At 37.9% G+C, this 130,556-nt stretch overlaps 2 protein-coding genes across 6 annotated transcripts; both read right to left on the reverse strand.

The window, feature by feature from the left end:
* Window positions 1-27,446: 27,446 nt before the first annotated feature.
* LOC131226141 (uncharacterized) lies at window positions 27,447-46,340 on the reverse strand. Of its 4 annotated transcripts, none has more exons than XM_058221852.1 (6): window positions 46,283-46,340; window positions 32,370-32,445; window positions 30,368-30,540; window positions 29,285-29,446; window positions 28,644-28,795; window positions 27,447-27,893 (listed from the first exon to the last, which is right to left on the reverse strand). In XM_058221852.1, the coding sequence occupies exons 3-6, from the start codon at window positions 30,536-30,538 to the stop codon at window positions 27,512-27,514; spliced, it is 867 nt and encodes a 288-aa protein (XP_058077835.1). In that variant the 5' UTR covers window positions 30,539-30,540; window positions 32,370-32,445; window positions 46,283-46,340; the 3' UTR covers window positions 27,447-27,511. The 4 variants fall into 4 exon arrangements, with proteins under 4 accessions (XP_058077835.1, XP_058077836.1, XP_058077837.1 ...); XM_058221853.1 differs by lacking the exon at window positions 46,283-46,340 and adding an exon at window positions 45,941-46,179; XM_058221854.1 differs by lacking the exon at window positions 46,283-46,340 and having other exon boundaries at window positions 29,285-29,383; window positions 32,370-33,556.
* Window positions 46,341-50,297: 3,957 nt separating this feature from the next.
* Window positions 50,298-119,418, reverse strand: LOC131226142 (uncharacterized). Of its 2 annotated transcripts, XM_058221856.1 has the most exons (14): window positions 119,228-119,418; window positions 110,064-110,145; window positions 109,752-109,855; window positions 106,199-106,325; window positions 98,467-98,561; window positions 95,904-96,027; window positions 92,448-92,528; window positions 81,353-81,451; window positions 63,741-63,899; window positions 63,341-63,398; window positions 63,108-63,178; window positions 53,482-53,526; window positions 51,820-51,987; window positions 50,298-51,050 (listed from the first exon to the last, which is right to left on the reverse strand). In XM_058221856.1, exons 1-14 carry the CDS (start codon window positions 119,263-119,265, stop codon window positions 50,592-50,594), a joined length of 1,710 nt encoding a protein of 569 aa, XP_058077839.1. In that variant the 5' UTR covers window positions 119,266-119,418; the 3' UTR covers window positions 50,298-50,591. The 2 variants fall into 2 exon arrangements, with proteins under 2 accessions (XP_058077839.1, XP_058077840.1); XM_058221857.1 differs by lacking the exon at window positions 109,752-109,855 and having other exon boundaries at window positions 119,228-119,402.
* Between the last annotated feature and the right edge of the window lie 11,138 nt (window positions 119,419-130,556).

A 130,556-nucleotide genomic window follows, 5' to 3' on the forward strand; every position in this document is an offset into this window, starting at 1 on the left:
AGACATGTCAAGTTGGCGGACGCGGCTTCGGTGAATCGGGAATCCACCGCGGTGGGTGGATCACTGATTGTGGGGCCCACTTTGATGCATGTGTCCTACATCCACGCCGTCCATCCGTTTTTACAGCCTATTTTAGGATATGAGCACAAAAAATGAAGCAGATACAAATCTCATGAGGACCATAAGACGGGAAACAGTGTTGATTGAATGGCCACCATTAAAAGAATAATCTTACAGTCCACCGTAATGTTTATTTTACATCCAACCTGTTGATAAAGTCACATAGACCTCGATGAAAAGACCACAAAAATATTAGCTTGATCCAAAAATTTTGTGGCCCACAAAAAAAATTTAATTGTGGGAGTTCAATCACTACTGTTTCTTGTGGCATGGTCTACCTGAGATTTAGATCTGTTTCATTTTTGGGCTCATGCTCTATCTATAAAATCCGATGGACGGTGTGGATACAAGATAAATATATCAAAGTAGGCCCCACAGTCAATTATCCATCAACTTAATAAATCCCCGGATCCATAGAAGCCGCGCCCCAAGCAGGCAAGTGGCGAGGGCCGTCCTAAATGGACCGGGGCTAGGATTACCGGACCCGGGTACCTAAGGCCGACCCAGCAGGTATCCTCTTAAATCTCAGTCCAAACCAGTCCAGGCCCACAACGTCTAGATGAACTTGACCCACTTTTGAGGCGAGTTTGGGCCCATCTAAATTAATGGTGATCCAGATCGGGCTAGAAAATGTGGTCCACTTAAATGGGTAGCGGTCAAGCTTGGGCTAGATAATGTGGCCCACTTAAGTAAATGGACCAATCCTGACGGATTCGGCTTTTCTTCATGGAATTCGATGAAACAAGGGTCAGTTGCAACAAATTGCTATATGAATTTATGAGATATGCTATTGAATTTTATTGTTTGTGGAGGAATGAATGGTCAATACAATCTAATGCAATGATTGTGGATCAGTGGGCTCACTTTGATTCAATGTGGGCTGTTGCTCAGTTTTGATTTTAGAGGTGTGTGGGTCTGATGTAGAATGTGTTCCCAGCATGGTTAAGCCAAAAAAAGGTGGACTGTAAATTGACTGTAACTTTTGATTCGGTATCGTTATGTGGCACACAACTCATCGATCTTCACTAAAACGGGCCATCCGAGGTAAACCGACCCACATTTGTCCATTTCGTAAAAAAACGTACGCTTTCAACTCAAAAATGAATTTAAAAAAATACTATTTTTAATAATTCTGAATTTTTTAATATTTTTCTATTTTTAGAGTTTTGGATTTTCTTCCTTTTTAGAAATAACTTATAATTATGCAAGGACTCTTTTAGTAAAAGTTTATTTGAAATTTTTATTTTTAGAAATTAGGCTTTAAAAGAGTTTTATTATAATTAGGATTTTTATTAGAGTTAGAATTTTGCTATTTTTGGTAATTATGAATTTTAGTTTATTTTTTTCTTTATTTATAATGTAAGAGAACACATTAGGAAATTAATCAATCAATTTTAAATTTTATAGAATTTTTTTTCCATTTTCTTATTCTTTTCCTTGTGGATTCGAAGAGTCTCTGCGAGGAGTCCAGATAAGCTCCGTAGATTTGGATTAGTTATCCCCTCGTGGAAGACAGTGCTCAACCTCATGTCCTTCCCTGCGTCAAGGTCCCTATTGATGTGGCATGTTTCCCATCCTTGAATCTCTGTGATAGGGCCCATGAATTGTTGATCTGGTGCATTCATCTAGCGGGCCGTCCTTGAATCTCTACAATAGGACCCGCGACTTGGCGATCCATTGCATTCATCGGATGGGACCCACTTTGGATAGACTATGGCACAAAAATCTGACAGACACACTTGGAATGTGGTTCGTTGGATTGGGCTGATGCAGTATTTTCTTCTTGGACCCTCTATTTGTGGGCCGCCGATTGATGTGGGTGGGTCTATGTTGGCCTGAGCTTAGCCTGACAATTAATCAGGCCTAAAAGTCAGGCTATGGTGTGGCCCATCTAGTAATCGGGCCTTTGATCGTTGCCCAGGCTCAGGTGGGCCATTAATATAGAATTCTGTAAAACCTGAACCAATGACCAGTCTTTGCCCGTCTACTATTCAGGCCTTTAACATATGGACCCATATCCAAGCTGTATGCCCCTGTGACCAACCCATATTGGGCCTGAACCAAAATCTCACAAGTTAGCCCAGCCGGTCGTCGTCCCCGCCGATGGACCACGTCTATCCAATGGTTAGGATTGCATTATTGGAAATTTGCAAGTATGCATGCCACTAGGTATGGCAATTGGCTTGGCCGGGTTAGGTTGGGTTCAGGTCATAACCAGGATGGTCCAATTCAAACTAAAATCATTTATTAAATGAGTTGAAAATTTAACTCTCACATAACCCATTAACAAATAGAGACCTAACATACTTGATTTATTTAACTGATAATATATAAACAAATTAAAAAATTTCACACAACTCATTTATAAATGTGTCAAGTTAAACTGAGTTCAGTTGACCATTTTAATTAAAAATACAAATAAATAAATAAATAATATTATCATCTTATATAAAAAATATATATATATATAAATATCAATCACATGTTTTCAACTCTTAATTAGTATAAAATCAAACTTTTTCTATAATTTAAATTAAGACCACGGTTGTACTCCAATCCAATCAGATTAGGCCGCTCGTGTGAGCAAGGGCCAAGATTTACTACACGTGCGTATGAGTAGGATACGCGGGCGTGCAAAAGTCTACTCGACTCAAAGGGTTGATTAAATTGTTGGTGTCTCCTTCATTGAGATAGACATATTAAAGACTAGGATCAAAGATCCAGTGTTCTCTTAAGCACCAATATTGCGCTCCATTCAGGTGATTTGTGAAATGAAATGAGGCTAATTCTTCTGAATGAGTTCTTTTTGCCTTTTGACAATAGATGTGAGCCTACTGCCTTAAGGACTTGTTCTTGCAGTGTGATTCGTTAATGAAGTTCAACAATAAAAATAATAGAGAAAATAGATAATAGCCAAAAGTATTCTTCTATTAATGATTTTTTTTTTTTTTTACAATAATGACAGCCACGATCGACTTGAGGGACAACAATCTATTTGTTGCTCAATCGGGACTGAGCTTTGCAGTGAGACAGTCATGATGTGTGGGATGGACGTTTGTTCGCCGTTCGATCAAAACAAAGCTTCATGGCGAGACGACCAATAGATGGCAAATCTTTGACAATCTGTTCATTGTTCAATCGAAACCTGGCTTCATGGCGAAATGACTGGCAAAGTGATAGCACATTTGTGATATTGGTTGGAACCAAGTACATGGTGAAATGGTTGTGATTCAACTATCAGTTCCTTGTTAGGTGTAGACCAAACTTCGTAGCGAGATGGCCGATAGAATCACCTAGCACATAGCAGGAAAATCCCACAGCCTTTCGTTCAACATTGAGTGATTTTTCTTGCGATGCAGTAGGATGTCGTGGATGAAGGGTGGCGAGATAAATTAAGAACTAACTATGGCCCCATATTATGGGCAGCAATGGATTTGAACTAAAATAAATAAATAAAAAGATAAACATTCATAGTGGATGGAAAAATAAAATTGTGTTTGATTGTAATAACGTGTTGGCTAGAGCTCTTCGTGGAGTGTTGTTTATATAAGCTCATATGATGTGGGTGGTCTTGTAGTAGTCTTCAACATCATGAAGGATTTGGACGTTCGACTATGTATCTCTTTGATTCCCCCACGTAAGCGTAGCAGATCACGTGCGACCATGTGTACCAAAGAGAGGCTCTCGCGCACATCAGCTAGAATCCTCACGTCTATAGACTCCTGCATTGGAAAGTTGTTAAAGTCCTTACGTTACTTGGCATCCGTAGAAAGTTATTTTTTGCAAGGCTCTAGCATTGCTAAATAAAGATCTCATTTGATGAGATTTTGGCATTTAATGTTAAAAGAGATAGAGAGAGTCTTGATTTAATGAGACTCTTACTCTTTTTTTTAGATAGTACTTTTTATGGAATCTAGAATTTAATGTTCTCTCTCATGTGCACATTTCTATTTCCTCATTTTGAAGTCATCTATACCACATATATAACATGGTTACCATGTGACATCTCCTAAACCGTTTGATTTGGTTATGCCAGATCGAGTGTAAATAATGATGAAGGGAATGAGTAGGATTTCGCCCATTATTTAGCGCATGACGTCGATACATTACGACATCTCATTAGTCCATGTAGGTGTGCCAAAAAAGGATATAAACAACCACCATAACCAAATGTACAGATTTTTAAATTTATAATATACTATGATATGTTTGGGGTATGACATATTTTATGTACATGAAGCAAGAAATAGATAGAAAGATAAATGGAGAGGATCTGTAGGGGAGAGAGAGAGAGAGAGAGGAGTCCCATGTAACACTTATTTCATGAATCTTATAAAACAACAAGTTTGTGGAGCCTACCATGTTTTAAGTATAAAATCCATTACAATCATTAGGTTCTAAATTTGATGTCAAGTCTTAAGGAATCAGCTGGATACACAACTTAGATGGGCCATATCACAAGGAACAGTGGAAAAGGGACATCGACCATACATTTGTGTGTGGGCTACAATGTGGTGTATCTTTCATCAAACTCATCAATTAGGTCTAATTCATTGGGATAAAGAGAAAATATAAAGATTAGAAAAAATAAAAAAATTCAAGCAGGCCACATCGTGTGAACTGTGTTATGGGAGCATTTTTACATTTTCAGAATTGGTGTAGTCCATGTGAGTTTTTAATCGGTTTGAACTTTTGTATATATTGTTCAAGTAATGGTCCTCACCTAATGGATTAAGTGGATCTTTCATGCACAACATGGTGGACTCCATAGATTATCACACAATTTCTCTTCATCCAGGCTATTAGCATTAAGGGGCTATTTATTTTCTAATTCACCATGTAAATAGGTGTAAATAAGTAATAATTATTTGTCACTATAATTTCAACACCATTCTCAAGGTAGATGTTGACGTCTTGCTTTTTTATCGCTAAAATTAAGAAGGGGTGTAAATTTCATGTGAGGCCCATTGTGATGTATATGGATAATCCATGTCGTCCATCTATTATGCTAGCTGATTTTGGGCATTAGCCAAGAAAAATGAGGCAAATCCAAAGCTCAAGTAGACCATAACTGCTTAATGTTAAAAACTTCTTAGGGCCCATAAGTCTTGGATCAAGCTGATATTTGTGTTTTCCTCTTATCCATGCTCATGCGACCTTATGAATAGGTTAGATGAAAAATAAACAGTTTTAAGGGCCTTAGGAAGAAAAAAAAAAACTTTCAATAGTGGGAGTTTTATGACCAATGTTTCTTGTGGTGTGGGCCACTTGAGCTTTGGATTTGCCTCGTTTTTGGGCTTATTCCCCAAAATGTTTTGGTAAAATAGATGAATGACATAGATATATCACATAAATCATGATGGGGCCCACAATTTTAAGTCAATCCTTTTTTAATCAATTTTCGAGACCAAAATATTCGCTTAAAATCAAACGGTTGTAAGAAGTAATAATGACCTATTTATTAGGTATTTACAATAAAAATAAAAAATCAAACAAGCCCTAAATAAGTTTGCTCAGGCTGCCCATTAGGCAGATACAAGCCCAAGTCCAACCCAATTAGCTAATGGGCCTAAAAGTCATGCAAGTATCTAATCAATAGGCCTTAAGACCCAGCTCAAAATAGGACCAAAGGAGGATATTTTCAAGCCAAAACAAAGGATCCCATCTAGTTGACACCCTAATCATATAACATTTTTATTTCTATTTTACAAAGAGTACAACCATAATTTCTAGTGCATCCATGATCCAGTGGTTCATGTTAACCCCGATCTAGACCATCTAATTTTTTAAATTACCTCGTATATGAGCAATACCCCATCATACACCAAAACTTGAACAACTTAAAAGTTGATAACTCTCCAATGCATCAACCATTTCAAGATGTTCAAGAGAAGTCTTTATCAATAGTTCAGTAAAAGCATGCAAATTAAATGCTTACAAATAGCCAATTGTGGGAAGTTTTGATCACTAGTCTATCCATTAAATTGCCCATCAATTAGTCAATTAGAATTGCAAGTTAGAGTCATCTATAACTCTATGTTGCCATTTAGGTATAGTAATAAGTAGGGTTGTCATTGGGCCGAGCACAGGTGTAACATGATTTGAACTTTGAATAATCCAAGTATGAGTTCATATGTAGGGCCCAAATAAATTCTATAGGATTGGACATGCGCTTGAGTATGCTCGTAGGCTTAAAAAGTTGAAATGGCCCGATCTCATTCATTTTAAGGGCCTTTAGGTTGATATTTTGATTAGAACCGGACATGTGAAGGTTGGCTTGATTGTTCAACCATCAATTGTCACCGTGATCATGCGATTTAAAATGGGAGGGTTAGTCCTTTAAAATGGGATCTTTTGCTTTTGAATCGAAGATTTTTCTTTCAATGATGACAACGTATCAGGTTTCTCAATAAAGTAATAATGGTTGGACATAATTAAAAATAATATTGGATCTCAAATTTTATTAATTTAAACATAAAAATAGTACAATCAGTGAGAAGAAATGATAAAACTAAGCAAAGGAAAAAAAATACTTATGGTCACTTGTGTTGGAAAAATACCCGTAAAAACTATCAAATAGTATGTGTCAAGTAAGAACTCGATAATTGGGAGATCCGACGATGGTGGCCGTGGATATTTAACCTTCTTTTTATGTGTATTACAACGACGCGCTAGATAATGATGAATATAAGCTAATTTAATGGCCATAGACTTAGTGCAACATAACTGGACAGAAGTGGAGTGACTGAAGCTAAGAAGCTAGACTAAAAGAATAAGCAACGTTGTGCTGACATTGTGGGCTAGTTGGATGGTGGACTTGGCCTGACCCAAGTCCAATTTCTTGGGGAATTGGCTAGGCTTGTCTTGGAATGAGGTCATCTACTTAGTGGTTGTACTTAGACACGTTTGGTCCTAGCCTAGTCCAATTGCAAGCATACGTACAAGTATGTCGTCGATGAGTTTTTTTTTTATTAATTGCCTCCTTATTGATAGATGATGGCTTTCCAAACACTCTTTTCTCTATTCTCACCAGCGGATCCCAAAGCTCTCTCAGGATCGCATTATTAATTACCTTCGGGCCATTTTTTTTAAGTAACCAACCCTTGAATGTCCTTGACCTTGTCCTACATTGGAATTCCATTCTTTATCACGTACGAATTATTCATCTATAAGTTGGAATATTCTTATCTTTCATGACCTTTTTTTTTTTTTTGTAAGCTTTCTTAGCAACCTTGGAAGTTGCATTTTCTTATATTGACAAATCAAGCTTCGTGGTGCCTAAATGAGAGTTTTTATTAGGCCCCATCACATTTACTGGGCATGCCATCAGGAGTAATCTCCTGAAGTTGCGATGAATAGGACATGAAAGCCTTCCCAAACCCTACTACATTTACTAATGATACCTATATAAAGTTTGAAGACTTGCATGAATTGACGATGGGGGAGGAGTTATTGATGGCTAGGGAGCTAATGGCTTGAACTTGACAAGCTTCCCTAAGAAAAGAAAATGCCAAGCTCTCCCAACTACAAGTTTATGTATCATTTTGCCATTGTCAATTTAGTTAGAAAATTGATCAACTGTCTAAGACAAATGCTTGTACAATCTTTCCCACTAATATGCCACTTGTGTAGGACATTAATATCATTAAAATATATAATAGGACTTGCCATGAAGATTAGCTTATTAGAAAAATCAGGCTAATTCACTCACTAGGTAGCTACACCTACATGTTGACCTAGACCATCAGTAGTGCATTAATTCCAATGATGCAACCCATCTTGTGAGCAATTTTGACTGATTTTTGGGCTAGGTAATCTTCATTGTAGGGCCTACCATTTTCATGTTACATATTTCCTACACAAGTTGCATGTTGGTAAGAAAGATGATATTTCATAATAAATTGTAGTTCCATTACCTTGTTTATGGTGATCCATTTGCATTTGATCAACATAAAATATAATCATCTTGATCACTATAGGATATGGGTAAGTTCACAAATAATAACATTGTTAAGGGTTAATTAACAACTTTGATAGCTCTTTGATGGGATAATAGTTAGTGGGGATTCACTTTTTGTGAAATGATTACTCTCACCATTTTTATCTTTGTAAGTGCATTATATGCGGTGGGCTATCTCAATTTTATTCAAAAAAAATGTTATGTAATAATTTCATGGTCTAATGTCTTAATTAGGTTAAAATGATTTATAACATAGACAAATACAAAGAAGGTGAACGAACATACTTAAGGTTGTCAACAAGCTGTGCATGGTTGCCTTCAAATTTTTTATTTTGCCCAGCTTGAACCTAGCCAATTGAGAATCGTACACATACTCGTGTAGTTCACCTAATGAAACAAATGTTTGTATTTATTTAATCAAAAGGTGAGAGCACAATGCTTGAAGTTTATTTATATAGGAATAAAATAAAATAGCCTAAAAAATGAACATCAAATCCCAATATAAGGTAGGTTTAAACCATTTGAGAACATTGTTAATTTCAAATCACGAGTAAGATGCCAAACATTAAGAATGCACATGAATCAAGGAAGAAGTGAAACAAATGTATTTGTTTCTGTCGTGTTACAGTCTATAAAGTTCACCGACATCACCAATGTTGCAATCCATGGCATTTATCTGTTGAAAATAAATCCTTTTACATCAATTTATTCAGGTATCAAGAGGTTCAAGTCTACAACCTCACTATCACAATTCCCAGAGACAACCCTGATATAGATGGAATCCATGTTAGTTCATTCACGAACATTAACATCACAAATTTGATCATAGGCATGGGTGATGATTTCGTATCAATTAGGGAAGGTAATAATGAGATCTTTATCTTTGATGTATTTTTCGGCTCGAACTATGTAATTAGATATATGTTTAGATACTAGAGGTAGTTTGATGGCTAAAGTAAAAACTGTTAGAGTGAGAATTTTTCTTGTTTCTTATTTTTGTTACTTTCTTAGAAGTTCATACCATTTATATCTTATCTGTTAATAAAATTAGGTCAAGATGTCTTCTTCTTTTTTTTTTTAATTTATAATTTTTCAAAACTTATAACTCTCATGACATAGTATTAAGCATACGGTTTTAACCTCACATCTCCTCTATTCATTTTTCTAATAAAAATAATTTTTATATTAACTATCACTTCAGTTAATTTTATTTGTAAAAAATGCTTGCTAGAAATGACTAGTTAGAATTTCGATAGCAACTAGAGTGAATATGATGATATAAGTACAAATGAATCAAACATAAGCCATTATAAACTTGAGTAGAAAATAGATAAACCAAGAAAAGAGCACGTAAAATAAATTTTTAAGAACTTATTTAGAAAAAGAATCAGACCAACTCATTTTGTCCTGGGTTGCATCATGACATGCCCGATTTAAGGGGTGACTTGTCTAATTGAACCAAGACAAGCTTATTTTCGCTATTGACTTGTGGTGTTGAATTGGATTTAGCTCAATCGAGTCGTCAATCCATAATCACAAGTAAGAATATGATTATAGGAAAATATTTATTGAATTATTTTATATTTGTATTTTGTTTTATCAAGAATATCACATACATTAATGAATTCTCAATTATAACTATTTTGTAAAAAAAAAAAAATCAACATTGACAACCTCAGTGAGCACACAAAAGAGAAGTCAATGACCGATGTATGTGTGATTAACTACACTCTCAGTGACACCATTAATGACATAAGCATTAAAAGAAAGCTTGAATCAGTAGTACTTGAAGATTCAATTTTTATATTTGAATATGTCATGATAGATGGAGTTTCCAACACAATCAATATTACTCTCCATATATGAATATAAAGATAAGGTAACTTTTAATTCTCCTAAGGGCCCGTTTGGATTCACTTATAGTATTGTACTGGAATGTAAAACTGTCCCATCAAGGTATTAGTGATACTGTAGCGCGAATGCAGTTGCAATTTGAAAACCACTCACAATGTTTGGATTAGAGTACACTTGTATTTAGAGGAATTATGGACTTCCAAAATCAGTGTTTGGGAGTGGAGTCTTCTTCTTGTTGCACTGCCATCCAAGTGATGAAGTATGAATTAACGTCCACCCGCCCGTGATTAACATCCACCCTCCCGTGAAATGAAATTTGTTGAAGGACATCCGAGCTGTAGATGATCTAATTATGGTCCACACTCTAAGTGGGCCCCACCATGATGTTCTAATTAATTTCATTATGTACAACTACTTTTTATAGATCATGTATACTATCAGTTCGATAAGAGGTATATCCAAATAACATGATTGACCACATTACAAGAAGTGTGGTTGATCAAGGGTTGATGATTAACCATATCCAAATCATCTATGCGTTTGGGGAGTAAACCAAGAGATGGAGAAATACAATCTCTGAATAACATCCTACACCATCAAATGCGAATACTCTCTCCCCGAATCGAGCAAGTAGGTTGTATATTACACCTTCTGTAACTGAATCATAAGGCAATACCTGTATTCGCCAAATCATTCACAAGAATTTCTGGATGGAAGGAGGACAGAGGAACGAAAGCTTAAGGGATTTCCGACGATCGCCACGTGAAGCATCAACCACATATGGTGGTGGAGGTGTCTGGAGAGGTGTACCGCAGGACGATCTTCACCATCGAGGGTATGAGAAATAGGAGAAAACCACACTATAGAGAAGAGAGAGTAGAGTTGTCTTATGGTCCGCTAAACCACGCTGCTGAAAAGGAGTTTTTTTTTTAAAAAAAAACTTCCGTCTGTTGTGGCGGTGCAGTGCAATGAAAGCACTGCACTGCGACATGCATTGTACGCTGATATATGAGATGCGTGGAGCATGAAAAATGGTTCGGCGACATACTCGGCCCACCAGCGTACCACGTGGCGATGTTTGGATAGATATACAGTGAAATGTATATTTTATTAAAATATACAATGTTGTACGATCTGGGCCCGACATCCAAACACACCCTAAGTGAATAAGTGTTCCAATTTAATTATTTGCACTCAAAATTTTGATTTATAAAAAGTGTGTCATCCTAATAGGCACGATTGTCAATTATATGTGAGGACCATTATATAAAATAAATCCAATACATAGTCCATGAAAAAACTATGAAATCATGATTTACCTTGTGATGATTGAACACGGTTAATTATATTAAACTATTCATCAATTTTATCATTTGACTATTGTTCTATATAAAATTTTGACTCACGTAGAGTTGATATCATTAAATTTTGGGGGAGAGAGAGAGAGAGAGAGGAAAATTCCACCTCTAGTCCTAATTTTATGAACAAAATAATTATCCGATTTGATGGTCCATGTGAGCACACAAAACTATACTACTTCAGACAATCTTAAAGTTAAATTGCCCAATACCTAAATAAACTTAATAACACAAACATGACAGAAATGGTATCCACTAACTAATTTAGGCTACTCGAATCACTTGTTTAATAAACTCAATAATTCTGCAAGTTTCTTATTAGACTTAAAATAACAGTTTTACAAGTTGAATTAGACATTTAAACGCAGTATGTCCCTAGTTGACATTTTGAAAACTCACGTGTTTCATTATTTTCTTTATTTGTTAATGTGCACGACCCTTACGAGTGTAGATTAACCACGTTATTTACAAAAATATCACTGATACTTCTTTTAGTCGACTTGTGGTCTTTCTTGAGTCTAGTGCAGTTGTTTCATGCCAAGATATGCACCTTACAACTATTGACTTAATGTTATGGACCCCATTGGCGAGGTCTCATCCCACTATTTCGATGTTGATAAACTAATCACTATAGGTGCACAAAATCCACCACGTTGCAAAGTCAATGCAGGTTGTCTTGATTAGGTACAATAAAATGCCACATGTATTTATTTAATAACATTTGACTATTTGCAAAAGAGGCGAGTAATTGATTTCTTGTTTATGTATATACGGGCTTATGGGTATTCTTGTGATGCACGCATTTCTCATTATATAAGTGAGTCTCTTATAAACCATTTGAGTTCCATGCCCTACCATGTAATACTATGTCAGAAGATCACCTGAATTGAAAGATTTTAACCACTAATTTGAGACAAACAAACAAATTGTTAACTATCTATATACAGGCCATTTATTAAAGACAATATGGTACAATAAACCAATAGGTTGGATAAACTAAAAATTCGAGTGTTTGTCCTTAAAATCATGGATAATTTAATTTACATTTTATTGCAAATGTTCAAGATGGAAAATATTTAGAAGTTGATACACCAATTTCCACCACTACTCTCCTGATTTCCAACACATTGCTTCTTCCAATTGAGTGCATGACAACTAGGGTTGTTAATGAATAAACTGGTTATCGGACTTGACCCACCATACTAGGCCCAATGGTTATATCTGTCACACCACCGAAATTTAGAACCTAAATACGTTGACATTGATCTCGAGTTTTATGGTGTAAACTGATTTTTCATGTATTATTTTATCACGTTAACATTCAAATTATCATTCCTCTAAATTAAACAATAATTAAATCATCCAAATCACAATAAAACCAATTTAAACTTTACAAATCCAAATTTCATTTATTCACATCACTCTCTTCATTAAATTATTTACAAATTTCTAAATAAAAATAAATGGTAGGATTTAAGTCTAATAGAACTGTAGAAGTGTCCATCTAAGTATTATTCATCTCTATCACTTCTTTCATTTTATAAATCTGCATGTGTTGTTAATTCGGTGAGCTAGAAGCCCAGTGAAATCATAACCACCTTGAGTTTGATACAAACTTGAGAATGATAAGTACGATTGAACATATAACCAATTGACTTTCAAGATGTCACAAGTTCGAAATATGCACAATGCAGGCACGTATAAAAAATGATGCAATGCCATAATGTAGTTACACAAATTAAGCATGATGTCATGATGCATGATTGTGCAATGCAAGTCATCTTGGATATGATCTCCTAGGGAACTACTGCTTAATAACTCCACCAATGCATGAGACCCAGGTCATCCTGGTTATGATCTCCCAAGGAACCCCATTCGATAATCCCACCAATGTATAAGATGTAAGTCATCCTGAGTATGATCTTCCAAAGAACCCCCACTTGATAAGTCCAACAATGCATGAAATGTAAGTCATCATAGCTAGGTATAATCTCCTAAGGAACCCCCACTCGATAATCCCACCAAAACAATCATCCTTGCCATATAGGTCAGGGGAACCCCCACTCAATAATACCACCAAATAATCATTCTTACCATATGTGTCAGAGGAACCCCCACTTGATAATCCCGCCAAAATAATAATCCTAGCCATATAGACCAAAGGAATCTCCCCTCTATAATCCCACAAAAATAATCATCCTAGCCATATAGGCCAAAAGAATCCTCGCTTTATAATCCCACAAAAATAATCATCCTGGCCATATAAGCCAAAGGAACCCCCGCTCGATAATTCCACCAAAATAATTATTCTTACTATATAGGTCAAGGGAACCCCCACTTTATAATCCCATAAAAACAATTATTTTTTCCATATAGGCCAAGGGAACCCCTGCTTAATTATCCCACTAAATCAATAATCCTTACCATATAGGTCAAAGGAACCCCCACTCTATAATGCAACCAAAACAATTATTCGTACTATATAGGCAAAGGGAATCACTGATCGATAGTCTCACCAAACAAGTATCGTTGCCATATAGGCAAAGGAAACTCTCGTTCGATAATCCCTCTAAATCAATCATCCTTGTCATATAGGTTAAGGGAACCCCCGCTCAATAATCCTATAAAAAAAATTCAAATTAAATTCAATGTATTCCATGATGAGTCATGCAATTTAATCACCAAGCACTCTATGAATTCAATACAAGTCAAGTAGATCCAAACATACAAGTTCAAACACTCACAATCATGATGCATGCAGACACAAAAATCAATATTATAAAGTCGACTACACATATACGAAATACATTCACGAATCAATAACTACACAAGATGTAAGTGCAAGAAAAATTCAATAAAGTGTAACATCGCTGAGCACGATTCAAATGATATAACTAAAAGGCTATCATCATCGAACTATAAACATAAAAAGAAATACATCAAGCCTTATAATTTGAAGGATGTGAAGTCGAGGAAAAAACATTTGAGTTAGAAGGAAGAAATAGTTATTCCCAACTCCAAAAGGGTTAAGTTCAGAGCGAAGAGCGTTTGACTCAAGGTAAAAGAGCTAGACCCGTGTTAAAGGCTTAACCCAAGTAAATAGGCAGGCTAAAGATACACCAAAATCCAATTGAGGAGCGGGATTTGTGAGATCCCTTATCGAGGATCGTGAAACGGATAATAAAGAAAAAAATCAACAAGAAGGAAGATTTATGTAAGAAGTTAGAATCGAAAAAAGAAAATCAAATAAGTATAGAATCACTTACCTTTTGTCGTAATTCTTGACCTAAACCTGGCCCGAATCGAGCTTATCTCGGTTCGACTCGGCTTGACTCAATTGCGACTCGGTTGCAACTTGGTGTAGAATTCTTAGTTAAACTCACAACTCTCTTTAGGATTTTTCAATTTTATTGGACCAAACTTGACCCAAATTAATCTCTGACTTGGGTTTAGTCAGCGAGTTGACTCAACTGAGTCTACTCGGCTCTCTTTATCTCATACTTTCTTCTTCTTCTTGTTTTCTTCATTTTAAAAATTATTTTTTTTCTTGTTTTTTCCCCTTCCAAACTATGTCCAGCAGGTTTGGATTCGACTCGGCCCCAACTCAACTTAATGACTCGGTTCGGAGTGCATCCAATTTTCTCTCTAGTTTCTTTATTTTCTCGCTCTCTCTTGTTCAATTACTATGGTATTTTCATCTCTAATCACGAGGGGTTTTATAGCTTAATTCAAGATTTCAGAGTCCATGTCGTAAAGGGACTCGGCAAGTCAAGTTATGATTTTGCGATTTGAATATGGAAAGATTCTAGTATGCATTTTCTTCTATAATTGTTTGATCGTGTTGCTGTTTATACACCCTGGTTTGACCCTTGATTGGTGTTTGATGATCTTCCATGGATCATGTGGGATATAAGAGGTTCGTTTCTAATACTAAATCATATGTTTTATAAAATTAAATGGTGGTGGGTTTTCAAAGAAGATGATTCGCTCTTTAATGACATATTTCAATATCAGTGATTTTTCTTTATTCTGGAGTATCTAGATGGCTTGGATTCTTGTAGATGTGAGAAATTGCAGGTCTAAATAAATTTGATTGGTAGTTCAAGCGATTGGAGTTTTTAAGAACCACACACACATTTATGTGAATTTTGGGAATTCCCATATCAAATCTTGGTTTTTTTAGTTGGATTTTATTGTAGGATGTAGTCATGTGCCCCACAACATCAATGGCATGGAGTTTTCTATAGATCTTACACTTTGAATTGTCAAATCGAGTCATGGCGTAAGGATAGTGGGATTGTTTTCTTCTCTTGAGTTAAGTTGGAAGAGATAGCTTCAGGATTGGACGACTGCGATTAATTGTTGATGGGTCCTTACACAATTGATATTAGTTGTTTTTCTACAAGGAGAGAATCCGTGATGATTTGTTTCAAGCATGGGAGGGAAAATGACATAGTTTTTTGTTTGCATGCACGCTAAACATACGTGCGATGGGAGCAGTGGATGGACGGCCGATATCCCTCACTTGGACAGTTTATATCAGTCCAAGCTGATACACACAGATTGTGAGAAGACTCACTTCCAGTTATAACAATGAAAGAAATTTTGTTCAAATAGGGGTTTGTGCGGAGAGAAATTTGTGGGTTTCTAATTCATACGAACATGCATAGGTATTTTGCACATGGGAATAGTTAAAAATTGTATGTTGATGGCCCACAAATCATGGCCCTTAGCAGCCAACCAATCGCTTGGTTTAGATCATCGGATTTTGATTTAATTTATCGATTTATAATTTGATGGTTATAAGAGGTTGGATCAGAAGTTAATGGTCAGATCGGGTTAAGATGATGCATCGAAGGTCCCATGAGTTTCTTGAGGTGACTAAGAGTATAAATGCTTGGGTAAACTTTTGGATCAACAGTTTAATCATAATCGTTTGAGTGAAGTTGCATTGTGTAGGGTATATGTGCGACCATTGAGTCATTTTTGGGTTTTATAAATGGTATGATGTCTAAGATTCTCCCTGATGGTTTTATAGACTCCACAACTTGGTCTAGATATAGCTCGATGTAAGATGTAAACTGATATATTCATCGAGATTTGTTTGTATATCGAAACGGTGTGTTTATATGGTTTTCAGTTGGATTATTAGTTGAATAATCCAGTAGATATAATATGAAATCCGATCAATGGTAGATCTTAAGAGTTAGAGTTCAAAATTGATAATGCACTATTCAAATAAGTTGACTATGCATTGTATGAAATTTCATCGCGATCGAGTTTCCAGAAATAGTTTTATAAGGTTCAATGTTAAGTGTGCACATATACACCATGAAAAGCTTAAGATGATTAATGTTATGTATATAACCATTAAATTTTAATTTCAACGGTGTAGAACATTCTTAAGTGTATCAGGATTATGATAAAACTATTAGAATAAAAGGTAATCGGATATTAACAGCTAAGATAGATTATTTGTCTATTTAATGATGATGTAAGGGTATAGGTTGAAATCGAATGGTTAGATGGATTAATTGGTCCATAAGGAGTATTTTTCATGGTTTGGATCAATGCTTAATCAAATATGTGACGATATATAAGCTCGAATGTGTATATGAGTATACATGTCTAATTACACATAGGTGGGTCTTTAGATCATGATCTCGGAGATAGGTTAAGCCTAAGCATGGGTTTCAGGTAAGATAAATGGATTAGATTCTTGATTTTATGTGTGTAACGAATACGAAAATCTTATGTTTGATTTAGTATGATCGAATAGCTCGAAATCAAAGTAGATGATTGGATATCTTTATCTAACGACGATTAATCATTTCAACAGTTGGTTTAAGGATCCAAAAGTTCCTTATAATGTATATGTGGGTGTTTATATATATATATATATCCGAATGCTCAGCCACCAGTTCGCAGGGAACTTGTGTGAACTTTTGAGAAATATATGCCTGGTTGATTGATGCTAAGTGTTATGTATGTGTGATTGGAGTTGGGGTGGAACTTAGACTGAATATAATTATCACCTTTGATTAAACTGATTAAGGAATTGAGTTAGTACATTTTGTGTACGAGTTACAACTCAAAACTTAGGTATGAGGGTGCATACTTTGTACTCGAATTTCGGGGGGTGACAAGTTGGACGGTCCAACTAGTTGTGTGTGAGTATCTCTCTCTCTCTCTCTCTCTCTCTCTCTCTCTCTCTCTCTCTCTCTCTCTCTCTCTCTCTCTCTATATATATATATATATATATATATATATATATATATATATTATACGTGTGGAAGTGCACTCTTGCACCTACTCATGTATGAAAAATTTTGAATTATCAGAAGACCCATCCCCAAATATTTTTTTAAAGCCTGTTTGTTCATCGGGCTGGGCACGGGACACATCTTAAAGCCCAATGTATAAGGCTTTAAGGGCAATTTTTGTCAATATTCTTACATGATTGGGCATGCCAAATGAATATTCTAGATCTTGCACAATAGAGGGTGGCCGACCTTGAGCTGGACTTAGGCCCTAGCCATGCATAATAATCATGAGATGGGTTGGGCTTGGGCTTGGGCTTGTTTGCCTTGGCCCATCATGGGCCTGGCCTAGGGTTTTACTATGCAAACTGTGCTTGGGCTTGCTTGTCATGCCCATCATGATCAAGGCTAGATGATCCGGGGTTTACTTTGTGGGTTGCATCGGGCCTATTCATCATGGCCTATCATAGGCCTAGGTAGACTTCGGCCTAAGCTTTACTTTGAGAAATTGAAATTGGGCTTGGACAAATGTCAGCTTGCCCCAATCATAGCCATTGTCAGCCTTATGGAAACAACCGAAAGATGTTCATACTTGTACAACATATACAAAAAAAAAAAATAGAACTTGTAAAAAATACCTAGAGATATTCATTATAGATATTAAACCTAATTAGACGCTAGGTCGGAATCATGCCTACCAATTTCCACATTGAACACTTACTTAAGAGTCTACAAACTCCCACGCACATGGTAAAAACTCTCAATACATCTTAGGGGTTGTTTAGGAGCTTGTAAACCGAGGTAACACAAAAAATGAAATTGGAGGTAAATGAATTGAGAGTAAGGTTACTCAGTTGTGTTTGGATGGGAGTAAATGAAATGCATTTGAAATTCAAATAATTTATTTGGATGGGAATAAAGGCAAGGAATGGAATGCATTCGAAAATTTTAAATATATTTACAATGACATGTGTGGTATCCTCAATCAACTTTAATATCTCGAATTTGTGTACATAAGTGATATTTAATAGAATAATTGTAATAAGCCTATTAAAATATATGCTTTAGCCAAAAGTGAGAAAATTTCAAACCTGTGTCAGCCATAAATGTAACGATCACCTACAAGCAACTTGCCAACATTTTTTAACAGTCCATTTAGATAGTCAACCTTTGGATGGGTTTGAATGATTCTATTAGTATAATTTTAGTGATGTAGTCAATAATTAGACTATTTTAGAGTATCATAAGCAAGACATGTATATGAAAGACATGCATGGCAGCACATTTGTCGACTCCGACAGCTCTCCAAGGGTGCTAAGAAGGCATTTCACCCAGTTTCTTCCAAATCCTATCTCCTGGGAGGATATTATTTACAAGCCCATTTTTTCCATTTTATTTCATTTCCATGCTTACTCCCACCCATTTGGGATATACTTACGAGGCAGATGCAAATGTGGACTACACCTGATCAGTGTAGGCCAACAGCTCGAATACAGTGTCCCATACTATCGTATTCGGCTCACGAGGCGGTGTTGTTCACTGGTCACTACGGGGAGGCTCGTCGCCCCAATGTAGGCCGACAGCTCGACCACGGTGTCCCATACCACCATGTCTGTCTTTTGAGTTTTAGCAGATCGAGGTACTAAGGTTAACGGAGTTTTTACTGGTGAGTTTGGTACCTTAGGTTCAAGCAGTAGCGTCCATACACGGTGAACATACATCGGGTCAATCGGATTACTTGACGAGCTCGATTAGTACGAGTGTACGTCGAGCCGATCGACATGGGGTGCATAAGCACTCCGTGTGGCCTAACCACGGTTGACAACCCAAGTACGACTCGAATTCATCAAACACGTCCGGTGTGGCGAAACAACCTCAGCCACCAATCCAAGACCTGTTACCGATTGCCTGAACTATACCATAGCCCCAAACACACTCCAAAATAATTTATTTCGCATGTAATAGTCAAGAACAGCATGTGATAATCAATCCACCTAAAGATCTTATTTGAGCATTTTGACAAACACATAGTATACATGTCAACATACATAGGCATTTCATCACAAATCACATAATAGCAAGGTAGGTTACATAAGGAAACCATAAGTATAGATAAGGGGGTTGAGAATCCTGTCTCAATGCCCTTATATCATACCTTTAAATAAGCATTTACTCATTCAGACATTTTTACAAGCACTTAGACTACCCACTTCAACATACGTAACGTATGTTAGCGATAACGAGTGTTAGGGCGAATCCTTCCACTAAGGAGTTGTCACACGCATAACAGCCATACATTCACGACGACTAATCATGGCAAGCATGAATTCAAATTCCGTACTCATTCAATCATACCAACAAACACATGGAATACACTATATTCAACATAGTTCATATATATGTGTATAACGCAGGAAACATCGTGTCTAGGCATATGATAGCATTCAAGTCAGTCATAAATCATTAACTGACATGAAAAGCCTTGAAAATCATAACCTAAACATTCATAGTCTGTACCTTTCACCGGTAGACTCTTAACGAACTCAGTTTAAAAGCTAAGTCTTTGTCTACGGCACCACAACAACCTATAACATAAAATAGGTTAGTTATTTCATTACTTACACTATTGGAAACCCTAAAACAGATTAGGGTTAGGTTTACTTACCTAAGAATGGAATCAGAATCGCTGGAATAGCGATACAGGAATGGTGGTTAAGCACGTGGAGCGGTGGGATTGAATTCCAGGAAGAAACGCCAACTCTCTCTCTCTCTCACTTTCTCTCTCTTTCCTTCTCTTTTCTCTCTTCTCTCTCTTAGGGTTTTTCAAATTCGTATGGAATGAGAGAGAGAGGGTTTAAGACCCTTATATAGGCCTAGGATTGATGGAAATGGCCCCAGGGCCAAGGTATACTTGGGTTACAGCCAAATAACGTCTGTTCCGAACCAACGGAGCACTTCTATAGGCTCCTTTTCTGCATGCGGTCGGACTTAAGCTCCTTGATATTGGATCTATGTCGATTTAAATTTTCAGTCCAATTGGATTTACAGATCGACCGTGACGGACCAATTTCAGTTCAACGGTCACCAATACTCGATCAGGGCCACAAAGAGTATTGACATGTGTTGAAAATTTTCCCTGATCCGAGGGTGTAATTAGGTTAGATTTTGGCTATCTGAATCCTTAGATTTGACCTGCAAGCGAACGACTCAATTCACTTAAGTTTCAGTTTACTTTCTAAAGGTATTCACGTTTCTCACATACTTCGCTTCGGGCTCAAGTTGTGCATTTCTGGGTATCGTTAGGACTTGATTTTCGAGGTGGTTGTCAAGTCCAGGAATGCAGTCCTAAATGTATGGTTTCGCAATAATCGGACTTTCGACGTGCGGTCGAGGTCCGATACGGAGTCTCAAGGGCTCCCGAGAGCAACCGGGTTTAGAGATTGATCCTAGAGTTCAGGGTAATGCAGCGCCAATGATTCTACACGTCTTGAGTCTTGTAGATCATATATAAAGTGGATAGTGCTAATTTTACAGGTACTCTAGCGTAGCACTAGCTAATTCTCGTCTAATTTCTTTATTTTCTCGCTCTCTCTTGTTCAATTACTATGGTATTTTCATCTCTAATCACGAGGGGTTTTATAGCTTAATTCAAGATTTCAGAGTCCATGTCGTAAAGGGACTCGGCAAGTCAAGTTATGGTTTTTTGAATTTGGAAAGATTCTAGTAAGCATTTTCTTTTATAATTGTTTGATCGTGTTGCTGTTTATACACCCTGGTTTGACCCTTGATTGGTGTTTGATGATCTTCCATGGATCATGTGGGATATAAGAGGTTTGTTTCTAATACTAAATCATATGTTTTATAAAATAAAATGGTGGTGGTTTTTCAAAGTAGACGATTGGCTCTTTAATGACATATTTCAATATCACTAATTTTTCTTTATTCTGGAGCATCTAGATGGCTTGGATTCTTATAGATGTGAGAAATTGCAAGTCTAAATATATTTGACTGGTAGTTCAAGCGATTGGAGTTTTTAAGTACCACACGCACATTTATATGAATTTTGGGATTTCCCATATCAAATCTTGGTTTTTTTTAGTTGGATTTTATTGTAGGATGTAGTCATGGACCCCACAACATCAATGACATGGAGTTTTCTATAGATCTTACACTTTGAATTGTCAAATCGTGCCATGGCGTAAGGATAGTGGGATTGTTTTCTTATCTTGAGTTAAGTTGGAAGAGATAGCTTGAGGATTGGACGACTGCGATTAATTGTTGATGGGTCCTTACACAATTGATATTAGTTATTTTTCTACAAGGAGAGAATCCGTGATGATTTGTTTCAATCGTGGGAGGGGAAATATCATAGTTTTTTGTTTGCATGCACACTAAACTTACGTGCGATGTGAGCAGTGGATGGACGGCCGATATCCCTTACTTGGATAGTTTATATCAGTCTAAGCTGATACACACAGATTGTGAGAAGACTCACTTCCAGTTATAACAATGAAAGAAATTTTGTTCAAATAGGGGTTTGTGCGGAGAGAAATTTGTGGGTTTCTAATCCATACAAACATGCATAGGTATTTTGCACATGGGAATAGTTAAAAATTGTATGTTGATGGCCCACAAATCATGGCCCTTAGCAGCCAACCATTCGTTTGGTTTAGATCATCGGATTTTGATTTAATTTATCGATTTATAATTTGATGGTTATAAGAGGTTGGATCAGAAGTTAATGGTCAGATCCGGTTAAGATGACACATCGAAGGTCCCATGAGTTTCTTGAGGTGACTAAGAGTATAAATGCTCGGGTAAACTTTTGGATCAACAGTTTAATCATAATCGTTTGAGTGAAGTTGCATGGTGTAGGGTGTATACCATTGAGTCATTTTTGGGTTTTATAAATGGCATGATGTCTAAGATTCTCCCTGATGGTTTTATAGAGTCCACAACTTGGTCTAGATATAGCTCGATGTAAGATGTAAAATGATATATTCATCGAGATTTGTCTGTACATCGAAACAGTGTGTTTATATGGTTTTCAGTTGGATTATCAGTTGGATAATCCAGTAGATATAATATGAAATCCGATCGATGGTAGATCTTAAGAGTTAAGAGTTCAAAATTGATAATGTATTGTTCAAATAAGTTGACTATGCATTGTACGAAATTTCATCGCGATCGAGTTTCTAGAAATAGTTTTATAAGGTTCAATGTTAAGTGTGCACATATGCACCATGAAAAGCTTAAGATGATTAATGTTATGTATATAACCATTAAATTTTAATTTCAACGGTGTAGAACATTCTTGAGTGTATCAGGATTATGATAAAAATGTTAGAATAAAAGGTAATCGGATATTAATGGCTAAGATAGATGATTTGTCTGTTTAACGATGATGTAAGGGTACGGGTTGAAATCGAATGATTAGATGGATTAATTGGTCCATAAGGAGTATTGTTCCCGGTTTGGATCAATGTTTAATCAAATATGTGACGATATATAAGCTCGAATGTGTATATGAGTATACATATCTAATTACGCATAAGCGGGTCCTTAGATCATGATCTCGGAGATAGGTTAAGCCTAAGCATGGGTTTTAGGTGAGTGGATTAGATTCTTGATTTTATGTGTGCAACGAATATGAAGATTTTATGTTTGATTTAGTATGATCGAATAGTTCGAAATCAAAGTAGATGATTGGATATCTTTATCTAACGACGATTAGTTGGTTTAAGGAACGATATAGCACATTAGGGTACACAAGGATCCAAAAGTTCCTTATAGTGTATATGTGGGTGTTTATCTATATGACTTTATATATATATATATATATATATATATATATGGAAAAGGTTCTATGCGGTTGGCCTCATCAGTCAGATGCACCATTCCGTGGTAGGCCTAGGGCTTAAAAATAAAGTCAATCCGTGACTTTGGTGGGCCACACAGCATACAAAAGTTGAGAGGGGTTACCCTCCATAAAAACATTCATAATCATTTGTTGGGCCCACCAAGATGTGGTTTACAAAGCCAGCCCATCCATTATGTGTGTCCCACTTGAATGAGGGGTCAGACGCATCCAAATTTCAGGTGGGCCCCACCAAGTTCCATTATATGTTTTAGGCATGCCTTCACATGATTTTAGATGGTATGGCCCACCTGAGTTCCATATACGGCTGATTTTTTGGATATCCCATAATTTAAAGGGGACCCATCAAATGCACGGTGTTGATGTTCGACATACATCATGGTGGGGCCCACCCAGCTCGACGTCATGGAACCATTTATATATATATATATATATATATATATATGTGTGTGTGTGTGTGTGTGTGTGTGTGTGTGTGCGCGCACTAGTTCGCACGGAACTTGTGTGAACTTTTTTGAGAACTCATCATACCTGATGTGACTCCAAAATCCGAACGGTCCACGTGAAGCAGCACATCATGAAACTCCCTTGGGCCCTTTTTTTTTTTTACTTTGATCCAAAACTTTGGTGAGCCATGAAAAATGAAAACAGTTTCCTCCCTTGATTTGCATTTCTCTTTGCTATGGCCCACCAAAATTTTATATCAGGGTGAAAATTTGTCCTTTGGGGTTTCATGGGATTCCAAATCACATGGACCGTTCAGATTAGACGCCCATGACACGTGTTCAAAGGTGCACACGTGCATAGGTGCACAAGTGAGCATGACACACTCTCTCTCTCTCTCTCTCTCTCTCTCTCTCTCTATATATATATATATATATAATCAAAATTATACGTGTGGAAGTGCACTCTTGCACCTACTCACGCATGAAAAATTTTGAATTATCACAGGACCCATCCGCAAATATTTTTTTAAAGCCTGTTTATTAATCGGGCTGGGCACGGGACACATCTTAAAGCCCAACGTATAAGGCTTTAAGGGCAATTTTTGTCAATATTCTTGCATGATTGGGCATGCCAAATGAATATTCTAGATCTTGCACAATAGAGGGTGGCCGAGCTTGAGCTGGACTTAGGCCCTAGCCATGCATAATAATCATGGGATGGGTTGGGCTTGGGCTTGTTTGCCTTGGCCCATCACGGGCCTGGGCTAGGGTTTTACTATGCAAACTGTGCTTGGGCCTGCTTGTCATGCCCATCATGATCAGAGCTAGATGATCCGGGGTTTACTTTGTGGGTTGCGTCGGGCCTATTCATCATGGCCTGTCATAGGCCTAGGTAGACTTCGGCCTAAGCTTTACTTTGAGAAATTGGGCTTGGACAAATGTCAGCTTGCCCCAATCATAGCCATTGTCGGCCTTATGGAAACAACTGAAAGATGTTCATATTTGTACAACATATAAAAAAAAATTAAAACTTGTAACAAATACCTAGATATACTCATTATAGATATTAAACCTAATTAGACGCTAGGTCGGAATCTTGCTTACCAATATCCACATTGATCACTCACTTGAGAGTCTAACTCCCACGCACATAGTAAAAGCTCTCAGTACATCTTAGGGCTTGTTTAGGAGCTTGTAAACTGAGGTAACACAAAGAATGAAGTTGGAGGTAAATGAATTGAGAGTAAGGTTACTCAGTTGTGTTTGGATAGGAGTAAATGAAATGCATTTGAAATCCAAACAATTTATTTGGACGAGAATAAAGTAAAGGAAATGGAATGCATTCGAAAATTTTCAATATATTTACAATGACATGTGTAATATCATCAGTCAACTTTACTATCTCAAATTTGTGTACATAAGTGATATTTAACAGAATGATTGTTATAAGCCTATTCAAATATATACTTTAACCAAAAGTGACAAATTTTCAAACCTAGGTGGGCCATAAATGTACGGATCACCTACAAGCAACTTGCCAACTTATTTTAATAGTCCATTTAGATGGCCAACCTTTGGACTGTTTGAATAATTCTATTGGGATAATTTTAGTGATATAGTCAATAATTAGACTATTTTAGCGTATTGTGAGCATGACATGTGTATGAAAGACATACATAGCGGCACATTTGTTTACATAGGCAGCTCTCCAAGGGTGCTCAAAAAGGCATTTCACCCAATTTCTTCCAAATCCTTATCTCTTGGGAAGATATCATTTACAAGCCCATTTTTTCTCATTTTATTTCATTTCCATGCTTACTCCCACCAAAATACACCTCAAATGCCATTTACCTCATAAGGAATTTTACATAGGCAGATCCAAATGGGGACTACACGAATGAATTGAACGCCCACCATTGGAAACTTTGTGGGGGCCACGGAAGTTCTGTATCAGGAATTTTTGTGTGCCAACAGTTTATGTGAGTGGTAATAACCCTGTGAACGGTTTGGATAGCCTGTAAACATCATGGTCGGCTCCAGTGGACTTTTACATCCCCACTGTTCCGTGTGGTGTGGCCCGGATCTGCCTGATCTTCAGATTCCTGTTCTATTGTGGTCTTGCAAAACTGATGAACGGAGTGGATTTGTGACAGGCATCTCTGTGGGCCCCACACAAAGACACAAAAGCCAGAATGCCAACGGCACTATGGACCAACCATGTAGTGTTTAATACACGCCGTCCATCCATTTTTCCAGATCATTTTAGGGCATGAGCCCAATCCAAATCTCAGGTGGACCACATTGTAGGAAACAGCGGTGATGAACACCCACCATTCAAATCTTCTTGTGGGCTACAAAAGTTTGGATCAAGCTGACATTTGTTTTTCCTTTTCATCCAAGTCCGTGTGACCTAATCAACAGGTTGGATGGAAAATAAACATTATGGTGGGCCTAAGAAGTTTTTGATGGTGGGGCGTTCAATAACCACTGTTTCCCATGGCGTGGTCCACCTGAGATTTGGCTCCATTTTTAGCTCATTCCGTAAAATGATCTGAAAAATAAAAAAGGATGGTGTACATAAAACAAATACATCATGGTGGGTCCCACAGAAAACTCTTGCATATTTTCCTAACACCTCGTCAGGTACCTTATCCGTTTGACGATAATTAGATTAGTGAGGTACCTTAATTAAAACTTAATTTAAAAATGTACCAGGATGTAAATACCATAATAATGAGGTATTATTTTGTAAAATTCCCTTCAAATTATACGGGCCCAGCTGATTGAAGGCCCAGTTTTATATGGCACGCACCAAATTTCTTCCAAATGAGTTGCTATGGTCCCAATTCCTAACCACTCCATCTTGCACCTATGGCCAGTAAGAATTACTTTCACAGAAATGAGCTCAGCTATAGGCCCCAAAAATCTATTGTACAATGATACCCGAATCCAAGAATTTGGATGGTCAGGATCATTAGATCAGTGAGATTATTTCTGGGGTATGCAACACCATTTTGGGCCCCAAAATGGCATGATACATTCTGCATCAAGGTTCTAATCAAACCATTGATCTGATGTGGGCCTGCTGAAATGCTACTATGAAGTGTACTTCATGGAATTACATTAAATGCACATGCAAACATCTCTATTTTAGAGGTGCTTTGATGCAGTGATCAGGACCACTGCAGTAGTGGGCCAACGCCTTAATGAATCACCCCAGATCAGTGTGATTGAGACTGCAGTAGCCATCCAAACACCAACCTGGAATGGGACGGTTTAAGTAAGGAGCACAGACCCACATTACCAACAAATCCCTAAATCATGTGGTTAGGAATGTTCCATCACTACAGTCTAGGCCAGTGATCCCATCCAAAAGTGGCCCATCAAATCAGCAATTTCCCACCATGTGTTCAGTACATGAACAGCCAGGCTGAAATAGAATTTTTATGAAGTCCACATCAAAGTAGCATTTCTCCAACAAAGAAATTACTCTTCTTTCTATGGCTCCCTTATGCCCCACCTGCAATAAATCATGACTGCATGATCGCTGAACAGGTGAGCATATTGCCATCATATGAAAAAAAGAATCAGCTGCCTACAGAGAGACTGTTGTACTAACAAGGAACATATGACGTTTATGACCCGACATTGCCAAGCCAGAAAAACAAGGGAAACTGTGAAACAGCCATGAAAAGTAGAAGGTAATGATGGATGGATGAATGCTTGTCATGGCTCCTCACCTCTGCGAACAGGACCCGTTTCACAGTCTTCACCAAGAACACAGCCATGCAAATGCACATCCATGGCATCATGAAGTAATACGCATAGCTCCAAAAGATCCAAGCAAGAACAGCTACCGACATTCCTGTAAAAGCATACCCTGCATATGCAATAATGTCCAGCAGTGGAGCTTCACCGCTCCCCAATGAATACAGTAGGACTTTGAGCAAGGCAACCTGCAAGAACCATCCGAGCAATCCCTTCGTGAACTGTAGGCTCAGAGCTTCTGGGCTAAACCTGCATTTACCACAGGAGATAAATATTAAAAGAAAAGGGAGGGATTAAAAAAATAAAATGTGATATGAAAAGGAAGCTTTTAGAGCTATGCGAATGGGATTCACTCGTTCGACTCACACCACAGGTCTAGGTGGGTCACATTTGTGAGATCCAGATCACCAACCATGTCCCAGAGTATATGCATGCAAGAAAACAAAATCAGGCTGGTCTTGCTCATCAAGTGGGCCAGATGTTCCTCAGGAAAAATGGGAGGTATTATATGGAGTGCTTGATTAGAATAGATGGTTTTATCATTTTGTTTTATTTGACCTAGATATTGTCTAGATGTGGCCCACCTGAAGATAATCTAAGCTGTTGATTTAGTGGGCACTGTCAAAATTTAACAAGGGATATATTGAATGGGTCCGACCAACTTGGGTATCTCCTGTCCATCAGGGGCCCACTGCAGCAATGGTTTAATTATCAAAAAGGTGGGCCCCACAGATAAACTTCAATAGGCCAAGAGAAATGCTCCCAATCGTATGTTTCTGAACAGAGTCAAGAGAGCTGCCCAATGGTCAACACCAAACAACATACATGGCCCACCTGATGAGCAGATAACCTGAATTCTAGGCTGGGAAACAAACATGGATGGGTCCATGTAATGAATGTCCTGTGGTTCACACATTCACCACATTGGCACATGTGGAGCAATGAGGAGCCCCATTTGCATATCTTGAACTTTTCTGTTGAATTGCAATCAAGTCTCACTTTCCAAGAAGTCCCAGTGAGAAGCCTGCAAGAACAACGTAGGTAACAAACGCCATGAGCGGGATGTACAGATCTGGAGCATTAATATCGTAAATTGGAGGTTTATAGGAGAGGCGGCCTCCCACTGGCTCGGTTATCCTTGTCCAGTGTCCCTGGACAAAATTAAAAAAAGAAAAGAAAAGAAAAGGAGATGCATCAGCTTCTCACTATAAAAGAGAGGTTATTGCTGGAAAAGCAGAGAACTTAAGCAGGATGCCTAACATTGCTAATCTATTTATAGGTGCTATTTTAGATTAGATGTACAAATTAAATATTTTGGGAACACTAATATAGTCCTATTTAACCATTAAATGTCGAGTTGAGTCAACTCAAGAGTCATTCTCGTCTTAGAGTTTGCAACAGACCATGCTGGATTTTAGAGTGAGTCGAGTTTTCTGGTTTTTGAAGTATGTTCAAGTGCCACATCTGCACCAAAGAAGTTTCAGTGGGCACATCATATGACTCCACAAAGCATGTTCATCATTACGTCATTGCAAAAAAATAATAAATAATAAATAAAAAGAAAAAAAATCAATGGGTCATTGAGAAAAAAAAGGAAAAAGAAAAAAGGAATAGAAAAGAAAAGGTCAGTTATTGCATACCCTGTGTAGGAATGGAAACAAGATCACCTTCAACTTGTTCCTCACATATTGGTCATTCACCTGAAAATAATACTGAGGATCGGAGAAGTATCTGCTGATCTGTTCACAAGATGACAATAAGGTTGATATGGTTGCACACCTGTGAGAATTCACTGCAGCAAACTATGAGCTACTCAAATGTTATTTCCTCTGCTTTTATCAATATCTGCATTAATAAAATCAGTAAGGGCCCGTTTGGCCGGGCGGATTGGAAGGGTTTGGAAGTTAAATCCCAGGATTGGCCGGCGTGCCAAACAGACTGGGTGACCTAATCCTGGGATATAGCAATCCCATGGATCTTAAGACAATCCACTGACAACACCATCATTACCTTTAAATCCCATCCAATCCACCCTAATCCATTCAAATTTGCCTGGGACGTGTTTGGTTTGAGGGATTGGAAGGGATGGGAAGGTTTAATCCCAGGATTGGCCAGGCGTGCCAAACAAACTCGATATAGCAATCCCGGTATATAGCAATCCCATGGATCTTAAGACAATCCACTGACAACACCATCATTACCTTGAAATCCATGCCATCCACCCTAATACCATTCAATCCCTTCCAATCCACCTGGCCAAATGGGCCCTAAGGGTCCGTTTGGACGCAAGTCTGCAAAAGGAAATTTTTTTTTTTTTTTTTATGTGTACTAACTTTATGTTGGTTGATTTTTTTGGAAATCAATCGGATTGGTTGTCAATGAGTGGTCTTTTTAGCGTCGATTTCAACTAGTGAGGGCGGCATTAAATGGGGTCTGTGAAGGTGCATCCAAACAAACAAAACGGGAAGGGGTTTGGTTTAAAATGGTGTTTCAATGTCAAACACCCCCTTCGAGGGTGCATCCAAACAGGCCCAAAAAAAGTTTTTGGTCTCAACCTTATAGGGGTAGTTTGGTCATAGCAACTTTTTTTCCCTGTTATTTCATTAATTGCAGCGACCAGATTGCCCTTATGGAGGTGGCACTAACAATTTTAGAGGGTGGACATAACAATTCCTGATATTTATATAGGGCATGCGTGTGAATGTGCTTAATACATAACATACATTGCTTTGCACGTACTCAGAACTCGATCCTAGTATTTTCTCTCCATATGCACCTAGCCCACCTCGGATGAGTCCCGACCCAGTTCCACTGAATGTATTTCCAAATGGGTTCGGTTGGGGGTTCAAGGAGGGTACCTGCGCCCCAACCTGGCTTCCCGGATTATCAAACATCGCTGTAAGATGAGAGAAAAAAAGAAAAGAAAAGAAAAAGAAAGCACACACATCCATTAGTTTGGTTGGTACTTGGTATCAGTTGAAGCGGAATGGGAAAATTGAGCAGACAACCATATTCTCTTATTTGAGGATAATCGCAACGTCAGATGAGCAATGGTTATGGTAAGGAAAGAAAAGGCAAAAAAAAAAAAAAATCGTATATGGCGTTCGAACAAGACAGGTTTTACCTGTTATTGCCAATGGCCCTTCAGGTGGTCATGTGGGAAAAAGCCGCAGAACAAATCAAATACATGGAAACAGCCAAAACTTTATAATAATAAAAAAAAACATTTTAACACATTTTTTTTTTTTTTTTTTTGAAGGATGACAACTTTATTCATCATTGCAAGATTCCGAATTCCCCCTGATGACGAGCCAAATCGAGTGATGGCATTAGTAAAGAAGTTCTTGGATCATTTTGAAAATAGAGAAAATGCTCAGAAATTTTACCCCAAAAGCCCAAAAGCCCCTTGAGATTCAGGAATAACCCCTTCCAACACTCCCCGGAATCTGCCGGCTAAAATTTTAACCAACATTTTATATGAGCTTCTGATGAGGTTAATCGGCCTATGATATTTAAGGCTTTTAGCCCCTTTCACCTTAGGAATAATAGTGATGAAAGACACCCCAATTCATGAGGCAGTCAATCTTCATTGAAGAACTCCTTTAAACGCAACCACATCATCCCGAATGATACTGGGGGAATCTTGGAATCGTCTCCTCTACTCTTGTCCAAGCACAAAGGTTGGCAACATGATAGGCGCTCTAAATAATTGATTAGGCTTTTTCAAATATAATAAATATGGACTATTCAATTCCCATCCATTGATGTGATAACTCGGATCATTAGACTGAAGTGATTTTTTTGGAAGGATGGGTAATCAAAGGTGGGCCTCACATGATGTATGGATTGTTTGCTTCCTAATAGGTCATTGGATGGTTAGGATGATGCAATCAAAGTGACTTTTTAGGAGGAATGAGCCCCACATGATGGATCGCCTAGACCAATGATTAGACCTTTTCTAATATAATAAAAATGATCTTTTATTTCTCAGCCACCCATCAAACATTTAGCATCAACATATGAGATTGAATTTTGGGAGGGCAATCAAAAGCAGGCCCCACATGATATAAATCATTGAGTCTTTTATTATATAGATATGGATCTTCAATTTCTTAATCGTGGATCTGATGGTTAAGATGATGCAATCAAAGTGACTTTTCAAGAGGGGGTGGACAATTGAAGGTGCCCAAACATGATGGATAGTCCAGATCATCAAGCCTTTGGCATAATCAATATGGACTTTCTATTTTCATAGTCACTAGTGGGTTATGATAATTTAATCAAATTCGCTTCCAAAAGGCATGTACAATAAAAGGTGCACCACATAATAAAAGTCTAATAAATGATCGTACCTTCTCTAATATAATCAACATGAACCATCCATCTTCCTAACAATCGATCAAATAGGTAATCAAAGGTAAGATTGTAGTAAAATATAATAATACAATATATTTCATAAATAAACTCAAATGACCAAAAGAAGAAAGCTTCTAAAAGAGATTGTAGGAAAAATACTCCATAGCTAAAAGCAAGCCTTGTTAAAGAATTGCACCATTCCTTAATCATATTAGAGAGGGAGAGAGATATTCAAGAAGTATAAAATACAAGCAAGAGATTTCCTTGAAAAGCAAAGCAAACAAACATCATGCAAAACTGAGATCATTTGCAATCCAAAAAACAAAAACAATTTAAAGAACACAGCAAGCTTTTCGAGATATGATGTACCGTAATTGTGAAGAGGCTTGAAGAGGGTCTTTTAGTTGTGAGCAGCAAATCAATTTCAAGGATGATAGAGGAAGGACTGCAACAACAACAAAATTTAATAAACAACTTTTAATATGATGTAAATTTATAGTAATAAACAATATAATTACTAATAATAGATAGAATTCACTCCTTAAGAACTACAATTAGGGATCAAACTTTCCTCAACAAAGAAAGACATTAGCAGTTAACATCTCCAATCATCATTCTACCAAAGTCAAAGTTCTAACTATTGTTTCTATCTTTTCTAAAGCCAAATTGCAGTAACCTCCTCCTCCTCCTACTACTTCTAAAGGGGCATGTTTGCATACAAGGTGATGCCGATCAAGTTGGACAGGATGGTATCATTTTGAGCAGGAGATGAAAGGGAACATATTGGGGGATGACACCCTTCCAAGATCTTTCATGCTTACGCTTGGGAAGTTTTTGATAACCAAACACCCTATATTTTTGGGTTTCAATCCTAATGGATAAATATCATTAATACACTTCCGGATTTCTAAATATACCAATAACTAAATTTAATTCAATCATTATATGTTTCTTGATCTTTTAATGCAATTGAGCTCGAGGATCAATTAAATTGAGGATTGCATTTCTTCCGGACACATCTCCATTTTGCTAAATGTAGAACCTAAACGCTAGGCAAGGCAGTCCTCTCCCATCCTCTCTTCTCAATTTAGCAAGAGGCTTAGGTAACCTTTTTTTTTTTTTTTTTTTTTTTTGAACAATGATGAAATTTCATTAAAACTAAAAAAGGTACATAAACGCGAGACAATTCCATAGTGATCCTCTCATCAATAGATCAAAAGAAAAACCAACAAATGCTTGTACAGAACAAACAATAAAACACAAACTGACATATACAAGAAAGAAAAATCTGAAAAACAATCCCAAAAATTTATTACACAACACCTCTTCCACTCCAATCCCTTAAGATTTCCTAAAAAGAAGTGAATTTCATTCATAGCAATGCGATCCTCTCCCATCCTTCCTCTTCTCAATTTAGCAAGAGGCTTAGGTAACCTTTTTTTCTTCTCCATGGGCATTTCTGGCCCTCCGGGTGTTATACATAACAGCCAGTCTAGTCCATGGCCCCACTTCTGCTAACTGAAAACTCAAAAGAATGTCCACAATTCAAATTGCATGCAAACATCGCCTTAAAAAATTAATTGAGTTGAAATTCAATTGCTTATTAAATTCATTGGGTATCTCTTTGGAGATGTAACTGAAAATCTGTGAGTTCTCCAATTTGCCTTTCCCATCATCAAAGCAAAGAAAACTTATAATAAACTATCATTTTTTTGCTTAAGTTATCAATGAATCCATCTCAACAAATGTCACATACATGCTTGAGGGTCCAAATCTATCCAAATCTGCAAGATTGGACATGGATGGACGAGGACAAAACTCGCACTGACAGGACAGTACTAACCATTCAACTACAAGATTTTAAAAACTAAAGGCCAGTATCAGTTTCCCTTTCCCATGATTAGAACAGAGAAAACAAAGAATGCTCTCTCTCTCTCTCATCAATGAATCTAATCTCATTACCATTCAATTTTTAACATTCGAACAAGTCCGAGTCTGTGAGACTCGACCCGAGTTCGCATGTGTGCATGTGTGTGTGTGAGTATGAATCTCGTTCATCTTGGTCCCGCGATCCAACCGATTGAATTCCGATGACCCACGACCTTCGGATAGTGTTTGCAGTCAACCTTGAGTTCGATCACATAGACCCGACTCGGATTGACCCAAGAACTATGCCATTGCGACCGCATCGTCGCCGCGTCTCATGTAAATCCGACGTGTCCATCAAAAGATGTAGGCCAATCAATTTTTGGACCCTTGATTATGATGTGGGCCCCATCTTATCCTTGTTGCACATTCTCCCATGTAGGCCCACTCTAGTATTCCTCATTCCCCATGTAAGCTACAAGCTAACCTATAGCCACCCTAGTCTAGCATGATGTCATCCCTACCTAACCTAGAGCATGCCTTACTGGTCATGATTGCTAGCATGCTCCCATCCTCCCAAAAAACTAATCATTCCATTCTTAGCTACCATTTCTTCCTCTCTTCTCCTTCTTTTCTCTCATTCTCTTCTCTAAGCTCCTTGGATGTCCATGAGAGAGAGCTACCCAAAAACCCTCCAAATCTAACCCTTCAAATCCCATCTTAGCCATTAAAACCTCTCCTATGTTGCAATAGATCTCTAGTGTGGAGAAAGGAGATGAAGTCTTGAGGTGGGTGATTCATAGGATTAGTCTCTTTCCTTTTTTCTTGCATGAACCTTTTTCATTTGATTGGGAGTATGTAGGACCCACCAATCAATGGTGGAGGTCCTACATAACTCCATGAGGGTAGCTAACAACCCACTTTATGCATGCATGATTGTCATGATGGGGCCATTCTCCATGGAACCCATCATGAGATTTTCCTTTGATTTATAGGTTTGTAGGTCATCTAGACCCTAGATCCATAGTGGGGTTGGTATTCCCACCTCAGATTTCTAAATTTGTAAAGGCCCATGCTTGCATGGGACCCATGATCATGTAAATGTGGTTGTGATTGTTGTCGAGGACTCATTGTGGCAGAGTCCTCCCTAAGGCCGTGATTCTCTCTCTCTCTCTCTCTCTCTCTCTCTCTCTCTCTCTCTCCCTCTTTTGTCCCTGATGTATGTGGCCCACCTGATGTGTCCCTAAATTCCAAACCGTCCAGATTTTTGGGACATCCAGGCCCACCTGCTGGACGTCCAGGCCCATCCTATTTGCATGGGTTGGATGGCCACTAAGGCCTGATTTCTTGGTTGATCTTGTAAGGGGCTTGGGTTTGGAGTATATGTGGCCCATCTAGGTGGACCTCACTTTGTTGAATCCAAGCTTTAAACCCTCCATTTATTTTGCAAAGGGCTGGAAATGGACAGCAACATGTTGCTGTCCAGATTTTAGGCCCATTGATGTATGGTTTTGTATGTTGTTGCAAGGCTTGTTTACATGCCTTTCTTCTAGATTTTTTTTAAGTATTCTCTGAGGTGTGGACCCCACCTTAATGTAGGATGGAGCCCACACCATCCACCCTTGATTTGAGCTCCATGGAGTGGGTCCAAAGGGCTAGACAGTCCAAATTTTCTGGACTGTTCAGCAATCCTGCATGCGAAAAATACTCATATATCAGCTTAGTTTGGGGATAGTGGGCCACTCTGGTGGACCTCATTTGTTATCCATATATGGGTGCATGCAATCCACCCATTTCCCCTTTGATTTAGCAGGCTGGGCCCACCCCATTGGGTGTGCAAGATGTGACCAGCAATTTTTTTTTTAGCAGCAGAATTTTATTTACAACCCTGCTGTCCATAAATTGCAGGAGTTAAATAAAATATTTTTACTATTCCAAAAATTCTAAATTTTTGTAGAGAGGTGTTCCACCCATGGTAGGACCCACCTACACAATTTCAGGGCCCTGGGATCCCATTTGGGCATCCAAAAGTGTGGGCCAATATACTGGACTGCTAGAATTTTCTGATATGCAGTCCAGCAGCATAGTCTCATAAAAAATAAAAATTTAAAAATACTTTCTAAGAAAGTGGGCCATATTTCTGTGTCCCAAATTATTTTAGGCTTGATGAGAGACCTTGGATCTAAATTTCAGGGATTTTGGAGGCCTAGAACCCACCCATTGGATGGCTCAAATTCAGGACAGTTATATTCCAGCAATATTTCATCCTATATAGATTGTGTTCTTTAAATTAATTAAAATACTTCTGAGTATCCTAAAATTATGAAATTTTGTAAAGATGTGTTCTACCTATGGTGGGACCCACTTCCAAATTTTTGCATCCAATGGACCCCTGTGCACACCGTGGCAAGGGCCGGACTGGCCCACCACGTTGGGACATCCATGTCAGTCCAATTTTCTGGACAGACTATTTTATTTAAATTAATTAAAATACTTAGGAATATCTAAAAATTTTGAAATTTGGTGGGGTTATAGCCCACCTATGGAAGTATCACCCTGCAAAATTTCAGACTCACTGGACATTCGAGATGACTATGGTGAGGCCTGCAAATCTAAGTCAGTTTTGGGCCAAATACCCAGGCCCGTAGGACTACCCACTATGGGACGCCCCTACCTTGGGCTATTGCTAGGCCTGTATTCCAGCAGCATAGCCCACTCCTAGTGTGTGTTGTGTATTCCCCTCTCATCTGGTGGGGCCCATAGTGATGTGTGCGGGTCATCAGAAAATAAATACTATAAATTAATTTATTTGCTGGACTCCAACCAACCTAGAAAGTGGGTGGGCTAAAAATTCAACAATGGGCTCAATGTTACCACCTCACAAATGTCTGTTTTGGGGCAGCATGGCCCACTAGATTTGAGGAGGATTTAAGTCAGTTATCTTACCATTTTAATTTTATTTTTGGGCTTAATTAGCGCATGATTAAAGGCCCATTTCAATTAAATTTTTCTTGGGCTAGTCTTCTAGTTAATTAATGGGCCTTATAGCCTTGGTTGGGCTGGAACTTTTGATAGGCCCGTTGGACCTTTGGGTCCTATATTTACCATGCCATTATAATGGGTCTTATGGGCCAAATACTCAAGTAGTTGGGCCCTTGCTTGCCCACTATAATAAATCCATACTTGGGCTGAGATGCGAGGCCCAACTTACTTGTGTTAAATATAAGAATTTCTCATATATTAGGATAATGGGCTGCCCATTAGGCCCACCACAATGAGTGAACCCATAATCCTTATGGTTGGGCTCAAACCTCACTTGAGGGCCCACTATATGACCTATGATTTGGGCTTGGAGTATGACCCATTAGACTATACATTGCTTACGCCTTAGATCTCTCATCATATGCGTAGTGTGCTACCTTTTGGGACCCAGTTGAGGTTGGATGCCCTCCTTGGTGGCCCTAAGGTAGGCCCATAGAGGCCCTTATAGGTGGTTGAAGGCCCACCTTAGGCCTGGCTAGGACCGTTCCTCTTTAGGATCATGACTCTCTCTTAGTTTGTGGGTCTTCCCAAAGTACTGGGCCCCCACTAGAAGACTCCTTCTCGTTAGAACACCTGTCTATGTGTCTAGACCTTGACCCTCCTTAGGACGGATGATTCCATATTCCATAGGTAGCATACTTACATTTTTGTGAGTTATATGCATCATCTACATGAATTGATTGCATTGTGTGGTGGTAATTGAGGGATACAGTTTCTCCCATTGTGCACATTGAGTGTCTGCAGCTTGTGCATGGTCTGTATGTGTAACTCATGCATTGGCATCGCATTTCATGGTGATACCGCCCTTGCTTCATCAGGGCCTTGCCTCCACAGGGACATTCATGGATGGTCGTATATGTGGACACCGAAAATATTACTTGAGCATACCGGGTGCATAGGATGCCCATGGGTGAAATTTCTAAAACTTTCATGGTACCAATGGAATGCCCCAACACCGTAACCGAGTGGAAACTATAAGTGCAGGAGAGTCCTATACCGTTAGGCCGCGACTCCCACTGTCGTATAGTCGGTTGGATAGGAGTGTGGCCTTACCTACCTGGTGTGAGGAGGCGTTGTTAGGCTGAGTCTGACCAGCTCGTAAATGGATCCGCTATTGTTAGGCCTTGTTGGTGATTGAATGTCCACAAGCGGGTAGTGAGGTCTCTTAAGCTCGTTTGGCTGTGCGGGGTCAGTAGAGCGGCAGTCATTTAGCAGTGTAATAGACCCCAGTGATTTCCTTATGATTAGAAATATACTTAATATGTGGTTTAGATATAAGCACTAGCATTACTTGCATCACATTAGCATTGGCCGTATAAGCCCTTCATGCATTGCCTTGGTATGGCGCCCAGTACTCATTGCATGGTATTCATAATAAGCCTTGGTAAAGCTAGTGATATTCTCATTGAGCATGTTTCTCTCCTTGTACCTCCTACTATTCTTCTATGCATAATTATCACACACTTACACCACCTTCTAAGCTTCTATAAGCTTATGCACGATTAATGCGTGCAAGAAACTCTAGGCAGGCGACGTAACAGCAGAGCATGGAGTAGAGTTGAGCTTGAGGACTCCAGTGTTGTTAACTTTTCTCTCTTTTTTTCTTTTACCTTACGTGTGTTCTTTTGAACCTGATGTAAACTTGTAAAAGTTCAAATTCTTAGTGAATTTTGTGATGTGTATCATTTGTTATTTCCAGATGTACTTGCTGTGATATTGGGTATGCTCGCATCGAAAATGATTATACTGTTATGAAAATCTTCCTTGTATAATCCTAGGATCGGAACCTATCTCAGGAGCCGAGAATGGGGTACTACAGAGGCTGTTGCAGCCAGAACCGGCCATCAGGTTCCTTATGAGTCCGGTTACCGAGTCTGGGGTGTGACATAACCGACTTCGATTCAGTTGGACTCGATTGGTTCAACTCCCCTAAGTTCATCAAGTCAGGCCGATACACCCCTAACTCAGGTGAGTAAACTAGAAGATTTTAAAAGCTAAATGTTGTCTCTCACATCAATGAATCTAATCACATTCCCATTCTCATTTAATTTTTAAGATTCATGTAAGTCCGAACCGATTTGGATTCGGTCGGACTCAATTAATTGAACTTCCCTTAATTGGCCGAGTCAGGCTGATATACCCCTGACCCAGGCGAGTCAAGACTCGACTCATAACTGGATAAGTCCGTCCGAGCCGCTGAGTGACCATGTGTGCCCCACATCCCAACTAATGATTCTGCATAATTAACCATGAACAGTCCATAGCCCAAACCTTACACTGATCTGACAATCCTAATCCTTCAAAATGAGTTTTTTATTTTTATTTTTATTTTTCTTTTAAAGAAAACACTGACGAGCAAGCGAACTTTGACCGATATAAATGTTTATTATATCACTAGTAGATATATTAATATACTAGTGATATAATAAATTAATTAAAGACAACCGATATAATTTTTACACAATTATATTCTATCAATTTACCTATAATGTATAAAATCAGGAATCATATGCTTATATTTATATGATCCCCGAAATATAATTAAATGTATAGATTTACTAGCACATTATATAGTATGATGATATATAATTAAGATAATCCAGTAATTTATATTATGATTATCATCTAATAATAATACTATTAACCAAATCAACGTGATTTTATATCTTTAGTTCACAATAGTATATATTGTGTTATATTATCACATCATAACTCTAACTTACAATTTGATATATAATTTAAATATATAGAAAAATCAGACATCATTAATAAACTATGGGTTATGTATAATATTATTTTTCAATTTAATCAAAGAATATATAAGTTAAATATTATATTTTAACGTTTGAAATTTAAGTTAAATATTATAATTTTAAATCAATGTCTAGTAAATATCATTAAAGATGTGTATATTATTATAATATACACATCTTTAATATTGTTTACTACAAATTACATATACCATTATATTTATATCAAGTATACAATTATCAATATATAATAATCGGTAATTATGTGATTAACCGTGATATATAATTATTTTTTATATATAATAGTATAATATTGATAATTGTAAACTTGATATAAATTTACAATTATCAATGCATATATTAACCAATAGCTATTAAATATGCATGGTTATATTACATCAATATTCCCTTTAATATTAATATATTATTGTCATATTATTGGTATATCTATACCGCAATTAAATCGATCATACACTTTTACATATTTGATACGTAAAAGTTTATATATCATATTAATTAATATCTCTTATGTTAATAACGGGTACATATGTGATACCATTATTTAATACTATTGATAAGTCATATGACTCCATAAATCGGTATCAATTTACAAAAATCATGATTTAATATTTTATACCAAGACTTAAATTAATTAAATCTTGGCCTTCTGATCGTCCATAGGAAATAACTATGGACGATCAGTAATGATATATTATAATATCAGTTATATTAATAGTGTGGTATGTATTAATTTTGTAAATATAATATCAACCATCATACTATAAGAGAACTTATTAAATTTACACGTGGTCAACCATAATTATAATAGAAATCACATTACTATATAATCTCATTATACGTTAATCAAACCAATCTCATTTTTTAATACTGATGATTGATTGATCAAACATGACCTTAAAAACTCATTTATATTATTATAAGAGTTGATTATTAATTTTAAAATTGTGGTATTACATTGATTATAATATACAGAAATCACTTCTCTATTTTAATTGATATTTTGGTATGTAATGTGATTTCTATTATAATTATGGTATGTAATACAGAAATCACTTCTCTATTATAATAGAAGTCACATTGCTATATAATCTCATTATACGTTAATGAAACTAACTTCATTTTTTAATACTGATGATTGATTGATCAAACATAATCTTAAAAACTCATTTATATTATTATAAGAGTTGATTATTAATTTTAAAATTATGGTATTATATTAATTATAATATACAGAAATCACTTCTCTATTTTAATTGATATTTTGGTATGTCATTAACATGTACTTTAACTGATATAGTGACAGAAATTTATATAAAAAAATTTATTTGGTATACCGTTCACAATCATGAAGTAATTTTTACACTTTCAATCCACACTAATAAATCATTAACTATTTGTAAATATACCGTTGTTAGAAAACTTAATTTTAAGGTTACCCTATAATTTTATAGGATAACCTCACTATTTATAATTGTCATGATTTAGAAGATGTAAATACCATACGACAATTTATATATTTACGCATTGGATGATTAAATTTGATATTATATAAGGCGGTTGTAATACACCGTCTCATCTAATAAATTATCATAGATTTTAATGTGGTATATACGATTCAAACAATATACTTAGTATAATCTTGTTTTATATTTAATTGAAAATTATAAATTTATATATTATATAAGTAATAAGATTTGTATAGAATGATAAAGATTTGGTATAACTATTTGTTTATTAGGTATATAAGTTTATACGTTATATATTATATTTGTGATAATAATTTTAACGATATATTATATATGATATTTATAATTTTATAAAAATCATATATATTTATACACGTTTTGGTATAATAGTTTAATACTATTCAAACCATTGTACCAAAACATGTATAAATATATATTAAATAAATATAAAAAAATTAAATTTATTAGAATGTATGTAAATTACTATAGTAATGATGATATGGGTAAATATAAAATTAGATCGTAATGACAAATAATCTGACTAAATCATAATATTTAATATATTATAATTACAATATAATCACAGATACTCGACAAATTAATTATTGATATTATTTGTATATTTATATTATACAAATAATTTATAGATGTAAATCTAATATTTGTAATCATTAAATAATTGTGTTATATATATCATTATTAAACTGAATGGTGTAACAATATATGATTGGTTTCTCGAGTATCTGTGGTTATATTGGCATGATAAATTCTTTATATTATTACACCTTAATGGCATAACTTAAATATCTAACAATTATTATAAATATTTAAAATGTTTGATTGATTATATGCCGTATTATCTATGAATATACATATAATAGGTGATTTATCACAATTAATATATAAGACCATCATATTTATCTATCTTTATAATAAGTACTATTACCATGAAATAATTTATACTAATAATATTATAGATTTATCATTAAATATAAAATATCTAAATATTTTGTATAGATATATGAGTTTTATTAGACTATTATATTAAACTTAAATATGTGATATGATTTAATATATCTTTACATCACAACTATTTAAAATTGTTTAGTTATAACTCACATTACGAGTAGTCAAACCTATCTATTATAACTTCAAACACCCATGATATCAACACATTAATATCTGATGAGGTATATTTAAGTGATACATATAAATAGTTTACCACACTAAATTTAAATATTCATACACCACTCTATCCATTATTTCTACATGATATATATTTTAGGATATATACATCTATATAAATTTCAATATACATACATAATTAATTGATGTATAAATATTGAAATTTAGTATGGTGATAAATCCGTAATATATTAGATGTATATATATTTAAATTTTATAATAGTCACAACCATTATGATGATTTTAATATTATAATTATAAGCCTTATATAATTTATAAAATATGAATCATCTACTGATCATTATTAACATGATAAATTTATATTAAAATATTTTAGTTAGACGGATTATATATAATTACTAACTCCAACGGTATGTAGATTTTAATATGTTATAATTTGATAACGGTGTATAACACTCATGAACAATACGGATCATACAACCTTTTTATTGTGGTATAGGTTGAGCCTTACGTATAAATCCGGTATGATCCGTGGTGAGGTATAACACACATGTGAGGTTTATCATACAATTGCTATAATATCCATATTACGAAATATTAATCTAATTTAATAATATATTATATGTGTTTAAAATATATATATCACTTTTATATAACAAGTATTATAATCTACTTATAATACTTGTTATAGATATTATAATAATCTTATAAGATTATTATATCTCATTTTCACTAAATTTAATAGTATATGAATGTTATATCCCTAAATTATAATTATTAGTATATATCCCGGATGTAATTATATATCACAGTTGTAATATATAATTACATCCGGAATATATATTAATATATATTCCGGATGGATATATAACACATGCGTACAACCGTACAAAAACTGATTTAATATAGTAAGATTATAGAATGCCCATTCCATATTTATGATCTTATTATATTTGTTATGGAAAATTTATATATGATTTATTACGTCCATTAAGTATATAAAAATATTATTATATATTTATATGTGACCTTACTATAATAATGCCACGTGTTATTGTATCAAATATATCCATGCACATCTACTCCTTCCGCATGGATATATTATGACTATTAATATATTATATAGTTATATGTGATAAAAGATACGATTATAATCGTATGTATTATATAAAATTAGATAATTATATCATCAATTTTGTATAAATAGACATATCATAATAAATTATAATAAAATGTTATAATGTATTATAAATTATAACATTTATTAGTTAAATGTTATTATATACATTACATACTAATATATAATATGTTATAACACATACATACCAATATTTAATATAAGTATGAATGTGTTATACTAGTGATTATAACACAATTTAATATAACAAGTAACATATAGTATGTACATATATTATATATTACTTGTTATATTATATAATAAATTTTAATAATATGTTCGATCGGAGATTTCGATATTAGTATATGTAAATGATATAATATATATCATTTATATATACTTAAATATCGAAATATTATTATAACTATGTGTTTAATTAATGATTACATCAATTAAATATACTAATTAAGCACAAAATATAATAAACATAAACATTATATTTACGTTTTTAAAATCATAGTTATAAATGATCTTATAAATTTAATACAAGATAAATCAGATAAATGAGGTTATTGTATTAAATTTATAATTGTCATGAATTAAATTAAAGTTATCACTATTATATATATCATATAATAGTGATATTACTAATACTTTATAATATAATATTTGTACTTTTATATAATAATAAAATATTATTATTATTATATATAAGTACAAATATTTTATTATAATTTATTATAATACATATATTTATAAAAAAATGATGGTATAACTATCTAATTTTATGTAATACATACGATTATAACTGTATCTTGTATCATTTATAACTATATAATATATTTATAAGAATAATTGATAATTTTAGTGGTGGTATATATAGTACAAGTTATAAATAATGGATGAGTTATATGCAATATAGTTATAAAATAGACTAAGCTACCACAAATATATAATTATATACTATAAGAGTATCATATCATATATGTACCAATTATTATGTGATAGTGTACATATAGTATATGCCTATTTTATAACACCTTAATCAAATCTTATTATTATTAATACAGAAATCACAGTTCCTTAAATCAACTAAAAGTACATGAAAATTAAATCATGCCAATTAAATCATATCAATATGTATTTTGCATATATATAGTATTGAGTACTATTAGTATAATATACTTAATATATAATGAGTTCATGTATGTTATTAATACATACATGAACTTATTATAGAGATTTTTAAATATTTAATTGCTATATAATTAGTAACGGTATAGGAAGGATGAATGTTGAGATATAACATAATAACATTACTAGAGGTTTATAATTATTGTGTATATACCGGTTGTTTATATTGTTAATTATTTATATAATTTATTATATGTGTATTACATTATTATCCTTAATTATAATGATTACACGTGTAATTTTGGCTCATATAAATATCTGGTATATAACAATGTTTGATACATAAGATTATATTTTCTATCAATAAATATCCGGATGATATAATATAGCATGTGGTTGTATCATAAAAATTATATAATATTTTACATACTATACTGGGTATTTATCAATATTAATTAGAGATGTATTATATATAGTAAGAAATTTATATAAAGATAAATTGTGATGGGATAATAGCCATAATCGCCACATATCAAATTTATATGGTATGATTAATATATGGATTAAGATATAATAGTATATCAAACATATTGATTATATATGTGATTAAATAATCACAAATTATATTAAGTAACCCAACGTGTCTGTATATTTTGTAATTATTGGTGTATCTGATATTTATATCAGATACACCAATAATTACAATATATCATATGATATATAATTATATCATTATGATAAATTATATCTAAATACGTGTGATATAATTAACACTTACAAATCCGGTATTATATATATACAATACTATATAATTTATAGAGTATAATATCTTACAAACCTATCACTAAATAAATAAATTAGTATAGTATCTATATAAACAATTATGATGGTTATATAAAATACACTATTATCTATATGATGTTATAACATAACGTAACAATATTTAAAATCATTATACATATTTTAATTATTATAGTATAGTTTTAAATCTCTATTTTTAAGTAGAATTTTTTACAGATAATATCTTATAACAAAATTGGTTTATAACGAGAATTTTAAATCATCTTCAATAACTAGAGATTTATATATATATATATAATCCATGTATATTATAATATTCATACAAGTCCGAGTCGACTTGCATTCAGTCGGACCCAATTCATTCAACTCCCCTTAATTGGCCGAGTCAAGCCGATATATCCCTGACTCAGGCGAGTCAAGACTCAACTCATAATTGGATAAGTCCATCCGAGCCGCCGAGTGACCATGTGTGCCCCACATCCTAACCAATGATCCTGCACAGTCCACAGCCCAAACCTTACACTAATTTGATAATCCTAACCCTTCAAAATGAGTTTTTATTTTTATTTTTATTTTTCTTTTAAAGAAAATACTGACCGGCAAGCGAACTTTGGCCGATCACTCACTCACCTTCCTCAAAATTCTAAACGAATGGTCAGGACCGTCCAACCCATGTGATTTTTGGCCTTTGGCCCATCCAATGAGGCACCTGTCAAATGATCGGCATCGATCTCGTACACGAGCCCCATACATGAACATATATATAAACATGGCATAGTTTTTCTATAATAAGAGATCTAGAAAACCATAAAGCAAGCTCTTTAAGAACACAGATCTGTGAAAAACAGGAATCTACAGTAAAACGAAAGAAATCTCCAAACCAGCTATAAAAGAAATCGAGCACCGATCGTAAAAAAAAACCTTAAGATAGAGACAGACCTGCGGAGCTTTGGTAAGGCATAATGGATAGAAAATGAAATGAGAAAATGATAGACATTTCAAAACCTTTCATAACAGAAACACCTATTCGTAAGGGAGTAGATTACGTGCGGTCTCAGCCATATCCAAAATGGTGCTGCCCTTACCGTGGGGCCTACCTTGATGATTTATTCCATATGTATACCGTACATTCGTTTTTCCATATTATTTTTAGAGCATGAGCTCAAAAACTAAGTACATCTAATTCTCAAGTGGACCATATTATAAGAAGTATTGGTGGTTGAAAGCTCAACCATTAAAAAGTTTCAGGGCCCACTGTAATGTTTATTTTCCATCGAACCTGTTAATAAGGTCACGTAAATCTGTACGAAGAGAAAAAATAAATATTACCGTGATCCAACACTTTTGTGATCCATTAATGGATAATCATCACTATTTTCTATAGTATGGTCTACCTAAGAACCTGATGTGCTTTATTGTTTGAGATTATATTCTAGAAAAATCTGAAAAAACAGATGGACGGTGTGGATATAGAATATATCCATCAAGAAGGACCTCACAGTAAGGGTCGTACTGTGTTGGGTGGGGTTGGGGCCGCACTTAATCCTCTCTCTGTTTATAAGTGACGTGGATGACGTGCTCACACTTCCGGACACGGATTGCGTACTATCCCCGCTCGTCCCTAGCTCCGAACGGGCAGGTCTGTGGCCGGGCCTACCGTGATGTATCTGTACATCCAAACCATCAATACCTTTTCTCAGATTATTTTAAGGCATCAAAACAGAAATGAGTCAGATCCAACGATCAAATGGACCACACCAAATAATAAGCTTGGTTACATTAAAATACACAAAGCATTAAATGTCAGTTGCATTAAATGCAAGAGTCATTTGTGGTGTGGTCTATTTAATCGTTGGATTTGCCTTATTTTTGTTTTGATGCCTTAAAGTAATCTGAGAAAAGGGATAGACGGTTTGGATGTACAGATACATCACGATGGGCCTGCCCACAGAACTGCCCATTCGGAGCTAGGGACGGGCAGGGGTAGTACACAATCTGCGTCCCACACTTCCGTGGCCAGATTAGCTGGTGTACCACATCGGTGGTGTGTTGATGTCACCAAGTTCTGTGGGCCCCACCATGAGGTATGTATTATATCAAAACTGTCCTTCAATTTGGCGAGCTCTTTTTAAGTGTTGTTCCCAAAAATAATTCAAGTACAAAGATCAAATGGACCACATTGAAGAAAGCAGTGGAGGATTGAATGTCTACCATTGAAACTTTCTAAGGGGTCATAGAACTTTTGGATCAATCTGATATTTGTTTTTCCTCTTCATCCAGATCTTTGTGACCTTAAGAACAGATTAGATAGAAAATAAACATTATGTTGGGCCCTACTACTGTTTTAACGGTGGTAATCATTGTTCCACTGTTATTTTTGGTGTGGTCCACTTAAGCTTAGGCTATGACTCATTTTGTTATTATGCAGTAAAATGATCTCTCCAAGTGGATGGACGGTGTAGATATAATAAATATATTGCTTGTTATATTATAAAGTAAATTTTAATAATATGTTAATTCAGATATTTCGATATTGGTATATATAAATGATATAATATATATCATTTATATATACTTAAATATCGAAATATTATTATAATTATGTGTTTAATTAATGATTACATTAATTAAACACAAAATATAATGAACATAAACATTATATTTACGTTTTTAAGATCATAGTTATAAATAATTTTAGAAATTTAATACAAGATAAACCATATAAATGAGGTTATTGTATTAAATCATGACAATTAAATTATAATTGCCATAATTTAAATTAAAGTTATCACTATTATATATATCATGATGTTTATTCGAGATCCAACATGTTCATGTGTTAACGCAGACATGAACAAAGGAAAAACACAAATATCAGCTTGATCGGAAACTTCTGTGGCCCTTCAAAGTTTTTAATGGTGGGCGTCACTCTCCCCACTGTTTTCTATGGTGGGTCCACTCAAGCTTTGGAGCTGACTCATTCTTTAGATCTTGCCCTAATATAATCTCTCCAAATAGATTAATGGTGGGATACAAAACATACATCATGGTGGGCCCCCACAGAACTTGGTGACGTCATTTCAGTAGCGCTACTCAACCTGTCAGTAGCTAATCCGCGTCCCTTCTTGACTGACAAAGCCTTTCACGGGAACTTCGTGCGAACAGATGTTTGTAAGGAGCCCACCGCGATGTTTGCGAGGAATACAACACTGAATTTATTTAGAAAGATAAATTTAAGACATGCATACTGTTGAAATTTTCTTGTGGGTCCACCGTGGTGTTTATATGCCATCCTAACTCTAAATAAGGTCAGTCCTACTGGGATGAACTGAAAAATAAATTAATAAAGAGCCCTGATCCAAAACTTACTGTGGCCCATGAATGTTTCAACAGTAGAAATTCAATCCTCTATCGTGCGGCCCACTTGACTTTTGGATTTGCATGTGATAACGTGATCTGAAAAAACGGATGGACAGGATGGATTTCTTGTAAACATAATGGTGGGCCCCAGGTAATTTCCCGCTGCAAGTTCCTTTGGCAGGGAATCCGCATCTCTACTGGGACTGTCTTCTGTGGGGCCCACAATGATTTATGTGTTTTATCTATGCCTTTCCATTTTAGAACATCATTGAACGGTATGAGCCCAACAAATGAGGCAGATCAAAATCTCAGCCGGACCAAACCATGAAAATCAGTGGCGATTGAAACCCCACCATTCAAAAAGCTCCTAGGGCCCACCCATCTTAGGTCATGGAGACTTTGTGAATAAAAAACACAAATACCAGCTTGATCTAAAACCTTTGTGCCCCCATAAGAAGCTTTTAATGGTAGGCATTCAATCACCACTTTTTACTCATGCCCTAAAGTGATTTAGAAAAACTTGATGGACGGCGTGGATAAAACATACGCATCATGGTGGGTCCCACATAACACCATCTAGTGCCGTTTCCCCACCTGTATTTTGTTATTTATTAATGGTGTATATAGTGATTGGATAGGACTGATTTTTACACCCCGGTTATCCTCGTGTTGGGGCCCACCTATTTGGAAGATTAGATGTCACAAGCACTTAACAGGTTGGAAGTTATCAACTAGGTGGACCACACGCTTTGGTCTAACCGTTGGACTTGATGACCAATCGTTAATATGGACCGTCCATCACGTGTCTTACAAGGGAGCCGATTAGGTGTTACACTGACACCTTAGTGGGTCACGTGGGGCCTACCTTGATTATGTGCTGTATATCCATGCCCTCCATCCGTTTTTCCAGCTCATTTTACGAGTTGATCCCAAAAATTAAGTAAATCCAATTATCAGATGAGCGACACCACAGGAAACAGTGGCGATTGAACACTCACCTTTAAACACTTCCTAGGGCCCACCTTAATGTTTATTTATCATCCAACCTGTTGATAAGGTCAAGTAGACCTGGATGAAGAGAAAATACAAAGTCATGCTTGATCAAAAAACTTTTGTTGCCCACAAAAAGTTTTTAATGATCATTCACAACTGTCTCCAGTGGTGTGGTCCACCTGAGATTTGGATCTTCTTAATTTTTGGGATCACACCCTGAAATGAGCTGGAAAAAAAAAAAAAAAAAAAATTTATATATATATATATATATATATATATATATATATATATATATATATATATATATATTTTTTTTTTTTTTTTTTTTTTTTTTTTTTCCTGCCCATTTGAGTAAATGGGGAAGAAGCCTTACCTGTGCAATAACCTTAAATTATAAATCCAATTAAATTAGAAAAAAAAAAAAAAAAGAAAGAGAAGAAAAAGAAATTATGAATAGCATTGGCCCACAAAAGGAAAAAAGAAAAAAAGAAAAATCATAATAGATCCGGCATCTCTTCAAGGTATAATTCATCCATCGTGCGGCCCATCAAATCAATTGCTCTGTATCACAGAAATATGGGCCCACTTGCAAGAGACGCAATGCCTTCCCAATGATCATATAATTACTCCAAAAACTAAAACCGGGCAATGGCCCGCATCCAACAGGAACAATCCCTTGATTGAGAACCATAGGATCTTCACCTTGATCCAAGTTTGGAATACAATGATGAGCTTCTTTAGAGCCAATCACAAAAGAAATGATCAAAACAAGAATTTATAAAAAAAAAAAAGAGAAGGAAACAATATAGATACATTTTACAATAATACAATCCCAGCCATTCCTTCACCCCATTATCATGTGTATCAAACCTATCAAACCCACACCTTTCTCTCATTAACTGTTCTTGAAGAAGTTGAGACCCCATCGGTGCACCAGTCCATCCAAGACATGGCTTGCCGGACTCCGCTGCACTGTCAGGGTGGCCCGGGTGCCACCCATCACATTGGCATCCCCCGTCGACTTGCCACTACCTGATGAGCTCTGTACAATCTTCGATGTTTCACCATTAACAGAATTCTCAGTTGTCGTGGACTCAGTGAATGACCCTGACGAGTCTGGAGTGGGTCCGGAGGGCACGCAGGGGTGGTCAGGGGCAACAACATCACCATTGCTCGCTGATGTGGAACTGGGGGCTGTTTCTGTGGCCCCAGAGCAACCTGTGGTGGAAGTGTCCGGCCCATCCTTGTGCAGTGAGTCGGGGGATATGGTGGTTCCATTGGGTGATTGGGCTACTTCATTTGGGTGTCTGATCTCCAAGTCCTTCAGTGATTCTATCACCGCTTCTATGAACATCTGCATTTGACCATGAAACCAAAAGGAGTCGAAACTAGTTTTTGAAAGCATGAGAGCATAGAATTGCACCATAAGATACCAAGGTATTGCAATTGATCTTTTATAAAAAAAAAATATTAACACGCACACACACCCCACACACTCACGCTGGTGGAATTTCACCATCTATGGGTACTCGAACCCTTGACAGGGAGTTGAAACTCCCGGGAGTCTACCACCCGGGCAAGAGTTTCACGAAAACACTACGGTGGTACCGGGCACACATGGGCCTAAGTGATGCATGCATAAACTCTCACCCGCCCATGTATGAGCCAACACATGTTACCCACAGGGCCCCACAATCAGGCCGATCCATGCATCAGGTGGACCACATAGGGAACAAGTTGGGAGGGAACATCCACCATTGATTTGAATGGAGGACCAACCGTGTTGTGTACATAAAAATTTCCACCCCATTCGGACCATTCATCTGGTCAGGATGAAGGGTCAGGCTGTTTTGAAATTTCATGTGAGCCCCTATCTAAATCAATGGAGGGCATCCCTTCTCCCATTGTTCCATGTTGTGGCCCACTTGATTAAGAATTCTCTCCCAGTAGATGTGTTTGAAGGTTGGGCCATTCATCAAGTGCAGCCCCACTGTCAAATATGAATTTAACAGCCGACTAATCAAAATGGTCATCCGTCAATAAGCATAGAAATCTAAAGCAAGCTTATGCTATGCAAAGAATAATAATAATAAATTCAATCTTGAAACCATGAACTAACTCACCCTTTCTTCATCTTCCACATTGTTTGGAGACAAACTATCAAACGAGTATTCCATAAATTCGTCATCCATCGCTGTTGGAATGAGTGGGCCAGGATAATGACTGTTTGAGAAGTCAAAAGTAATCAGTCTCGAAGATGATGAACCAAGATCATCTTCACCCACTTTCTCCTGCAATTGGAAATGACCGTGTTAGCAATTTGAGCTTTTGGGTTCCTTTTGTGACAATATTTGGCATGTATCTCGTAACTAGGACATGAATACGCCTGTCAGTGTCAGATAGAAGGGATGCTGGAAAAACCCTCACATAAACAACACATCCATGAAGATGCATCATGATAGAGAACTGATATCAGTGGAATGGCCTTCTTTTGAAACGGTAGGCCCCACCACGAACAAACATAACAAACATGCCATCTATTCTAGGATATCAGTGCCATGAAACGGTAGGCCCCACCACGAAGGATCATGCTTCTTGAAAATCAGGCGATCCCTGTTCAATAGGTGACCACACCTGTATGTTTAGTCAGACCATTGGTTGTCCATTGATTCAAACAATGTGGCCCACCTGATGAGTGGAATGGCCTTCTTTTGTTGCAGGTGACCTGATGAGTGGAATTGGTACTGTTATCATGGTACCAATTCCCTATGCAAGTGGCATGTTTGCAGGAAAGATGGTGCAGTACAGAAGTTGTGGTACATTGCTTGTATGTGATTAGTTTTTTCTTTTTTCCTTTCTTTCTTCTTCTTTCTGTTTTATTGTCTGAAAGGTCTGTATGCAATCCCAAGTGGCTGGGGCAAGGCTATGATGATGTAAGTTCTAGATTGTAAGACAGAGACGCATAAAAGAAAATTAAAGAAAAGTATTCATATAACCAGAATTACATTACTATCTGGAACTATGAAACATTTTGGGGTGTGTTTGGTTGCACCAGAGAATGAAATTTCAGGACTAATCAGTCTAATTTGGTGCAGAAGTGAATGGTATTTCATGAAATTTGATGCGACCAAACACACCTTTGCTTAAATACTACCAAATACAGAAATAAGATGGGAGGTTTCCCTCAATTAGCTATGTCTATCAATGTGTCCAAATGTGTATTTGATAATAGTACATGAACAGTAATTTACTAGAAAACAAAGACATCCGACAAGTAGAATGTACTTGTGGGAACTGCCTAGTGGTGATCCAAAGAGTTGACATGGTGGGCACCATGTGGTGGATGGGAGATGGCCCCAAAATTCCTCCCCATCTGATGATCTTGTCTGATAGAACCCCCACTAAATGCGGACCATTGGTTCCATTTCGATTGGATGGCAAGGTATCATTATCTGATAAGAGGATATTTAGGGCATGGCCCATCCCATGATGGGCCCACCAGCTCAAAACTTAGTTTACCAAAAGGTGAGCCTCACTTGTATTGTTTTGGGGAAAAATGAAAGGCAGTTCATTTTGTCTGGGCATCAACCTCTGGAGTTGACGTTGCCTTGAGTCTCCATGGTAGCAGTATTATACACGAGAAATTAAATATCTCAAGAAAACTAGTGCTGTTCATCATGAAAATGAAGAGCCGCCCACACATTAGTAGTTAGCATCTTGAAACTATTAAGCGAGTAATGGGAATGATATTACAAATAAATAAAATTAGTGGAAGAAAAGTATACCAAAGCTCCAGGGTGCGTTTCTTCTGAGGGAATATCAGCAGGGACCTGAGGAGACGGAAGTAAGAGTGAATTCCAACAATGATTTTCAAGCAAATGAATTTAGATACTTCAAGAATTAAAGAAAAAAAAAACAATTCTTTCCAATAATAGCAAGAGTGAGAGTTTTAACAATGTTAAACAGAATAAAACTCCGGTAGTATGCTAAACTGATGCAAAAGCAAGGGTCTGGAAAACAAAGCATGGTTTCTGTCAACAATGTTAAACAGAAACTATGCTTTTTTTTCCAATAAAACAATGTTATCTTCACCAATTAGTGTCATCTTAGCCATTAACTGAATAAAAAAGCAAACACTTGTAGTATTGGAAAAGCATGGTTTCTGTACCACCGCACTAAACATAATCATCTCATATTAATAATCAAAAGTCCTGAACTGCACAAACAGCCAGCTACATTCTCCTCACTTCTCTATGGGAGGTATTACACAATGCTCGGACTGCAAGTTTTTACAGCATGCAATGGCTTTCAGGTTGTACAAGTAGGGCCCATAGTTCAGGGATCCAATGCGTTGATATGATGGGGCCTGCCGTGGTCATCCGATGGTAATCAATAGTCCAGCACTGCATAGACAGCCAGTTACCAATGTTCCTTACTTACCTATTGGATGCATTACACAATGTTCAGACCAGGAGTTTCTACTATATGCTAGGGTTTTCAGGTTGTACACGTAGGGGCCTATGGTTCAGGGATCCAATGTGTCAATATGATAGGGCCTGCCATGGACGTCCAATGCACCAACATTCTCTTAGATATAAGATCCAAGATCCTGAATCTTTGGCCTTATCTCAGTTGAATGTGCACCATTGCCATACTGCATTTCCTAACCATTTGTTTGCTATTCTTAAACTGTCTACTTGCTAGCTGCCAAATGACGGGTTTCCAATTTGGGAGATTTTTTGTTCATGGGAATTAGCATTGGACCCATCATATTGACAGCATGATTGCAGAACCATGGGCCTCCACGTAAAAACTTGAAAATCACAGTATATTGTACAAACTCTCATGTCAAGCATTGAAAAATACCTCCACAAGTATGCTGCATGAGTACTTCCCACCCATACACACCTCTGCGGCACATATGTATTCGCTATTGGGTAACACACAGGAATCATTTCTGTACACTTCCAGTATAATTTTCTCAACTCAGCCCCAGGATATGCATAGTTGCCCTTGGGCCTTCAATTCGTATAAGTGGGGCCAATGGTTTGATGATCCAGACTGATGATTGTAAGTGCCTTTGCTTGGACAATGCTCCAATGATCTCCTAGATTACAAGAACCAAGCCATTTGATCTTCAGATCTTATTCATTTAATAGGGACGGTTACCATATTTCTGATGAAATTCAAGATCCTCCGATTAATTTGAAAACAACTCAAATAATGAGGAAGAGATAGAATGTAATGAGAAGCAACAAGAATCAAACGAATGCGAAGAGATATTAAACAGAAAGAGATTGATCTTAGATGGGTCAATTTTCAAAAAAAAAAAAAAAAACAGCAATTAAGCTAATAAAAGCTCAAGAATAATCAATATTTGAAGTGGATGGGATCAATGTTTTAAGTATCGACAATATCAGCCGATATATCCCATGATATAACTTGTATCCCATCTGTGCGATACGAAACACACAAATAGTGGGATATATCCCACATGTTTGATCTGATGAGCATTTTCAATTTTCGATCCTTTTTTTTTCCTGTAAATCATGTTAAATCAGTGTCAAATTGTTACAACTCGATGATTTTCATGTTTTGCATGAAAAATCTTGGATTAGGAGCTTTGATTTTGAGATTTGGAGGAGATGGGCCGAGTTACGGAAAATTGAAAAAATTCAAAAATTCCCAATTTCTCACAAATCGGTTGCAATCTGTGTCCAAACATAAAATCAAACATGCATGTAACCTGATCTAGTGATTCTTCTTTTGCTTTTGAATGTATTGCGTTTCCACATGTCTTCTTTCATTTATAAATTATATGAATAGACTTCGAAGTTCAAATATACTTCCATCAATTCAGTTGACAACGCATAGATTAGGACCCCATACAAAGAAAACTTATTATACGCACTTGTTTTTTGTAATGTTTTGATTTATAAGTGTGTAATGATGTAATTTTTTTGAACAACCACTGAAGTTCCATTGAAAAATTCAACCAATTTCCCAATGTTTCCCCATGTTTCCAACAACAGCGATACATTATGGGATGTAACCGATATATCCCATGTGAAAACCGATACGTATCCATATCCCAAGGCAGCTGCGATACGTAACGCGATACCGATATTTCGAACACTAAATAGGATGGACATCCAGCTAAACTCCCATTCAAATACAACTACTTGACTTCTTTTCATTTAATCTTTAAACCAAATCTTGGACTCTTAACTAAACTCTTATTCAAACATGACTTGAAAAATAAAAAAGACTCTTCAACTAACTCTTAACTACTTTTGAAGCATCTAGAAACTTCTTAGAAACAAAGAAACCAAATTAAAACAAACTTCGACTACCTGCTTGTTGTGATCAACTCAACCTAATCTTTAGCTAACCCAAAGTGACTGAGGTGGAGTTAACCTAAGTTGGGTTACACCCAAAGGTGGCCTATCTTGGACTTAAACAGCTCCAAATGTTGGGGTCCATTTGACATCATAATGTCATGGGCCTAAAAGACCAATGGATTGAATGGATGTAGGCCCAAGTGGTACAGGTCGCTGATTAAGGGTTGGAAATGTAATAATACCATAGAGGTGACCTTTGGAACACGGATCACAGAAGTTACGGTTCATCAAGCCAACAGTCCAAATCACGAAAAAAGTGGACCCAATATGTACAAACTGAAGGTTTGAGGGTACTTGTCGGTCCCATGGTTAGGTTGAGGACCATATATTCCTTGTCTTCATACAATAGTCAACCAGCAACCACCAAAGTGTTGGGTTAATTTCCGAGGGATTTCAGTTTGTGATGCTCACATGCCCTTGCTGTGATTGGCACTGTACCTAGCCAAGTTCTATTCAAATGATGTGGATACAAGAAGATCTAGAAAAATGCATGAAGCATGAGTTCTAATTGAAAAGGAACATACTCGAACTTCATATGATGCGAGACTTTGGAATTTGAGTGCAAGCGTAAAGGTAAAATTGCAGAAAGTATGAAATATAACTGGGAAGAATGATCATACTCTCACAAACAAAATGATGGGGAATACAACGTAGGATGGAGTTGAACAGACACTCGGAGCAACCTAAGGAAACACTTTAAGTCTGTGAGTTTGCTTCAGATGTCTGGGGTTAGTTACAGAAACTCTTTAAGTTGCAGTGGGTCACTCCGGGATCGATTGCAGCTTTATTCAAATCATGGGAAGTTGTCCAAATGGGGAAGAAAAAGAAGGTTCTATGGCATCTTTCTCTACTCGTGGGCTTTTGGTTATCTGGAAAGAGCGAAACGACCAGGTTTTCTGTAATGCTGAAGTGAAAATAAAAAAAGACGTGTTCTGAGAGATATGGGAGACAATTATCGAATGGGCCTGCGCAGCTCTTCAGTTTTGAAGCACTGTAACTGCAATGATATTTGTCATTTGATGTTTGTGACTTTTTTTTCTTTTTTTTTGAGAGAGAACGCAATTTCATTAAAAAAAGGAGCGAAAACTACAGGAGAAAGAGAACAAGTGCAGAAAAAAACACGGGAAAAGCTAAGAAAAAGGCTATGCTGAGCTGGCGTAAGCCATTAAGCAACAAGGAAAATAAAATCCACTTCCCTTAAGAAGCTGTCATACGTGGCCCATTCGATCACCAAGTTGAGAGCTTTGAAGGCAACTTTCTCCACGAAGGAGGAAGAGTTACGGAAACATCTATCATTTCTTTCCAGCCACACTGACCACCAAATGGCGAGGGTGGCCATTCTCCAAAGCTGAGTTTTTGGCTTCTCTAAACCGACGCCATGCCAGGCTTTGAGCAGCAAATCGACTGACCCAGGGATGCATCAATGAATATTGAACCTTCTGGTGAAATTTGTCCAAATGGAATAAAAAAAAGGGCAGTGGACTAGGAGATGGTCGGCCGATTCCGCTTCCTTCATGCAGCAAAGGCAGATGTTGGGCAGCACCATCCCTCTTTTCCTTGGGTTGTCTACAGTCAGAATTCTCTTGTTGGCTACCAACCAAGCAAAAGCTAGATTTTTATTTATTATTTTTTTTGTTTTTTTTTTTGGGCGGATGGGGGCTGAATAGAACCAAACGTGGTGAAGGGGGTTAGAGAGCGGAGTTTGAAGAGGGGTGAGAGAATTGTAGAAGGATTTAACAGTGAAACGTGAGGACTTGTCCGATTTCCAAATAATTTTATCCTCGGCGATGGGGTTAGTACTGGCCCTGTAAACGCATTCCAGTAGCTTGGCATAGTCGGGAATCTCCCGGTCTTCGAGATGTCTCCTGCAACAGATGTCCCAAACCAGCTTTCCTTTTATGTAGGAGAAACAGTCAGCCACCAAGATGTCTGAGTTGAGGACCAATCTGTAAATAGAGGGAAACACGTCTTTGAGGGGGCTGTCACCTACCCAAATATCCTTCCAGAATATGATTATGTTGCCCTTTCCAAGCTCAAAACCGACATCTCTGAGAACCTCTTTTTGATGGCGAATGATGTTCTTCCAGATAATCGAAGCCTTATACTTAGACGACGGATTCGTCCACCAGCCCCCGTGCAATCTTCGATATTTGCACTTGATTATCGAACTCCACAAACTACCGTCTTCTGATCCTAACCTCCAGATCCATTTCCTGAGCATAGCCCTATTCATGCGGTTGAGATCCTTAATGCCTACTCCACCCTCTTGATAATGCTTGCATACTTGCTTCCAATTCATGAGATGAATTCTCTTGGAATTCTCTTTGCCGTGCCATAGGAAGTAACGTCTCAGCTTGTCGATGGCTGATAGGATTGAGGTAGGGCATTTGAATAGGGACATGAAATAAACCGGCAAATTTGAAAGGGCGGATTTAATGAGAGCCAGACGACCACCAAGCGAGAGGTAGCGGCATTGCCACTTGGCGAGACATTTTTCGAATCTGAGGATTACCTTATTCCAGGCTGATTTAGGAGGCACACCTAGCCCTAGCGGCAGCCCCACATATGATGTCAGGAAGGAGTCTACACAGCACCTGAACCAAGCAGCAAAGGCCTGGATTTCTTCTTTTGCCAAGTTCACCCCAAACATCTTGGACTTTGCCATATTAATTCGCAGGCCCGAGACCACCTCGAAACAACGGATGGCCGTGCGGAGGTTGTCCATTTTATTGGGAGAGGCCTCAGAGAAGATGAGGATGTCATCCGCAAACTGAACGTGCGAGATCTGATCGGGCTTTCCTTCAATGCTGATGCCAGAAATGATGCCTTCTGCCTGCCCTTTGTGAAGCATCCTAGACAAAGCCTCGACAACAATGAGAAAGAGAAACGGGGATAGAGGATCCCCCTGCCTAATACCCCTATGACTCTTGAAAAAGCCTTTCGGCGAGCCATTGATAAAGATAGAGAAAAGGGGAGATCGAATGCACTCAGCAATCCACCTACACCATCTATCGCCGAAGTCCATCCGCTTTAGCATGTAAAGAAGAAACTCCCAGTCAACGTGATCATACTCTTTCTCGACATCCAAGCTGTAGAATATGCTTTTCGAGCCTGATAGAGAAGAGGAATGGAGGCATTCATTGGGTATCAAAGCACAATCAGTGATCTTTCTACCCGGGACGAACGCGCATTGATTAGGAGAGATCACTGATCCGATCACATTCTTTAGGCGGGACGCTAGAACCTTCGCCAGAATTTTGTAAGGGCCTCCGATCAGATTGATAGGATGAAAATCGTTGAAGGAAGCAGCACCCGCGACCTTGGGAATAAAAGCAATGAATGAGGATCCAATGTCTTTGGATAACTTGCTTCTCGCATGGAATTCAGCCAAGAACTTCAGAACGTCTATTTTAATGATCTCCCAGAAATGCTGAAAAAAGCGAATCAGGAAAGCCATCGGGACCGGGCACCTTGTCCCCTTGGAGCGAGTTGATAGCAGCTTTGACTTCGTCTTCGGAGAACGACAATTCCAAAGAGCTCGCCTCAACAGGGGATAGCATGTTCACCTGGAGATTGTTGAGGCGAGGTCTGGCCCATGATCCCCCATTTAGCAAAGCGCTGAAATAGGAAATAGCCTCTGATTCGATCAAAGATTGGTCTTCCGTACGGGATCCATCGATGATAATGCTGGTAATCTTATTAGCGCTGGCGTGGAATGAAACTAAGCTATGGAAAAATTTCGAGTTTTGTCACCTTCTTTGATCCCTTTCGCACGAGACTTCTGCCTCCTGGAGATTTCATTTTCGCGAACTCTAGCTGATAGGCTCTGAATGAGCTGAATTCTTCTAGCAAAGCATTCCCGAGACATCGGGGACCCTTCAGCATTTAAATCGATCTCCTGAATTTCAGATAGAATTGCTTCAGTTTCACCTTCTTTGGCGTTCCATATGGAAGTCTTCCACTGCCTTAGATTAGCTTTGAGAGCCCTGAGTTTTGAGCTGAGCGAATGGCCAGTGAATCCTTTATCCTAGAAGCCTTTCCACCAGTCGGATACCATGGAGTGAAAACTCGGGATTTCAAGCCAGGAGATATCAAACTTGAACGGTTTAGGGCCCCAGTTGAGATCCTCTCCAGAGAGGAGGATCGGCCAATGGTCAGAAGTTGTACGTGGAAGAACACTCTGAGAGGAAGGAGGGAAAAGATCCATCCACTCGGGCGAGAGCAAGAACCGATCCAGCCTTTGATCGAGAAGGATTAAGGCGACCATTGGTCCAAGTAAACCTTGCCCCAAGCAGAGGAAGATCCATGAGATCGTTGTCGTCGATCCACCCAAAAAAAGCTTTCATCGCTGGGGAGACTCTGGATCCAGGGGGTTTTTCGTCTGCAAATCTAACTGTGTTAAAATCTCCAGCAAAGCAACAGGGGCCTGAGAAACTGTCTTGAAGTCGACAACTCAACCCAAAAATTACTTCTATCAGCTTCTGCCGTGGGCTCATAAACTGAGCAGATGAGGATGGAAGATCCTGAAGATGTGTCTTTCAAGACCACAGATAATGAATACCTCTCAGACTAGCTTTGCTGGAAATCCCACCGCGCTATACTCCAAGCAATCAGGATGCCCCCAAATGAACCGACTGCATCAAGAGAAACCCATTTTGTGTCCTTCTCCTTCCAAATGGAGCGCATCAAACGATCGTCAAAAGACTACACCTTAGTCTCCCGTAGACAGATGATTTGAGGTTTGCATCTCCCGCAGTAGTCCTTTATGAGATGCCTCTTCTGCTTTGAACCCACACCCCTAACGTTCCATGAAAGGATCTTCATGGGACAATAGACCTGCCCCCGGTAGATTGACGCCCTGCTTCAAGAATCATGGAAGTCGAGGATCCCGAGAACGATTCAAGCTTCTGAAGTTCTCTGGAGCTGCATGATTTTGAACGCCGCTTTCTAGGGGGTCTGGAAGGCGAGATGGGTCTACCCCGAGACTCCACGCAGTGAAATAACGCGATGAAGTCCTCCGGGCAGTCCCCAAAAGAAAAGCCTAACGACCTGCCCACGCAACCTATCGCATTCCTAATCCATTTCTTCTTGTGGATAGATTCAACTAGCTCAGCCCTGCTTGCTTCGTCGAGCATCTTCGAGTCTGTTGCTTCTTCTGGGGCTCCTGATGAGCCGTCTCTGATCTAGAGGGGTTCCGCCACGATAACTTCCACTCCCGGGTTGTCTTGAAAAAGAGTTAGGAGATTATGGTCAAACCATTCTGATATGACAGAGGGGTGGCGCGACGATTGGGTTTTCGAGAAAGCCGAGCTCCCTTCAAGATCGAAAGGGACCAGGAGGTTGTCCATCTGAGGAGGGCACTGATGTTGGGTATAGGCATGTAGAGTCGGACGAGAGGAAGAATGTGAGCGGCTCTGATGATGAGGGTGGGGAACGATGTTCAGGTCAAGAGGAGGAATGGGAGAGGTTTCAGGTCGGATACGAATCGGCCACTGCTGGGCTGGGAGGTCAAGGCACGTTTGGGGCTAGCACAGGCTCGCTCTGGACTTAGGCACGGGGCCCTCCTTAGGATGGGAATGGGGAGCCAACTCCTCTCTTGCCATTAGGATAGGATTGGTTGCTGGCCCAGTAGGATTGGAAGTAGGTGGGACAGAGAGAACGCCATCTGTCGCCCGAGCGTATGACTGACTAGGCTCGGAAATCAGCTCGGAAACAAGCCATGTGCTAACCTGTGTTGTGTGCCCTGAGAGCCCTACGCGTGGCTGGCATGCGAGGACAGGAATCGAGGCGGCAGAGCGCTTGGGAACAGAGAGATGACGTGTCTCCCTCTCCGCGTGCTAGCACTCATGGGCTGCGGCTCGAGGAGACGCTGAAGCGAACGAGATTTCTCCATGTGGCCTACTCGCCTCCGCTGGATGCCTTGAGAGCTCGGGATTCGGGATGTCGTCTGCCGCATTTGGGGCCCGTGTCGAGAGGCCGTGAGGAGTCTCGAGATTCATACCTCGAAAGTCGATGGTTCGGGCACGTGTTGCCCAGGTGAGGGATAATGTGGCGTGCGGAGGGAAGGAGTCTGCCTAGGGATGGGGGAAAGCGTTCCGTGGTCCGCGGGAGTACTGAGTCCATGCACCATCTTCCAACGTCGGATTTGAATTTGTCGTTGTTGGAGCTTCACGCGAACGCCATAGCTCGCCCCATCTCTGAGCTGCGTTGTCAGGAGCTTCTGCATGCAAAGGCAGTGGGATGATCCTGTTGTCTGCAAGCACCGAAATCTGTTGGGGGAGAATCTTCGATTTCTGTTTTCTGATTTTTATCCTCAAAATGGCCATCTCTTCTCTGCTGCTGGTCTTCAGGTCGATTTTTATAAAGGATCCAAGTAAAGACGCCACCGAGATGAAGAAATCTTCCGTCCAGAGCTCGAGGGGGATTCCCCAGACTAGAACCCAAACTTCTTCCGTCCCAAACAGGGAGAACTCGTCCCAGCGCAAAACTAAGGAGAACGATCCATCCTTGAAAACCGCCCCGGCAAAGATCAGAATGTCAAGGTTCACACCCTGTTTTCCTTTGATCCATAGCCCATAGGCTTCAACGATGTTTGTGACTTTTTGTCACCCACTACTTTGAAATTTCGTTTGGGCTTTCAATAAAGAATCCGATATTCAAAATAAATAAATAAAAGGTATGCACAACATCATTCAAGGGAACATGCACTGTTTAAAAACATTGGGAAATACAAAAAAGAACTGCGCTGATCTTTTATCTGCTTGGATGTATTGCCTACTGATTCAATGATTGTCCTTCAAACTTCTGATCTTCTAGACAGGAGAAACTCAATGGAGAAGATGACATCACTATGAGAGAGCAATTTTTATCTATTGGTGTTCACAAATGCAAGCAGTATGGTGTGATGATAATATCATAGAATGTACAGTGGATCACCGCTTCTCCATTTGTATGAGCTATTGCACCATTTTATCAACTAAACTACAATTATGAAGGAACTTGTCACTCACATCTGTTCGACTCATAGGTCTTTTGGAACGTAGATGGTTAATAGCATCTTCTGTACTGCTTGTTGTGAATTCTGTTACTCCATAGCCAACCAATACAGAAATAAAAGAGACTCCAATGAGAAAAATATCCCTAAAAGCAGAATTTGAATTATGGATGAATGCATTGCAACAAAGGCAAGTTTTTTAAAAAAATGCAAGAGTTGCAGCACACTAGCAAGGTTGCTGAGGCATACCTTGAGATGGTTCCACATGACTGAGATGTTCTACTTTATGCATGGCATCATAACTACCCTGCACACAGAACCATCACCTCTCAATTATAATGGAAATTCAAAATATCGTATGTTAAATGAGATACAAACTCGCAGGGAATTATAGGGTCCTGATGCATTAGGACGTGTAGTGTATGGATGGGCCACATTTGGTGATGCAGATTGTTCATCTGATGGGCACCGCTGATTGCTTCCAGATCAGAAGATTCCTGCTCTCCAATCTTTTGGCTTTTTCTCCAAATTGCAGTATTTTTTTCTTAGCCATCCATTTGTAGGACCCACCAGATGACATTTTGGATATATGTCTGGATGCGTCAGGGCCAGATAATACTTCACAAACTTATTGGATATATAGGAATACCTTTCCATAATAACTGTGCATGGTGTGGAAATAGCTTTCCTCAAGCACATCCTTTGGAGGGTTCAGAACATTATGAAAGAAAATTGTTATTGAATCGAAGTAGAACTGTGGACGTGGAGAGTTGTGATCTCCCTCAAATTTGATGATATTTTTGTCTCCCTGCAAAAGTTTGTAACTTTAGTCCCAAGCAATAGGAAGGAAAACAGCAGCAGAGCATTTTACTATCTGTTATTGCTCTAATATTTACTGGATAAAACTCAAACAAACAATACCGATGCTTGCTACATTACGAAGTTGATATATTCCATAACAGTCAAGCCAATGCTATCAAGTATTATATGATGCTCATCATCACCAACTTCATCACATCATCATAATCATCATCATCACAATCTTGTGGCTATTTGTGGTGTGGTTGGCTAGGAATTTGGTAGAAGTTCAATAATCGGCTGTCAGCCTGGCAGGGAACCTCCCCCCTTTACTCCTGACTTGGGAGGCAGCACATTGCTTCTGAATTATATGATGCTCAATTTATAAAATAATTTTTTTTTAAAAAAAAAAAACTATAAAAAGAGATGGGGAAAGCCATCCTTGATTTACAATCTAGCTCTAACAAACGCATACTTTAAAAAGAGAAAGAATCATTTAATAACTTTCAAAATTGGATCATATAAGAGCCAAATAGATTTCTTTCTACATGGGAAGAACGGTCAGCATGTAAAAACCATCAGGAAAAAGAAAAGAAAAAGCAATCGATATGTAAGGACTGCAAGTGACACCTGGAGAGAGTTTGAACATGCAGCATAGGTTAATGGGTTATGGATGTTTGCATTAAGAGGTGAAAGAAAGGGAATGGAATTAATAGGCATCCAAAAACTAGGTGGAAGAAGTTAATAGGAAGAGAAAACAATGTTATTAAGAAATAAATTGATGGAAGAAGGAAAGTGGAATGGGATGGCTGAGTGGATTAGGAAAGTGGTAAAAGGTGTTTTAGGAGTATCTAGAAGGAAAAGCCAATCATATAAGAAAACTTGGTGGTGGAATGGCAATCTACAAAAAGCTATTAACGAGAAACGTGCATCTTTCAAAACCTGGCAAGTGACTAGAAACAATGGAAATCATGAGCAATATAGAAATGCTGAAAAGATTGCTAAGAATGCAGTAATTGAGGCTAAACTTAAGGCTTATGATGATCTTTACAATAGATTGAGGATGAGGAGGTGGGAAAGATGTCTTCAAACTGGCAAAAATGTGTGTGTGTGTGTGTGTGTGTGTGTGTGTGAGAGAGAGAGAGAGAGAGAGGAAGAGGAGGGACTCAGATCATGTTAGATGCATTAATGTAAGTGCTATGGTCTCATGCTCCTTTGGTTGTCAAATTTTGTTGTGCCAAAACTCTATTTGTGTCTTGTGTTTGTATGTTGTTATATATGTTCCAGACACTGCTTCACAAGTGCTTCAAGTTAAGTATAATGATCGACTTCAAGCCAAGTCAAGCCATGTACTGTAAACATCAATGTTCAGAGCTACATCAATAAAGAGTACAAGACTCGAGTACATTTCAAGACTCAAGAGCAACTCAAGTTGAAGTTTGATGTCAAGCTTTCGAAGATCTCAAGATCAAGCTACATCAAGTAGAGATCTCAAGCTTTGTAAAGTTCAAAGGTCAACAATCATTTGATAGAATGTAGTTTCAATGTCCATACTTCATGTCCCAGGTATGATTGACCTTAGATTGACCTTAGGGTAGGTCATTTCAGATACATAATTCAAACTGTATGTTTATATATGAATTTGGTCTGTTCTAAGACTAGTCCTGGATCTTGTTCGACTAGTCCTAGCACTGGTTCGATCAGTGCAAGAAATTCTACGATCAGTCCTAAGTTGTTGAAGATTTTCGGAATTTTTTAGTTAGCCCACGACCAGTCCTAGAGGTCCTTCAACCGGTCGTAGGTGTGTTCACGACTCGAACTTCGACCAGTCGTGGGTCCTCGACTCAAACTACAGCGACCTACTCATGCGGTCTACGACCAGTCCTGGGTCATCTACGACCGGTCGTAGGTGGTCCACGACCAGTCGTAGACACCTCACGATCAGTCGTAGAACGGTTTTCAAAGATCGCGCTTAAAAATTCAAAATGTCATTGAAGCTACAACCAGTCGAAGTTTCCCTAAGACCAGTCGTAGACGTGATTTCTGCTTCTATAAATTGAGCACGAATCTCAGAATTTCATAACTCAATTCAAAGAAATTTAAGGCTCCACTCTGAGATAAGTTAGTGTTCATTTTAAGCTACTTTGTGTATAATTAATATTTCCTTTTGTTAGCTTATTTTTATTTGATTTTGATCTACATTCCAATCTGATTTGAAAAGGGAAAATTCTGTAATTCCTTCTTCTTGGAATCAAAATCAAATAGAGCTAACCCATTTGATTTAATTTAAAATCAATTAGAACTTAGAACCATTTTAAGTGAGTATTGGACATTGAACGTTGATTCGAACTTCTACTCCGATTGGGTTCTTCCGGGCTGCTACGAAAAGAGAAATCCAGGTATTTTACGTTAATGTAAAATTTCTATTCTTTTGGTTTTTGTTTGAGATTCGTCAGAAAAATCTCATTGTGTGGTTATCTGAGGAGAGCCAGAAAACTCAAAAAGTGTGGGTTTTTGGATTGTGTAAGCCTAAGTTAAAAAGACACAATTGTGAAGGTTTTAGGTGAACCTGTGAAACCTATTTTGTTAGTGAACGCTAATATCCCCTGTATGAGGATATTAGGAGTGGAGTAGCATTCTGTGTGGCTGTTGTGAAACAGTTGGTGTACACACAGGCGAACCACTATAATTCTTTGTCTTGTGGTTTGAATGCTTGCTTAAGTTTTATATCTTTTATCATTCAAGTTTGTGGGATGTATGTGTGGATGTGAATGCTGTAAAATTTATATTTCAAGCAAGTGTGTGGAATGTTGTAATAATTTAGATTTAAATTCCTATAATTTATTTTAATTCCTTGCTATTTATTTATTTCTCTTCAGATTGAGTTTTTGATACAAAGGACGTTCTAGAAATAAGGTTGTCTTGCCATAAACCCTTGGTTTTTATGGTGTAAGGTTATCCTTAGAACTGAATTCGTATCAACCTCTCAATACTTGTTTATTGAAGTTGATTTTATTTTAGCATTGTGAATTGATTTATTTTATTTGGCTATCTCTTTATTTTATTCCGCTGTTATAATTATAATTTGGCATAGACATATCCCCCCCCCCCCCCTCTCTAGGACGTATAGCTAGGCCGTTTCAAGTGGTATCAGAGCCTAATAGCTTGCTCTTATTGCTTTTTATTTGGATTTATTTCTTGAGCTAATGATCTAAGCTATATAAAAGATGTCAAATTTTGATAACCTATCAGTCACTAGGCCTCCACCCTTTGATGGCTCCAACCATGCCTATTGGAAAGCCAGGATGAGGATCTTCCTCAAATCAATGGATGAGAGTGTGTGGCAAGCCACAGTGACTGAATGGAATTCTCCTACCACTGAAGTGACTGGAATCGATGGTTCAAAATCAATGAGAGTAACTCCTTATTTCTCTTGGACCACCCTTCGGAAAAATGAGAGTAGTGCCAATGCAAAAGCACTAAATGCAATCACTTGCGCACTATCACCGGATGAGTTCAAAAGAATCATATCCTGTGATATTGCAAAGCAAGCTTGGGATATATTAGAAATGACACATGAGGGTACTACAATTGTCAAAAAATCTAAAGTCCAACTCCTCACAACCAAATTTGAAGAAATTCATATGGAGGAAAATGAAATGTTTATAGACTTTTACACAAGATTAAATGACATTGTAAACTCAATGTGGGGTCTTGGCGATAAAATCTCAAAAAGTAAAGTGTGTGCAAAGATACTACGCTCTCTTCCTGAACGATTCAACTCTAAAGTAACCGCGATCCAGGAACTTCGTGATATGGACAATATGAGGGTAGAAGAACTAGTTGGCTCTTTACAAACCTATGAGTTAAACTTTAAAGCTCCTAAAAGTAAATCCATCGCTCTTAAATCTTCTAAAGGTATTTCTCAAGAAAACTCGGATTTAGAAAATTCTAAAGACGATATGGCTCTTTTAGCGCAAAAGTTTTACAAGATTTTCAAAAGCAAGAAAAGGATAGATTTTCAAAAATCAAATGATAAGAAAAGATCTAAACCTAAATCTAAAAATTGGAAGTCTTTGAAAGATAGTCAATGTTACAACGGTCAAGAGTACGGGCACTAAGCAAACAAATGTCCTAAAAAGGACAAAACAAAAAAGAAGGGTATGTTGGCTACTTGGGATGAATCGTCTGATCCTGAAGCTTCTTCTGAATCAGAAGATTCTGAAACTGAGTCGGGCAATGAAGTTAAAGCCCTTATGACTCTAGCCAAGTTCACTTTTTCAGATCATGATGATTCAACTAGTGAGGAAAATCTGAACAGTGAATGTGAAAATGAAGAGGATCTTCAAGATGCTTATAATGCCCTCTACAAGGAAAGTTGTAAAATTGTTGTCAAACTTAAACTTCAAAAAAAAAAGTTCTTTAAACTCAAAGAATGTTTTGAATCACTTGTTTTAGAAAAAATCCCGAATTACAGATTGTTTTGAAAAATCAAAATGCGATTTAGAATTCAAAACCTCCCTGATTGAAAATCTGAAATCTGAAAATGAGAAACTTAAAAATGAAGTATCTTCTCTTTTGAGTTTAAAGGACACATGGAGATATGCCCAAGGTGATCCAAAGTTAGAAAAACTATTATCCGGATCAAGAAAATGTGGCGATCGATCCAGGTTGGGTTATGATAAGAATATACCTCCTAAACAAAAGAATACTCCCCCTAAGTTTGTGAAAGGAGAGACCTCAAACTCAAAAGGAAAAAGTACTTATCAAGGTTTTTCTAAAAATACAAAAACTTTTCAAAAACCTAAAAGCAGCTATGTCAACTTTACAAATTAGAACCGAAACCCACTAGCTGAAAAGATAGTTGATTTACTCAAGGAGCTCTTAAAATCTAACTCAGTAGGTCATTCTTACAACAACAGACAGAAGAAGACCAACTATACTCCTAAACCCAAAACAGTTCTGAAATGGGTTCCTAAAGTTACCTGCTTGGTTGCCCACACTACTTTCAAAGCAACAAGTCATTCAAAGTGGTACCTAGATAGTGGATGCTCCAGGCATATGACAGGCGACAAGGCTTTATTCACCGATCTAAAAGATATGACTGATGGGTCAGTCACATTTGGTGATGGTAGCAATTGCAAGATTATTGGCAAAGGTAGGGTCCAACTCTATAACCTCCCTTTATTTAAAGACGTTTTATATGTTGAGGGGCTAAAACACAACCTGTTAAGCATATCTCAAATATGCGATAACAACCATAGTGTTAAATTTTCCAATCAAGGTTGTGAAATAATAAACAAAAAGGGTTCTGTTATATTAACTGGTCGCAGAACTTCTGAAAACTGCTATATTGTAAGCGATGGTAGCTCATCTAATCAATCGTGCTACATGGTCCATACCGAGGAGACAGATTAATGGCATAAACGCCTTGGATATGTACACTACCGGAATTTATACAGATTGAGCAAAGGAGAACTAATTAGAGGTCTACTAAAGTTGCAAAAAGTAGGCAAAATATGTGGTAAATGCCAGTATGGTAAACAAACTAGGAGCTCTCACAAAAAGGTGAACTCCAATGCCTCATCAAGACCACTCGAGCTGCTCCATATGGATCTTGTAGGACCAACCAGAACGGAGAGTTGAGGTGGCAAAAAATACATCTTGGTTATCGTAGATGATTATACCAGATTCACTTGGGTAACGTTTTTAAGGGACAAATCAGAAACCCTTGATGAAGTGAAAAAGATCATCAAACGAATCCAAATTGAAAAAAGTTCTCATGTCAGTAAGATCCATAGTGATCATGGATCTGAATTCGAGAATAGTAGTTTTGAGAAATTCCGTAGGGATCAGGGAATATCGCATGAATTCTATGAGTCCAAAACACCACAACAAAATGGAATTGTGGAAAGAAAAAATAGAGTGCTTCAAGAAATGGGAAACGTAATGTTAAATAGTATGAAGCTCCCTAGAAATCTTTGGACTGAAGCAGTGAATACCGCCTGTTATATTATTAACCAGGTTTATACTTGTAAATCTAATAATAAAACGGCTTATGAACTTTGGTTTGATAAGAAGCCTACTGTCAAATATTTTCGAGTTTTTGGCAGCAAGTGTTATATTTTACGTGACCGTGAAAATTTGGGAAAGTTTGACACTAAGAGTGATGAAGGGATCTTTTTAGGATACTCTTTAAACAGTCGTGCATATCGTGTACTGAACAACAGGACCGGTGTGATTCAAGAGTCCATTAATGTGGTCATTGATGATCAATTGAATACACCTGCCCCTAGTGCAGATAATGATGAAGTTCTTTTAATTTACAAACCAGATTATTCATCAAATCAAGTTAATTCTGAATTAAGGACTGTTAAAGATCATCCAACTACTCAGATTCTTGGAAACCCTCTCACTGCTGTGCGCACTCGTAGACAATTAGAAGACATGTAATTATGTATGCTTTACATCCCAAATTGAACCGGCTAACGTAAAAGAAGCTCTTTTTGACGAAAACTGGATAGTTGCTATGCAGGAAGAACTTAATCAATTTGTTCGTAATGATGTCTGGTATCTCGTTCCTAGACCTAAAGATAAACACATTATCGGAACAAAGTAGATTTTCAAAAATAAGTCTGATGAACTTGGAAATATAATTCGAAACAAGGCAAGACTGGTTGTACAAGGGTACACTCAAATTGAAGGCATCAATTACGATGAAACCTTTGCCCTAGTTGCTCGCCTTGAATCAATCAGACTTTTTATATCCATTGCATGCTATAGAAAATTTAAGATTTATCAAATAGATGTAAAGAGTGCCTTTTTGAATGGCGATTTACATGAAGAGGTATATGTTGAACAACCTACAGGGTTTGAAGACCCTAAGTTAATTGATCATGTATACCGTCTTAAAAAGGCTCTCTATGGTCTAAAACAAGCTCCCAGGGCATCATATGAGAAATTGACTATGTTTTTACTCAGTCATAATTTTCAAATGGGTAGTGTCGATAAGACGCTTTTTGTTAAGAAACACAACAATGATATTTTAATGGTTCAGATCTATGTTGATGATATTATTTATGGATCAACTTGTACTAATATGACTATTGAGTTTGCCGATTTAATGAAATCTAAGTTCGAGATGAGCATGGTTGGGGAATTAAATTATTTCCTAAGGTTGCAAGTAAAACAACAACCTGATGGAATTTTTATTTCTCAAACCAAGTATGCTTTGAACTTGATTAAAAGGTTCAGATTTGAGAATGGTAAGAATTTTGATACTTCCATGAGTACAACTTTAAGACTCTCAAAAGACTCTACAGGTAAAGATGTAGATCCTAAATTGTATCATAGCATGATTGACAGTTTACTTTATTTAACTGCTAGTAGACCTGATATTGCTTTTAGTGTTGGTATTTGCGCTAGATATCAGTCTAATCCTGAAGAATCTCATTTAACTACTGTTAAGCGAATTATGCAATGCGTCGCAAGTTCTGCTAATTTGGGTCTTTGGTATCCATATGATACTAGTGTTCAGTTGGCTGGGTACTCAGATGCTGATTGGGCTGGTAATATATATGACAAAAAATCAACCAGTGGTGGTTGTTTTTATATTGGAAATTGCTTGGTTTCTTGGTTTAGCAAGAAGCAAAGTTCTATATCGCTTTTCACTGCTGAGGCTGAATACATCGCAGCAAGAAATGCATGTACTCAGCTTGTTTGGATGAAACGTATGTTAAGCGATTATGGAATTGCACAGGACTCAATGGTTTTATATTGCGATAATTCCAGTGCAATAAATATTTCTAAAAATCCAATCCAGCATTCACGTACCAAGCACATTGACATTAGGTATCATTACATTCGTGAATTAGTGGAAGAAAAAACAATATCTATGGAATACATTCCAACCGAGACTCAACTTGCTGACATTTTCACTAAACCGCTCGACAAAAGTAGGTTCAATAAATTAAAGTTTGACCTCGGTATGTGCAATTTATATTGAATATTCTTACATAATTGTAACATATTGTATATATGTTTATGTATTTTTGTGGTTAAAATTTTAAATTCGCTGAAAAATGCAATTTTTGGCCGGTACTCGACCGGTCGTGGTACGACCGGTCGTGTATTTCCCAAGACCGGTCGTGGAGCGCGCTGACCTCTTTAATTTGGGGAAATCTCTCTTCTTCCTCATTTTCACTTTTCTCTCCAACAAGTCGAGCTACGACTAGTCGAGCCCGAGTGTTCGATTCAACCAGGTCAGAGCATTTTGCTTATCTTTCTTGTAGATTCATGGTTTATTTTCTTCAATTTCTTCATTTGAGTAGTTGATTTCAAGTTTGCCTTGAGCTTTTTGGGGTTTTCTTCTCCATTTGCTGATCTAGAAAAACCCATCTCTACTTCTTTGAGATTTCTTGTTTTTATTCAAGAATAAGGACTCTAGAGGGAAAAAGAAAAATACTAGAGGTCCCTCGTTATCCAGATCAACTCCTATCACAAGACGCCATCTTCGGTCTCCTAAAGATGATCCATCTTATGTGCGTGATTTGCGTCTGCGTAATGTCATTGTGGAAAAAGCCGTTGATTTAGATCACATCGCTCGTTTGGGTCTCCTTCCTCTTCTCCAATCTGTAGGTTGGGATAACATCCTACGTTGGGGCGGGGCAGCATACCAATCCATTGCGCAGAGCATGTTTGCAACTTTGCATGCATATCTGAATTTTCTACTAAACAATTAATTTCTCTATTGCTACTAGAGAAAGGCCTTTTCCTGTTGATCGTCATTTAATATCAGGCCTTATGGATATACCTATTAATGATGATGGTATTCCACCTAGCACTCTAGCTGAGAAAGTTTCTGAATCTGAAAAACGTATTTATACTAGAGCACTTTGTAACATGGATGCTCAATGGACTCAGAACGGGAATGCTCTCGCAACCAAATATTTGTTACCCAGATACAGAGTTTTGCATCGTATCTTTACTTCTAATCTGTATCCTCGTTCTGGTAACAAAACAGAACTGACTGTATTCATGGTTTGTATCTTGTATTCTATCATCACTGGTGCAAATGTTTGTCTGCCCTCTTTGATATGTCATTCCATCATTCAGTTCCGTATCCATCCAGGTCATAGTGATCTTCCCTTTGCTTACTTAATGACTGTGTTAGCTACTCACATGCTAGTCGCTATGCCTATTGGAGAGGCTCCTATCCAACACCTCATTTTCAATAACTCCAACTTAAACAAAATGAAGTTGCGATTGGCTGAGGACCAAGTAGATGTTGGAGAAGGTGGAGCAGCAGGTGTGAATGAAGAAGAGGGTGATAATCTTCCTCCAAACGATGTTAATATGGATGATATATTTGATAAAATAGAATCTGATTCTAGAAATGATCCTGACTTTGTGCCGTCTGGCTTTGATGAGAGATTGTGTTCTCTTGAGGAACAGGTGGCTGAAACACGTGTAACCCAAACTTCTCAATTTGCTTATATGCGCAAGTATATGCGGCGCGTTACTAAAGGTTTGCACAAAATTGATCCATCTATTCCTGCTCCTTCAGGATCTGACTAAATGTTTTTATTTGCTGGTCTGTAATAAATCATATACTATTTTGCTTTATCTCAGTTTGTATGATGTTTTTATTTGTCTTTGGACCTGACTGGTTTTTGATGTTTGGATGTATGGACTTTATTTCATCTCTTGCTTACTTTGCTCTCCTAATTATCATTATTATACTTGTGTTCTTCCTTTGTCATTTTGTGACAAAAAGGGGGAGAAGACTTTTTGAAGCTGATTGGTTATGGATTAAGTAGCATTTTTTTTTATTTTGAATATCTATGTGTGCTACTCAGGGGGAGTACTAAGTATAGAGGAGTATAGAGGAGACTTGCCTCTAAATGAATGTGTGCGCTAGTTTATGATAACTGGTGCATGATTCTTTGTTGAACATGTTGTGCTTCTCTTATTCTCTTTGAGAGTGTTTTGTCACAAATTTGACAAAGGGGGAGATTGTAAGTGCTATGGTCTATTTGGTTGTCAAATTTTGTTGTGCCAAAACTCTATTTGTGTCTTGTGTTTGTATGTTGTTATATATGTTCCAGACACTGCTTCACAAGTGCTTCAAGTTAAGTACAATGATCGACTTCAAGCCAAGTCAAGCCATGTACTGTAAACATCAATGTTCAGAGCCACATCAATAAAGAGTACAAGACTCAAGTACATTTCAAGACTCAAGAGCAACTCAAGTTGAAGTTTGATGTCAAGCTTTCAAAGATCTCAAGATCAAGCTACATCAAGTAGAGATCTCAAGCTTTGTAAAGTTCAAAGGTCAACAATCATTTGATAGAATGGAGTTTTAATGTCTATACTTCATGTTGCAGGTATGATTGACCTTAGATTGACCTTAGGGTAGGTCATTTCGGATACATAATTCAAACTGTATGTTTATATATGAATTTGGTCTGTTCTAAGACTAGTCCTGGACCTTATTTGACTAGTCCTAGCACTGGTTCGACCAGTCCAAGAAATTCCATGACTAGTCCTAAGTTGTTGAAGATTTTCGGAATTTTTTGGTTAGCCCACGACCAGTCCTGGAGGTCCTTCAACCGGTCATAGGTGTGTTCACGACTCGAACTTCGACCAGTCGTGGGTCCTTGACTCAAACTATAGCGACCTACTCATATGGTCTACGACCAATCCTGGGTCATCTACAACCGGTCGTAGGTGGTCCACGATCAGTCGTAGACACCCTACGATCAGTCGTAGAATGGTTTTCAAAGATCGCTCTTAAAAATTCAAAATGCCGTTGAAGCTACGACCAGTCGAAGTTTCCCTAAGACCAGTCGTAGACATGATTTCTGCTTCTATAAATTGAGCACGAATCTCAGAATTTCATAACTCAATTCAAAGAAATTCAAGGCTCCACTCTAAGATAAGTTAGTGTTCATTTTAAGCTACTTTGTGCATAATTAATATTTCCTTTTGTTAGCTTATTTTTATTTGATTTTGATCTACATTCCAATCTGATTTGAAAAGGAAAAATTCTGTAATTCTTTCTTCTTGGAATCAAAATCATATAGAGCTAGCCCATTTGATTTAATTTAAAATCAATTAGAACTTAGAACCATTTTAAGTGAGTATTGGACATTGAACGTTGATTCGAACTTCTACTCCGATTGGGTTCTTCTGGGCTGCTACGAAAGGAGAAATCCAAGTATTTTACGTTAATGTAAAATTTCTATTCTTTTGGTTTTTGTTTGAGATTCGCCAGAAAAATCTCATTGTGTGGTTATCTGAGGAGAGCCAGAAAACTCAAAAAGTGCGGGTTTTTGGATTGTGTAAGCCCAAGTTAAAAAGACACAATTGTGAAGGTTTTAGGTGAACCTGTGAAACCTATTTTGTTAGTGAACGCTAATATCCCCTGTGTGAGGATATTAGGAGTGGAGTAGCATTCTGTGTGGCTATTGTGAAACAGTTGGTGTACACACAGGCGAACCACTATAATTCTGTCTTGTGGTTTGAATGCTTGCTTAAGTTTTATATCTTTTATCATTCAAGTTTGTGGGATGTATGTGTGGATGTGAATGTTGTAAAATTTACATTTCAAGCAAGTGTGTGGAATGTTGTAATAATTTAGATTTAAATTCCTGCAATTTATTTCAATTCCTTGCTATTTATTTATTTCTCTTCAGATTGAGTTTTTGATACAAAGGACGTTCTAGAAATAAGGTTGTCCTGCCATAAACCCTTGGTTTTTATGGTGTAAGGTTGTCCTTAGAACTGAATTCGTATCAACCTTTCAATACTTGTTTATTTAAGTTGATTTTATTTCAGCATTGTAAATTGATTTATTTTATTTGGCTATCTCTTTATTTTATTCCGCTATTATAATTATAATTTGGCAGAGTCCTATTCACCCCACCCACCCCCCCTAGGACGTATAGCTAGGCTGTTTCAATTAAGAGCGACGACTAGGGGGTACTAGTTAAGGAAAATGGGATCAATGAAAGGTGGATAAGCTATTTCCAAAACTTGTTAAATGACAATCACTCTAAGAGCATAGAGATTGAAGGAACAATAAACTCAAACGACATGAGAGTGAATAGATAGTCTTGTACGAAGGTGATATCCGAAGTGAAAGAAGCTTTCAGAAAGATGAAAACAACAAAGCCCTTGAACCAGGTAATATACCAATAGAGGTTTGGAAGTGTATGAGAGATACTAGGTTATTTTGGCATCAACGAGATTGTAAGATTACAGGAAATGTCAGATGAATGGAGGAAAAGTACCACCATACCTGTTTATAAGAATAAAGGAGACCTACAAAGCTGCACTAACTATTGTTGGATTAAACTTATGAGCCATACTATGAAACTTTGAGAAAGAGTGCTGGAAGAAAAACTAAGGCGTGAGACATGTATCAAAAATTTTGTTTGGTTTCATGCCAGGGAGGTCTACCACTAAAGCTATTTTCCTACTTAGACAATTTATGAAGAAATATAAGCATAGAAGTATCTCTACATGGTTTTTATTTACTTAGAGAAAGCTTAGGATAGGGGTTCCTACAGAGTTAGTTTGGTGGGTGTTGTCGAAAAAAAAGGAGTTTCAAGAGGATGTATTGCCATGATTAAGGATATGTATGAGGGAGTAACAACAAATGTGAATACTAATCGAAAGATAATGAGTTTCCAATTACTGTAGGCTTGCACCAGGGGTTCGCATTGAGCCCATACCTTTTTGCATTGGTCATGGATGAGTTAATAAGGCATTTGCAGGAAGAGATCCCATGGTGTATTGTTTGCAGATGACATAGTTTTGATTGACAAGATGGACGGCGTGAACACAAAGCTAGATTTATGGAAAGGTGATTTAGAATCTGAAAGATTTTATTTTTTTTATTTTTTAATATCAAAAACTTTATTAAAGCAAAGCAAAGGAAGAACAAAAACTACAAGATCGAGTTGCCAAGGTGGTGGCCCAACTACGACCCAAGAAAATTGAGATTACAATCCTTAAGCTTAGAGAAATCGGCAGCCCATTCAACAATTAACATCCTAGCACTTAGAGAAAAACGTTTTTCCCTTTTGCCCACGTTTCTAAAGCATCTCACATTTCTTTCTTCCCAAATAGCTAACAAAGAAATAATCTAGAGAACCTTCATAGGTTTAGAATCTAAAGGACTTAAAATTAATCAGACTAAAATAAAGTATATAGAGTGCAATTTTAATAACAATAGGAGTTGGAAGGAGGAATTAGTAAAGATTGATGACCGAGAAGTTTCCAAAAATGACCACTTTAGATGTCTTGGGTCAATAATTCATGAGAGTAGAGAGATTGTGAAGAATGTTGCTTATAAAATTCAAACGGGGTGGAAGAAATGGAGATGTGCCTCTAGAGTTTTATGTGATCGCTACAGACCACTCAAACTGAACGGGAAATTTAATAGGATGGCTATAAGACCAGCCATGCTTTATGGGGTAGAATGTTGGGCAATTAAGGAATAATGTCCATAGGATGTGTAGCTGATATGAGTGTTGAGATGGATGACTGGCAAGAAAAGGAAAGATAGAATTATAAATGAATGCATTCGAAGGACGGAGTAGCACCAATAGGAAACAAGATGAGGGAAAGTAGAAATAGATGGTTTGGTCAAATGCAACGGAAACCAAGAATTGCATCGGTTATGACTTACGAATGAGTAGGTACAAGTTGAAGGTTCTAAAAGGGCAAGGAAGGTTCTAAAAGGGCAAGGGGAAGGCCCAAAGGGATGTGGGTCGAGGTGGTAAGAAAAGACTTGATGACCTATGGTCTAACTTGTATTCCAAATATCAGCGATATTATCAACAATATCGCCTATCACCAAGTCAGTGACACCGAAACTGCTGGAAGTGTAAAAATTTCAAATATCACCGATATTTTCGATAATACTCGGAAATATTATCGATACTAGCAATACTTCGAGAAGAATTCCTTATAAAAGTTCCTTGGGATAAGCAATACCATAAATAATATCCCCAATACCAAAGATAATATCCCGTACACTAGAGAAACATCCATAAATAGGTGAAATTTGATAGGAAATTGGGAAATTTTCCAAAAACTGAAAAATATCCATTTTTTTGTAAAAAATCTTAGAAACTACAAAGTTTTTATTTTTCAAATGTTAACATGGATTGCAATGAAAATCCATGTCCATGCATGTTTCTCATGCACTGAGATGGATATGTGGTTAAAAAAAATTAACATTTAAGTGAAAAATGAGGGAAATTGGGGAAATCCTTTTTTTTTCCATATTTATATTGGAAAATGTGTTATTCACTATTAATTGATGTAGAAATTTTATATAAAAATGAGTGTTGGCCAATCTATTGATTGGTTACAAATTTTATATACTTATTTTATACTGATTTTTTTTTTGACACAACATGGTTAGGCCCTTATAAAATGAAAACTTATTATACATAGTTGTTCTTTGCAATATTTTGATTCCTACATGTGTAAACATGTGTCTTTTAACATCTCTAGAAGTTTCACTGAAAATTTTCACATTTTCCCGACATTTGCCCAATGCTTCCCTCAAACAATGATATTTTTCCAAGTATCGACAATGCATGCTTCTGTATCCCCAATCATTGATACATGTAACGATACCGATACTCTGAACATTGGGTCCAACTGAAGTTATGGCCCTTGATAGGGTGGAATGGCGAAAAAGATTCGTATAGCCGACCCCAATTAGTTGGGATAAGGCTCAGATAATGATGATGATGATGATGATGATGATGATTATGATGATGATGATGATGATGAAGAAGAAGAAAAAGAATAATAAAAAAGCCTACTTTCCTTTCTACATTGCAACGGTACAGGCAGGTCCCAACTTTCATAAAAATATACCATTCATCTGGCCAGATCCATAATGGAATATATCATGCTCCATTATCTCCCCTATCAGATGTTCCTAATGAAAATGGAAAATTATCACCAATTTGGAAATTTAGGATAATCTTTTTGGGATTTCTGTTGCACTGGCATCTAATACTGACCTAGGAACCACCAAATTGAGGATTTGATTTACCACAAGATGGGCCCTAAATGTATGGTTTGTATTCTCTGTAAAATTGTTAAGATAATGATGATGTCTCACTTCCTCTCACATGATTACATTCTCCTATAAAGACAGAATTTTCAAATATCACTGTTTTTTTCAGATTTTTTTAAAAACACACTCTCACACCCACACACACCACAATGGGTATTCGAACCCATGACCTTAGGTGTTGAAACTCTTCTGAGTCTACCACTGAGCCATGAGTAGGGACCCCACTGTTTTAGTCAGATGAATCTTAGATGACTACAATAATGTCAAAAAAAGTTCTTTTAGTCATTGGGCTTAAATCACATTTGTTCAGTTAGGACGATGGACAATATGAAGCGAATAGAAGTAGCACAAAGTTATATATTTTAGCTGTAGATTATTTAAAAATGAACAGGATCAGGAACGTCCTGGGCCATCAGAACCATATGCTTCAAATGAAAGAAGAACAGGTACAAGTCTTAGCTGATGGCTATGGATGTAAAATGGGTACTGCCTTTGTCTTATCTTGGTCTGCAGCAGTGCATTGGCAAACTGGCACATTATCCATGGGATATGGTTATTGAAAGAATTGAAAGAAAACTCTTGTTATGAAAGAGTAAGTATCCCTCTTTCACCCTAATCAAAACCAACTCTAAAAAATTTCTGGTCTATTTTATCTCCCTGTTTCAATGCCCCATGAGTGTCATCCTGTGTATTGCAAACTTAGGGCCTATTTGGTTTTCCAATTACAATGGTAAATGGCTGTAAATGGGTAATGATTATTTGCTCTTATAATTGTGTGGTGAGATCACTTACATTTGACTGCAATGATGATTTTGCTACATTGTTTGTTTCACCAGAAATTACTATAAAAATGGTAGTTTTATAGTGCGAAAATGTAATGATTCCAATTTACCTCACCTACTTCCTTTACAAATGTATTTGATTCTCGATTTACGAGCCATAATTCATGTTTAAACAAACACTTGGAAATGATAATGATGGCTCATTTACTTTGCATTTTATGGTAAATTGGAAAACCAAACAGGCCCTTAGAGAGATTTCTTGTGGAATGGGGAGAAAAAGAAATCACATCTGCTCTGTTGGAAAGAAGTATGTTCTCCATAGATAGCTGGGGAATAAGGCTAAAATATCTTCGTGTTGTGAACCGCCCGTACTTGGATAAATGGTCATGGAGTTTCAGATTCAAAGAGCACTTATGGAAGCAAATCATCATTAGAAAATATGGTATTTAAGGGGGAGGATAGTTCGGTCCACTTTCATCAGATTATAGGCCTTGAGCATTTGGAATGCGGTGTTGGCAACGTCTTCAGTGGCTTATCCTATGTAGGGGGTGATGGATCATGAATTCGCTTCCAGAAGGAACCCTGGTATGAGGGTAGATTGATTGCCTCTGATTTTCCCTGACTATAAGAATCACATCTACTAAGTGTGTGACAATTCCCCAGTGTGTCAATATGCTGGGAAATTCTGCAATATGATCTCACTTCCACAGGAATCTCTCCGAGGATTTTGCCCATCTCCAAGAATGCATTCAAAATTTTGCTTTCCAACCACTGAATGTTGATAGTTGAAAGTGGAAGCTCGAAATGTCTGAGAAGTTCTCCATAAGGTCATGTTATGGGTTGCTTAAGAATGGAGGGAACTATAACCAAACTCCCCACCTGGTGCATGCATGGTGGTTTCCAGACCCCCCTCATGTGCTTACTTTTGCATGGCTAGCCACTAATGACAAAAATTTTGATGATTGATCACCTCCATTCCAGAAACATTATTACAAATGGGTGCATTGTACGCTTGAAGGATGTGGAATCGATGAATCAACTTCTCTTGCAATGTGAATTTGCATCGGTCATGTTGTGGAATATGTTGGCCCTCTTCAGGATGCAATGGATTATGCCACATTCATTGGAGGTGATTATCCAATCTGGAAACTAGGGCTTTCAGAACAAAAATTTGAGAATCCCAAGGAAATGAGCAAATGCTCTCAATTCGTTGGTCCATATGGAAGGAGCGCAAACAGAAAGTTCAACAATAAGTCGGCATCGAATTAAAAAAGAAGAAGAAGAAGAAGAAAAGAAAGAAAGAAATAAAGAAAAGTCAGCATCTATGGACATGGACTTTCAGACAGCAAGAGGGAGGATCATATTTTGGGCATTAGGGAATTTGCACTTTAATGGCTGTCCCTAAATGTGCAATAATCATTCAAATAAAATGCAACGGGAACATTTCACACAACATAAGGAGAAGCACGATCTGCAAGGTGATGATACTTCCATAGACTATTAGAGAGCGCTCTAAAAATGATAAGATGAAAGAGTAGAAGTAACAGCACTTCCAGAAACAACCACGGAACTTACTACATAAGCATCATATATGTGATCTGAATGGTGTGGATGAATAAAATCATCATCAATGGCATGCCCAAGTAGAACTGGAACAAAACAGCACTTCGCAACCTACAAGAGAAGGATGATATCAGATTTCCCCACTGATGTACAAGTAAAACCAAGGCTAAGTTTCCATATAAAAAAAACATACATGAACAACAATACACATCTTAAGAACAATAGACAATCATAGACCAAACCACCAAACAGCAAACAAAAGAAGACATATATACTCTATTTTAATCTTTCTTATTGCATATCAAATCAAGTTCAATAAAAAGAGTTGCATTCATGCATATTATTACATTCCATGCATGCTTAGAAATTGGTCATGTCCTACAGGATATGGAACAAGATTGGAATAAACCATGTTTAGAGTATGGAATATGGCATAACTTGTAATATTGGAAAAATATAAAAGGTAAGAAAGCTGTATGAGTAGCAGAAGGGGTTTGGTTTTATCAAAAAGGGCTTCATCTACAGAAACATGCTGCCTATTTGTTGCAATCGTTAATCTTTCCAAATGGGATTTTCTGAAACCTCTAATAATTTGTGAGACACATGCATACTTGGTCAGGAGGTTATGTGGTGGTTGATGAGGAAAGGGGCCCCAAGATGATATGTTGCATCATTAAAGGCATGCAAGAGGGCGTCTTTAAAGAATGAGCAATGTTGTCATGTGCGATCACACATTCGCACATGCGCACACATGTGCACAGATCGCATATGCGACAGTGGCCTATGCGATCACTGCACATATGCGATCACATATGCCACATGTGCGATAATATACGATTGCATACAGCAGATGCGATCGCATATTTTGCCAACGGTCAGAATTTTTATTTTTATTTTAAATCTTGATTTTTTTTTCTCTATAAAAAGGGATTCTAAGGACTCCAACATGCACTCAAAGCTCAAACTCTCACTCTCTATCTTTATTTTGGATCTCTTGTGCGGCCCATTGTTTTGATCTTATGTTAGAAGATATAAGTAGGTTATTTATAAGTATGATTGCAAGGGCTAGAAGAATCACGGTCTTTATGTACAAACACGTCCTTCTTCTCAGTCGAATGAGAAAACACATTGGGGGTAACTTGCTACGTCCAGCAGTCACCCGTTTCACTATAACCTTTTTAACACTACAAAAATTACATGGAAAAAAAAAAAAAAATCATAACTTAGAAGCTTTGTAGTATCGGCCGATTTTACAAGTGGACCTTGATCAAATAAGGCTGAAGGGAAACAGGTTCAACAAACAATCCTTTTGCACAGTTTTTGAACACAAGTAATAAATGCGCTAAAAGCATCCGAGCCCTTAGTCACTGTGTTGCAATTGGTGGACGGGGATGAGAAGCCTGCAATGGGCTACATATATGATGTGATGAAGATGGCGAAAAATAAGATCATGGACCATTTTAACTATAGAGACCGTGATTACAAGTCGATTAAAGATAGAAGATGGGGCAGCCAAATGTCATCTCTATTGTATTCGGGCTTACATCCTTAAGCCAACATATTTATTCACTTCTGCTGATCCAGCAGAAGCACTTACCATGCATATGATGGATTTATTGATGTGTTGGAAAAAATGATTCCAGATAGAGAAGAACAGAACAAGATCTCAACTTAGCTGGACTTCTAAACAAGGAGTGAGGGGATATTCTCAAGGGATATCGTAATAAGGCATCGAATAATGAAATTACCCAGTAAGTACTACTATGAATGTCAGTCTTAGTGTCTTACAACTAGTTTTTCTACAAAGTGTCTCTAACCTACTTAAACTGGTTTTTTCAGCTGACCGGTGGGCTGCCTATGGAGTGGACCGAAACAGGAAGAATCCAGCTCTAAAGAAGCTAGTTATGAGGATTCTTGGACTCACGTGTTCTGCCAGTAGTTGCGAGCGCAATTGAAGCACGTTCGAGGCGGTAAGTTTAGTAATTGTAAACTTCAATTTTTTAGCTAAGGCCTAAGCTAAATTAATTACCTAAATAGCTAATGCCAAATGCGCTTTCTTTCATGCAGATTCATATCAAGAAAATGAATCGCCTTAAGCAAAAAAAAACTCAACGACTTGATTTTCGTTCAATACAATCAAAAATTGCGAGAACGATTCCAAACTAGGAAAGAAAAGCCTAGTTTCTTTGACCCTATCTTCTTAGATGAGTTGGATGCAGATAACGAGTGGCTCGTAGAGACGGAGGAACCTATATTTGCTGGAGAGGACCTGACATGGGCGCAAGTTGAACATGCCGCATACGGATTGACACCTAGTGAAGGTACCACTCAAAGGCGAAGGATGGAGGGAGTCGGGGGGCGAGTGGTAGCCCTCAACTTGTTGAAGAGATTGAGGAGATAGAAGAAGAAGATGGTGATAATGATCAAGCTGAAGATCCACCATTGGATGTTAATGAAGTATTAGTACATACAGATGATAAATAAATGGAAGAAGAAGAAGTGTATGTGGAAGAAGAAGATGACTCGGATGATGATGGTGGTGGTGATTTACCACAATGGCAAATAGATTAATGTATATAGTATATGATTAGATGAATAATAAATAAATAACTTCTTCATTTTGTTTACTAAGTGTGTTGATGTTGATGTTGATTGTTGATGTAGTGTTGAATGTTGATATTTCATATTTGTTAACTATATTGTAGAATGTAGAATTGTTGATGAATGGTGACTTAATATTTTAATTCATTATGTAATTGGTTTTATTTTACTTAAATTAAATGTATCGCAAGGGCCAAGGGCATATAATAATTTATTCATTTTTTTCTTAATTTCTCCCTATTTTTCTGATTTTTTTTTAATTTTTTGCAAAATTTTATAAAAATAAAAAATAAAAAAGTGCGACCGCAAATGCGCACAGGCATATGCAATCGCACACGATCACATATGCGATTTGACAATATTGAGAATGAGAATGACCTATGGGGAAATTAATGAGTTCCCAGCAACAGTGGGCCTTCATCGGGGATCAGCAAAAGCCCTTACCTTTTGCACGTTATAAATGAATTAACCACTAGTGTCCAGGATGAGGTCACTTGGTATATGTTGTTGGTGATGAGATTATAAAGGGGGCGAATGATAACTTGGAGGTTTGGAGGAAGCCCCTAGAGTCGACACGTGAAAATTAACGCAACAAATACGGACTAGACATGCATTTTAGTAGAACAATTATAGAGGTGGGGCTTTAGTGAAGATAGATGATTATAAGATTCCTCAATGCAACGTGTTTCACTACCTTGGTTCTAGACTACCAGTATTCAAGAGGATGGGGAGATGAATGAGAATGTTTCCAATAAAACCAGAGCTGGGGTGGATGAAATGGAGAAATGCCTCCAAAATATTGTGTGATCGCTGCAGTTAGAAAGTAGTAGATAGGGCAGTAAACAAGTCAGATACAGGTCGGATATTGCAGTATCCATATCCGATAATTGAGTTGTATATCTACTATCCTTATCTGACTCATATCCAACTTCTCTAGATATTATCCATACCCGTACCTATATTAGACAATATATAGGATATCCGACCGACATTCAGGTGATAGGATATCCGTATCTCTTCATTTTTTCTTCTCTGGGGGTTATTTGATACTCTGGCAGATAATGACCTTGATATGCAGGCACTCAAAAATAATTATTCCATTGGTGATAGAGAGAGAGAGGAGGAGACTCACTATAGCTCCTTGGCTATGCTTGCGAGGCTGTATGCAAGGGTGAGGGAGGGGGATTCAAGAGAGGAGTAATCAACATGGTGTGGTTGCATTTGGCAGTGAGTAGCTCTTCATCTCTACAGTTTGGAGATGTTTTGTTTGGACAGAAAGCAAGACCGACAGACACACATCCTTGTTTATGGGAAGGGTTTTGGGTGTTAGTTCTACACTGTTTAACAGAATGGTGGCATTATTTCGACTTTACACATGGCATATTTCCGAGTCTTGGTCAGTCTAATTTAGAGAAAAGATCCATCCACATTGCGACCCACAATTGGATGGTTTAGACAACTTTGAATGAGTTCCACATGTGAGGAGGATAAGTCACCACCATTTATTTATTTATTTTTATTTTTTTATAAAGGCAATAATTTTATTCTGAGAGGCACAAAGGCCAAAGAACAACAAACACACAGAATAGGAAAACAAAAGGAAAACCCCCCAAATCAAGAATCCCACTCCTGAGATAACAAAATAGCCATCAAGAGCACAATGGAAGGAGTTTCGCTCTGATTACGGAAACAATGATTATTTCGCTCTCCCCAAATGTACTAAAGACCAACGAGGAAGGCCAGCTTCCAGCTCGACCGATCTTGCTTATCAAGCCCTCCACCATGCTAGGCAAGGAAAATGACCTCCATGGACCGTGGCATTGCCCACGGGATCGAAAAAGAGGACAAGATGCCATACCAAAAAACTATCAAGGAGCAATGAATAAAGAGATGGTTCACCGACTCCACATCTTCCATGCATAAGAGGCAGAGGTTTAAAAGGACCATAGATCTCTTTTGCAAATTGCCTATGGTCAAAACTCGCTTTGTACCGACTAGCCAAGTGAAAGCGGCAATCTTTTTTTTAGAGGGCGGTGCATAATGCCAAACTGAGCTCATGTGACTGCAGCCCACTACCGCGCAAGGGTGGGAAAGAATACTGAAGAAGGATCTCATTGAAAAAAAAAAAAAAAGTTGTTGACTTGTTCAAACCAACACATCTCTCACTCTTGAAGAGGGGCAAAGGCCTTGCAACCGGCCAAGAAATGCCGCTTACAAGGCGGACGCCAACCACCGATCTCGGCTGCGTTAGAGAAACACCAGGCCACGAAAATGTCTGCAACAGGGTTGAGGTTGGCAAGTTTGGGAAATTCCTCTCTCAGCGTGGTCTCCCCAAGCCATCTGTCATCCCAAAAACAAATATGTTCCCTAGATCCAACTGAGAACCCAACCCCTCAAAGAGTTTAGCCGCCAATAAGGTCCTTTCAAATATGGGATGCTCTATAAAGGGAGGACGATCTCGTTTCCCACCCAAGCTAGTCCACCCAGTACTTACCTGCAATGGCCTTCCTCCAAAGGCTACCTTCTTCCACCCCAAACCTCTAGACCCACTAACTAAACATCGCAGAGTTGACATCCCCAAGCCATTTTATGCCCACACCCCCTTCCTAATAGGGTCTACAAACCACCCTCCAATCCAACAAATGAAACTTCCCTGAAGGACAGCCGCCATGCCACAGAAAGTCCCTGCAAAGCTTTTCAATCCTAATAAAAATTGGTGCCAAACTAATAAAAAAATTTAATACATCCTGAAAGGAAAATGCTACCGCATTCGTAAAGATAAAGGGGTGTGCATATTGCTTCTATGGTGAGAACGACTTCATGTTCATGTGATCCACACTATTCATCAGCTGAGCTAACGTTTGGCCTTAAACCAGAACATCACACAATCCCAAAAATCAAGTGGCCCTGACCATAGGAAACACTGTAACATTGTGTGGTGTGGTCCACCTGAGTTTCAGAGTAGCATAATTTTTGGAATGTCCATTCATCATGGTGATTTGCATTAGATGAACGGATTGGATGGCATATATAAACCAATATGGACCAAACACTCAACTAATGATGGCGTCCCATCTCAACTCTTTCCTATGGTGTGGCCTCCCTAAGTTTTGGACCAAACTAATTGTTGGGTTCTAGGGTTAATGTAAGGCAACACACCTGATGGGTGGGATGGATCTAATGCACATTATCTCTCACATGCTGCTTGGTCAGTAGTAGGTACACACAAGCACGCACCAGTATGCCTAGTTAGGCTATGACAGTTCTTTCCAAAACAAACATGAACTTTGGAGGGTCTTTTTTTGTTTGAACTTTGGAGGTTTCCTAAAATTCCTCAGGTGATCAGGTAACCAGAAATGGATTTATCTATATCAACCCGCTTAGAAGTTGGGAATCAGAGAAAAATTTTGAATCGGGTAAAACATCTCATATCTCGGATATCCATTGCCAACCCTAGTAGTAGAGTATAGATTAGGTGTTGCAAAGATGAGGGTGTTGAGATGGATGTCTGGGACTACGAATTATAGAATTAAGAATGAGGTAATCCGGAGCAGCCTAGGAGAACCCCAGTAAGAGATAAAATGATGAGAGTAGAATGAGATGGTCCAATCATGTGCATCGAAGATCGAAGGAGGCTCTTGTGAGGCTGACGTTGATAGAGTTGAAGGACCTGAAAAGCATACGAGAGGAAGACCTAAAAGGACTTCAATTGAGATGATGATAAGGGATACAAAAGGCTTTCATTTGGATGGCGGGCAGAAAAAGGATATTAACGACAGACAACCTGCAAAAGAGGGGAATGGTTCTTCTGAATATATGCCTCCTATGCATGAGAAGCGAGGAAACCATAGATCACCTTCTGCTTCATTGCTCTTTTTGCCTACCAACTGTGGAGTCATTTTTTCAGTCTTTTCGGTATCAGCTGGTCTGCACTCCTATCAGTTCCTCAATTTTTATGGGCCCAGAATGGGGTTCAACTCTATAAAGACAAGGCAAGAGTGTGGCGACTGATTCTTATGGCAGTTATGTAGAATATATGGCTCGAGCGGAATGCACATTGTTTTGATAACAAGCGTAAATCTCCTCTTCAAGTGATCAGGAGGGTCAAAAGAGCGGTAGCTGAATGGGCTACCGGGCGGCTTCTTTTAGATCTGAATGTAGTCTGTTCCTTTTTGGAAGTGTAATTTTCTTTTTGTTGTTTTTTTGCTTGGCTTCATCAAGCTTTTGCAATAAAAATTATTCATAACTCTTCAAAAAAAAAAAAAAAAAAAAGGGATACAAAAGGCTTGTTCACTTACTGAAAATGGGGCCTTTGGGTTTCTTGTCAAAATAGGATGTAGAAAGCAAACCCCATATAGTTGGGACAAGGGTATGATGATAATGATTCGTTGCATATATTTGTTCCAGGATTTCCACTTTTTGCTGTAGTTGAGCAATCAAACTCAATTTTTGGCACCCATAGCCCCACAGTCTCTACTGGTTTAAAGAACAACAAAACTGAGAGAAAATGAGTTTTCCAACTTGTAAAATATTACATGGATAGATTAAGTGTTTTCTTGATTAGCTATAAAATAAATGGTCTCCTTGTGTACAGGAGTCCTAGTCACTGGAAAACTGTAGGTAATCATTTATAGGTGTGACACTAAGAACAATAACATGCGACTCCACTTGTAGTCAGATGATCTAGGCCCTCATAGGTGCTTGCTTCCTGTTTGCTTATGTTTCACCCTCAACTAGCCACACAAATGGGAATCCTGATGGCTAAAAATGTTTTGATTAAAATGCCTCTTAGCCCCTATCTAGGAACTAGTTCTAGGAGTGTAATCATGTGCTTCTTCAACGCCTCTTAGTGTTTTGAATAGCTTACAATATTTAGCGTGTAGCTTAGCCTTAATGCTATGTAGCTCATGAAAATAGCTTAAGTGCTACACGCTACGTAGCTTAATGCTAAAAATTAGTTTGCACTAAAACATTAAAATCAATTAATGTCTTCAATGACTTGTTTCATTTTTCTATTTTCAATAAATTCATGATTTTATTAAAGTAAGTTCCATTGCCCTTCTTTATTCTTTGTACTTAATCTTTATCCTATTTTCCCTATTATTTTAGGTTGTGTTTCGTTGCACCAAATATTATGAAATTTCATTAGTAGTTGGTCTAGTTTGACGCAAAACATCATGAAATTCATAATATTTGGTGCAAACAAGCGCAACCTTAATTAAAAATTTGGAGGTAGTGTGTAGCTAACGCTACATGCTATGTAGCTTATGCCTTTAGAGGGGTGAACGCTACTCTACACGATATACGCCATTTGAAACACTAGTTTATTCATGTGATTATGAGTATTTAGAAATAGTATTTGATTAAAAATGAGAATGAGACAAGGAGCATGCAAGTAATCTTTTCTTATTTTGTTTTTTATGAATAAAGAAAATATTTTTAATTTTTTTTTTTTTTTGAAGACACAGGGTGTCCCCACTAGAGCTGGGCATCGGACCGAGTCGGATCGGATTGGGTCCAACTCGATTCGGTCCAAAATCTACGTGGGCTAACCCAAACTCGATCCGATCCGGGACCGAGTCCGGGACATCTGACTCGAACCGATCTGATGCACAGTTGGCCTAACCCGAACCGAGTCCGACTGGGTCAGGGAAACCGAGTCGGATCGGGTTGGGTCTGTAGGTCAAACCACGAGGTATGTGTTATATCCAAACCGCCCATCCATTTGGAGAGTTCGTCTTAAGGCTTAAGCCAAAAAATAAGACAGATCTAAAGATCAGTTGGACCACACTGCAAAAAATAGTGGGGGATTGAACGTTTACCATTGAAACCCTCTTGGACATCACAGAAGTTTCGGATTAATATGAAATTGGTTTTTCCTCTTCATCCATGTATTTTTAACCTTATTAACAGATTAAATGGAAAATAAACGTGATGGTGGGCCCTACGAATTTTTTAACGGTGAAAATCATTATCCTCGCTGCTATTTTCGGTGTGGTCCATTTGAGCTTTAGATATGATTCATTTTGTTTTTTAAATGCTCTAAAATGGTCACGAAAAATGGATAAACGGTATGGATATAATAAATAAATCATTGTGGGGCCCATGTAACTTTGATTTCATTTGAGCCGTTCGTACAACTCGGAGCTCGAGGCATGTTTGCGCTCTTCTTCGCGCGACACGTATCTACTACAGCTGGTGTGCTTCACTTTCACACGCAACCGGTAGCACAGCTGGGAAACGGATTGGCTACTCCCCTGCCACCAGCCCCGTGGTGGTGGTCGGTGCTCTGTGGGCCCCACCATGATGTATGTGTTTCATCCATTCCATTCATCCATTTTTAAAGATAATTATAGGGCTTTGTACCAAAAATGAGAGGGATATAAATCTCAAGTGGACCACACCACAGGAAAACAATAGTAATTGGATATCCACCATTTAAATCCTCCTAAGGCCCAGTGAACTGTTTATTTGACATCCAATCTATTGATTAGGTCATACAGACCCAGATGAAGGGAAAAAAACAAAGATCAGATTGATTCTAAACTTTTATGGCCCCCAAATAGCTTTTAATGGTCGACCTTCATTGACCATTGTTTCCTGTAATGTGGTCCACCTGAGATTGGGATATAACTAATTTTTAATATCATACCATAAAATGATATAGAAAAATAGATGTACGAAGTGGATGAAACAAATACATCATTGTGGGGCCCACAGAGCACCGACCACCAGCCATTGGCGGATGGCAGGGGGAGTAGCCAATCCCCTTCCCTACGGGCTACATCTGGTGTGTTTCACTTTCACACGCAATCAGTTACACTCCCATTAAAATATCATGCTCATTTTTTGGGCCCACCGAGGTCTGGTTCACAAATCTAGACCATCCATTATGTGTGTCCGACTTGGATGAGGGGTTAGACCAAGTTTCAGATGCATCCAAATTTTAGGTGGGCCCCACCAAGTGCTTTTATATGTTTTATGAATGTCTTCACATGATTTTAGATGGTATGGCCCACCTGAGTTTCGTATACGGCTGATTTTTGGGATATCCCATAATTTAAAGGGGACCCATCAAATGCACGGTGTTAATGTTCGACACACATCATGGTGGGGCCCACACAACTCGACCTCAAGGGAAGTTCCCACTTGCCATGAGCTGGACGGCATAGAACATGTTCCCCTCTCTGTGTAGCTCGGTGCTCGATGCACCTCGAGCCTTGAGCATGGCAGAGGGATTGGCTACTCCTCCTTCCACCAGCCAATGGTGGATAGTCGGTGCTCTGTGGACCCCAGTATGATGTTTTTATTTCATCCATGTCGTCCATCTATTTTTCTAGATCATTTTATGATATTAAAGTAAAAATGAGGTACATACCAATCTCAAGTGGACAACATTACAGTAAATAGTGTTGAATGAACATTGTGCGGATCGGGTCGGATCGGATTAAATTGGATCCATTCGGATCGGATTTCGGATCGGATCAGTTCGGTTTAACCACGATCCGAACTCGATCCGAAAAACTATCGGATCTGAATGGCCCTACTCGATCCGTACCTATCCAGGCCGTTGGTTCGGTTCGGTTCGGAACGGGTCTAATCGGGTCGGATCCACCGGATCGGGTCAGACATGCCCAACTATAGTCCCCACCTCTTTTTTGAAGTGAGACTAATCCCTGCAGACACATGCAATCACCCACAACCACATGTATCGGGTAAAGCCAAGGAGGGGAATCGAACCCTCACCTATAGGGAGCAAACCTATGGTGAAGACCATTCGCCCAAACCTTGTTGGGTATTAAAGAAATAATATTAACTCAAAACAAGAAGGAAGAAAAATACAGCAGCTCCGTGCAGGAACCGAACAAAAGACCCTCTTAAAACAGAGCAGAAAACAGACAAAACTACATAATAACGCATAGAAACCTGAGGCCCTGAACAGATGAAATGGCCTAGGTCCGATTTGGTATAAGGATGAACGCTTTTTTGTCAACCTCCTTGTTCAGGTGGTCCGCTTCAGGCTGATGGATGGACTTTAGAGGAAGAAACTGTCATAGATGAACATAAGAAGGCAGCCCCAATGAGATCAGCAACTCCACCAGGGAAGCACCCTTGTTATTGTTTGATATTGGCATGAGGATGCTAACATCTATATCATTACAAGGAGAGCACAATCATAGTCATATGCCAATCATTTTTACATAGGAAAGATGTATACAAAGAACAATCATAATCATATGACAATCATCATTAAATACAAAGCATGGAGGGAATTGGTTAACAGAGAGCAGCAATAATATGATTTTAGGTAAACAATTTAATCAGTTTGTTATCCAGGGTTCGATTCCTGTCAGGTTACCTTTCAAAATAATAATAATAATAATCAGTTTGTTTATGTGATGAAGCTTCTATATGACATACTATATTAGATTTCACAAAAAGAAACAGGATTCCATGTGATCATATCATTCCAAACTCTAGAATATGCTTCTTGGCAGAATGAAACCTGAATGGCATTTAGGTCCATTATGTCAAACTTGGCTTTCTTCAAGATAGCCTTCCGCATGTATTGGATTGCAAACTTCACCTGGAGTAAGATAATGTGGCTGTTATTATCCATGTAAATGCAGACCATGGAGATTAGATAGGAAAACAATGGCATAAAAAGGGCAGACAAAAATTCTTATAGTTGCATCACCAATTATGACAACTTTATACTTATCATACAATCCTGCAACAAAGTTCAACCAATCACATAAAACCCAAGACCTAACCAGCCAATGGGGGAAAAAAAAGGTTAAAAATCAATCCTCCACCCAAAATAAAGCACCTAAGTATCATTAGGAAATGAAGAAACAATTAAGCAACAAGTAGTGGAAAATATGAAAACTCCTAACTTTGGAGCTTAAGGCTCCATGTAGGGTTTGCATGATCTATCAAAAGCATCTCCATAAGCCATGTGTCCACTAGATGTGAGAAATAATGACAAAACATGCTCCCAAATTGAAAGGATCAGAAGGAAAACACGTTGAGAGCTCCTATGGCACACAGTAGGTTTTTTTTTTTTTGAAGACACAGGGTGTCCCCGCCCCTTTTGAGGTGAGACTATTCCCTGAGGATACACGCAATCACCCACAACCACATGTATTGCGTAATGCCGAGGAGGGGAGTCGAACCCACACCTATAGGGAGCAAACCCACGGTGATGGCCACTCGCCCAAACCTCGTTGGGTTCCGCCACACAGTAGTTGCTGACAGGTGTCCACTAAATCAGTTATTTCTCACTCATATGACATTGGAACTATGCATTCTTGGGCCCATAGGAATGCTAACACAATAAGTGATGAGGACATCACGTCACGTACACCCTTATGTACGTATCAGAGGAGGCGGGCCACGTCGATTTTCATGTGGCTAGGTGAGTACCCGTGACCCCATGTGCATGTGCGAGCATCTGAAAGACCCCACACTGAGAAAATGCACATGGGCTACTATATGGAGTGATCCAGACCGTTGGATCGGAGGGACGCGACGATCGGGCCATTGGATCGCATGGATCGCATGATCGGGCCATTGATTGTTGATCGTCCACGTCAATTTTAGACTTTATCATATTTTAGAATTTAGTTTTTTATTATTTTATATTTAGACACATTATGAGCGTTTTAGTTGATTTTATTTAGACTAGGGCTATTTCGTTAAAATTCACAAGACAGGAGGATTTTTGTAATTTTTGAAACTTCTTGGATCTATAAAAAGAGGGGGGCGTGTGACCTCTCTCCCATTGGATTTTGTGATTTTTTTCTTTAAAAAAAAATAAAAAATGAGAAAAGCTCTTGCTTTCTTGATTTGAAGATACTTCTATGCGATTTGGAAGAAAGATTGGTGCGAGGCTAATTTTCATCAATGTAGGTGTAAGATCTCCATCTATCCCCACACCATCTTCTTTTTTCTCCCCCATCCAGGTATTTTCTTCATATTCTTAATTCTCCCATCACAAATCTTCATCTTCTCCCAAACCCTACTTTCCCATACCCATCCACAATCTAAACCCTAATCGACCTAAACCCATCCTCCCACGCCACATGTGTGACCGTACGGCCATGTCAGATTTGCTCAATGACCCTCAATCGAGTGATCCTTTTCTTATATAGAAATCAGTTTCCCTAATTACAATATATCCCTTAATTACAGTATCCCCTAATTACAGCATAATATCTCCTAATTACAGCAGCATCTATATCCCTAATTACAGCATAATATCTCCTAATTACAGCATCTATATCCCCTAATTACAGCAGCATCTATATCCCCTAATTACAGCATAATATCACCTAATTATAACATCTATATCCCCTAATTACAGCAACATCTATATCCCCTAATTACAGCATAATATCACCTAATTACAGCATCTATATTCCCTAATTACAGCATAATATCAACTAATTACAGCATCTATATCCCCTAATTACAGCAGCATCTATATCGCCTAATTCAGGAAAGATATTTACAGATCTGTTTCCTAAATAACTGTACAATTTATTTATGGTAAGTATGTTATCAATCCTACTAACAGGCCACACGTGTGAATCCCACCTGCAGCTTTTGGTTTCCCACCATCATTATCAAAACCCCTTTCTTCCATCCCCGAAACCCTAACCCTAAACCTAAATTTTCTAATTTTCTTACTTTCCCAAATTACTCAAACCCTAATTTTCACCCTAGGTTGTATTAGGTTTCTTTTGAAATAAACTATACCCTATGCTAATTAGATGTCCCTACATCCATCAGATCCTAGTTTCTTTTTATTTAATGATCTTGTGTTACGATGTTGGTAGCTTAGGTCAAGATTATGCATGATTTTCTTCTGATTTTCATGAGATTTGTGATGAATATAGTGACGTTTGTGTTTTTTTGTTAAATATCTTAATTCGGTTATTTGATCTCACATGTTACTTAGTTCATGCATCCGTCCTGCATCAATAAGCTTTCAAGTGGGACCAATTTTATGTTGTTTTGATCTCGTTTGGTACGTTAAAGGTGGGCTGTAAGTTTCTGTAAGTGATTTGGACAAATAGTCGGTTTGTGGGATCCACTGGTATTATGTGGGGTCTGTAGGTGCTGAGACTAACCTCAAGGTGTATTGGGTCGCAGGACGCCATGTGTCAACCTCCATTATCAACTTGTGGACCATAAATTCAGAACGATCCAAACCATTTAATCCATCCATAGAATGGTTGGTATGATCCTTTGAGATAACAAATAAATAAATAAATGTGTACCCTTAGGCAAAGCACGAAACATCTTGACCTTTGGATTGATCCGAATGGTCCAAATAGTGGTCCTAGGCCAATGATGATGGCTGCAGCAATTTGAATGGGGCCACCATTAGAAGAAAAAAAAAAAATCTTATTCACTGGAGAGATATGCTGGGGGGATTTCAGGTTGGAATCTCATAGCATTGCTCATGAAAAAGAAAATTTATTTCTGATGACAGGCCTCATAAAAGTTTTGGCTACTTTTCTTTGGAAATCACATAGCTTTCTACAGAACAAAAAATTTCTGCATGTTTCGTTGGCTCTCAACCAGCATATAAATGGTTTCTGTGAGAAATCAGCTTTCCACAATATTATGGGTTTGCAAACAGCACTTAAAGCAACAAAGGATGGCAAAACAAGCTAAATTTTATTAGGTGAAACATGTTGAAAACGAACTCTCAATTAACAAACGAAAATGAATCTTCACCTGTATATGCATATGAACTCCAAATCTAGAATCAACAATAGAATGACTGAAACATTATATAACTACAGGATGCATTTTAAATTTCCTGAAAAGGAAAAAAAAAAAAAAAAAACAGAAGACATTCCAGGCAAAACAACGGAATGAGAGAATCAAGAGAGCATCAACAAAATAGGTGGTACTAAGAAAGCTGCTTTTGGTGTAATATATCACTCACAGTGAACTTTGGTAAGCGAATTTTATACGTATCCACAAGTTCCATCATCAAGTCAACTAAGTTAGAGAATGGGCTATCAAGAACCATTCCTGCGATTGATGGATCCTCAGCTCCATACATTAAGCTGCAAGCAAAAAGTATGGTGTTCATAGTAGATAAAACAATAGAAGGCCCTCAAGACCATTGAAAGTTGAGACTTGAAAATGAACTGCTAGAAATGGATGATCACCCTGGCATACTTCCACAAAATGTATAGACTTATATTTGCTATAAAATAATCTGCTCTTCTTATGCTACCGTGCAAAATATGGAAACAAGAAGGCATTGAGGAAAAAAAAAACTTAAGCACAGAAAGAAAATCAACAAGCTTTGTTGCTTCGAACAAAATATATCTATCAAATCAACTCATAAGAGAATATTCAATTGTAGTACTTCAGCAATGCGTACATAGTTGATTTTTGAAACTTTATATAGTCAAGCACTTTACATGATTCCCAGCAATGTGTACATAGTTGATTTTTGAAACTTAATATGGTCAAGCACTCTACATGATTCCGCTTGATCATATGAATATTCACACTACTCGATCTATCAACTAGTGTACCTGATCCAGAGGTTTGCTAGTTTTACACTCATTAGAATGCAACCTATCTACAGGATTTTCCCAACAAAAAGGCAAAGGGAAGCAATTGCCATTGGATTCTTCCTCTTTCCTTGAAAGGCACTGCCCCTAGCGCTTGAAAGTTTCCTCCAAACAATTTTTGAATACCTATTTAATGCCAAAAGGAGAAAAAGAAAAGCAGCCAAAAAATTCTCTTGCCTCCTTAAAATGGATGAAGAGGTGGTAAATGGTTTCTTCTTCATTTAAAGAAATAAATTTAGAATGCATGTTGTATGTTCTTGAACTAGAGTAGCATTGCATTCCCATAAACCAATAAATTGAGAGCTCGTGTGAAAAATACTAACTGTGAATAAATGATTTCTTCTTCATTTAAAGAAATAAATTTAGAACTCGTGTTGTGTGTTCTTGAACTAGAGATGCATCACATTCCTATAAAGCAATACATTGAGAGCTCATGTGAAAAATACTAACTATGAATAGCCTGTTATAAATGGGATAGCTTAATTTGCCATATCTATGTTTTGAGAACTAGAGTATCACATTCCCATATCCACATCCACATTGGTATCCGTATTTGGGTATCATAGATTGGCCCTACAGCCCCAACCCCACCTGATCCATGTGCCCAAAAGACTTGGATAGAAGCACAAGATGATTCTCCATATAATATAGCGAACTCAAGTTGAGGGGCCAATAATCATAGTTCACTGCTACAATAAACTTGCCATTTCTATACTTCGACTATGGGAGAGAGGGAAAATAAAATGCTTCAACAAAACCATAAATCAACACGGATCAACTCCATCAAGTGTCTAGGTATCACTCTGACAAATATCGCCGAGATTTCCATCAAACAATATTATTGAGATAGTATCGTGAGATTTTCAAAATCTCTACAAATTTTAATTTTTCACTATTTTATCACAAAATTATCGCGATTATAAAGAAATAATATTAAAAAGTTTAAATTAGTTCACTTTTACCCATATTTACATTTTTAAAATTATTATTTATTTATATTAAACATTTTAAAAAACTTTGGGCGAGATTTTCCCAATAATATTGCGAGAAAAACGTCAAAACCTGAAAATCCCCCGACAAATTCCCATGTTGAGAAATGTTGAGCACGTGATTTGTCACCATGCTAGGGGTGTGTGTGTGTGTGTGTGTGTGATATATATATATATATATATATATATATATATATATTAAGATCACTGGTAGGTATTTGAATGTAAATGATAACAGGAATCGGTGGATCATCTCTTCTTGCATTGACATTCCCTTAGAGCAATTTGGGCTGATATCTTTAGTCGCTTCCGAGTGGTGTGGGTTGCCCTGAATTCAGTGGAGAATGCTCTAGCCTCTTGGATTGGGGTCTATCTTGGGAAAGATAGATCCAACCCTATGGAGAATGGCGCGCTTCTGGCTATTTGGTGGGCGATTTGGGAAGAATGGAATGTGAGATGTTTTAACAAGATATGCAAGCCGGTCGAGAGCATCTCCTTAAGGGCAAGGAAGATGATTATCGAATGTGCCTCTTGTGTTCCTAGTTTGAAGGATTATAATTTGTGTTTCCTTGGGTAGCTTTGGGTCACCATCTCGGTGCCTCTTCTTGTATTGTGTTGTTCTTTCCTTTTTGTTTTTTAACAAAATTCAGTCATGTTTCAATAAAAAGAATAGACTAATGGGAGCAAATTTAATGTAACACATAAATATGGACCCCAGGATCATTAATGGAATCCTATGATTACAAATCATGGCATACTCTTCCTTGCTCTCAGCTAGTCTGAAATAATCTGCCAAATCTCAAAAGCCATGCAAAATGATACTTGGCCTAACTGATAACATGCAGATTCGTTGGCAACATCAGTTTTGCACTGCTTCAAGTTATGAAGATGCATAAAAATGGAAGACAGTTGGTGTATGTATGAAATGGACCTGGTTACAGCACCCATTGAGCGACCCCACAAGCCAATGCAAGATACATTGCCATCTGCCCGCAAATGATTGACTACGGCCTTGAGATCATCTTTCTGGAAAGCAACCAACCATGTTAGATGTTAATAGAAAGAAAATTGTCAGTTGACACATAGATGGCAAAACGTATAATTAATCTTAAAGGCATTGTAACTTCGAACATGAACATCCATTTGATAAGTGTTCTACATCTTAACTTCATATTACCAACAAAAAGACTTCCTTTACAATATTTTGGAAGAGATTTGTACAAACAAACAGGCAAAGAACAAAAAGACTTCCCTTAGCAACAATTACATGTCATTTGGCTGCATGGAAAGAGGCACTTACAGAAAAGATTCCATGAGCATCCTTGCTTCTTGAGTTTGGGTGTGTGAAATTGAAGGGAAAGGTTTCTTGCTGGATAACCTTTCCTTCAAATTGGCCACAAAAGTTTTTCTTAGAAAAGGTGATTTGCACTTTCAAGTCAGTCTTTCTTGTTAGTGGCTAGTTTTTGAAATTTCAAAAGGTATCAATTCTCTTTTCTCCTATTCAATCCAATCACAAACTCATGATTCCACTGAATCATAATCCCATCACCCAAATATGATAAAGAATGTCTCTTTCCATATATTATCTCCAAGAAAGGCTTTCATTCTGCCCCCTTATGATTGCCTACTTCCAAATGAGGGCCTTGAAGAAAATGTCCAATATCATATGTTTTTTGCCAATTGCGGAAAATTCCCCACAGCTACCTCCCGTAGGAGTCTGGGCAGTGTCTCAATCCCAGCGCCGTTGATAATCCTCTTGGACCAGCTACTGATCATTGCCTTGGTAAGCTATTGCCTCACAAATTAGAAAACTAGAATTCGTTCTGAGAAAATGAAACTTCAATGGCAGAGAAGCAAATGAAACACTTCCATAAAAATTCTCTTATCAATCGATGTGGCAATAACCACGGGATTACTAATAATCCATGTCATTCTTAGTACAAATCATATCCATGTCAATATCAATCACTCGTGTCCCTGGAAAATCATGACAATATAAATATAAAAACTTAGAAGAATATGTATGTTGTATAACTCATTTCCCGAGGATTGTAGTTCACTGAAATGTCCATGGATCTTATCATCAACTTGATTAATTAATTACAGGATATAGGACTTTCTTATAATAATAGGTTGTTTAAAAGGATATAAATATTCATAAGGATATAAATATTCATAAAGTTTCCACATAATTCAAGAAGATTAATAGATATATCTTCTTTAAAGTGCAAGTGGAAGGCCCAAACAGACATGGATGGGGGTAGTTAGAAAGAACTTGATAACCTATGGTCTAATTAAAGGTCTGGCCCTTGCTAGAGTGGAATGGTGAAACAGGATTCATGTAACCAACCCCAATAAATTGGCATCATCATCATCATCATCATCACCAATAGATATTTTAATGCAGGGGCATTTTCACACCGGGCTCGAGTGGGGTCGCCTGTGGGATGCAAGGGCACACTTGAGGTGGGCGAGGCCCACGGGGGAGGTCTTATGTTCGAGACTCCTCATTGGGGGTGATTAATGCGCATTTCACACCGGGCTCGAGTAGGGTAGCCTGTAGGATACGGGGACACACTCGAGGTAGGCGGCCCATGTGAGGCGGTACCCATGTGATTTGGGGCCCACGAAGGGGGTCCGGCCAAGGTCCTAACCCATGAGATGTGGGGCCTAGGCTATGAGATAAAGGGATTAATTCGTCATACTCTAACAGTTCGAGCTTTTAGAACAAGTGATTAATTGTCCTGCATCAAATTGGTATCAAAGCGGGAGGTCTCGTGTTCGAGGGTGATTAATGCAGGGGCATTTTCACACCGAGCTCGAGTGGGGTCGCCTGTGGGATACAGGGGCACACTCAGGGTGGGTGAGGCCCACGGGGAAGGTCTCGTGTTCAAGACTCCTCACCGGGGGTGATTAATGTGCATTTCACACCGGGCTCAAGTGAGTAGCCTATGGGATGCGGGGACACACTCGGGGTGGGCGGCCCATGTGAGGCGGTATCCATGTGATTTGGGGCCCACGAAGGGGGTTCGGCCGAGATCCTAACCCATGAGATGTGGGACCTAGGCTATGAGATAAAGGGATTAATTCGCCATACTCTAACAGTTTGAGCTTTTAGAGCAAGTGGTTAATTGTCCTGCATCATATTTCTTCTTTAAAGGTAATACGAAAAATGTTGATTCCAAAAGCCCCATCTTTAAGCACCAAGCACTATCTATGTGGAACATGCTCGCAAGATCCGGGATGTTAATTACACAATCCCCTCAATACATACTCCCCTATCCCAAAATCACGGTGACCCACTCATCGGGCGAGCTATACATGCAAGTTGATGTAGAACATTGGTTGTGATTTTCTAACCATCCATGACTGGCCTACCCATATTTGCACGAAGAATAAAGGGTGGCAACATATTCAGGTAGAGAAGCAAAACAATGTACATTTCCAGATCCTAGTATGAACACTAGGAAGTAGGAGTGGGAGCACAAGTCAAAAGTACGATTGAAGCAAGTGTGGCACCTTGGTCGTGGTAGGGTATCAACGAGTCAGATTCAAGCCAGGTCCTTAGGTTTGCCAATGGGCCTAGTGGCTTGTCATGGGCTGGACTTGGGCTTATCAATCAGGCCTAACGGCTATATGCCCTCACTTGGAAATTTAGCCTATTTATTAACTGCGCCAAGCTCAGGCTGACTTAAAGAGTCCATGGGTCTCACCTAAGTCTGTCCTTTAAGAGATTTACAAACTCAACATCATAGGGGTAATTCGATAACAAATAAGCATGAAACCCGAACCACCCCCCAGCGGCTCTCTCTCTCTCTCTCTCTCTCTCTCTCTCTCTCTCTCTCTCTCACACACACACACACACACACACATCAATGTTACCGATTTAAACCATAGATCTGATGTTATACCAACCATAGAGGGAGATGCCCCAAATATTGTGGAGATTGGATGCTTGGTTTGTTTTTATTGAAAACGGTCTACTGTATTTTCATGTCAACCACCCATTTGTGGGCCAATGATCGAACGATTATGTTTTCCAATCTAGATGATTTTGGAGAGATACCCTCTCGAGAGTGGTTTCAATCAGATAAGTGCTCCGGATCACCAAGTCGTCATCCCAACTGTAACAAACCTCGCCCCAATATCTGTTAGGAAACTTTTCAAGCTGTGCTCTAGATAGGCTTGGACTCCAACTTCTCATTTTCTACACATTCCTGCCGCGAGCCTGTCTAGTTCGGGCTTGGACTCGAGTTTTGCTTTGCGGGCTAGGCTTGGGCAAATCCTGGCTTGGCCTGAGCCTAGCCCATTGACAATCGTAAGGGTCTTAGAGTGCCCATACTGAGGTTGATTGGGTTTGAGTCTTGTCGAGTTTGGGAACCCATTGAGTCAGTCTTTGGACCTTGGTTTTGAGTCAGTTTCAAGTTGGGTTTGGGTCAAGTAAGGGTATCTACATGGTTGGGCCCACCCGATGGATGGATTAGATGGTACACGGGCCACTTTGACACATACAAAATGTGTAAACTAGCTCTCTTACATACAAATGGCTTAGCAAGCCTCATTCAGTTGCTAGAATATATATATATATATATATATATATATATATATATATATATATATATATATATATATATATATATATATATATTACCTTTAAAATTAACTAGATTGGACCCAATTTTAACTGGGTCCAAGATGGTGGATCAAACCCAAGTCGATTAGATCCGATTTTTAATTCAGTCCAAAATGGTGGACCTGAACGCAACCAATTTCTAAATGGGTCCGAAAAATTGATCCAAGCCACTGAAAATTGAGTCGGCTCTGTTGGGTACCTGTTGATAGCCCTAGGCGGAAGGTCCATGCAACACCTGATATATGGGCTAGTCAGATTTTTTAGGGAGAACATTCTTTGTGGGGACCACTCTAGAACATCTGGAACCTGCATACATGCTAGGTGGCAGTTTGTGTTTGGTGCTTGAAGGAGGGACATCTAGGACTAGTCATCAAGGTAATGTATGCTAGCTACATCATGAAGAATAACAAATAAAAATTAAAAAGTTATTAATGACACATGCATGCATTTCATCAAGCAATTAAATCAATTAACCTCCCAACTTCATTAACTGAGAATATTCGTCCAAAAGACTTGAGAGATGTTGAACTAAGAATAACACTAAACATTAGTTGCAAATTGCAATATAATTAAGGCACTAATCCAAGTCTTCATGGCCATCATCATCATCATCTAAACTTGTCCCACCTACTTGAGTTTGGCTTCACAAATACTTTTATCATTCCTATCTCTAAGGCCTTATTGTAGATTGGTGAGCATACCATCATATCCCTTCTCACAACCTCAGTCCAAGACTCCAAGTCCACTTAGGTCTTCCTTTCATCCACACTTTAGGCCCTTGAATGTTTCCCTCCTTACCAGAGGCATCTACGATCTTCACTGCACATGACATAACCATCCAAGCTGCTCTTCATCAATTTCTCTCTCAATGGGATTACTCCTAGACTACTCCGGATGACCTTATTTGTAATTTATCATTCCTTGCCATCCCACACATCCATCTCAACATCCTCATCTCCACAGCCCTCAAATCCCTACTCATGTTGCCTTTAAACTGACCCATATAGCATAACGATATATTTTAAAAGTTTTCGCTAAGTTTCACAAACATGCGACAACCAAAAAATCTCGATAGGGATATCTCCACTTCATCCACCCAACTCTAATTTTATTGAAAACATCTTTGTCAATCTCACCATCCATCTAAGGTAATAGAATATAGCCAAGGTAATGAAACAAATCACTCCTAGTAGTTCTCTTGACCATTGATTTCAACTAAGGCCCCTTCTCTACAACAATGGTTCCAAGTACCCGTATCGTATTGGCCAATATAGGCATGTCATCGTATCTGTCTCGGCCGGAACTGATAATCAATATGGGGGTGAAAAGGCTCACTTAAAAGTTAGTAGGCATGTTGACTCATATCAGCCGATACACCCTATATGTCTTGTTGTTGTTGATTCGTGTTGTTGCCATTGCCAATATGTCCATAAGAGAACATCTCTAGATTTTTTTATTTTTATTTTTTTCACCTTCTCCTGAAAATGTTCATGTATTTTCTTTATTTCAAGCTTAGAGGAAAGCCAGGAACCAAGGTATTCAACAACGGTAACGGTGGCCCTAATGGTCTTTTTTTTAATGAAGAAAATGTATCATCCTAGTATTGGACTGACTGTTAGGAGCCTTTAACAGACGTTTACAGGTCTGTATCAGAATATTATGAGGGCTGTAATAGCCCCTTTTTTTTGTTCGAAATAGGTGTTACAGCCCTGTATCATCTTACAGGAAGTGTTTTAAATAGAAAATAGTGTGTAGCATAGCGTTCACCCCTTTGAAGCGTGAGGCATAAGCTAGATAAACGTGTGGCCTACACGCTACTTCTAAACATTAATCAAGGTTGCGTTGGGTTGCACTAATTTCATGATATTCTGCACCAATTTCATGATATTAATAATGAAATATAACAAAATTTCGTGATATTTGGTGCAACCGAATGCAACCGAATGCAACCTAAAGTAATAGGAGAGGCAATGATTAAGTATAATGGTAAAGAAAGAGCAACGAAATTAATTTAATACTGTTACTTATATTATTTTACTAAAAGGATTGAAAAGATTTTTTTTATTGAAAATAGAAAAAATGTAATGAATTGTTGAAAATATTAATTGATTTCAATGTTATAGTGAAAAATAACTTGTAATGTGAGCTATGTAGCGTGTAGTGTAGTCTATGTAGAGTGTAGCGCATGCAAATTATCATGTAGTGTAGGCTATGCACGACTTAAGCTATTTTCATGAGCTAGTAGCATTAAGGCTAAGCCACGTTACATAGAGTAAGCTACATATAGCGTAGCTATTTAAAACATTTACTGGTCCCACTGTCCATTAAGGCTATCAGACAACCGCTTTTGAATACCATGCTAGGAACTCATTTTCGACTATATCTAGACCTATTTTGTAGATCAAAACACAAGATTTCAGCATGATTCGACAAATCGAATTGAGGAGGAACTTATTTGATAATCATATTTATGATGACAATATATCAACTGGAGTTGTGCATATTAAAAATATACTAACCACCCCCAAAGCCACTGTGCACAGTCTAGGATTAAGTTGGTATAACAAGCATAAAATTACTTGTGATTGTAATCAGATATAGTTTTTAAATTCTGGTAACATTCGTGGCAATTCCCATTATTTTTGGTTAAAATATGCAAAGGAACTCATCACAACAAAATTGACAAACAACCAAGAATTTCTACTTCCCACAAGCTTTAACACAAAATTAGAGGTCACGTACTCAAAAACTCAACTTTCAGCAGGTTGATCTGACAGACATTATTCTTATCAAAGGATGGTCCAGAATACCATTAAATACATGTAAATATATATATATATATATATATATATATATATATATATATATGATACTCTTGTATTTCCCATTTTTTTTCATTTTCTTTCTGATGTTTCTTTTGCATCTTTTTCTTTTGGCAAAAAACGACACCAATACAGGGCCAAGACAGTTTGATATGCCCAATATTGTATCATGTTCCAGAGAGGGCCAATACGGCCTCCAAGACCAATTTTTGAAACTTGTCTACAGCTAATCCTACGAAAGTTGCAGTACAAAATACTTTGCCTTGGTTCTGCTAATTTTTAAGCATCTAGAGTATAGGGCTTTCCTCTAACCTCCAATTTAGCATTTGTCCCTTCTCTAGGTATCTCAACCAACACCATAGGACCTCACCATGTACACTAGCAATTAATTCATGCATAGCAAGTGCAAATGGTGAGGGCTTAAAGCCAACCCACTGCTACTGGCAACTCATTAGTCTCACTACAAGCCCTTTTCACTCTTATAACTACATCCTCATACATGTCTTGGATAATTTTGATATGATCTACTGTGACCCCTTTCCTCATAACCCACCATTAATCATACTAATGAGCATTTATAAAATGTCGATGTCTTATGGTCTTCTGTAATTAAGCAAATTCTGGTAGAATTTCATTTTCACCCCAACAAAGGATGAGAGGCAAGACTTACAAGAGACATCAAGGATCTAGATTAAAGTCATTCAATGGTGACCAGGGTTTCCTCAGAAGGCTGAACAGGTTTTACATGAGATCTTCAGCAGTATTCTTGGAGGGAAAAGTCATATGTTTACCAACTTAGTTGAGATGAGTAGTGAGACAAACCAACTTCAGAGAACAAAAATTACAAAGGTCCAGAAAACATTGATTTCAGAGAATGTGGTGAATAACACTAACAGCTGAAGAACCCAGATGGACAAATTGTGGTATATAAAATATCCTAATTTGCTTCAAAAGGTCTATCCCTCAAACAATAAATGCTTCATGCAAAGATCGAAACTCTTGGTACAAAACAATGCATCATTCATTTAAAGTCTATAATTTGTCAGCCCAAGAAAGAAAAATGCATCCTAACATCCTAGTCACTTTTTTTTATGGATACACAGAATTATTCAAAAGGAGAAAACCAAAAGAGGACTAACATCCCAATCATATGAGTAGTTCTTCACAATTTTCACACAAAGGAATTCTTTAATAATTTAAATACATACTTCATTCCACCCTAGAGTAACGTGCTCTCCTTCTGAGAGTCCAGATCCTGAAAAGTCGAGGGCGAACACTGTAATGTAAGAGGGAAGTAAAATAATGGCAGCCTCACTGGCATCTGCTCTGCACCCACTGTGTAAAAAAGGCATACTGCATGTTAGAATGACATCTTCAACAATAAAGAAGCTGTACTGATCAATTGATGTGACTGGTGTTGTTGGAATTTGCTAAAGAAGATTTTGACTGAGTTGAAAATGTAAAGAGAAGCAGTTAACGACTTTCAATTATTGATGAATAAAAATTGGCTTTAGGAACAAGAATTTGAATATAAATCTTGGGAGTGTTGACCTGGCAGAGGGCTGAAACTGTTACAACTCATTCAGTTTCAATTGAAACCATCAAGTTCTTAACAACTTGTTAAGAACACATACATGGATTCAGTGGGTTGACTTGGTCTGCTCTCCCATGAAACCTAGTCAACTCAGACAATATAAAACACAGTTTTGGGGTTTTAAAACCTGTTTGAAAACACAGTTCATTAGCAAGGACCCCAGTACAAGCATATTGTTAGATGAGAGTTTCATTAGAGAAAAGGAGAATGCATGTGATTTAGGGCTCTCAACGTGTCAGGTCTGTGTTGGACCCTGTAGTACTCATACCCGCACTAACCGGATCCGGGTCCTTTCGGGTCTAGGTCTCATTCTTAAATAGCCATACCCGGAGCCAATGGGGTTCAGGTACCCATTGGGTCTTTGGATATAAGTTTTGAGTCAAATAAGAGCATTTACACAATCGGAATAGGATTCATGTCGCTGAACCCAATTAGATGAGATAAGACATGATGGTGATGATATGTTCGTGCCCACCCAACATATGGATTCTATTGCACACACATTTGCCACTTTGACACATGCATGTGGCTTAGGAAACATCACTTCTTTGTTAGAAAAATCGATATATGTTTAATATATAATATTAATATTAAAACTAACTAGACCCAACCAGGACCCGACTTGACACATCCTGACCCAATTTTAACCAGGTCTAAGTTGATGGACCCAACCCAGACCCGGCTAGACCCGAATTTTAACCAGTCTTGGACCCAGACCCGTGAAAATCAGGTTGGGTCCATAGGGTACCTGTGGGCCCGGGCACCCATTGACAGTCCTACACGTGATGATGACCACAAAATAGCTAGCAAAACAGGGCCTCAAATAGGAACAACTGACAAAACAAGATTTGTTAAGCCAACCTTGAATAGCTAGCTTTTTTCTTTTTTTCTTTTTTTTTTGGAGAGAGAGACAGAGAAAGAGAGATGACGATTATGGTTATGATATAATGCATGCAAGTACTATTAGATCCTGACAAAGGGTAAATCTGCCTTTTCAGATTTTTGTCAGAGATGATTTGAATTAAAAAGTGCAAGGAGTTTGGCTTATCCATAAAGTCAAAATGCTGGTGGTGGGATATGTTATAAAGGGGCGAATTTTCCAAATTCGTTTCCTTTCATCCTGGAAACAAAGGGGATAGGGACCATCCTATCCAAATTGATCAGAGATAGACCCGTCCAAACAGGCCACAACATTAGCCTGTTTGTATGATGTTGTAATTATCATGTCGCATGGGGTAAGGATGTGCAGGGTATATGGTTCACACGTGATGGAGGATGGCTAAGATCCAATCACCTGGGAGGACCGAGTCAAACTGAAGCTTTTCCAGATACTGTATTTGGAAACTCTTTGTATTTTTTTGTAGTTTCCAATTATTATCACTTTCAACTCCTACACCTGGAAACCATGTGTTCCCAAGGAGTTGCCCTCATACCAACAAAGATACTGACAATATCAACTGTACACCAAATTATTACAAGTAAGAAATTATAATTTAGAAACACAAACTAGTAATTGGCAAAATTCAATACCCAAGTCAACCAATAGAAACTCATGTATGGTAGCAAGCACTTGATTGAGTTTCCTGCAACTAAAAGAAACCCTTGCCCCGAGCGTAGTTCCTTCATTGTTGTTGTTTCCAATCGTCTTAATGGCTATCATGCACATGAGATAGAAGTTTTAGCAGAAAATTGAAGTGTTCATTTTCATGTTTCATTTTTTTTCCAACCCCCAACTCTCATCAAAAGACTCCCTGCTACAACCACGAAAGACCTAAAGCCCTGAGACACCCGATAGACAACCCTATTCTTAGCCCTTTGGAAGACCACCTCTTAGCCATGAAAGACTACTTTGTGTTCCTTCCAAATCGACCATAATCCTGTGAGCAAAGACGAATTCTTTTACCCATTCATAACTCCTGCCATTCTTGGAAGAATCATTGATCTACATTTCATGAGTGGTTCGTTCTCTTACAAAATTTACGTAGTTGTGCACTGACGAAAAATTCCCAATTGTTTTGTACTTGCAGTGACCAAATATTGCTTTGGCATATTGTAGCGGCTGCTTGGGCAATACGATACAATGAAAGAGATTATCAATTAATGCAATACCTCACTCAATATGTTTAGTTCATCTTGTTTCTTTAAAAGATAGGAAAAAAAATATGGACACAACAATTAAAAGGGATCATTAAACTTAAATTTAAGATGAATATTAAACTGTTTTCCCAAATAAAACATAGAATCTGATGCATGATATGGATTTATTAGCTTAGAAAAAAATGAACATCTACATATTTCCAATATTATGTATTGTTCATATCGCCGGAATATGTATGAACACGGGACATTACAATTCGATATTCTAAACCTTGGTTCATAGTCATTTACACACACGTGTAAAAATCTAAATGCATTACAGACTCAACAATATACCAATAAGAAATCAACTTGTGCAGCACCTTTGTCTTCATGTCAGTGCTTGATTGATTGGACTACAGTGGCAATGGGTTGGAATCAACTAAATTGGGCCCAAGCCCCACTGATCACAACTGCTTGCTTAGTGGATCTCATTTTCAGGTTGATTCCTACTATTAAGAGGTTTGGAGATTAAAGCTTTGCAAAACCAGTTATAAGCTTCTTATAGGTGGGTCTGGTTGGGTAGGGGTCCATTCATGCTCCACCCATTTACTTAATAAAAATGTGATCAATGACATGTTTTGGACCCTAACTCATCTAAGAAGTGAGCTGACCCAACTAAATGCCAATCCTAGATTGGACCCAATTGTTGGTATGCACATGCATGTATTGTTCTTCTAATGTTTACGTAAGGAGTTGGCAGAAGAGTACAAGATTAGGAAGTGCCAATGCATGTATCATTCTTCTAATGTTTATGTAAGGAGTTGGCAGAAGAAAGTACAAGATTAAGAAGTGCCGCATTCCTATCCAATAAAACATAAAATCCATGTACCCATTAACAGCAAAAAGGTAAAGATGTGCAACTTTTTGAGGAAAAAGCATGATGTATGTCCTAACAATTAAGAGAATTCGGCTCTTCTACCCTCAGATGCATTTATCACAGTACTCTTCCCCTTGATATGCATACATTGTGTCATCAATTTAATCTGTATGAAAGCCTGCAAAGTGTGATCTAGTATTTCTTGACTCACCTGTTCCCATGGCAGTATATTACGCATGGAAGTGCCTTTCCTTCAGGAATGTTGAGAGGCACGTAATGACTACACTGAAGTATGTTTCCTCGACTATTAACAACCTGCAGTACGTTTAAAGATTATCTATGATAAAACTGGCCTTTATCTAACTGAATCAGTTCAAGAGTGCAACAACCGATAAGGCTAACAGACCTTGAAAACAAAGAATATTCACATTTATCAACTGCAATTCCAAGATATTCCTTTTCCTACGAATAAAATTCAATTTTTTGAGATTGTTAAAAAGAAGTAGACATGCTGATCTTTTACCTCCAAATCCTTTCTTTGAAACTGTTTTCCTTTAAGCATGAACTCCTGATCCAACAAGTCATTTTTCGGGCAATATTCAGCTCTGCATTTCAAAATATACAAGGGTCATGCCCTCTAAAAGTGACCAAATAGAAGGGAAGGGGGGGGGGAGAGAGAGAGAGAGAGAGAGAGAGAGAGAGAGAGGGAGGGAGGGAGGGAGGGAGAATACACACCTTAAGGGAAAAAAAGTAATTAAAAAAAAAACACTAAATAATCTGGATGTTCATACTTCATATAAGAATCATCATATATTCAACAGAAGAGTTAACTATCAATGTGTAATGTTTAGTGTCTAGTGTGCACTGGATTGACTGTTCTTAGGTCAATATTATAATCAACTGGAAAAGAACAAATGAATTCCTTGGTTAGCACCCAACCAGATGGGCAAACTAGCAGCTGCAGTGGGATCTAGCAGTAGCCATTAGCTCTCCCTGTTGCGTATCTGCTTTTAAATGGTGAAGCTAGAAACAAAGTGACAGTCTAGTGGTATCAAATCAAGAGGTAGTGAGGAATTGAGCTTTGGAAAATATTTTGGTGAGAGCTATGATATAGGAATCAGGAATGATCTGGGTGGTTGAGGAAATTTGACTAGAGAATGACTAAAGGAACTAATGTTGGATATTTGTTTATTTGAATGGTGGCTTATGGTCATGAATTTGAGTGGGGGGGGGGGGGGTATCCAATTTTTACCATGCCAAAGGATGGGATGGAAGAGTTGACTAGCTAAAAGGAACACAGCGGCATCAGATATGGATGGTGGAGAAATTCCATCCAAGAAAATGGAAAATCCGAGTCCATACCAGCATTGCAAACATAGAGACAGACTAATTGGAAAGAGGTGTGTAAAACTGCTGCTCAATGCAGAATTGGTATTAGATTAGTGAAGTGGCGAAAAAAGCCTTGTTGGGAAAATAGATGTGGCAATTTTCAATGGAAAAGAAGCGCCCTTTGGAGAAGAGTTATAGTGAAGAAAGACTGTAGTTGTGCGGACGGCAGAGATACCCCTTTAGGGGCCCAATACAGATTCACCCGTCGTAGAGGCATTTTGTCTATGGAGTCGGCGGTGCACCAAGGGCTGTCTTTTGAGGGTGGAGATGAGCGTCTATAAGCTTATGGAATAATTAGTGTATGGCGAACATTTGTTGTGTGATCCCTTCGGGCGGTTGTTCTCTATAGTGTCCAATAAGGAAGCTGAAGTTAACATCTACAAGGACTAGGAGGTGGATGGAAATCATCGATGCTGATATATGGTCGTCCCTGCTAGACCGTCGTATTCCTGCAAAACCAAATAAAAGAGGGGGGGGGGGGCTGGTTGCAACAGGGGACCCTCTGATGCTAAAGTTAGAACAGGCACTTTGGGTCTAGTAGAACTAGGAGAATGTGTGCATACATTCTATTGTACGCGAGGTTCTATTTTATAGCCCTTTGCTGCTAGTCACGTATATGGCAATGAATCTGCCATACAATCGTGTATCATGCAAGGGATAGTCCCCGGGATATTAGGCGTTATCCTTGGCGAGATTCTCGGCGAGGATCTCGGGGAATTAATCCTCCTTGTACACAAAGGAGATCTCCCGGTGGTCGGCTTCCGAGGTCATGATCGACATCCGATGCCGAGCTCTAAGTCGGGTCGGCCGAGGTCCTGCAGACTGAGCCGAACTGTTGATCATGGTTGGGGCCTATCTTCGAAGCCGGGTGGGTACTTATAGTCATTCGTTGGTCGCGATAGTGAGATGTCAACCAAAACCGAGGTCACTAATGATGGTTGGTACTCGAGTCAGTCATGAAGGTCATGCTTGGTAATCAAGTTCGGTAATTGGGACGGTTCTTATTCGATCTCCTCTTCCGAGCTACTCACCTTCTGCTTTCCATCTCTTTCTGGTCGTTAGGTCCATCCGATTTTACCCATAACAAAAATCATGTGGCGTGAACCCCGGTTTTCAGACGAAATTATCCGATATAAAGGAGGGGGAGCTCTTAAATTTATTGCAGTTAATTTATGGCATGAATGTTAATCTGATGAGGGAGACAAATTGCAGTAGCAGTAGAATCCGTCTAGCATATTTACAATTAAGTCGTTTTATAAGTGGCTGAAGGGAATGAGAGGCCTACTGCTCCAACAGGCTGCATACAGAGATTTAAAGCTTCCATGAAGGCCATTGCCTTTGCATGGATAGTGCAACCGATGGGATCCTATCTGGGCTATAGATAACCTTTCATGGTGTAGTATGATTCGGGTGAATCGATGTATCATGTGTCTTAGAGACAAGATGAATGTTAATCATCTCCTTATCCAATGTTCATATATCGGCGTTGTTTGGGAGTGGTGCCTCCAGCAATTTCAAGTAGCGTAGTTGATGCCTTTCTCTATCTCCCAGCTAGTGGATGCTTGGAGGTTTCATCAGTCTCAGCAAAGGCATTTGTCCATTTGGGGACTTTGTTTTGAACGTTGTAGTTTGGACCATTTGGGGGGAGAGGAACAATCGCACATTTAACGGTGTTGGAGTTTTGTTCTCATTTGTCATTGCTGGAGTTAAACACCTTGTTTGCTTGTGGGTGGTAGTTATGAGCCAAGTGGCCCCTTCCAGCCAAGGATCTAGGTCTTATAGTCGGTTGGATATTGTTTGTCATGTCATTGTTTTGTGGTGGCCTGTTGCCCCCTCTTTTCTTTTCGTAAATCTCATATTATTACTGATATTTTAAAAAATAAATAAATAAATAAAAACATCCCACTAAAGCTGAGTTGTCGAGCTAGAGGTCTAAAATTCTTCTATTTTAATCTTTTAAAAAAATCTATTTCAATAGCCACTCCCACAATAAAATTCATGATTCCTTGGCATTTCAAGTAAAGAAAGATCCTACTTTATGCTTTTTGTTACCACTCCTACTCATGCTTCTTATTGCTTTAAGGCCAGTTTGGTCGCATAAACAAAAGAATGCTAGAAAATTAGACAACACTGATGAGCCATATATCAATGGGTAATATCTGTTGTCTAGCTAAAATACCACGATGAGATTGTTGGGGACGCAATAAGCCCTAAAACGACTTGTCCAGCACAGAAGGCACCTCAAACAGAATCACACAATGCAATAGGGAAAGAAAATTCAAGCAATCACAGAGAACACACGAATTTTACATAGAAAAACCCTTGCGGGAAAAAACCACTGCACCAAGTGACCAACAATCCACTATGAACAGAAAGTTAGAAGAGATGGAACAACTTACAGATGTGAAAACCCTAACTTTCTCCCTCTCAAAACCCTTGGCTCACAAGCTCTCACGTTTAACTCTTTCACATTAACCATAATCCCATATTAACATGGTTTATATAACCCTTATACAAAATTAGAAACAAAACTATGCACTCATGCAGAAGTTGCGCAAACCATCGATTGAACCGTCAATCGAATCGACTGCAACTGATGACCCATCGATCGAATTGAAAGTATCCAAAAGTACCCAGAGAGTAAACTTGTATTTTTCGGATTTTCTCAATCGAATCAACTAGACTGTCAATCGAATCTAAAACCCTATTTCAACAACAGATTAAAGGCACCCGATCAACAATCTCCATCGTGGCTTCAATCTTGCATCTCCACTATTCCAAGTTACTATCACCATCTCTAAATTTCTTCATAGTAGATCCATCATCGTCGCTTCTTACACATACTTTGTCTTCATTCCTTCTTTGCCAAGCCCAGGGAAGTCAAGCAAAACCTAAACTTCTCTGCAAGAATCACATTTGTAAGCATGCCCGTCAGATTTTCATTAGTATGAATCTTCTCAAGAGTAACACCGCCTTCCTCTAGCATCTGCCGGATAAAATGATGATGAACATCAATGTATTTAGTCCGAGAATGGTATGCCGAGTTCTTCGCCAAATTGATTGCGCTCTCACTATTACGATGCACAGGGGCATGGCTTCCTGTTGAAGCCCCAACTCATTCAGTATTCCTTTCAACCAAACAGCTTCCTTGAATGCTTCAGTCACTGCCATATACTCCGCTTCGGTTGTGGAAAGTGCTACCACGGACAGAAGCTTCAACATCCAGTTGATCGCCCCACCCGCTAACACAAACAAGTAACCGAAAATCGACCTTCTATTGTCCACATTTCCAGCATGATCCGAATCCACATAGCCTACTAGTCTCTCCTCAGATTTTTCGAATGTCAAGGCGTAGTCCGTCGTACCTCGTATGTAACGAAGTAACCATTTCACTACCTCCCAGTGTTGTTTGACGGAGTTTGACATGTATCTGCTCACAACACCCACTGCATGTGAAATATCCGGTCTAGTACAGACCATGCATACAAAAGACTGTCAATCGCGCTTGAGTAAGGCACACGAGACATATACTGCCTTTATTCTTCTGACGCGGGACATTGTTCCGAAGAAAGCCGAAAGTGAGCAGCATAGGGGTGTGCTAACCGGTTTAGCCTTATCAAGTCCGAACTTGACCAAGACCTTCTCAAGATACTCTTCCTGAGACAACCATAGCCTACTCCTTTCCCTGTCTCTGTATAAGTCGATGTCGAGAATCCTTTTTGCAACCGATAGATCTTTTAGCTCGAATGTCCTGGATAACTGAGTCTTTAGTATGTTGATTTCAGACATGTTATGGCTGGCTATATGCATATCATCAATATACAATACTAGAATAATGAATTCACCATCACTCAGTGATCTGAAGTAGACACAATGATCGAACTCACTTCTGATAAACCGTTGGCTCAACATGAAAGAATCAAACTTTTTGTACCACTACCTAGGCGACTGCTTTAAGCCGTACAACGACCTCTTTAACCTGCAAACCTTATTCTCTGCTCCTAGCACCTTGAACCCTTCAAGTTACTTCATGTAGATCTGTTCTTCTAGTTCCCCATGTAAAAACACAATCTTCACATCTAACTGTTCCAATTCCAGAATGTATTGGGCAACCAACGCCAATACGAATCTGATAGATACTTGCTTGACCACAAGCGTAAATATTTCACCGAAGTCGATACATTCTTTCTGGGCATAACCCTTCGCTACCAGTCTTGCCTTGTACCTATGCAGTTTCTTGCAGAAAATCCACTTGCACCCAATCGTTTTCCTCCCAACGGGTAGCTCCACCAGCTCCCACATTTCGTTCTTATACAGAGAATCTATCTCATTATGCATCACCGCCATCAAATTCTCAGCATTTATGTCATCCAATGCTTCCTAAAAGGTAAACAAATCCCCCTCATCCTAATGAGGGCAAACACAACATTTGAGTCATCCATGTATCTCAACAGTACTCTACGATTTCTTGATGGATTTCTCCTAACTGGTGGTGGCATCACCTCTTCATGTACCTCTTCCCGCGGTCCGACTTCTTCAAGTGTTTCAACATTATCTATCTCAATGTCAATCGTCGATTTACTTGTGTTCATCCTTGCAAAAGAAAGAACCCTCATCAAACTTGACGTCCCGGCTAAATATGATATTGCGTGAAACCCGGTCATACAGTTTTTCATTTCACGCCATCACCATAGCCAACAAAAGTACACTTTTTCGTCATTTGGTCTAGCTTACCTCTCTCAACTGACGGTATATGAAAGTAAGCATCACAACTAAAAATCTGCAACCCTAAGTAGTCAATTTCTTAATCACTCCATACTTCTTTTGGAATTTTACAAGTAATTGGCATAGACGGAGATCGATTTACTAAATAACAAGCCGTGTTAATGGCTTCAGCCCATACCTCATTGCCTAATGCAACATTACTCAACATACTTCGAGCTCATTGCAAAAGAGTTCGATTCATACATTCTAATACACCAATATGCTCTAGTGTATGAATCATTGTGTTATGCCTCACAATCCCCTCATTCTTACAATACTGATTAAATTCCTTATAAGTAAACCCCCCGCCATTATCGGTCCTCAGAATTTTCAACTTACGTCATGTTTGTTTTTTGACCATTGCCTTTCATGCCTTGAAAGTGCCAAAAACATCAATTTTATGTTTCATAAAATAAACCCACAACTTTCTAGAGAAGTCATCAATGAATGTGACAGAGAATAACATCCCTCCTCCAAAAACAATGGGCGACAGCCCCCACGCATCCAAGTGTACATAATCAAGTTATCATTTACTAACATGTTTTCTAGTTTTAAAATATAACATTGACTATTTCCCATACATGCAATGCTCACATATATCTAAATCAAAACCTTTAAAGCTATGGATCAAACCACGATCAAGAAATACCTTCATACCACACTCGCTCATGTGGCCTAGGCATGCATGCCATACACGTGCTAACGTGGATTCCGCTACAGACATTGTAGCTCCACCCAATATAGTGCTCTCGATCAACTTGTAAAGGTTTCTGCTCCGTTGTGCCTTCATAACAGTGAGTGCCCCTTTTGAAACTTTCAGGACACCTTCGTACCTGACGAATTTACATCCGAGTGCCTCAAGAGCTCTCTGAGATATTAGATTCTTCTCTAGATCTGGAACGTGCCTCACATCGGTCAAAGTACACTCCACCCAATCATATATTCTGATGCGAACCGAACCACTTCCTATCATCTTATAGGTATGATCATTACCCATAAGAACCAGGCCATCATCATACCAGTTGTATGTGGTGAACAAACTCCGGTGAGGACACATGTGATACAATGCCTCTGTATCCAAAATCTACTCGTTACACTAATATCCAACCTTAGACACAAACAATACAACACAACCATTCGTCCCCTCACTGGATTCCACTAAATTAGCCTCTTTCGGCTAATCATCTGATTTCTCCTCCTGTGTTTTGGGATTTGTACAGTCCTTTATATGTCATGTCATACCACAATTCCAACACTTCAACTTTCTTTTGCCCTTCGACTTGGACCTTGATCGCGACTTCCCATTCTCTCACTCAAACGATCTTCCCCTGGCAACCAGTGCACTCGTAAAAGTACCTTCTCCACCGTTATTCCTTCTAAATTGCTTCAACTGAAATAATAAGATAACGGTATCAAGGTCCAAGGTATCCTTACCATGACACAGAGTATCCACCAAATACTCGTAAGAATCCAGAAGAGACGTCAACAAAATTAGAGCTTTGTCTTCTTCATCGATCTTCACATCCACAATTGTCAGTTAACAAATCAATTTATTGAAGGCATTGATATGCTCAAAGAGATCTGACCCTTTCACCATCTTTATATCATACACTTGTCTCTTCAGATATAGACAATTGAAGAGTGACTTCATCATGAATATGCTCTCCAACTTCGCCCATAGGCTCGCGGTAGTCATCTCATTAATGACATTATAAAGGACTTCGTCGGCCAAGCACAATTGAATTGCGCTAATCGCCCTCTGATTAAGTTCATGCCAATCATCTTCTTTCATCGATTCAGGACATTTCGCTTTACCAAGGAGTGCTTGTTGCAACCCTTGTTGAATTAGGAGAGCTTTCATCTTCAAACCTTCATATTCAAAACTGTTTTTACCCGTGAATTTCTGTCTTAAACCTCACATTCGATCCTCTCGATGTCATGTCTCAGATTCTATCTAAAAAGTCAATGTTCACTCTAATACCACTTGTTGGGGATGCAACCCCTAACACAACTTGTTCGGCGCAAAAGCAACCTCAAACAGAATCACACAACGCAATAGGGAAAGAAAATTCAAGCAATCACGGAGAGCACACGAATTTTACTTGGAAAAACCCTTCTGGGAAAAAACCACGGCACCAAGTGACAAATAATCCACTATGAACAAAAAGTTACAAGAGATAGAACAACTTACAGATGTGAAAACCCTAGCTTTCTCCCTCTCAAAACCCTTGGCTCACAAGCTCTCACGTTTAGCTCTCTCACATTAACCCTAATCCCGTATTAATATGGTTTATATAACCCCCATATAGAATTAGAAACAAAACCGCACAATTATGTAGAAGTTGTGCAAATTGTCGATTTAATCGACTGCAGTCAATGACCCATCAATCGAATCGAAAGTGTCCAAAAGTTTCTAGAGAGTAAACTTGTATTTTCCAGATTTTCTCGATCGAATCAACCAGACTGTCGATCGAATTGAAGACCATGTTTCAGCAACAGATTGAAGGCACCCAATCAACAAAGATAAACTTTTGCAAAACACCATGTCTTATTTTACCATGAGAGTGGAGGGGAGATGTGGAAAACGATGGAAGTGGGTACATGGCAGTCATCATAATAACGCGTCAGTGCCCGGCAATGGTCACAGGTCCCCCCAGTATTTTTTTTGTAGCAGCCATATAGCAGAGGCCCAATGTCAATGAAACGACATGTGAGAAACAACGTGAATACAGATCTTTCCATGCCATTTGTCCATCCAGAACTAGACCTTTCATCATTCCATCATTTGAACCCAACCCATGAAGCTAAATCACAAAGAGCTGACTTCAAGCCAATCCAAGTAACCAAACCTGTTGCGTCTCGGCCACCAAACCTAATAACTCCATAGCCCTTTACATGTGCAGTTCTACAATTTTAGCTCATAATAGCATTACAACTATTGATGGTTCTCCGCCATTATCTCCTCCAAAGGGCCTTTAACCCAACTACAGGGACCAAGCCCGTTCCCTCATACTTGGGAGCTACCCCCAATCTCACTAGTCCCTAACATCAAAATCCGCATGGTTCCAATTTCAGACAACCTAGATCTCACTCATAGATCATACCTAAACAAATACACCGCATGCTCTTACACTAAGGATGACATATGAAAAGTGCCCACCATGATTTATAAGTATTTCCAGCTTGAGACAGAATTAAAAATGGAGAAACAATTCAAAATTACAAACCATGTAAAATTCTTGCCCATATCATTAACGACCCGCCTAACGAATTCACCATGAAACTGAAACACCCAAATGAATAAAAAATAAAAAATAAAAATCAATTGAAACATGCACCCACAAAAGAATTTCACAAAAACATCATTAAAAAAAAAAAATTCAAAATCCTGAAAAATCAAAACAAATCAGATGCCAAACAATCAAATTCAACACCCATATCTAACCAAAATGAACAAACAAAATCAATAAATTCCCAATCCAGACAAGAAAATATAAATCAAACAAAAAAAAAAAAGAAGGAAATGGATTGTACCTTGGAGGGCGGATGATGAAATTCACAAGCTGTTCCATCGACCCAAAGAAGCAAAAGGAAAATCAAGAACTGGAATTTCTGATTTTTTACTCAGAGAGAGAGAGGGAGAGAGAGAGAGAGAGCAGGAACAAAACGCCTTCCAACGATTTCTCATAGATGTGCTCTTTCCTTATCAAAACAACGACTCAACAAGCAAGAAATAGAATCACAAAAAAATGCAATGTTTACTCGCACGCTTGAGTCATACTTCGTCTTCTCGGCACTCGTGTAACGCTTCTACACAATCACTTCCCATCATCAGAAAGTTTACGTTTGTACGAGAAAATGGACGGCTAGAAAGTCTATAAATAATGAGAAATGCCTTATAGTTGCATTGGTTCTCTTGAACAGTACAATCACTGGATCTGAACCGTCCAATAAATCAAGAATACATTTTATGGGCCACCACATAAAAAATCACACTGATCTGTGATCCAATCCATCCATGATTTGTCTTACTTTCTATAGCCAACCTTAATTCAAACCATGTAAATGATCTTAGCCATCCATATTTAAGGCCATAAATCAAATGGTTAATTTTTGTCAGATTAGTGTGGATTTTCATAGTACCCCATGAAATGTGCATTGGACCTAATGAACAGTCGAGATCAAAGGATTAGATTATAAAAGTGTCCCACACAGCTATGAGAGAACGTCTAGACCATATGAATAGTGATCCCTACCTGATGAATGGATGAGATCTAATATATGTGTGTCGTTTTCTTATGTGTTTTGCGAATCTTTCCTTCATCTCAAGCGAGCGAGTACACAGATTTATCAAAGAAATCAGGTGGTCTCTCACGTGTGAATCTCGGTTTGGGTGGGATTCTCACGTGACTCCACGGCGTCCGAGACTGAGTGGCGGAAGCGGTTTGGCTGGTGTACCTCACACCACCTGTATAGCTGCTGTATTGAGGTCACCAAGCTATGTGATTCTGATCACCATATATGTGATATATCGAAGCCGTCTATCTATTTGGCGAGCTCATCTTAATGCTTTATACGAAAAATAATACAATTCTAATTGTTAAGTAGACTACACTGTAAAAAGTAATAGGGGATTGAACGTCTATTAATAAAACCCTTTTTGGAGTCACCTAAATTTTGAATCAATATGAAATTTGTTTTTCTTCTTCATTCAGGTCATTTTGGTTTTATGAACAGATTGAATAGAAAATAAATGTGACGGTGGAGCTTACGAATTGTTTAACGGTGAAAATCATTATCTAAGCTACTATTTGTATAGTCCAGGTAATCTTTGGATACGATTCATTTTTTAAATAATTTTCTAAAATGATCCTTAAAAGTGTATGAGCAGTATAGATATAATAAATACATCATTATAGAGCCAATGTAACTTTGATCTCCTTTGGACCGTTCGTACAACTCGGAGCTCGAGTAGCGTCAGTGCTCTTCTTCGCACAACACGTACCTACAGCAGCTATATAGCTGGTGTGTGGTACATCAGCCACTCCGCTGCCGTGAGTAGGTCCTACCAAGTGATTGACAGTTTTTTAAGCAGAGGTTTGCTCTCCAGTACATCCCAATGTAATCTAATACCATACGTCGGGATTTTAATCTTTGAATCTGGGTTATCTTCCGATCGATGATCCAAACCATTTGTAAGTTGGGTCTCACTTTTTAAGTTGGATATTCAATAGGTAAATCTATCAATTTGATCATTTCAACCATTTTATAATTTGAGTCTTTTGCTTTGAACTTGAACGGCCACCTTGTATAATCAAAGGTTAAAAATATTAAGTCAGATATATGTTCCGAAAATCCCCTATCCATAGCAAGCCCTATGAAATGAACGGTCTGGATCATTACAAAAGAACCAAAAATCCCACGGATAGAATCCAGATGTATCTTATTACATTACAATGCTGATGTACTCGATCAAACCTCTTTTACGCAAACAAGTACAGAGCGAACTCCCGCGAGTGCGCCTTTTCTCGAACTACCTAAACACACGTGCCGGATGGACGCACGTGTGTGATTCCAGGATGCTTAATGGGGCCCACATCAACCTCCTCGGTATAAAAAATTCAGATCTCCCTTTATCTGGTATGCCACACGTGTACCTTATGGATCATTAGTCAATTTCTTTCAACCGTCCATTTTACTTTCACATATGCGGTCTAAATGAAGAGCATCATGGCCTTATGTTTACTAATAATTTGGAAGTGCAATGGTTTCGTATGATTAGTGGCCTGGATCTAATGAAAAGTCTCCAAATTGACGCGCGTAGATAGCTTACCAAATAATTCCACGCGCGCGAGTACACTTTTCAGAGTCAGATTCTTGGTTGAAACATCGCCGCTGCCGGCGCGGTTTGGCCGGTGACCGCGACACCATCCAGCAAGCTGGTGTCAAACCTCTGTGGGCCCCACCATGATATGTGTGTTTTATCAAAGCCGTCCATTCATTTTGCATATTCTAGGGCAGGAGCCTAAAAAAGAGGCAGATCCAAATCTCAAGTGGATCACAATATAAGAAATTGTGAGAATTGAATGCTTGCTGCCCTAAACTTTTTGGGCCCATGATGAGTTTTAAATCAAGCTGTTATTTGTGTTTTATCCAAATGCCTATGTGACCTTATCAACAGGTTGGATGGGGATGAGCAATACAGATCTCAAGTAGATCACACCACAAGAAATCATGAGAATTGAATGCTTGCTGCCCTAAAATTTTTGGGTTAACGATGAGTTTTAAATCAAGCTGATGTTTGTATTTTACCCAAAGGCCTATGTGATTTTATCAACAGGTTGGATGGGAATAAGCAATAGATCTCAAGTGGATCACACCGAAAAATTGTGAAAATTGAATGCTTGCTACCTAAAATTTATGTGCCCACCATGAGTTTTAAATCAAGCTGTTATTTGTATTTTACCCAAAGGCCGATGTGATCTTATCAACTAGTTGGATAGGATTAAGCAATGCATTAGACCTTAAGAAGTTTTAAATGATGCACAATCAATAAATATTGTTTTCTTTTAATGTGGTTCATGTGAGGTATATATTTGCCTCATTTTTTTTATCATGTTCTAAAATATGTTGAAAAAATAGATGAACAGAATGGATTAAAAAGGGGGAGGGACACGGATTCCTAACTTTTGCTGGAAGTCTCTGCATATGGATGTAGGGTGGGCTACGAGATGTTTGTGAGAAATTCACTTGTCAATCTGTTTTTCAAACTCATTTTAGTACATGAGACCAAAAATGAGATAAATCCTAAGCTCAAGTGGTCCACACAAAAGGAAATAGTTGGGATTCATTGGGCACAGTTGAAATAATCTTATGGTTATAACAGTTTTGTATTTGAATTTTTATAATTATTATTATTATCATTTACAAGCTTTCACTGCATCCTAATGGGATTGCCCTTGTAAAGGGTTTGGATGGCATATAAAGATCAAGGTGGAGTCCAGGAACATAAAGTTTCCATGGTAGAAATTTTTTTCCCCTAATTATCACTCTTCTGCACGCACCTAGGTTCTTGATTCATGTTATTTTAGATCGCATGTCCTGAAATAAGCTTGAAAAACGGATAAACATAGTAGAGTTTTCAGAAACATCAGTGGGCCCCACCCCACATCTTTGTGCAGGAACTTCCTGCAAAAGGCTTTCTTAGGAAATCCGCGTCCTAGAAAATATACATCATAGTGGGGCCCACAGGGTTGGCTGTGTTTGGTCACTAGCCAAGTGCCCATCGTTAAAATGGCGGTTGTTTCTTATCTTTTTTGAAAATGAAGAGTCTCTGGATTGGGTGCACGGAAAAAGAGGTTCGATCCGCCAAGCGTCCTCTCCACGCAGCACGCGTTCCGTGTGGAATCTGGTGCACTTTTGGAACACGCTATTGGACTTGGATTCGCCGGTGGCTCCTCCAGTACTGAGCTTGGTATTGGTCTAAGCTCTGTGGGCCCACCATCATGATGTATATGTTTTATCCACGCCGACCATCTATTTTTCCAGCTCATTGTATATCATGAGCCGAAAATTGAGGTAGATCCAAAGCTCGAGTGAACCACACCACAGGAAATTTTGGAGATTGAATGCCTACTTTTGAAAGCTTGTTAGGGCCACAGAGTTTAGACCAGTACGTATGTCTTGTGCAATCTGGACCGTTGGCTTTAAATCTCAGCCTGATGAGCAGGGTTAGGCTAGAGTTTCATTTTCGATCTCCTCCCATTACGGGGCGGGCCAAATCCCAATTTTCAAGATCTCATGCTAGGAACTCACCTCCGGCTCTCATTTTTCTGCTATTTTCTTTCCTGTGCAGTCTGCCGGATGAGATGGCCAACTCGACGTCATTTTCAGTCTCTTATTATGGCTGGTCCAAGAGCTTTTACAATATTTTACGTTCCATGAGTCTTTGGCGGGTCAAATTTGGCCTCTTTTTTTTTATATATACACATGTACTGATACTCCACTAGAGGTGTACACAAGTCCAACCGAGTCGAGCTTGGCACAGCTCAACTCAGCTCAACCACTACCTGACCCCAGCTCGAACATGGCTCAGATCAGTCCTCGAGCCTCACTGGCCAGCTTGGCTCAATTCAGTCAGCAGCTCAAGCCAATTTGAGCCGTGTTCAAGCCACGATCGAGGCTCAATGGCATTTTCTCAAACACATGGAGTGCACCTTCAATTTCGCACGGAATGTAAGGGCTTGTTTGATTTTCCAAATCGCATGTAAATGCAATGGGAAATAGTCATTATTACTGCTTCACTTGTTCGAAAATACGCTTGCATTACTGTCTTGAAAACTAAGTCAAAAAGACTTGTTTAAATTCTGGGCCCCACCATGATATATGTAAGCTGTCCATCAGCATAACATTTTAAAGCATAAGCCAAAAAATGAGCCTAATCCAACACTCAGGTGACCCACGATAATAGGAAACAGTGGCATCGATACATTTTTAACGGTAGATGTTCGATTCCCTAAATCTTGTGGTGTGGCCCACTTGAGCTTTGTATCAGCCTCATTTTTTTGGTCAAGCCCTAAATTCAACTGGCATAATAGATGGACGGTGTGGATAAGACACAGACATCATAGTAGGTCCCACATATATTTCATAGTCTCCTCAAATTTAGAGCTCAAAAAGGTAAGTGTCAAATCAAACGCCGATAACAACAGTATAATTACCTAGTGAAATAATTATTACTCACTTGCAGTGTATTTACCAAATATTTGGAAAATCAAACACGCCCTAGAGCAGTACCATTGATTAACAGGTATTTCTATTTCATCAAACACTGAGTAGCCAACATAAAAATCTAGATACAATAGTATTTGTTTCATATCCATACCTTCCTCGCCATTAGTTGACACTTCGTTGAGTCATTTCATCAAACACTTGCTTAGCAACATCAATATCAAAATAACCGGGTCACCGAATTGGTTTGCTTCGAATTGGGGTTCAATCCAAGTCGAGTTAAGCTCGAACTCAGCTCAAAATTTTTTCGAGCTAAAAAAATTGGCTCAACGCGGATTGAACTTAGTTTTGAACCGAGTTAAATCAAGCCTTTTCGAGTTGAGTGCGCAAGCTAACCGAGCTAACTTGGTTCATGTACAGCTCTATACTTCATGTACTCACACCATGGTGCTTTTTCACTACAATGGATACTTGAACCCATGACTGCATGTTAAAATTCTTGCAAGTCTATCATTGAGGCTTTACCCACGCGAGCTTGCACTTGCTTCATTCCCACGTCACAAGTCTAGCCCACACTTTTGTGCGAAGAAAAACACCGCTCAATGAGTACCCCGTCCCATACGTAGTTGATGGACCCGACCTAAGTTTTATTGGGTTAGGATCCTAATTCTTGGACATGTTTATAAAGCTGATTGGGTTTGGTATCTCCCATTTTTTACCTAGAATTGGGACCAATTGTGCACGTGTGTTTAGGTCCATTGTCTTGGACCTGGTTAAAATTGGAAGCATGTTGGGTTTGGGTCTACCATTTTGGATCTAGAACTGGGACTAGCTGAGTGTGTCTTAGGTCCCGTTTTAAATTTTGGTGGGGTCAGAACTAGATTAAGTACCATTATTTAAATTTGTGCGTGTGAGGGAGAAGTATCCAAGCCCATCTGTCATCGTGGTCTCTTACTTGGAAACTAAGGTTATAGATCAGGAGTCGTTACATAAATAAAATCTTCAGATTCTCTAATTTCTAAGATTTTGTAGGGTTTTGCCAATTGTGAAAATCTCAGTTTATTGGATAGTGGCAACTCCAAGTCAAGAATCTAACACCCCGAGTCAAAAAATAATTGCACAAGCAACAAGCTTGAAAAGAGCCCTCGTGAGCTTGATCCCAGCTTTCAATATTTACATAATCATTACTACATTTATCAAAGTGGGACCATGCATGATGATCACAGATGTCAATACTCTCAACGGCATGGATTCTAATAATGTGAGTATATAGTGTGAAAATTTCATACCAAGTGTGATCTCACATGCATGCTTATAAATGGTACTACCATCTTTACCAAGAAATGCCTTTTACCTTAATTAAAGCCAAATTGTACTATTCATTTACCATATGCATGCATAATAAATATGAACAAAAGACGAATAACTTTAAATTTTGAATTGTCAACTAGACTTTAATAAATTGAATTGCATATACAAGTGTAATATATGTATAGTCCCAATTACTTAAAGTACATTTTTCATGTGATAATGTAAAATCTCTCATTTCTACAATGAAATAGGAAGAAAGTAAATCAAAAGTCTTAGTTTAATTTGTAAACTGAAATGGATTATTGCAATGATGATTGGGACAAAAAGTAACATTTTACAATTATTTATATACTTATTTCAAAATTGGTGAGCAATGATGATTTGCATGAATTTGGATCATAGCCAAATACAATATTGGAATCAATTTCAAATACATTAGAATCAATTTTATTTGATATCTCTTACATGTGAGCTTTTAATATATTTGTTTAAAATTGGTGGGCCCACTTTTGTAGCCCACCTTAGGTTTGAAATTACTTCATTTTTTTTTCTCAAGTATATGTTTTTACGGACTTATTACAATGACTATATCAAAGTTACACATGTATACCACTTGAAATATTTTAAAATTTTGGTTAATCAAATTTAGGCTTATGTGAATATTTTATAGGATTTCAATTATTTCAAAAGCTATCCAACTAAATAAAAACTTTGGATTCCAAAGTATTTCAATTACAGGATGCCAAACAGGATTGAAGATTTTAAATGCATTAGATTTTAGTGAATTTGGGATTTAGAATCCAATGCATTTCAAATATAAGTAACCAAATGAGCCCTTAGCTTATATATGAGATCAATCATCCTTATAGTACGCTCCCTTATATTCCAATGACCGTTAGGCTTTAAGGTTGTGAGTTCGCCAAGGATTGTTATGGTCTCTCCCTTATTAGATTCGGTGAATTTTTATTTTTTCAATTTTAGCTAAAAATTTATTTGTATTATCTTTCTCAAGCATTCATTCATGAAAAGCCTTTTGAAATGAAATATCTAATAATATTTAGATTTATCTTATTTACTCATTTTCATTTTTCATACTCGGTTATCTTAGCAGCCGAGCTTGAGTTAGTGGGCTTAGGAGGTTGATTATCTATTTAGGCAAAGTCTAAATCCATACATCTAAGAGTGATTTCTATAGCCTCATTCTATTTTGGGAAGTAAAAGCCAGTAAAAGCATAATGCTATTTAGTTGGGAGGTGACTGATGCAATATTCACGATTTGTAATAAGAAAGTGTAATAACTTACATTAAAAAGGAAATCCCATCTACCTAAGCATAAATATAAAACTTTATTATGATAATCCTTTATTTGATTTTTGGGATAGTCAACTAAATCATCTATGATAACGGATCTAAACTGGACGCTTAGGTGTGAAATCTAGTACATCACTATGAACATTTCATGTGAGCTAATTTGATAGCATGCGAATGGTTCTCATAACATGATATTGGTTAAATACCAACATCACAAGCCCATATGTCCCAACACCTTTGTGGCAAAATGGACTCTTTGATGTCATGCCGTCAACACCATCCACCTTGCATCGTTTGACTCCTACTAGGTGGTGAACTCTTTTATGCTAAGCATAAAATTTTAAAGATAAATATTACCTTGCTAATCCTTGATGCATGAAAAGTACATCATGTCTTTTGATTCTAAGAACAGATGAATATCCTTATTTACAACCACTTTCATGAAACATACAATTAAATTTACCTGCCAATACTTAAAAATCATAATCGTACCTAATCCATTACTCTTAATGGATATTCTCAATGTCCATATATAAGGAAATATGTAACGGGTTAGCTAAGTCATTATACTTTATCTTTCTAGCCGCTTTATTAAGCGATGAACCCTAAATGTCTAGATGGACAAGATGCCCATAAATTTGTCCATTGCCTTTTACTAGGATGGTGTTAGGCCTAAGTAACCTATATTGTTAATTTAATATAGATTGAACAGGTCTTAATATAAACAATCCTTGTTTGAGTTGGATAATGAGTTTAAACATACCCACTTGCAATCTTCTTTTATGAGTTAACGAATGTAATCAATTATCAATGATTTTGATGTCTTAGATTTAATGGATATGTACCATCTGGTTTCTCTCAATCGAAACTATCAAAACCTGTATCGAAACTTATTACAAACATGGATCATTATGACTCTTAGTGAGATTATGGGCCAATTGAATCCAAGATTGAATTACTCAAACGCCATAAGGGATTCTATGTGTGCCCAACCATGCATGCCCATTAAATTTAAGTCTAACGAGTATTTAGTTGGGGTTGTGTATGATCGTGTTCCAAAGCATACACTCGACCCCGTCCCATTGCCTAAGTTACTGGGTATGGGTGTTGCTATGGAAAATATGGCGGATTAGATAGTGATAGTGCATGCTAATGTTTTAAAAAAAATTGCAAGAATCTACAATGCAAGGAAGAGGTTGATAAACACCGGATCCATGAGATGTTTGAAATGGGTGATAACATGCTAGTTCACTTATGTAAGGCAATATTTTGGATTGAAATGTATAATAAGTTGAGGAATAAGAAGGTCAACCATGTTTTGATCCTCAAAAAAATCAAGTATATTGTTGATATTCCCAAGGGCATGGAGATTTCATAGACTTTTAATGTAGCAAACCTATGTGGGTATTATGAGCCAAGTCCATTAAATAACTCGAGAATGAGTTCTTTCCAAGTGGAGGTGATTGATGTAGGATAGGGCACATATACATTCCTAGCATGGTTAAACCAAAAGAAGGCCAAACGGAAGTGAAAGTAGTTTGTTGGATTCTGGCCTAGTCCTACGTAGGGCATGACGTAATTAGGCTGCGAGCACACTTGGTTTGAAGAAATTCATTTTGGATAGAGAGAAATTGTCGTTTAAAGTATGAACCACAAAATCGATTATAACTTTTGATCCAAGATTCGTGACGAGATGCACGACCTATCAATCTTTACCGTAATGTGCCATCCGGTGTCAGCTGGGAGTCTGTTTCGCAAGAAAACACATTCTTTTAGTTCAAAGGAGGATTATATATATAACTATTTTTAGTAATTTTGACGTTTGTAGTATTTTCTTGTTTTTCTTTGTTTTTAGAGTCTTAAATTTTTATATTGTTTAGAAATTACTTGTTATCATGCAAGGACTCTTCTCGTAAGGTTTATCCGGACTTTTTATTATTGATAAATTAAGCTTTGGATGAGTTTTACTATTTTAGATAACTTTTATTAATGTTAGAATTTTGTTATTTTTGGTAATTACAAAATTTGGTTTATTTTTCCTTATTAATAGTGTAATTGAGAAAAATAGACAATAAACATTATTCAACAAAAAATATGAGTTTTATCTCTCTTTTTTTTTTTTTTTTTTTCTTATGGATTCAAGAATTTATCTTGTGAATTCAAGGTCTTTTATCACTTGAGGAAGATGGTGATCTTTCCTTCATTATTTTACGCTCTTCCATGCATAACATTTACAAATTAGTATTTGCATGAGAGATAATAGCTCATACTGCAGATGAAAAGAATACATAGATAGTTGGAGTAAGCCTTTCATTATTGATTTATAATAAAAACGTCTATAGTGTATTGGGAAAAAAAATCTAAATACAAGATGGACCAGATAAGGCCTTAGAGAAACAATGCCAATGATGGCCAGCCATTGTATTCAAACCACTGATTTTTCATTTGAAGGCCCTAAATTGAACAACTAAAAACACCAGATCAGTTTGATTCTCAATCACTGTACACACACCGAGGCATAGAATTGTTATTTTAAGGCCCCATGTCATCAAGATCCAAACACAAATACTCCACATACACCAATGTTGCACATGTGCGTGAATCTGCAACGTTCATCACATGGTCCCCTTAGCACATATATCCAAATCTTGAATTTTCATGTCAACCCATTTATCAGTGATTGACAAATTCACATTGGCTGAACACATATCACCCATTCGTTTGCGTATATCTATGGCCCACAATAAAGACTAGCCAGATTTTTGGGATAAGGAATATCCATAGTGGGGCCCACCATATGAACTCTCTGGATCTAAAACACATGTCCTAAGTTGGTACATGATCGGATGGAAATAGTTTCCTTTGGCCCAACTTCCGATGCGGTTTGGCTCTTGACCCTAACAACGGCTAGCTAGCTAGTGTCAAAGCTCTGTGGTCCACACCATTATGTATATGTTTTCTTCATGCCATCCATCCATTTTTCCAATCTAAAATTAGGCAAATCCAAAGCTCAAATGGACCACACCGCAGGAAAACCAGTGGAGATTGGATGCTTACCATTGAAAACTTATTAGGACTACATACATTTTCAATCAAGTTGATATTTGTGTTTTCTCTTTGTCTAGGTCTGTATAATCTTATAAGAAGGTTGGATGCTAAATAAACATTATTGTGGGCCAATGGAACATTTCAACGGTGGACATCATTATCTTCACTATTTTATGTGGTGTGGTCCACTTGAGCTTTAGATATGTTTAAACTTTGGACTCATGCCCTAGAATGAGCTCGCAAAATGAATGGACAACATGGATAAAACACATACATCATGGTGGGAGAAATTTGCGACTGTACGACCCATTTATGGCCCATTTAGGAAACTACGCCCACCTCATTTTCCTTTGCGAGAATACGCCCGAGCTGTACGGAAGGCTTGCCAAAGGTCGAAAATGCCCCTGCTTGTTCCTTCAAGCGGATATGTGGCGCTCGAAGGCAAGCACTAACACTCCTCGAA

This window comes from Magnolia sinica, chromosome 14, assembly GCF_029962835.1.
Source record: "Magnolia sinica isolate HGM2019 chromosome 14, MsV1, whole genome shotgun sequence".
In the NCBI taxonomy this organism is placed as follows: Eukaryota; Viridiplantae; Streptophyta; class Magnoliopsida; order Magnoliales; family Magnoliaceae; genus Magnolia; species Magnolia sinica.

What these genes read in the sequence shown, in the direction of transcription:
- LOC131226141 (XM_058221852.1), bottom strand. Translation starts at nt 30,538, where the DNA reads ATGTTTGATAATCCGGGAAGCCAGGTTGGGGCGCAGGTACCCTCCTTG. An exon ending in CTGAGTACGTGCAAAGCAAT is followed by an intron (nt 29,447 to 30,367) that starts GTATGTTATGTA and finishes AGTAGCTCATAG; the next exon opens with TTTGCTGCAGTGAATTCTCA. An exon ending in TCACTGGGACTTCTTGGAAA is followed by an intron (nt 27,894 to 28,643) that starts GTGAGACTTGAT and finishes TGGTAAATGCAG; the next exon opens with GTTTAGCCCAGAAGCTCTGA.
- LOC131226142 (XM_058221856.1), bottom strand. Translation starts at nt 119,265, where the DNA reads ATGGAACAGCTTGTGAATTTCATCATCCGCCCTCCAAG. An exon ending in TGCACAGTTATTATGGAAAG is followed by an intron (nt 63,399 to 63,740) that starts GTATTCCTATAT and finishes TTCTGTGTGCAG; the next exon opens with GGTAGTTATGATGCCATGCA. An exon ending in AAACGCACCCTGGAGCTTTG is followed by an intron (nt 51,988 to 53,481) that starts GTATACTTTTCT and finishes TTCCAATTGCAG; the next exon opens with GAGAAAGTGGGTGAAGATGA.